The sequence below is a fragment of the Hesperophylax consimilis genome, chromosome 20 (genome assembly GCF_061612785.1).
Source record: "Hesperophylax consimilis isolate HC1 chromosome 20, BYU_Hcon_1.0, whole genome shotgun sequence".
NCBI lineage: Eukaryota > Metazoa > Arthropoda > Insecta > Trichoptera > Limnephilidae > Hesperophylax > Hesperophylax consimilis.
Window position 1 is genome coordinate 29,500,109 of NC_142855.1, and position 126,561 is coordinate 29,626,669.

At 34.3% G+C, this 126,561-nt stretch overlaps 5 protein-coding genes and 1 long non-coding RNA gene across 6 annotated transcripts; 4 read left to right on the forward strand and 2 right to left on the reverse strand.

Annotated features, from left to right (window-relative positions):
- The first annotated feature begins 1,560 nt into the window (after positions 1 to 1,560).
- LOC149414514 (uncharacterized) lies at positions 1,561 to 7,592 on the forward strand. The gene is made up of 5 exons (XM_089644212.1): positions 1,561 to 1,602; positions 2,393 to 2,502; positions 5,701 to 5,788; positions 6,591 to 6,722; positions 7,428 to 7,592. The coding sequence occupies exons 1-5, from the start codon at positions 1,561 to 1,563 to the stop codon at positions 7,590 to 7,592; spliced, it is 537 nt and encodes a 178-aa protein (XP_089500338.1).
- A 25,155-nt stretch (positions 7,593 to 32,747) lies between these two features.
- Positions 32,748 to 35,949, forward strand: LOC149414515 (uncharacterized). Its single transcript, XR_016304121.1, has 3 exons — positions 32,748 to 33,030; positions 34,140 to 34,292; positions 35,942 to 35,949. It is a non-coding gene; the product is annotated as an uncharacterized LOC149414515 (long non-coding RNA).
- A 20,775-nt stretch (positions 35,950 to 56,724) lies between these two features.
- Positions 56,725 to 58,900, forward strand: LOC149414516 (uncharacterized). Its single transcript, XM_089643790.1, has 3 exons — positions 56,725 to 56,862; positions 57,198 to 57,332; positions 57,694 to 58,900. The coding sequence occupies exons 1-3, from the start codon at positions 56,739 to 56,741 to the stop codon at positions 58,560 to 58,562; spliced, it is 1,128 nt and encodes a 375-aa protein (XP_089499916.1). The 5' UTR covers positions 56,725 to 56,738; the 3' UTR covers positions 58,563 to 58,900.
- Positions 58,901 to 64,714: 5,814 nt separating this feature from the next.
- Positions 64,715 to 69,902, forward strand: LOC149414517 (ribonuclease H2 subunit C). The gene is made up of 3 exons (XM_089643791.1): positions 64,715 to 64,919; positions 67,246 to 67,469; positions 69,695 to 69,902. The coding sequence occupies exons 1-3, from the start codon at positions 64,772 to 64,774 to the stop codon at positions 69,722 to 69,724; spliced, it is 402 nt and encodes a 133-aa protein (XP_089499917.1). The 5' UTR covers positions 64,715 to 64,771; the 3' UTR covers positions 69,725 to 69,902.
- Positions 69,903 to 76,009: 6,107 nt separating this feature from the next.
- LOC149414518 (uncharacterized) lies at positions 76,010 to 79,662 on the reverse strand. Its single transcript, XM_089643789.1, has 2 exons — positions 79,525 to 79,662; positions 76,010 to 78,911 (listed from the first exon to the last, which is right to left on the reverse strand). Exon 2 carries the CDS (start codon positions 78,702 to 78,704, stop codon positions 77,481 to 77,483), a length of 1,224 nt encoding a protein of 407 aa, XP_089499915.1. The 5' UTR covers positions 78,705 to 78,911; positions 79,525 to 79,662; the 3' UTR covers positions 76,010 to 77,480.
- A 2,595-nt stretch (positions 79,663 to 82,257) lies between these two features.
- Egm (acyl-CoA dehydrogenase family member enigma) lies at positions 82,258 to 101,517 on the reverse strand. Its single transcript, XM_089644310.1, has 9 exons — positions 100,610 to 101,517; positions 99,914 to 100,067; positions 97,969 to 98,132; positions 96,179 to 96,265; positions 88,367 to 88,526; positions 87,811 to 87,953; positions 87,497 to 87,717; positions 86,435 to 86,506; positions 82,258 to 84,345 (listed from the first exon to the last, which is right to left on the reverse strand). The coding sequence occupies exons 1-9, from the start codon at positions 101,282 to 101,284 to the stop codon at positions 84,132 to 84,134; spliced, it is 1,890 nt and encodes a 629-aa protein (XP_089500436.1). The 5' UTR covers positions 101,285 to 101,517; the 3' UTR covers positions 82,258 to 84,131.
- Positions 101,518 to 126,561: the final 25,044 nt, after the last annotated feature.

Below are 126,561 nucleotides of genomic sequence, written 5' to 3' on the forward strand. Positions count from 1 at the left end.
TTTTATTGAAAGGAGGGAGAGGAAGTTCTGTGAAGTAAAAGTGTATGTGTCGAGACAGATCAGCTGGAGAGGTTAAGACGAGACAATACAATAAAATAAAGCCAAGACTTAAGTGAAGCAGCAATGCACAAAAAATGCGATTCGCGTCGCTGGTGTCAATACAGACAGACCTGCGGTTGAATTTGCCATATCAAATATCTAAAACAAAATCTTAACGACATAAGTGATGAAGTCGTGTAAAAACAATTTTCGGCGCTCGGCCCGGCGTAATGTGGAGACCTACGGTTGACTTTGCCCTGTCAGGCCTAGAAAATCGGTCTTTCCGTGGGGTTTATTAATTATTTATGATGAAAGCTTTACTAACATCTCAAATCTTTCTAAGAGGGATGTAGTTAAAAAACGTTTTATAAAACTTTCAAAGCGTTTTACAAAAAACATTATAATCGTAAGGTCCTTGTTGACACAACTATGCATACCTACAAACATATGTTCTTGTATTCCCTCGCTTTTCTTTACCCTAAGAACCTATCCTATTCTGACAACAACAATCTAAAACCTCAGTTACAATTTATCCTAACTTTGTCACTATACTAATACATATCTGAGTGTATTAATATCGAGTCTGCTAGGAAAACCAATAAGGTTTATATGTATTATATTAACTCTTGACAGGCCAAGATGCCAAACAAAACGTCCGTAACCAAGTGGGTCTTCAGACGACCAGATGCATTTTTCTGTCTTATGGGCTTTTAAACTATAGAAATACTCAATTATTCAGTCAATTATTAGTGGTAACTTATGAATTTGCTCAGGAATACGTAAAATACCAAAATGATATGTCAAGTATTTATTAAAAACAAAATCAAAAAAAATCAAATTAAAATCAAAAAATAAAAAAGAAGATATAATAAAAAGCAACCTCTTAAACAAAAACAATGTCAAAATGACATAAAATGGAAACTAGACACTCCACCATGCAAGATGCAAAAATATAACACTAGGAAACTTACAAAACTTTGGTAAGAAAAACAGAGCTACCTAGTTTTATAGTTAAATTATATTATATTTGATATTCTTCTTTCTGAATTAAATTGGGTTATAATGACTAATATAATATTTAAGCTAATATAAGGAGGATAGTAATTTTGGGCTTTGTTTGTTTGTTTTTGAATCTTTATTTAGATGTACGCAAATTTTTTCATACATCTAGTAGGAAAATATAAAAAATACAAAAAATAACAATTACATTTTAAGAGAAAAAGATAAATACACAAAATTACATTATATAAGATATCCTTGGAGTGAATTAATATTGAGTCTGCTAAAAGAACCTGGAAGGTTTACAAATGTGCTCTTACAAGACATGTTCCAAAGGACAGGGGGTAAGTTAGTTCCCAATGGTATCCGCATTGTTAACCAGCATCCCAAATAGTTGTGTCAACTTAAAAGGATTTCAAAAAACATATTTATTACTATATAAATAACTTACATCCGTAGGGATCTCTCTAGAAACATTTGAGATTTTTGATGAATTTAATGAATGAATGAAATTTAATGAAAATGTCAGTGTCGTGCAATCCCCCGTTATTAGAATCTCTGCTGGTAAGTACACAGATAGTGACGGGGCATCCGCCGTCAGGACCTGAATACACCTGTAACTATAAGTGACCAGCTCAGGTACGGGGGCTCCATCGAAGACAGAGTAAAGTTGGCCTCTCAGAAGCTGGGCGTACTGTACAGGGCCCGCAGATACTGCAGATAGTACACAACTGCTGACCCTGTACAAATCGCAAGTGCGCCCTACTGTCGAATTTGGCAGCCATCTCTGGTCCGGAGCCCCTAAATACCTGAAAAAAACCCTAGACCCTGTGCAAAAACGGGCGGTCCGTTTGATAGATTCCCCAATCTTAACAAACGGACTACAATCTTTAGAGCACAGGCGTCAGGTAGGTATGCTGCCCTTGTTCTATCGGTATTACAATGGAAGATGCTCTGAGGAACTAGCGTCATTTATCCCTTCGGGACCGGTGCGTAGTCGGGATACACGCCAAACGCGCGCCCAACATTTGTACACGGTTGACATTTGTCACATGAGAACGGGTCGCTTCTACGATTCGTTCTTAAGTTCAACAGCTCGGCTGTGGAACGAACTGCCGGCCTCTGTGTTTCCTCCCTCCTACAACATGGGACTCTTCAAGACCCATGTTCACTCCTTCCTCTCCACAAAAAGACCCTCCACACAGCATCCCCAAAGATGACATAGGCCCTGAGGGAAATTATTTTCTTCAGGGCCTCCTGTGTGGAGTTAATATAAAAAAAAAAATAATAAAATAAAATAAAAAAATAAAAAACCTCACCCGATGAATAATATGTTTGTAATGTACGTTCCCAGGGAAAGTTTGGAACTGGTCAGAAAGACGACATCACCTGGCGGGGTTCTGCTGCGACCCTAATAAGCGACCGATGGGTTGTAACCACTGCAATGGGCATTGAAATAGCTGGGTGAGTTCATTGTTTTTACCTACTAGTTTACCACGCAATGTTTCACTATTGCTAATGTCTCTCTCTCGGGCATCCTGGACTTCTTTCACCATTCAAGCCACTCTTTATACACTCCTGGCACTAATAAAAATAAACTTCGAAATTTTCAGCGATATCGTCCGACAACTTTTTGAGTTTTGCGAGCAAAAACATTTTTTTTTTTTTTTTTTTTTTTTTTTATTATTATTTTAATATACATCATATGGGTTACATTAATACATACATATTTTGCAAAATATAATATTAAGGTTCATAATTGGTCATGTATACCTTATCAGAAAAGAGGAGCTCTTGTGCTTGATAAGGGAGCCACGATTCTTACTTAGATTCATAATTCATAATGAGATATAATAATAATAATATAATAATATATATTATAATAATAATATTAAAAACTTTTCAGATGATATCAAAATGACATTTGGTTTAGATAAATGTAGAACGATCCATATAGAGAAAGGCAAAATTGTAGATGGGGACGAGAGTATATTTAGAAATTTCCAAATTACTAGTATGAAAAGGGATGAGGTTTATAAGTATTTAGGATACCCACAATCAAATAGATTAGACCATAGTAGTATTAAAAATGATATTAGGATTAAATTTCAAACTAGGATAAGGAAAATTTTAAAATGCAATCTATCTGCTAAAAATTTAGTAAAAGCAATAAATACTTGGGCAATACCTCTATTAACGTACTCATTTGGCATAATTAAATGGTCTAATACAGATTTAGATAACTTAGAAAGATTAATTAGAACTACGCTAACAAAGTTTAATTGCCATCATCCAAATTCAGCTATAGAACGAGTTAATTTACCTAGAAATTTAGGAGGTAGAGGTATAGTCAAAATAACTTCTTTGAAACATAATCAGGTAGAAATGCTAAGAACTTTTTTCCATAGGAAAGCTCATAGCTCAGAAATGCACAAAATAATTTGCAAGGCAGATAGAAATATTACACCTTTAAATTTATACGATGAGAATGCCAACATTTTTATAAATCCCAACCAGGAATTATTAGATTCCTGGTCAAATAAAATTTTACACGCAAAACACTTCAATTATCTCAACCAAACGTATGTTGACAAAATTAAGTCAAACAAATGGTTGAGTATTGGAGAGTTGAGCGCAGAAATAGAAGGATTTATGCTTGCAATTCCGGATAGAGTCATTAATACTAAAAATTATAGAAAGCATATAATCAAAGATACAAATCAAATTGATGATTTGTGTAGAAAATGTTTGGCTTTTCCGGAAACTATAGAACATATTATATCGGGATGTTCTATATTAGCACCGTCCGAGTATACATTTAGGCACAATCAAGTTTTAAAAATAATTCACCAAAATTTGGTAATTAAACATAACTTGATTGACTGCCGTAATGTAGTACCATATTATGAATACGAACCAAATTCATTTTTAGAAAACGAATTTTATAAAATATATTATGATAAAACTATACTAACAGACCGAGCGATTAGTCATAATAGACCCGATATAGTTTTACATGACAAAATTAAAAAAATAACTTATATCATTGATGTTGCTATTCCAAATTCCTGTAATATTCAAAAATCTGTTAGTGAAAAAATAAGAAAATACACAGATTTAGGAAATGAAATAAAAAGAATTTGGCATTCTCAGACTATAAAAATATTACCATTCGTTATTTCGGCTACTGGCATTATACCTAGCTCTCTAATTAAAAATTTAGGCGTATTAGATCTATCAAAAAATTTATATATAAAGATGCAAAAGTCGGTCATTTTGAATACATGTAGGATAACAAAAGATTTTTTAAATATTTATGTTGAGGGATCAGTAGGATTTATAGGCCCTGTTAGAAGTTCTACCGAGCCGAACCCTCTGATATGAAAATATCTGGAGACGGTGAATTTTTTTTTCCCATTTGATATCTGGTGATTTGACGTGTTGTTGTTCTTGTATTGTTTTGTATTTATTTTACTTATATAATGCACTTACATAGTGTTGATTGACTAGCTGATCATTTGTGGAAAAGTGAGTGGAAGGGTTAAGTTTTTCCTTTGGGGAAGACTTAACCCGGACAATTAAATCGGAAGTTTAAAAAAAAATATATATATATATTTTTGTTTAATATAAGTTTTTTTGGAAAAAAAGTTTGATTTTATTTATTTGTTCTTGTTGGTTCGTAATACAGCGCAATTCGGAAGGGAGATTATTGTAGTTTTTTATGGCTTGGTAAATATAATGGTTTTGCATTTGAGTTGTTTTAAAGATTGGCGTAATAAATATATAAATATTTGTAGGCTGAATTTTTATTTACTGAACTAGCTGACGTTGATGGGGGTTATCCTTAGGAGATTATACATATAACATAATTAACTTTTCTGTGGGCCTATTTAAGATATACAATTACGTACTACATTATTTGGATGTTTCTCATAAGGTTTAGTCAGCGTTAGCAATGTAATCCCCGAAAATATTGTTTTACGACTCAATCACAAATCATCTACTTTCTATAAATACTTAAATAAATACTCATGTATTTCTCTAAATGGTAGTGAAAACCATATCAAAATCCGTTTCATAATTCAGAAGAAATAAGGAATCAAACAGACAGATGCGGATAGCGACTTTGTTTTAAACTATTAGTTAGAGAAGAAGAAAGATTCCTCGTATGTCACAAACTTTATAAGTTGCAATAATATCATTATATATTTAAGATGACGCATAACGTAGTGATTGTATTCGTCCTTTTTAATTTAATTAATTAGATAAATGTAAGACTTACCAAAAAAATGTAATAACCTACGACTATAACCTTTTTTTTCAGCTCCGCGAATATTAAGTTCGTTGGACTGGGAGGGAGGTTTAATCCGTACATTCCTGATTTCATCTACGACGTCAATAGAGTAATCACTCATCCAGAATTTAATTCAAATTACTCTATCGTATACAACAACATCGCTCTTGTGCAGGTTGACAGACAGTAAGTATTTTTCAATCATTATGATATATTATAATCACGTCGTAAAGAAAGGAAGACCCTATTAGTCCGGGGGCTCCTTAATCCTTTCATGCTTTGCCACTTTTCGTAAATACAACAGGTCGCAGTTGTCAGATTTTAGGAATAATATTGCTTTAACTATCATTACCATCTTTTGATTTCAGAGTTAACTTCACGAGCAGAATTCTCCCAGTCTGTCTGCACACGGGCACACTTCTTCCCAACAGTGGCCTGGTTCACGCTGGATGGGATGTAAATTTGGCAGCTGACGTTAAAGTAAAAACTGTTTTCTCTGCTTTGATAAAGAAACTATTTATTTATGTATATTTCGCAATACTGAACTAATTTAGTTGTCTTTGTTCCGGAATGTGGGAAAGTCAATGCAATCCCACACATCACATACCTATGCGGTGGGGAAACACGAGGACATGTGGTCCGGCCTGAAAAAAATTAACCAATAATGTGCATTCAGAACGCGAGAACGGGTTTCTTTTACGGTACCTATGCATTAACCCGCTGACGCAATTCTGAGGAAACCACTCTCCTGTTACAAGTGCAAATGTAAAATTCTAGTTGCAGACCACATTTTTATGCTGCTAAATTCGGAGGAAAACCATTTGCGCGTTCTAAACGTAACTGTTTTTAAGGGGACTTTAGTTACAACTAGTTTTGTGTTCAAAAATATAGGGATATGTTCTAGTTGCAGATTCATCTGCTGAAGCAATTCAAAGGAAACTATTCTCACTGTCCAAATGCAATTATTACTTAAAATTCTAATTTCAGGCATATTGTTAGAAGTAAACTATTGCCTGCTTGTTTCGCAGGTCATTGTGATATAAGCTTGTGGATTCTAACGCAGAATCACCCAGTGAAATGAGAAGTGTTAATGAATAAATGAATAAAAACTACCTTACGGTGCAAAATAACTGAAAAATCTAAAGTTTTGATTGACTTAGGTACTACTCACCACTTTTATGTTTTTCCAAAAGAAAGAGTTTTATTTGTTTAACTAGGTACATTAATAATCAGTTCATCAAAAATTCAAACATTTCAGACGTCAATGAAGAAAGTTCCGCAGGTGGAGTGTTCTGGAATATTTATAACCGGCGATAACCTTCACCCCGACGGTGTCAAGCACCACTTAGAGATCTGCAGCTCCCGTGTAAACACAACTGGACCATGCGAGGTACATGCATTATTAACTAATCTTATAACAGTATTCGAAACATTACGTAATAACCAATATCTATAAGTCAGTAAACGACAAGATTCATTTCGAATCATGTTTGCTCATGGAATGCAATATTTTATGTACGTAAGGTACAATCTTTCACGCAGCTGAATTATCCGACAACTACTAAAATACTTAATTATTTTGACAAGTTGAAAGCACAAAATCAAACTTTCCAATTCGCCTGTATTTTTTTTCTTCCTCTGCTTATCTCACTAGGGAATTCCTGTGTCAAGATGAGCAGCATTACAATTATATAATCAAATAACTAAAGCACATAATACATAAATAGATGGATTATATCGAATATGGGTCTTCTAAGGTTATTTATGACAAAAGCTACATATGGGTAATCCAAAATCAGTACTCAGCCAGTATGGAATGGTTGACCATTTTGTTGAATAGGTTTAACGAACCTATAGTTTTTATATTTTCACTGAGCTTTATAAGAAAAAAACTCATTTTTCCAAAGGATGTCATTCTTACATCAAAATATGTCGTTCGCCGTGTGTCAAGACTCGAGCGCTAAGCTTTATACATTGATGTGGATGCATATTGTGTATTCTTATATGCAAAATGGTTTTTCAATAATAAGTATACTTAACACGCAATCAATAATAAAATTTACCCATACAACTATGTTGCGTTATTCATTCTCAGGGCGCTGGTACCGGTTCTCCATTGTACCTATACAACGGCCCCAGGGTGGCCTGCACTCACCTGCTGATAGGGATCGTATCGGCATGGGAATCTAACACCTGTACGGAGATATACACGCGAATATCTTCCTACATCCCCTGGGTGGAGAGCATTGTGTGGCCCTAATGCAGTTGTGCTCAACCGGTGTCCTGCACAACTCTGGGGCATAGTGTTTCGCTGCCTACATCCCCTGGATAGAGAGTGTTGTCTGGCCTTAGGCAGTGGTGCTCAACCGGTGTCCGGCAGAATTCTTAGGGACAGTGTTCCGCTACCTATATCCGATGGATAAAATCATCGTGTGGCCTTAATGTGCTCAACAATTGCCTAATTGAGATTGTTTTTTCTGCCATAAGAGAAAACTAGTGTCTAGTGTCTAGTTAAGGATGACTTAAGTAAAAATTAATTATTACAGTAAGAGCATGAGAAAGGTTTTCGTTTAGTGTGAGGGCAAATATGTCTAATTACGGTTGATTTGTAGGAAAATGAATAGACTTTTGTGAACATAAATAGTTACAGTACGAGCACAAGAATGGTTTGTCTTTGGCATTAGTGCCCAAATTAACCACCACTAAGCCAGGCTTCGAAGCAAGTTTCCTGTTACATTTCGAACAAAAGAAAGCTATAGAATTTTTAGTTATTTTCTATGGCGATTTGGTTGAGCCGGAATGATGTCATTTACTCGAACTGCTGCACCTAGAAGAGAAATTAATAATGTATTACTAATAACAATATTTTTTAAAATTATTTTATAAATTAATATTAATAACAAAAAACTATTTTCACAAAGAAGCACGGATATATAAATAATCAATTATTGAAGACAATATTAAAGATTTCCAAACGAAAATCTGAAACAGAAAAATCAGAAAAGGATACGGTCACATCTAAAACTCGAACCCAGGACCCTTCTGGACCAGGGTTTAGAAATCGTTAATATTGCCTTCAATAATTAAATATTACAATTTGGGGTTTTACTCAAAAAAGTTATTCCAAAAAATAAATAATCACTGTACTTTATAGTACCGTAAAATTGGTCCAACGTTTATGCACACAAAATAACATTTTTAAAAACTCATTGCTATAAAAAGCGAAAATTGTGAAAATATATGTAATAAAACAGGACAAAACAGGTTGTTTGAAACAGCTCGTCAAATACATTTAAAAATACACTGTGAATTTGTTCATGAAGTATTAAATAACAGAACAAAGCGTATTTTAAACAATATTCGTAGATTTGTTCGCTGTTGTTTTATGGCAGCACTGGAATATCTTCAGAAACTCGATTTTTTTCTTAATTTTATAATTTCTATGGATATAAATCCTCGTGCAAAGCGTCACTTTTTTCACTTTTTTGTTGGTTATGTTATTTTGGCTTTACTCGTTGCGTCGATTTGAACTTTGAACGAAAACATTCCATCCTTCTCTCAAGAAATCCCTCGACCTCATAAAAAAATTAAAGTGAAACAGAACTACCAGATCTTTACGCAAGAGCATGGATTCCACCGCCATCAAGTTAGAACCAGGCACAAGTGCGGAAGAGAGTGTTCCTGTGAAACTTTCGGAAATCGATAAAGACTATCCTTTTATCAAAAAGGAATGTCCGGAATCCATTTCAGAAAGCAATTCAGGTATTTCTTTTTTTTAATTCTTGGTACATAACTGTTACACAGACTCAAAATGCGATCGGGAATAATTATTAAAACTGTAGGTTTTTGCTTGTCTATAACGACATGCTCACTCCTACATATCGACCTAAGCTACTCTTCTGGGTTATGTTACTAATATTCTATTTTATTTTTGTGATTCGGCAAAGTTGTGAGGGGTGTCTGGGAAGGGTTTCGGTTGTCGTTAGGGACTGCTGTAATTCATACCTTGAAGAGTCCTGCGTTAAGTGAAGTAGAAAAGGTAGACGCCGGTAGAGCCGTTTTTCACAAATCCGAGTCAGTGAAACGACGCGTTCTGATGAAGTCGACATTAACTATAAACAGTAGAGAGATCATGCATAGTGTCACGCAACAACATGAGTGACATTATGCTCAAATGCTCTCAACCGTTCAAAGTTAATGTGAACTTTATTAGAACGGGTTGTTTCACCGACTTGAGAGAGCATACACAATGTCACACAAAAAACATGACATTGTTCATGCTCACTCAACCGATATTGATGATATTTATTTTAAACTTTCCCTGAAATTTCATTTTTTTTTTACAATATAATATCCGATCCTACTGTGTATTTATTTATATAATGACGCCCTTTTGAAGTTCGTTTATATGGGATTAGTAAATATAATTTACTATTAGACATGCCTGAACTGCCTGAGTAACAACCTTTTGTATAAGTTTAGTTATAAATAGGAGATATCCAATGACTCGGCATACTTATTTCCCTCCATTTGTATTATGGGCAATGAGAAAAACATATTATTGTACTTAATACTAGAATGTCAGCACTGAAATAAATCCCTGCTTTTAGTATTACGTAGTGGTATTCAAAAGCTTTTCGATTTATGAATTTCTTGACTGTCAAATGCATCATTTAGAATCTTATATAGAAATAATCCCTTGTCTGACTCCCCTTTCCATATTAACCGGTGTTTACTGATGCAACATTTTAATTTTCCAGACGACTTGGGTCTCTTGTTGTTGATGCTAGAATGTTAATATTGATGCGGAAACATTAATTTCTTTCAGTTTTTTCCAAAGTAGTGCCAATGTAATGTTTTTCGTTTCTCCAGGTAATATCAATGTGGAGACTATTACCATCAAGGCAGAACCAGGATCCCAAGAAGAAGTTGGAGGTGGAATTCCTTATACTGATCTTGACATAGACCTCCCGGATGTTAAAATGGAATGCTTAAAGCGCTCTAAAAAAATAAACCTGACCGCAAGTAATTCGATTTTTTTATATTAAATTTAATCGATTCTGGGGTGGTGGTTTTTCACCGGACCATTATTTAACAGAATTTAATGTATTTGGGTTCTGACTAGGAGTTGGCGGTATTATTTAAGTGTGGTTGGGGGTTAAGGTCCTCGATTGTGTAATGTTTCACCTTTTTGGGTGTGAGAGTAATTTTATATATTTCTTTTTTTTTTGTTTAAAACAAATAGAATTTTCTTCTCTCTTGGCTATGATCGATATTTGTTTTTCTTTTCTAAGGCTTTACATATGTGTTCGTAGGGTTGGAAAATTCTTCCCCTACAACACATAAGCCTCCATGAAAATTGGACCCTTAATTTCTTTGATAACTACAGAAAGCCACTTAAAGCTCTCTTGTACTATATATCTTTATAGACATATGTACTTAACTAATTAATACGTTATTTACGGCCTTGAACGCAAATATTTTCGTATTTATATTGTAATTAAATTCCATCAAACGTTGTGTAATTTTTTTGATTTATGATATAGGATTTTAATTACTTTCATTTTGTGGTAACTTTGGTTCTTTTCAGGTTAGTGATTGGGTAAGGAGATTGGATTACGTCGAGATATTGCGAACGCTGGTATCATTTAACCTAACTAAATTTTTCCTGATAATCCCTATCTCCTAGTTCTAATTCCTTTAGAAACCGTAAAACCTGTGGAAAATACATAACATTTAATTTAGTGTCATAGCATACATATATAGTTAAAACAATCGAATATAGGTTAGTACAATATTAGTTATGAAACATATGTTCTCCAAAATTCTCTCCAATTCTGCGACGACCTGTGGGGTACATACATGTTGATTTAATCTTTGTAAGTATGGTTAGTGTTTATGATTTTGTACGAAGACGAACTCGGAAAGCAATATTGCTGTTAATAATTTGGCGCCTCCTCCTGCAATGTAACCGGGTGAACCAAGGTCGAATAAGACTTTCACACCGTCGTCAGGTGCCTCTAGTGGTAGGTACTTGCGAGGCTTTCCCACACCTCCAGATCCACAACCCTCTAGCGCTACGATCGAACCTCCCCTGGGTCCAGTACACTCCAAATTCCATCACCTCCGGATTTACGACTACTGAAGCGAACCGGTTTCGTCTTCTGAACAATCATATACTCACGGTTGTTGTAATGACAAGTTTCCTAAGCTTGCCACCACTCCAAGAAGCGATGTGACATGACCATTCTTAGGCCTAAAACGCCAGCTGTAGGCGGGTTCACATCACCCAGTGGATTATACATTCAAATACATATATGTATACATACGTTTTTTTTATAATTCACAATGTAACATTTTCTCACATGAAACATTGGGAACCAAGAATCTCAAATCCCAGGGTTGTGAGTCCTGAGTCCGATATCTCGATACATAAATACTAATAGGAAATACGAATAAATACGATATACTAAGTAAAATACTTGTTTGTTTGTTTGACAGTTTTGGTATCGCGGTCTGACAACCACTTTTTTTTTTTTTGTTTTCGTTGATGGATTTTATAAGGAGTGACCACCCCCTCTTTTGATTGAATTTGACTGAGTTATTTAACATTGGGTGGAAATAGGTTGTACTCATACGTACAAAATTATTATGACGCTTAGATTTGGTCACTTAGGATATGATCACATAACTAGTATGTGCGACTTAATTGAACCATAATTAACCGAATAGGTATCTTGAGTGAGCTATTCATCTCTGACGTACGTAGTTAGGTATTTAGGATGTTTTCTTATTGATATTATTTTGACTTCTAGCCAGTGTATAAAACACACATGAATATGCTTGCTGTGATTTGGTATGAAGGACTAGCTTTGAGAAACCTGCCCTTACCAGACACGATGTTTTATTTATTTTAGAGTTCGACTGGAATGCAGTTCGTGTAATTAAGAGGACTTTGACCTATTTTAAGGTCTTATGAATTCTTTGTGGGTTATATTTGTATCTGATATCAGTTACGTAATATCTACATCAGCTGATAGTTTAGAAGGCCAATCGTACATTATCGTTTTTGGATTTTCATAGTACATGTTGGTAAATAAGGTGTACCTAATTATGAAAGGATATTTAGAATTAGGTATTTGTTTTTGACACGAATGTGGTAATAGGTATTTGAAGTAGACATTTGTGCATGACACAAGTGTGATAACAGGTATTCGTGATATATACATCTTTATATGTGAAATGGTGCAAAGTTATACCATATTATAGGTATCATATGTACCTAATTCTTGGGATAGATCTAGTTGCTGAAATATCGCAACCAGAGGCTGGACCGAATTATAACCTGTATATATAAAATATAAAATATTATAAGATTTCATTTTTTTGATTTCTCGGCTTTCAGGAACGTTGCCGCCAATGATTTTCTCTCCCCTCTCGGCTCTCAGGAACGTTGTCTTTTGATTTCTGAACTTTTTATTTTATATTTTGATTTCTTTTGACTCACCCACCTTGATCGATCATGCAAATATATCCATTCGGGTTTACACGAAATTTGCGATCAAGGTTCCAAAATATTACCTACTTGCTGTTTAGAATGTAGTCTTAATTAAATTGATTCGCGACTACCATTTTTTCTCCATTTGACCGCGGCTTTAAGGTATTGATTTAGCTTTCGTAAGTGTTGATTGATGTAAGGACTGAGGTTAATATTTTCCAAAATATATCGCAAACAATGATAAGATATTTAATATTATTATTTATACAAAATCTAAAATTAGTCATATTATAATTATTACTTTTATCTTGAAACAAAGGAGAGTGATTATTGTTATTTTTCCCGAACCACTATTTTAAGACAAAGAGGTAACGTTTATTTTAATTTTAAACTTAACTTTAAAGTATCCGATGAATCCTTTATTTTCAAATTTATTTCATTATTACTTTTTAAACAAAGAGACAATATTTATTTTTATCATTTTCACTTTTTTTTAATCCTTCCGAATTCTCTTCGTGCTTATTTTAACTGAACAATAAAATCACAAAGGGATTAAATTTAATCAAATCTGATCATTGATATTACTTTTCGAACTGTCTAATTGCGTTTCCTTTTAAGCTAAGATGTACGTATCTACTATTAATATTTTTTTTTTCAAAATTGATACTAAATTATAATCTATTTTTAAATATCAATACGCGATCACGTTCACTTTAGATATCCGATAAGACACTTAAATTGAATTTAAATAATTTTCACTTTGAATGAAATAATTAGTTTAGAATTCAAATATTCACTAAACACCCTTTTGCACCTTTCACATTAACACTCCTAAACACTGAGTTTAGACTCTATTTTATTATGAGATTCCACTGATGGGATTTCCAAAGAGGATTTAGAAAACTGAATTTAACTTTTATTGAAAGTCACTGAATATAACCCTATTTTATTAACACTGTTTAATTAATTAAAACTGACTTGTTCAAATTTCACTGATTGGATTTTTTTTCAAAGAGACTTAAAACTGAATTTAATACTTTTATTGAAAATCTCCTAAGTCCAGGGACTTATTAGTTACCTTTCCCGACGTACACACACGCGTAATTCGCACCTCCCGTACTTTCAAGCCTCACAAAATTCCCCGAGAACTGTCTCGAATCCTCTCATGCGCTCGTTTTTATACTGTCTTCAATACCAAAATGACTTAAGTCGATTTCACCCTTCAGGCAATTAGATCATCAATCAACTCGTAAATTGGTACATATGTGTCACTAATTTTGGTTATTTAAATCTGGTCACTTATTCATACGACATAGTCATCTCTCGGCTACGCCTTCAAATTTACCGTCTTTGTCCTCTGCAGTTGCAGGGCTGGATCAGCATCCTTTAATTGTTTTCATAGAGTTCGTCGTAAGGTTAGATGTGTTTTTCTAGCTGTGCTTAATTTCGTTTATTTTTCTGGGAATATAATCAGTCCATTACCGTACTCCCTACGCACACTTCACATTCAACGTTCCTTATCTAATTCTTTATCTTATAAATAATTTTCCCTCTAATTTTTGTTCTTTTCGGGATTGCGCTTCATAATTCAGTCACTATTGTTCCTGTCTTAGCAGGCAAGTTCATGTTCGCATTGGATTCCCTCAATCCAATCATGTTTATTAGTGCTTACGTTTATTTCACCCTTCCTCTGGTTATTATGGCACTTTAAATTCGTCTCCACGCTCCTATGATGCCGAAATCAACTTCATAATGCTGCTATTTTCGTGTATATTCTAGTTCTTGCCAATCTGTCGGTCTGTACGCGTCCTGCTCAAATTTCGCTCGGAAAACAGAGTTCAAATGCTTTCATTTATATCTTTATGCATTATCTCAGTTTAAACGTACAGGGTAGTACTTCTAACCATCTCAATTTCTTATTCACCTTAATGTCATTTGACCAGAAATGAACATTATTTTCGCCCCTTTTCACCGTTTCGCCACTGTAAAGTAATTAAATATTAAGGCGTTACCCGTATTGCATCTTGTTCCCTCAAAAATAGTCATTAATTTTTGATTTATATGGAGTAATTATTATAAAATCTTTGTACCTCAGCCATCAATTGTAGCTAATGTGTCTGCCTGTCAATCTAATGCATTTGGTTTTAAATAAATAGTCCCATATGTCCCATGTTAAATTTTATGACCAATTCCATCTTAATTGTCCTTCTAATGATCGTGGATCTTGTATTGTTTATCTCAATATAAACACATAAATTTATGAATCAGGCCATTGTATTTAATCTCACCGATCCAAAACCATTGGTTCCTCGGCCGGTATTTTCCTAGTACGATCCTCTCAAATTTGCATATCGATTACGCGTTTTTCTTGTTGATCTGTAGATGTAGGTTCCCTCCATCATTCCAAACTATAATTAAATCACTTAGTTTTGTTTTGTTTTCACCTCTCTACACAGTTTTCTTCAGGTTCTCCTGAGTCTACTCTACCCTCACGCGTTAATTTTACTTATTAGAAGTTTCTTGTCCTTTCCAGATAGCAGTCTATCATACTTTACTTGATTTCGAATGACAATCGATCCTTTTTTTTCATTTGTATCAATCTCTCTTCGTTTCTTACACCGAAAGTTTATAACCGATGTTTCCCCGTGAGAACATGTTTACTTTATAGTACATTACCCTCCGACTCAATGTCTTCGTTCCCATGTTAATAAATAATGTAGATTTCTCCTTTGTCCTGTCAAAAACCCACTGTGATTGGCTAATTTTAGTAATAAATTTGAGTAGGCACATCCCACTAAAACGCCTCTTTTTTCCAATTACAGTCTCCTGCATTTATTTCAATAAAGTTCGCTAGGTGTCTCTAGTGTGATGATTTCTTCGTAATTGAGGTTTAGCTTTCATTAAATACATTTTCTTTTGGAAGAAACCTATTTCATCACAATTGCGAGTTTAATTTAATTAATTTATTGTTATTACGCATTTAATTCATAAGAATAATCTTGTGGAACGTTCTGGAGTGGTGGATTTTTTACTTGTTTATTTTCTACTACCAGAGCAGTTTCGAGCAAGTTCGCAAAACGTGCTCTCAAATATGTTATATCTGCTTACAGTTAATATATATTTGAGTATTTCTCAAAATAAATGTACGTAACGAAAATGTAGTTACGAAATAGTGTTACGATATAGTCATAAGACGAAACTAAATAGTAAACATAAGGCTTGTTTACACAATGGCAAATTTTATTTTACTTTTTTTATTATTTATTAAATTTAATTAGTTGTCGTCTTTTTTAAATGTAAGTCATTATCCTTTACTTTTTTTATTTATTGTAAATAGTACAAACATACATAAACTCACGACCCAAATACTTGTATTTTGTTATACCCGTTGTAAGGGGTTTAAAAAAAACAAGGGAGTATAAATAAATGTTTTTTAATCAAATTATCAGCTCCCAAAGTACCTAACACAATATTCAACAAATCTTAAGAAATTGAAGAACAGGCACTGTTTAAACTATTAGAAATTTAATAACATACAATTATTTAGTTTGAATCACTATCCATTAGCGTTTTATAAATTTCTTCCTCATCTTTATAATAATTGAAATCTTTCCGAGACACATTTGGTTTCACAGTCAGTTTTTCAGTCTTTGGTTTATCTCTCCGCTTTGGCGCATGAATAAAGTCATTTAGTGATAGAGATTTAGAGATAAGGCCCTTACAAACCACTTTCTTTTTTGTATGGATATATTCCAGTTTTTCGTTTTTAAGAATAGTCACTCCACATGGTTTATCCTTGATTTTGTGAGAATCGTCAATTTCATTTTCATTATTCATATTTTCAATATCAGTTTTATTTTCTATGGCATTATTATTTCCTATTATAACATCTCCGATGTTGTCATCAAAATCATTGACATTAAATTCTGCTTCATTAAATGTTATTGCATCCGACATATATTTATCACCTGTAATTATAACTTTGTCACTTACTAAATCGTCGAAAAAAATTATTGGCATTGAATTTAAATCAGTGGTTTATCCTTCTATCATATGACTTTTTATTTCTTTACTTTGTTTTTCTGTGTCATCTGTTTTTTATTATATCAATGGGATATTTTTGTTCTTTTATAACTTTTTGGTATTTTACTGTTGTTTTTCCTTTTCCTTTCCCTTTATTTTTTATTTTTTCTTCATCGTGTTGTGTAGAATATGTTTCGTCTTCAGTTATTAATCCTTCTTCTTTGAGGCATTTTATTTCAGTATCATAGAAAGTACGGTTTGCAGATATAAAGTTTGATGAAGATGACATTGTTGCTTTTTCTTTTTCTGTGGGTTTTAGTTTCTTGCCTTTTTTCCTTATTTGATGAGTCCTAAAAATTAAAAAAATAATAATGGAACTGTATTTTATTAATAATCCCATTGATACTATTTGAAATTTCAGAATTCTAAGAGGTATTTATTAGATTTTTACCTCCGTTTTCTTGTCTTTGATCCTAAAATACGTTTTCTCTTTTATATCTAATCTCAAATCAACTTTCACTCCTATGTTTTTAAAACTATCTCTGTCATCTGTTATATTTAAATCACCTTCATTCTCAAATTCCATATCTATTAGATTTGAATCACTACGTAAAATCAAACTGATATCACTTTCGGTCGTAGTAGAACTATTTGTTCTTTTGAATCTTTTAGCTGGTGGGTATTATTTTTTCAAGGCTTGACGTATATAACTACATTGTGCTTTTGGTTCTTATAGGGTGTTGGTTAGAAGTTCATGTTCTTTTGTGTAGTAACAATTGCAATAGATATTTTTATTGCAATCAAAGCAGCTCAGCAATTTATATTTAATTTTCGTGTTGCCATCCGTTGAAATTTGATGCAGCTTCATTGTACCTTTTATAGGAACAATGTTTTCAGGTATCATTCTGGTCATCTTCTGAATGTCGTTTTCATTTATATAAAACATTTTTACTTTGCTATTAACTATTAAATAGTCATATGCTTCTTTTGCGTTGGTCATATCATTGCCGTGTGAAATATGATTGTCAAGTTGTCGTTTCAATGCTCCACCAACTCCATCAGCTGGGTCTTTTCCATGAGAGGCTTCAAAAAAATTCCAAGTTGCATATTCAAATCCGTAATCTTTTATATTTTTTTTGGAACAAAAAGAAATTATGTTTTTGGCGGTACTGAGTTGCAGGACTATCAGAAAAGATATGAATCTTTTTAATGTTAAAGTATTTGCATAGTTTCATTATTGGATCCAAATGAGCCCAGATTGCCCCAGGACTATGTTCATTATTTGGGGATATGGAGCATATGGATTTGGGATTAAATTTTTTTCTGTAAAGTACGCAAGTGTGCAATGTGACTTGATTCCTGGATCCTCCGAAGTGTACAGCCTGAATTTCTTCCGACTGCTTGCATGAAAAGTTTTCTCACAAATCAATGCAGCTTCGTCTTCATCAAGGTTTTCAATACACTTTTTCCATGCTAGGTTGATGCAAAACATTAAGTAATGAGTTTTAAGTTTTTATACATCATCTTGAAATTCTTTAACTAAAGTAATCACAGTTCCTTTTACTACTTGTTTTGAATACTTCTTTGTCTGCTTTTCTTCAGATTTCTTTATGCCAATTTTAGTATAGATATGTATTCCCATTTTCCATTGAAGCCACTGCATGGGACTATCTTCATTTATGGTCAAATCAATATCTGGTTTCTTATCTTTGCATTCAGAACACTTGGAGTACATGCATTTGAAACATTTGCTGCAAGTGACATTTTTCATAAGTTTATCAATGTCAGATGTTTGAAGCAAACCTAGCTTCTTCAACGATTTTGCCTTGAAAGATAAATTGCAGTGCTTTATGCAAGCACAAGTATTCCTATCTTGAAGTCTTGGTTTCACAACGGAGAACGGTCGGAACCGATAAAAAGTTTGTATAGATGCTTTACCACCTTCTGTCCTGTATTTTCTGTAGAGCTTGTATAATGGTTCAATTAAATATCGATTTTGTACTTTTTCTTTGTTTCTCGTTATGCACTCGTTTTTTCCCGCGCTAAATCTACTTACATCTTCTCTTTCAAAGAAATCTTTGATTTCTTTCTGGTATTTCTTTTTAATTTTGTTACTTGATTTCGTCATTCTAATTCTTCCTTTCAGCCCAAGAACATTAGAAATAGCTGTTTTTAATTTGTGTTTATTTACAATTTGGTTTGTAGCTACTTTTTTTAGTACTTTCTTTTCTCTGGGATCTGCTTTATTGAACTCTGTATTTAAAGAATCTGTAATTGTATTTAGCAAAATTAGCTTTCTTTTCACCTTATCTTTTTCTGGCGTGGACACATTTGGTAAAGTTTCTTCTAAAAAACTATTTGATTTCGTTAATGGTGTATCGTCACACCATGGAGTTTCAGTAGTTTCAATGGAAATAGCATCATTATTAGTCTTAGTTTGTTTATGCAATAATATTTTCAGAATGTTCACTTGACTTTTCATCCGATTACAGCACTGTCTTAAATTCTTATTTCGACTTTTTAATCAAGTATTTTCTTCAGTCAGCTTTTGTAGTCTTTCCTTTAGGATTTTTTTTATTATTTTTTCTACCTTTAAATGTATTATTGTCTTGTGTCGTAGGATTAGCCTTTTTCTTTCTTTCAGCTCTTTTATCATTGGCTTGTCTCCACTTTGCTCGTAGCTCTTCTTTTTCTTCTTCTGTAAGAATTTCTTTTTTCTTTTCGATATTTTCTTTAACTTTTGTTAAATGCTTAATGCGGATTTCCTCATATCTATTTGGCTTTTCCTTTTACCGCCTTTCTCTGTAAGCTTTTTGCCTTTCGGCATTGGTTTTTGGGGGCATTCCCAAAAAAAGTTATGCTGTAGTTATGGTTTTATCAGAGTAAATAAAAATAAATTTATATGTAAATAAGCTTTTATAAAAAACTTGAGGCACTTATAAATATTGTATAGAGCGCCTGTAGAACGGATAGTGTGTATGATTGCCTCAAGCTTATTTAAAATAAAACCAGTATTGGACGGCTCAGCTTGATCTTCAAGTACTTGTCATTATGTATAATGCCATATAATCGCGATAATAAAACATACAAGTCCGACGAAACCTGCTCTGCCATTGACCATCAAGAATTTCCAGCGCATCCTATGTATTACAACCTACCTACTTTCCAGCGCCATCAAGAGATCTGCTCTATGCTATAATAAATTTTATTTTTTTCCTATTATATCTAAATACATATGTATATTTGTGCATTGTGCATAATATATTACATTATTACCAAACTTACATAAGACTTTCATAAAAATGCTAGACACACTTACAATTTACTTACTTTTCTTAATCACGTTGTAACTGTGTACACTCAGCTTTACATTGAACTTTTTCGTTACGTTACGAAATTCATAACAAACGTTACGAAATTGTAATAAGAATTAGACAAAATGGAGTTATAAAAAGTAAATGGTTTGATAAAATTTGATAAAGTGTTAATATGTAAGCTTAGCAATTTTCGTACCGCACATATTACAAAAAGATGAGTAGAAAAAGACTAACCGTTTTGTGAAAAAAGGCTATAATATTTCCTGTTACGAAATAGTGGTCCCACTAAAGAAACACTGATTTTAACAATTAATATTATGGCGGAGAAGTCAGACCAACAACCAATCAGAAAGAGGCTACTAGAGAGTACTAATAAAACGTAACTAAAGAGTAGTTACTAAAAAGTAAATGAATATGTCTCACTTTGTTTTTTGTGCATAAATTATTAATTTATTATGAAACCCCATAGAAAATTACTTTGTACAGAAACTACATTTAATTAAGACCCTAAAACTTACAAAAAATCACATATTATAACGTTATTATCGCATTTTATGAAGTATAAACAAATGAGGTGGGTAGGGTGGCAATTTTATTTTGTATGGAAGGTAAAAATCGATATTTTTGAAAAAATTAAAATATTTGCGAATTAATACGATTGTAATGTTTATTATTCGATATTTTAAAGCCTAATATTTATTCTACAAAATGGTGCATATTTTTTTGTATGATTAATTAAAAACATGTGTAATTTTTGAACTGCTTCTAGGCACACTTTATTTTTCCAAAATGTACACTTTTTTTGAGAAATACTCATTTATCTAATTTTTATCTTTTTCAGGCGGATTGCTAAGGGCGCGTCCTGGGGAAAAACAATATTCTTGTCTTCATTGTGACTATTCCTGCTCTCAGAAGTCGACGCTTGAACTTCACCTCTGCACCCATACTCGAGAAAAACTTTTTTCATGTCCTCTCTGCAACTATTCATGTTCCAGAAAAGTTAGTCTTAAGATTCACATGTTTACCCATAGTCCTGAATGCAACTATTCCTGCTATACGAAAAGAAATCTTGAACGTCACATGTTTACTCACATGGAAAAAAAACCTTTTTCATGTTCCAACTGCAACTTTTCCTGTTCTACAAAAGGGCATCTAAAAATTCATGTGCTGAGACACAGTGGGCAAAAACCTTTTTCATGTCCTGAATGCAACTATTCCTTCTATACAAAAAGAGATCTTAAGATTCACATGTTTACCCACAGTGGAGAAAAACCTTTTTCATGTGCTGAATGCAACTATTCCTGCTATACAAAAGGAAATCTTAAGATTCACATGTTGACCCACAGTGGGGAAAAACCTTTTTCATGTCCTGAATGCAACTATTCCTGCTATACAAAAGGAAATCTTAAAAGTCACATGTTTACCCACAGTGGGGAAAAACCTTTTACATGTCCTGAATGCAACAATTCCTTCTTTACAAAAGGAAATCTTAAAATTCACATGTTCACCCACAGTGGAGAAAAACCTTTTTCATGTCCCGAATGCAACTATTCCTGCAATACAAAAGGAAATCTTAAAAGTCACATGTTTACCCACTGTGGGGAAAAACCTTTTTCTTGTCCTGAATGCAACTATTCCTGCTATACGAAAAGAAATCTTGAACGTCACATGTTTACCCACAGTGGAGAAAAACCTTTTTCTTGTCCTGAATGCAACTATTCCTGCAATACAAACGGAAATCTTAAAAATCACATGTTTACTCACATGGAAGAAAAACCTTTTTCATGTTCCAACTGCAACTTTTCCTGTTGTACAAAGGGGCATCTAAAAATTCATGTGCTGAGACACAGTGGGCAAAAACCTTTTTCATGTCCTGAATGCAACTATTCCTTCTATACAAAAGGAAATCTTAAAACACACATGTTAAACCACAATTTGGAAACATATTAATAGTGTTCCGACTGCATCTATTCATGTTATTCATGTAAGGGAAATCTTAAAAGTCGGGTGACTTTGTGACTTAAAATTTAATTTTAATTTCTCCTCCGTGGGTACAGAGGAGAAACACCCTTTTCGTGTCCCTACTGCAACTCTTCAGTTACACAAAAGTCATCTTTAAAACGTTACATGTTCATCTAAGTTTTGCCGGGAACGAGGTGTTCCGCGAGGCGGTCACAAGCTTAACCCATTATGGACGTGCTGTCGATAATAGAAAACATAAAATTAGAAATTTCAAATATTTCTACGGTAAAGGACTCGAAAGCTAAAAATAATCTGGAATTAAATATAAAACTATTAGAAGAAAAATGGACTCAGGAAAAAATATCTTTTCAAAACGAGATTGTTTGTCTCCAGTCAAAACTAATTGAAAAATTAGAAAAAAAAATCGAGAATACGAGCAATATTGAAAAAAAAACATACGCAAGTTGTCTCAAAGTAATCCCGGAATCCAAATTCTCATTGATCATCAAAGGTGAAGATTCGAACATGACATCGGATGCTATTAAAGAACAAATCGTAAAGAAAATTAAAATAGCACACTTGGGTATCGCAGTAAACGGAATACGAAAAGCCTCACAAAATAAATTAATTATATCTTGTCCTTCAAAAGAACATGCAGAGAAATTGACAGATGAAATCAATAAAACCCTTAAAAAAAACATGGTTGCAGAGGAATTAAGAAAGAAAAATCCAAAAATATTCATAAGAAATCTTCAAGTAGATTTAACTGAAGAGGACATAATTGAGGCATTAAAAACACAACGATGGAATAAAAGATATCATTAATAGCGATACTAAAAACACGATTAAATCAATAAAAATGTTTAAACCAAAAAACCAAAATGGACTCACTAATTATATACTTGAAACCAGCGGAGCAGTAAGGTCATACCTCATGGAAAAGGAAAAAATTAACATTGGTTTTAGCAGAGTACGAGTGGAAGATGCCAGCCCCTTGACGCAATGCTACCATTGTCTCTAATTTGGTCACACTGCATTAAAATGTTTTAATAAGGACAAATGTGCGACATGTTTACATTGCGCCAAAGATCACGAATGGAAGGAATGCCCTAACAAAAATACTGAAGAAAAATGTAGTAACTGTGCACATCAGAACACTTTATTCAAGATGACCCTAAATACCAATCACAAAGCTAATAATACTAATTGTTCTTACTACAAAAAGATGATGCATATCGCTCAAAGTCGTATAGACTATGATTAGGTATGTATTATAATTCTAAAAAACAATTACAATGCTAATCACAATTTTTTCATTTTTTAACTTCATATTATCACTTTCATTTATGCATCGTAATGTATATAATTTATTGAGACATAAATATTTCATATCCTTGCCGAAAAAAAAAAATAAATAAAAAATAAATAAACTCATTTATGTTACAATGCATTATCCCATTGCCACAGTGTTAAACGCTAGTATACTGAAATCTATGATTATATTGATGTTCGCGCACTCTTCGTGTATTCGTATGTGTAGAAAAAGTTCAATATGTAATTATTGGTGCCAATTAGTAAACCTACCTTGTTCTGTACAAAACTATAATCTAACCTGGAACATATCGGAAATACTTACTGCTATATTGTTATGTATCTATCGTATTTATATTTATAAATCCCAATACATGTTTATATATTATTTCTGCCAATCAAAATATTATTCTATATGGGTGAATTGAACTGTGATTTTGACACAGCAGAAATAGATTATGAACGCACGTCAATTTTTGAAAACTGGGCTACAAAAAAACATGTGTTAGGAAATAATAAAATAACTGCCCTCAACTTAAATATACGATCTTTATCTAAATATTGGAACACTTTCCTATTAATTGTTTCTAACTCTTTGAGAAACATCGACTTAATTTCGCTATGCGAAACGTCTAATAATGAAAATAATATAAATCTTTATAAATTCGTACCATTTTTGTCGAACAAAAAGATCGGGTGGCGGTATTATTGTGTACGTGAAAGATCACCTTACATTTGAAAAAATAAATATTATGACTAGTAATTTTGAATGCGTTTACGGAACTATTTCAGTAAACAAACATATTCGCTTACATCTTTTAGCAATATATAGACCGCCTATTACAAAAAAAAAATTATTTCTTGATGAGCTGGAGACAATATTGGGAAATATTGATATAAAAGAATCCGTATTGGTTCTAGGTGATACGAATATTAACTTATTAAATGTACACGAACCCATAACTATGCAATATGAAAACCTCATGTCTCATTTTGGAATGACCAGATGTATAAATGATGTGACTAGAGAAGCGATATTGACTAACTATGTAACGGCTTCATGTTTAGACCATATCTATGTAAGAGTGAAGGAGACGACCGAAATCAGTTCATGCGTATGCGATTCAATAATAGCTGACCACTACCTAACTACAGCTAGTATTAACTTCTGTTACTATGATAAATGTACCGTCGACAAATCGCACCAAGAGTATTACACTGCACTATCGGACAAAAGGATTGATTTATTGATCGAAATCACCGATTGGAATGCAATGTTAAAATTGTCTGAACCAAACATTATTTATGCAGAATTAAAATCGATTTTTAAAAATATTTATGAAAAAAGTACCTTTACAAAATTAAAAACAAAAAAATTTCGAAATAACCAAAAAACTTGGATGAATGACAGTCTCGCTGAAAGTATTCTAATACGAGATGCCATGTGGAAAAAGTGGAAAAACACGCCTAATAATAAAAAATATGAAATCGCTTTCAAAAAATATAGAAATAAACTTAATAAACAAATATTAAACACAAAAAAGGCATACTATAATAACAAATTTAATCACTGTTTCAAGGACATTAAAAAAACATGGAATGAAATTAATACAATTTTGGGTAGGAAAAATAAATCTGGTTGCGATGAAGTCTTATCTAAATATTTCCTAAAGTCACAATCTTCTGATGCAGTGGCAGAAAATTTTGCTAACTTTTTTGATGAAGGAGTTAATAAGTTGTTACATGAATGTGATTTCCGAGCGTCTAAACACTTGCAAGAATCCCTACCGCATTCAATGTACTTACCTAGAGCTAATGCTAAGCAAATTGAATATATTATCGGAGGTATGAAAAATTCAAAGTCACCGGGCATAGATCTAATTCGTATGTTTGATTTAAAAAAACATGTCAAATTACTTAGCCCTGTTATTGCTCACTTTATCAACAGAATAATCGATACGAGCCTCATCCCCGATGAATTAAAAAATAGCATTGTAAGGCCTATTTTCAAAAATGGAGATCACTCGGAAATTAACAATTACAGGCCAATTTCTATTCTCCCGGCACTAGAAAAAATTTTAGAAAAATATATTTCGATAAATTTAGATAAATATTTGAATAATTTGAATATTATAGATGAATGCCAGTACGGGTTCCAGAAAAAAAAAAGTTGTGATAAATTGCTGGAAAAATTTTCTGATTTTATAAATTCTCAACTTAATTCTAAAAAACATGTACTGGTGCTTTTTATTGACTACTCAAAAGCTTTTGACACTCTCAGCCATATACAATTAATTAAGGTTCTTGAAAACATTGGAATCCGGGGTAAACTCCTCTCATTTTTTAAAAACTACTTAACTAATAGAAAAATGAACGTAAAGATTTTAAATGATATGAGTAAAGGAAGACATTTTAAATCAGGAGTACCGCAAGGATCAATTTTAGGTCCAAAATTGTACATTATATATGTTATTGTTATGTCAAAACTCTTTAAAAAGGCCTTTAGATTCATTTTTGCTGACGATACTGCATTTGTAGTATCCAATGAATTTCCTATCATAGCTATTTAACAATTGCAAAGTGACTTTAACGAGCTACTTAAATGGGCTCATTATGTTGGTTTAATTATTAATGTTAAAAAAACAAAATGTATGTATGTAAAATCACCAAGCCTGGGAATATGGAATATACCCAAAATAATTTCTCATAATTCTGAATGTATTCATAGAAAAATGGAAAATATTTGCCACTGTGAAACAATTGATTTTACTAACGAATATACTCATCTGGGACTAATAGTAGACAATAAATTTAAATGGGATAAACAAGTGGCTAAAATCTGTAACCAGCTCCGATCTTTTGCAAGTAATTTTTATAAACTGAAATTTGTTTTGCCTCATTGTACTCTTAAAATAATTTACTTTTCTATGGTCGAATCCATACTCAGATATGGCAGACGAACTTGGGGGCACTCAAGCAATATTTATATTAAATATATACAAAACTTACAAATTGCTATAATAAAAAAAATTGTACCACCGAATATTTACAGACAAAGAAGTGATCTAAAACTACTGTATGGTTCTGAGGGCCTACTTCCAATAAAGGGTCTTCTTTGGTACATTATTATAATGGATAATGAGAGAGATAGCAAATATAAAAAGCAACCGGTGCATAATCACACAACAAGATTCACTGAAAATAAGGGCCTCATTATTCCAAGAGTAACAAATAAGTATGGAAGCCGAACGCTTAAATATTTAATACCAGAGATTTTCAATAAATTTAATAATTCTTTTAAACCTCTGAATAATGAGAGACGCTGCCCCAAAAACACTAAGCGTTGGCTAATAAGCGACGAATCAATGTATCTCTGAACTTTATTATTGATGTATTCCTGAACATCTCAACGTACCTGCCTAAATAATTTGTATATAGGTAGGTACTTTGAGATATATTATTTTGTGATATTGTTTATTGTATAATTTTGTGTCATACATGTATTAAAAATTAAAAATGTTTATATATATTATTTGTAGAACCTACAGACAAGCCGTCATGGGTGACAGCTTTGTGGGACTGCATAAAACTTGTATCTTTAAAAATTTATAATAAATAAAATTTTAAAAAAAATTTAAAAAAGTGAACCAAAATCAGTACCGTGTGTAACTATTCGTCTTTAGTAAAGTTTGCCGGATATTCCTTACATATATTTGCTTAGTATACAGCAGGCATATTCACTTAATAGGTCGAAACTAACGGGTTCTCTCATGTTAAACTTTTATTTTTTTCCCCTTTGAAGCCAACGAAGCAAATTATTAAAATCATTAATTAAGTTGCACATATCAATGGTAATATTTAATCTAATAATTTTGTTAATTAAAAATAATAATTTCATTATGCCTAGCTCTCTTATTAAAAATTTAGGCGTATTAGATCTATCAAAAAAATTTAATATAAAAATGCAAAAATCAGCCATTTTAAATACATTTAGGAATACGAAAGATTTTTAAAATATTTATGTTGAGGGATCAGTAGGTTTTATAGGCCCTGTTAGCAGTTTTATCGAGCCGAACCCTCTGATATGAAAATATCTGGAGTCGGTGAATTATTTTCCCGTTTGATCTCTGGTGAGTTGACGTGTTGTCCTTGTAGTGTTTTGTATTTATTTTGCTTATATAATGCACTTGCATAGTGTTGATTGACTAGATGAGCATTTGTGGAAAAGTGTGTGGAAGAGTTTAGTTTTTCCTATGGAGAAGATTTAACCCGGACATAAAGTCGGAAATTTATAAATAAATTATCATACCAAGGCGCCGAAATTCAATAAAATATTAACGGTCGTAACTGGAGACCGATGTCAGGAACTTTGTCTTACTGGGACAACATTCTACCTCTGAGCTTCAAAGAACATTTTTTTTTCTGACATTTCGCTAACGTAATTTCAATTTAATTAATAAAAATATAACCGGTAATGAATTCCTTATTTTTTTGCTACCTTCTTTTTGTAAGATTGTAAGTTTCTGAGGCATGGAATGAGACGAGGAGTGTGTGCTAAGACCAAGTTATTTGGCGGTCCGTCCTCTGCCCATCCCTGCGGAGAAACGGCGTGATGGTTAGTTAGTTATTAATAAGGTTCTACCCGAATATATTTTGGTTACCTACATAGATAGTGTCTCGGACATTAATTTTGCGATCTTATTTTATTTATATGGGGCAACTGTTGACTTTTATACAAATCTAGAATGAATATTCAACTTATCATTGGTTTGAGGTCTTCGATCTTGGATCCCCATTTGCGATCGTTGCCTTTTGCTGTATTTTTCCTATTTTTGTTAAGACGTATTAATATAATCTCCTCTGTTAAAAGATATTTCCTTTTTTGAGTTTTTTTTAAATAAAATTTCACAATGATTTCAACATAATTCTATGAATAAAAAATGTTTCTTGAACTTTCAATTAAGAATACTTTTTGGCTGTTGGTTGTTGGATACGAGATAGAATACAAGTCGATAATTCTTTCATAAATAACGGAAAATAATTAATCTTCCATTTTTATGATACTTTACTGACTTACCTTTGTATTATATAAACTGTTTGTTTCTCACAAATGTATAAATATAAATATTGAAAATTTTAAATACTTTTTCACTTAACTAGACTTTGCCTTCTAATGACAATTCCCAATTTGAAACTCCCGCCACTTCTTAACCTTCCGCCTTTTTCCTACCCCTCCTCCGTATAGGTGATGTACAATAAATTTTTAACTTTAGTGTAAATCTAATCCTGATGATGTGAACATCGTTCACGAAACGTGTAGATTGTGTATACAAATAAAAGTGATGTAAACAAAGTTATTTGTCGTTATAATAAACCTATTATACTATTAATTACGTATAAATAACTACAACAATTTTCTGTACTGTGCATAGACTAAATTAGACTAGACACGGCATATCCATTGAAAAATGAACCCAACACAATTTTGGTTTGGTACACGTGCACATTTATGAAAAGTCCCACGCATTGTGTCGCAATTCGAAATGGGCACTATGCATTGCTTTTTGCCTTTTGTTGGTCTAGAGTTTACTTATTTTGCTTCCCAGCTATAGCTGGGCAAGTTAATTTTTTCAATCACAAAAATAACCCAGTTCCAAACATTTTAGACTGTACCTATGGCTGACTTTATTTTAGAAAATGTAATCAGCTATCTGAATACGAAAAAATATAAAAATATATCCTTACAGATAGCTTGAAGGCAACGCATTAACAAATATCAGAAATTAATAGGATTTCACTATCGACAAATAAATTTTCTGACGTCATCTTTCAAACTAGTCACAATCATGACGTCATGCAGTGTGAGATACACTTTTAACGAATTCATATAAACAATACGACCAGGGGCGTATAACTCTCGCATGACCTTGTAACCCTGATGGGAGGAGTTATCCTCAACCCAAATTCTTATAGACAAAGCTGTTTTGGCTGAAAGCTCAGATCTCATTGGCTCAGAGCAAAAATTATAGTTTGATCTCTCGCTCTCTACCATAGCGACTTGTGTAACAGAAAGAGAAGCTAAGCATGTGTTATGCTGCGATAAAAATTAACGGTAATTTCCAAGACGCCATTTCGGAAGTTGAAGTCAGTTGAAGTTTTTAGCGTAAATATTTTGAATTTTGAAAATCGTCTAACCCATCTAAAAATAATGTTGCGTGCTAGAATTCTTCAAAGTGATAAATTAATGCCGTGTTGTGTTAAAGGTTGCTCAGACGGATTCGATAATCCGGTGCTAGCAAGAAGCAGCAAGAAATACGTTTGTTTGTGGGTGTCATTTCGCAATTCAAAGCAAAAATACGGTACTTTTGGGATTAAAAAAGAATGCTTGGCAACGCTTAATCTTCCAGTCATCATATAATATCCTGTCTATCTCCACCAACTGAAAGAAGGACCCGAACCCGTTGTTAAATACAGGTACTAACCTCTCGTTCTTTGAAACAATGTTCCTGATTCCTGAATGTACTTCATTGGCTAATAATTTAATTAATTTTCCTTTTCAGACCTATCCGTATTCCAACGCGATACTATACCACGTATAAGAATGCTAAAACTGCTAAAAAAAGCCACGATTACATCAAACAAGGTCATTTAAACCTCTCCAGAATTGCATCATGTAAGTATTCAGATTTAACCAGCATTTTAGATGATGTTTGCTGACGACAAAGCTGTGAAAATTATATGAAACCCTTGCAGGAGAATTTGAATAACTTCTAGTGCTGTGGCAATAATAACTAACACTTAAATTTGTTACTTTTCTAATATTTATAAGATGTAAGTCACCTACAGTAGGCTTCAACAGTGTGGAATCCTCATTTGAAGAAATATTCTGAAGGTATACACCTAATTTATATTGCAGTGAAACTTGCTCAAGAAGTTTTGTTTTCGCTCCCGTAAAATTCTGCAGAAACTGCATAACACGCTATTTTTTCCCATAGAAGAAAGTTCAAAAGTTCAACAGTTAATTAATCCATCACCATGTCCCCTTTTTCTCAAAGTATTTTTAATTATTTTTATCCATGAAATTTATTAAATATGTGTACAATACTAGAATAGTGTAATCATTGGTCTCAAATTTTGTCTTTTTCTAGGTAAGACGAAGGGCATTTTGAGCTGCATTGGTCCGACGGCAGCCCTTTCTCCCAGGAAAAAGAAGACGCACTTGGAGATTTTGGGCACCAGACGGCAACTGCGATATGTATAACATTTGTATATATATATAACAGACTTTTCTGTAGGCCTTTTTAAGGTATACAATTCCGTAGTACATTATTTTGATATTCTCATAAGGTCTCGCCAGCGTTAGCAATGTAAGCGGCCAAAAATAATCTTTATATCGACTTTTCTCTGCTTATTATCAATATGTGTCAATGCATATCTTATTTATCTAAACCTTCCGGAATAAATTCTCTAAATGATGCTGAAAACCTTATCGAAATCAGTCGCATAGTTAAGAAGAACTAAGCGCACAAACAGACAGACGCGAATGTCACTTTATTTTATACTATTTATAGATAATGGATTCCACTACGAATCGTCAGTATCCAAAATAGAAATATTAATTACATGTTCTTAACTTCTATTTCATAATATCTTTTTTTGTTTTACAAGCTATATTTCTTTACGAGCTTTTATTATGTACACGATTTTTATGTTTAAGTATTATGTTTTAAATTATACCATGTAAAAGTCAAAAGGCGTTAATATTGTTGTTCGTCTAGTCAGGGTCGGCCCTAAGCCAAATGGCGCATGGCGCAAGTAAATTTTTAGCGCTCCTTGTCAAAACCAGTAGATGCCTAGGCCCTAGGTAGTAGATAGGCGATCACTGTAATCAATTATATTTTGATGATTTGTATGTATGCGTAGCGTGGTTTTTATGAAAGATAATCTTACGTTGGTCAAGGTATTATCACCCTTGGAAATTCATCGCACGAAGCGGACTGCTCTAATTGCGCCGCACAGGGTCGGCCCTGCCTCTAATTCTTTTTTTCATTACTTGACATAATGAATATCTTTCAACACGTTGAAAATGTATTTTGTGTGTATATTCTTGTATTTTTGTGCAAGGTCAAATATAATCCTATTAAGTTTTTGCAGTAAGACAGAAATCCTGGGTTCGATTCCTAGTTGAGACCGTTACTTTTTATTTTTGTGTGTCTTGTTCTGTTTTATGTTTTGTTTAGATATATAAGTATTATCTTCTACTTCATTGATAAATCAATGCTCAATGTATCGGTTGTACTGACCCTGCTTTGTATTAATGTCCATTGTCTTTTTGAAAATAAAAAATATTTTGATGTGTGCATAGCTTTTTTTAATTTCCTTTTCCTGTATTCCAATATTATAATTTTTTAAATATAATTTTCTGGCTAGCGAATGAACGATGTTAGCTGGGTGCAGTTATATTGTCTATGTTTGCACTTTTTTTAAATAGCCTTGAGATTTCCCTATGGTCCACGATATATTTACCTGTCTGGACAAAAAAAGCGTTTTATCTGTGGTCGTCTGTGGTTAAGGGGGTGACAAAATGGGGCCATACAAAAAGCCCGAAGATATCGATCTAGAGAGTGGTTTATTTATGGCCGGAATGATGTCATTTACTTGAACTGCTTCACCTAGAAGAGAAATTAATAAAGTATTACTAATAACAATAATTTTTTTAAATTATTTTATAAATTAATATTAATAACAAAAAACTATTTTCACAAAGAAGCACGAACAAATAATCAATTATTGAAGACAATATTAAAGATTTCCAAACGAAAATCTGAAACAGAAAAATCAGAAAAGGATACGGTCACATCTAGATCTCGAACCCAGGACCCTTCTGGACCAGGGTTTAGAAATCGTTAATATTACCTTCAATAATTAAATATTACAATTAGGGGTTTTACTCAATAAAGATATTCCAAAAAATAAATAATCATTGTACTTTATAGTACCGTAAAATTGGTCAAACGTTTATGCACACAAAATAACATTTTTAAAAACTCATTGCTATAATAAGCGAAAATTGTGAAAATATATGTACCAAAACAGGAGTTGTTTGAAACAGCTCGTCAAATGCATTTAAAAATACCCTGTGAATTTGTTCATGAAGAATTAAATAACAGAACAAAGCGTATTTTTAACAATATTCGGAGCTTTGTTCGCTGTTGTTTTATGGCAGCACTGGAATATCTTCAGAAACTCGATTTTTTTCTTAATTTTGTAATTTCTATGGATATAAATCCGCGTGCAACGCGTCACTTTTTTGTTGGTTATGTTATTTTGGCTTTACTCGTTGCGTCGATTTGAACTTTGAACGAAAACATTCCATCCTTCTCTCAAGAAATCCCTCGACCTCATAAAAAAATTAAAGTGAAACAGAACTACCAGATCTTTACGCAAGAGCATGGATTCCACCGCCATCAAGTTAGAACCAGGCACAAGTGCGGAAGAGAGTGTTCCTGTGATACTTACGGAAATCGATATAGACTATCCTTTTATCAAAAAGGAATGTCCGGAATCCATTTCCGAAAGCAATTCAGGTATTTCTTTTTTTTAATTCTTGGTACGTAACTGTTACACAGACTCAAAATGCGATCGGGAATATTTATTAAAACTGTAGGTTCTTGCTTGTCTATAACGAAATGCTCACTCCTACATATCGACCTAAGCTACTCTTCTGGGTTGTGTTACTAATATTCTATTTTATTTTTGTGATTTGGCAAAGTTGTGAGGGGTGTCTGGGAAGGGTTTCGGTTGTCGTTAGGGACTGCTGTAATTCATACCTTGAATCGTCCTGTTCTAAGTGAAGTAGAAAAGGTAGACGCCTGTAGAGCCGTTTTTAACAAAGCCGAGTCAGTGAAACGACGCGTTCTGATGAAGTCGACATTAACTATAAACAGTAGAGAGATCATGCATAATGTCACGCAACAACATGCGTGACATTATGCTCAAATGCTCTCAACCGTTCAAAGTTAATGTGAACTTTATTAGAACGGGTTGTTTCACCGACTTGAGAGAGCATACACAATGTCACACAAAAAACATGACATTGTTCATGCTCACTCAACCGATATTGATGATATTTATTTTAAACTTTCCCTGAAATTTCTTTTTTTTTTACAATATAATATCCGATCCTACTGTGCTTTTATTTATATAATGACGCCCTTTTGAAGTTCGTTTATATGGGATTAGTAAATATAATTTACTATTAGACATGCCTGAACTGCCTGAGTAACAACCTTTTGTATTAGTTTAGTTATAAATAGGAGATATCCAATGATTCGGCATACTTATTTCCCTCCATTTGTATTATGGGCAATGAGAAATACATATTATGGTACTTAATACCAGAATGTCAGCACTGAAATAAATCCCTGCTTCTAGTATTACGTAGTGGTATTCAAAAGCTTTTCGATTTATTAATTTCTTGACTGTCAAATGCATCATTTAGAATCTTATATATAAATACTCCCTTGTCTGACTCCCCTTTCCATATTAACCGGTGTTTACTGGTGCAACATTTTAATGTTCCAGACGACTTGGGTCTCTTGTTGTTGATGCTAGAATGTTAATATTGATGCGGAAACATTAATTTCTTTCATTTTTTTCCAAAGTAGTGCCAATGTAATGTTTTTCGTTTCTCCAGGTAATATTAATGTGGAGACTGTTACCATCAAGGCAGAACCAGGATCCCAAGAAGAAGTTGGAGGTGGAATTCCTTATACTGATCTTGACATAGACCTCCCGGATGTTAAAATGGAATACTTAAAGCGCTCTAAAAAAATAAACCTGACCGCAAGTAATTCGATTTTTTTATATTAAATTTAATCGATTCTGGGGTGGTGGTTTTTCACCGGACCATTATTAAATAGAATTTAATGTATTTGGGTTCTGACTAGGAGTTGGCGGTATTATATAAGTGTGCTTATGGGTTAAGGTCCTCGATTGCGAGTTTAATTTAATTAATTTATTGTTATTACGCATTTAATTCATAAGAATAATCTTGTGGAACGTTCTGGATTGGTGGATTTTTTACTTGTTTATTTTCTAAACTACCAAAGCAGTTAGTGAGCAAGTTCGCAAAACGTGCTCTCAAATATGTTATATCTGCTTACACTTAATATATATTTGAGTATTTCTCAAAATAAATGTACGTAACGAAAATGTAGTTACGAAATAGTGTTACGATATAGTCATAAGACGTAACTAAATAGTAAACATAAGGCTTGTTTACACAATGGCAAATTTTATTTTACTTTTTTTATTATTTATTAAATTTAATTAGTTGTCGTCTTTTTTAAATGTAAGTAATTATCCTTTACTTTTTTATTTATTGTACATACTACAAACATACATAAACTCACGACCCAAATACTTGTATTTTGTTATACCCGTTGTAAGGGGTTCAAAAAAAACAAGGGAGTATAAATAAATGTTTTTTAATCAAATTATCAGCTCCCAAAGTACATAACACAATATTCAACAAATCTTAAGAAATTAAAGAACAGGCACTGTTTAAACTATTAAAAATTAAATAACATACAATTATTTAGTTTGAATCACTATCCATTAGCGTTTTATAAATTTCTTCCTCATCTTTATAATAATTGAAATCTTTCCGAGACACATTTGGTTTCACAGTCAGTTTTTCAGTCTTTGGTTTATCTCTCCGCTTTGGCGCATGAATAAAGTCATTTAGTGATAGAGATTTAGAGATAAGGCCCTTACAAACCACTTTCTTTTTTGTATGGATATTTTACAGTTTTTCGTTTTTAAGAATAGTCACTCCACATGGTTTATCCTTGATTTTGTGAGAATCTTCAATTTCATTTTCATTATTCATATTTTCAATATCAGTTTTATTTTCTATGGCATTATTATTTCCTATTATAACATCTCCGATGTTGTCATCAAAATCATTGACATTAAATTCTGCTTCATTAAATGTTATTGCATCCGACATATATTTATCACCTGTAATTATAACTTCGTCACTTACTAAATCGTCGAACAAAATTATTGGCATTGAATTTAAATCAGTGGTTTATCCTTCTATCATATGACTTTTTATTTCTTTACTTTGTTTTTCTGTGTCATCTGTTTGTATTATATCAATGGGATATTTTTGTTCTTTTATAATTTGTTGGTATTTTACTGTTGTTTTTCCTTTTCCTTTCCCTTTATTTTTTATTTTTTCTTCATCGTGTTGTGTAGAATATGTTTCGTCTTCAGTTATTAATCCTTCTTCTTTGAGGCATTTTATTTCAGTATCATAGAAAGTACGGTTTGCAGATATAAATTTTGATGAAGATGACATTGTTGCTTTTTCTTTTTCTGTGGGTTTTAGTTTCTTGCCTTTTTCCTTATTTAATGAGTCCTAAAAATTAAAAAAATAATCATTGAACTGTATTTTATTAATAATCCCATTGATACTATTTGATATTTCAGAATTCTAAAGGGTGTTTATTAGATTTTTACCTGCGTTTTCTTGTCTTTGATCCTAAAATACGTTTTCTCTTTAATATCTAATCTCAAATCAACTTTCACTCCTATGTTTTTAAAACTATCTCTGTCATCTGTTATATTTAAATCACCTTCATTCTCAAATTCCATATCTATTAGATTTGAATCACTACGTAAAATTAAACTGATATCACTTTCGGTCGTAGTAGAACTATTTGTTCTTTTGAATCTTTTAGCTGGTGGGTATTGTTTTTTCAATGCTTGACGTATATAACTACACTGTGCTTTTGGTTCTGATAGGGTGTTGGTTAGAAGTTCATGTTCTTTTGTGTAGTAACAATTGCAACAGATATTTTTATTGCAATCAAAGCAGCTCAGCAATTTATATTTAATTTTCGTGTTGCCATCCGTTGAAATTTGATGCAGCTTCATTGTACCTTTTATAGGAACAATGTTTTCAGGTATCATTTTGGTCATCTTCTGAATGTCATTTTCATTTATATAAAACATTTTTACTTTGCTATTAACTATTAAATAGTCATATGCTTCTTTTGCGTTGGTCATATCATTGCCGTGTGAAATATGATTGTCAAGTTGTCGTTTCAATGCTCCCTCAACCCCATCAGCTGGATCTTTTCCATGAGAGGCTTCAAAATAATTCCAAGTTGCATATTCAAATCCGTAATCTTTTATATTTTTTTGGAACATAAATAAATTATGTTTTTGGCGGTACTGAGTTGCAGGACTATCAGAAAAGATATGAATCTTTTTAATGTTAAAGTATTTGCATAGTTTCATTATTGGATCCAAATGAGCCCATATTGCTCCAGGACCATGTTCATTATTTGGGGATATGGAGTATATGGATTTGGGATTCAAATTTTTTCTGTAAAGTACGCAAGTGTGCAATGTGACTTGATTCCTGGATCCTCCGAAGTGTACAGCCTGAATTTCTTCCGACTGCTTGCATGAAAAGTTTTCTCACAAATCAATGCAGCTTCGTCTTCATCAAGGTTTTTAATACACTTTTTCCATGCTAGGTACTGATGCAAAACATTAAGTAATGAGTTTTAAGTTTTTATACATCATCTTGAAATTTTTTAACTAATGTAATCACAGTTCCTTTTACTACTTGTTTTGAATACTTCTCTGTCTGCTTTTCTTCAGATTTCTTTATGCCAATTTTAGTATAGATATGTATTCCCATTTTCCATTGAAGCCACTGCATGGGACTATCTTCATTTATAGTCAAATCAATATCTAGTTTCTTATCTTTGCATTCAGAACACTTGGAGTACATGCATTTGAAACATTTGCTGCAAGTGACATTTTTCATAAGTTCATCAATGTCAGATGTTTGAAGCAAACCTAGCTTCTTCGACGATTTTGCCTTGAAAGATAAATTGCAATGCTTTATGCAAGCACAAGTATTCCTATCTTGAAGTCTTGGTTTCACAACGGAGAACGGTCGGAACCGATAAAAAGTTTGTATAGATGCTTTACCACCTTCTGTCCTGTATTTTCTGTAGAGCTTGTATAATGGTTCAATAAAATATCGATTTTGTACTTTTTCTTTGTTTCTCGTTATGCACTCGTTTTTTCCCGCGCTAGATCCACTTACATCTTCTCTTTCAAAGAAATCTTTGATTTCTTTCTGGTATTTCTTTTTAATTTGGTCACTTGATTTCGTCATTCTAATTCTTCCTTTCAGCCCAAGAACATTAGAAATAGCTGTTTTTAATTTGTGTTTATTTACAATTTGGTTTGTAGCTACTTTTTTTAGTACTTTCTTTTCTCTGGGATCTGCTTTATTGAACTCTGTATTTTAAGAATCTGTAATTGTATTTAGCAAAATTAGCTTTCTTTTCACCTTATCTTTTTCTGGCGTGGACACATTTGGTAAAGTTTCTTCTAAAAAACTATTTGATTTCGTTAATGGTGTATCGTCACACCATGGAGTTGCAGTAGTTTCAATGGAAATAGCATCATTATTAGTCTTAGTTTGTTTATGCAATAATATTTTCAGAATGTTCACTTGACTTTTCATCCGATTACAGCACTGTCTTAAATTCTTATTTCGACTTTTTAATCGAGTATTTTCTTCAGTCAGCTTTTGTAGTCTTTCCTTTAGGATTTTTTTTATTATTTTTTCTACCTTTAAATGTATTATTGTCTTGTGTCGTAGGATTAGCCTTTTTCTTTCTTTCAGCTCTTTTATCATTGGCTTGTCTCCACTTTGCTCGTAGCTCTTCTTTTTCTTCTTCTGTAAGAATTTCTTTTTTCTTTTCGATATTTTCTTTAACTTTTGTTAAATGCTTAATGCGGATTTCCTCATATGTATTTGGCTTTTCCCTTTACCGCCTTTCTCTGTAAGCTTTTTGCCTTTCGGCATTGGTTTTTGGGGGCATTCCTAAAAAAAGTTATGCTGTAGTTATGGTTTTATCAGAGTAAATAAAAATAAATTTATATTTAAATAAGCTTTTATAAAAAACTTGAGGCACTTATAAATATTGTATAGAGCGCCGTTATAACTTTATTATCGCATTTTATGAAGTATAAACAAATGAGGTGGGTAGGGTGGCAATTTTCTTTTGTATGGAAGGTAAAAATCGATTTTTTTTTTTAAATTAAAATATTTGCGAATTAATACGATTGTAATGTTTATTTTTCGATATTTTAAAGCCTAATATTTATTCTACAAAATGGTGCATATTTTTTTTGTATGATTATTTAAAAACATGTGTAATTTTTGAACTGCTTCTAGGCACACTTTATTTTTCCAAAGTGTACACTTTTTTTGAGAAATACTCATTTATCTAATTTTTATCTTTTTCAGGCGGATTGCTAAGGGCGCGTCCTGGGGAAAATCAATATTCTTGTCTTCATTGTGACTATTCCTGCTCTCATAAGTCGACGCTTGAACTTCACCTCTGCACCCATACTCGAGAAAAACTTTTTTCATGTCCTCACTGCAACTATTCATGTTCCAGAAAAGTTAGTCTTAAGATTCACATGTTTACCCATAGTGGAGAAAAATCTTTTTCGTGTCCTTTCTGCAACTATTCCTGCTATACAAAAGAAAATCTTAAAAGTCACATTTTTACCCACCGTGGACAAAAACCTTTTTCTTGTCCTGAATGCAACTATTCCTTCTATACGAAAAGAAATCTTGAACGTCACATGTTTACTCACATGGAAGAAAAACCTTTTTCATGTTCCAACTGCAACTTTTCCTGTTCTACAAAAGGGCATCTAAAAATTCATGTGCTGAGACACAGTGGGCAAAAACCTTTTTCATGTCCTGAATGCAACTATTCCTGCTATACAAAAGGAAGTCTTAAAAGTCACATGTTTACCCACAGTGGGGAAAAACCTTTTACATGTCCTGAATGCAACAATTCCTTCTTTACAAAAGGAAATCTTAAAATTCACATGTTCACCCACAGTGGAGAAAAACCTTTTTCTTGTCCTGAATGCAACTATTCCTGCTACATAAAAGGAAATCTTAAAAGTCACATGTTTACCCACAGTGGGGAAAAACCTTTTTCTTGTCCTGAATGCAACTATTCCTGCTACATAAAAGGAAATCTTAAAAGACACATGTTTACCCACAGTGGAGAAAAACCTTTTTCATGTCCCGAATGCAACTATTCCTGCAATTTAAAAGGAAATCTTCAAAATCACATGTTTACTCACATGAGAGAAAAACCTTTTTCATGTTCCATCTGCAACTTTTCCTCTTCTACAAAAGGGCATCTAAAAATGCATGTGCTGAGACACAGTGGGCAAAAACCTTTTTCATGTCCTGAATGCAACTATTCCTTCTATACAAAAGGAAATCTTAAAACACACATGTTAAACCACAATGGGGAAACATCTTTATAGTGTTTAGACTGCATCTTTTCATGTTATACAAAGGGAAATCTTAAAAGTCTGGACTTTGTGACTTAAAATTTAATTTTAATTTCTCCTCCGTGGGTACGGAGTAGAAACACCTTTTTCGTGTCCCTACTGCAACTCTTCAGTTTCACAAAAGTCATCTTTAAAACGTTCAGTCAAAGTGAACCAAAATCAGATCCGTGTGTAACTATTCGTCTTTAGTAAAGTTTGCCGGATATTTCTTACATATATTTGCTTAGTATACAGCAGGCATATTCACTTAATAGGTCGAAACTAACGGGTTCTCTCATGTTAAACTTTTATTTTTTTCCCCTTTGAAGCCAACGAAGCAAATTATTAAAATCATTAATTAAGTTGCACATATCAATGGTAATATTTAATCTAATAATTTTGTTAATTAAAAATAATAATTTCATTATGCCTAGCTCTCTTATTAAAAATTTAGGCGTATTAGATCTATCAAAAAAATTTAATATAAAAATGCAAAAATCAGCCATTTTAAATACATTTAGGAATACGAAAGATTTTTAAAATATTTATGTTGAGGGATCAGTAGGTTTTATAGGCCCTGTTAGCAGTTTTATCGAGCCGAACCCTCTGATATGAAAATATCTGGAGTCGGTGAATTATTTTCCCGTTTGATCTCTGGTGAGTTGACGTGTTGTTCTTGTAGTGTTTTGTATTTATTTTGCTTATATAATGCACTTGCATAGTGTTGATTGACTAGATGAGCATTTGTGGAAAAGTGTGTGGAAGAGTTTAGTTTTTCCTATGGAGAAGATTTAACCCGGACATAAAGTCGGAAATTTATAAATAAATTATCATACCAAGGCGCCGAAATTCAATAAAATATTAACGGTCGTAACTGGAGACCGATGTCAGGAACTTTGTCTTACTGGGACAACATTCTACCTCTGAGCTTCAAAGAACATTTTTTTTTCTGACATTTCGCTAACGTAATTTCAATTTAATTAATAAAAATATAACCGGTAATGAATTCCTTATTTTTTTGCTACCTTCTTTTTGTAAGATTGTAAGTTTCTGAGGCATGGAATGAGACGAGGAGTGTGTGCTAAGACCAAGTTATTTGGCGGTCCGTCCTCTGCCCATCCCTGCGGAGAAACGGCGTCATGGTTAGTTAGTTATTAATAAGGTTCTACCCGAATATATTTTGGTTACCTACATAGATAGTGTCTCGGACATTCCTTTGCGATCTTGTTTTATTTATATGGGGCAACTGTTGACTTTTATACAAATCTAGAATGAATATTCAACTTATCATAATAAGATATCATATTGGTTTGAGGTCTTCGATCTTGGATCCCCATTTGCGATCGTTGCCTTTTGCTGTATTATTCTGTTAAAAGATATTTCCTTTTTTGAGTTTTTTTAAAATAAAATTTCACAATGATTTCAACATAATTCTATGAATAAAAAATGTTTCTTGAACTTTCAATTAAGAATACTTTTTGGCTGTTGGTTGTTGGATACGAGATAGAACACAAGTCGATAATTCTTTCATAAATAACGGAAAATAATTAATCTTCCATTTTTATGATACTTTACTGACTTACTTTTGTATCATACAAACTGTTTGTTTCTCACAATTGTATAAATATAAATATTGAAAATTTTAAATACTTTTTCACTTAACTAGACTTTGCCTTCTAATGACAATTCCCAATTTGAAACTCCCACCACCTCTTAACCTTCCGCCTTTTTCCTACCCCTCCTCCGTATAGGTGATGTACAATGAATTTTTAACTTTAGTGTAAATCTAATCCTGATGATGTGAACATCGTTCACGAAACATGTAGATTGTGTATGTAAATAAAAGTGATGTAAACAAAGTTATTTGTCGTTATAATAAACCTATTATACTATTAATTACGTATAAATAACTACAACAATTTTCTGTACTATGCATAGACTAAATTAGACTAGACACGGCATATCCATTGAAAAATGAACCCAACACAATTTTGGTTTGGTTCACGTGCACATTTATGAAAAGTCCCACGCATTGTGTCGCAATGCGAAATGGGCACTATGCATAGCTTTTTGCCTTTTGTTGGTCTAGAGCAGGGGTGCTCAAATTTGAACTGCTGGCGATCTACCTCAATATTATTAGATTCCGATCGATCGACTCTGAGAGACTGCAAGTATGTGCATATACAGAATTGTCGTCTATGTAGGTAGGGTGTATCGTGGCGCAGGTATAAGTGTATATATAGGGACGTTCCATAATTGCATGGCCACGAATCCACATAGAATTTGGAGGAACAACAGAAATTAGTTCGCAATATGCATTTTTTTTAGTCAAGGTAGGTGGAGGTCTGCACTAAAAAGTCGATGAAAAAACTTATATTTATTAAAAATTGCAAGTTTATTGGTTCATACAAAAAACAAACGAGTTCTAGTTTCTAAACATAAATTTTTTTTTTTTTTTTTTTTTTATTATTTAACATTATAAATGATAACAATATGCAGACTTATAAATAATTTGTTCATTATTATTCTATTTCTCCATAAGTTGAGCTCCAGGAGCTCGTGTTTATGGGAGGAGTCTTTACATTTAGTTCTAATGATTTAACAATAATCAAAAACTTTTGAAATAAATACAAACATAATATTAACATAGGTACACAAATTAGAAAATTGTTTTTTTAAAGATAATTAAAATAATTCATCTTTTTACAGATTAAGTAAGCGTGAGGAAATTAAGGGTACAATATATCAAGAAAAATTTAGAAAAGTAGTTTTTTTTAAAGACAATCAAATTAATATATATTTTTTACAGATTGAGTAAGTGTAAGAAAATTAGGGGTACAATATATCATTATCCAATTTTAGGGACTTAATTAACTTTTTGAATTGTTCATAATTCACAGTTTCGGTTACACTAATTTTATTTTTGGACAATAATATATTGTACCATCTCACACCTAAATACGAATAGTGGTGCTGAGCCGTGGTCGTTCTAAGCATAGGAATGGCTATTAAGCCATTTGTTTTGAATCTATTGCTTATGCTATCTGAGGGGTGAATTTTATAAATAAAATATTCTTTATAAATTTGATATAAGGCGATTCTCTTATACAATTCTGTTATAGATGGTACATTAAATTCCTGAAATATCTCTAAAGTAGGGGAGTCATATGGTTTTCTAAGGATGATTTTTATAATTATTCTTTGAATTGTAATTATGGGCTGTAAAGAAGCCTTAAAAGCCCCTCCCCACCCAATAATCCCGTACTGCAATAAGGACTGAATTAATGCATAATAGACAATTTTGATAGTTTTCTTATTTAAAATATTTCGTATATTATAGAAAATATAGATAAGTTTTCTTATTCTTTCAACAGTGAGATTAATATGGTCTTTCCATTTAACATTTTTATCTATTAAGATACCAAGATATTTTATATTGGATTTATGATTTAGTTTCGCGCAGTCCGTATTACATGTACCGTCATTTACACAGTTTTTAGAATGAATTGTTATGTTAATTAGGTTATTTGGCACATCTTCTTGTAGAGTGAAAGGAATACAATATGTTTTTTCTGTGTTAAGTGATAATAAATTGCCATCGAACCAATTTTTTATAACCTTCATATCCTGATTCGCTGCATTGGTAATTTCGTTCCATGTCTTTTTTTCGATAATTATTGCAGTGTCGTCAGCAAAGGATATAAGTTTACCATTAAGTGATAATTTAAACATATGGTTAACGTAAATTATAAATAAAATTGGTCCAATAACAGTCCCTTGGGGAATTCCAAATTCTAAAGTTTCATCTACGCTAAGTGAGTTATTAAGTTTTACTTTTTGGTTTCTTTGAGTTAGATAGCTTTGCAGCCAATACCTTACCTTACCAATAATACCGATATCATTTAATTTATTAATTAGTTTTGTATGGGAGATACTATCAAAAGCCTTACGTAAATCAATGAAAATGCCAAGGCATTTATTTTTTTATCTAATGCACGGTATATAGTTGAAGTTAGTTCTGCAATGGCATCATGAGTGCCTAGTTTCTCTCTAAATCCAAATTGGCTAGGACTAATTATTTTATTATTTTCAATATAGTATAAAAGTTGCTTTTTTACGATCTTTTCGAAAATTTTTGCAATGTTTGAGACAACAGATATGGGTCGATAGTTTGATATTTCTTCAGGGCTGCCAGATTTAAAAACGGGTGTTACAATAGATTTTTTATAAACGGAGGGGAATATTCCACTATTTAAACTAATATTTATAATGTGTGTAATTGGAATTAATAATTCATTATAATTTTTCAACTAAAATAATAAAATAATGACTTTTCATATGATGGTACGTAATTACCGAGTGCTAATCACAAGCCCGATGACATATGTTCGTCAGTTAGTCAATTGCGATATTTTTACTTATTATCTTCATTTCAGAAAATGCAGACTCGCACAAATAAGTTGACCCAAACATTGCGAATACGAAATTTGCCAGCTGTTTCAGAACACTACGTTCAGTAACTCAGTCTTACAAGCTACAAATAAATAATAAAAAATAAGGCATGAAAAATGGGAAAATTTTCTCGAGATCGACTCAAAAAGTACTCGCGATCGACCGTTTGAGCACCCCTTGTCTAGAGTTTACTTATTTTGCTTCCCAGCTATGGCTGGGCAAGTTCATTTTTTCAATCACTAAAATAACCCAGTTCCAAACATTTTAGGCTGTACCTATGGCTGACTTTATTTTAGAAAATGTAATCAGCTATCTGAATACGAAAAAATATAAAAATATATCCTTACAGATAGCTTGAAGGCAGCGCATTAACAAATATCAGAAATTAATAGGATTTCACTATCGACAAGTAAATTTTCTGACGTCATCTTTCAAACTAGTCACAATCATGACGTCACGCAGTGTGAGATACACTTTTAACTAATGCTGCTGCCACACGCAAAGCTCACATCAACAGATAATATAAAGCGCAATAGCGCTCGCCATACAATCCCATACAGACCCGACACACGTAAAAAGATAACGCGCTATAAGTGTGGTTCTGAACTTCGCTAACCGAATTTATTTTACGTAACCGCTCCCGACGCGATATTTGAAAAGTTATGCGTCCCCCTCTCCGCCGTAAAAAGGAGAGGGGGTCATTTTAATTACGGAGCTACCAATTAAGTTCCGTGTTCCCTTTGACAGCCATGACATAAGCAGCCTAATAATGCATTTCTTATTTATTATGTTAGCTCATATCGTCATGTGTGCTAGTAAATTTAGAAACATAAAATAAAAACTTTATTTGGCAAACATACTTAACATATATTTAAAATATAAATATAATCAATATTTGAAATTGAAGTAAACAAATTTTCGCCCTTTCAAAATTAATCATATTTTTAACTCAGTATGTTTATATGGTAATATCATTCGGTTTTTTGATAAAGTTGGACGGCCTGATACCTACATAGAGAAGCTTCTAGTTTGTTCGTTTGTTGATTGTTTTCAATTGTTTTCCTGGGTAATCTGGTTTGCTCTCGTCAGCTCTCGTGCTCTCTTCTCGTTCCCTGCCCTGGTGTTGGTCCTTGCCGCCTTTGCCTTCGACATTTTTGGAAATCGACGTGAGCTTATTTTACAATAATTTATTATATGTCGCTTTCGTCGATCGGCGTGCGAACTGCGAATTTCCTGATTCGACGGAGAGGTTATGTCAGGTTATGTGAAAATGCGCTATTTACGCGCAGATTGTTTAAAATCTAAAAAGTTTATAAATAGCATTTATAATTATATAGTTGGCGGCATCATCATCTGAGGATGAGCTGTCCAACAGATCCAGCAATAGGCGACAAGTATAATCCATTTCGTAAACGTGCTCAAGCTGTCAGTAAGTAAAGTTGTCACTTTGACAGATGAAATTATGTTCCTCGGCCGCTCTCGAATTCAACTGACCCCCTCTCCTACCATAGGAAGAAATATTTGATAGCGTCGTGTGTCGGTAGAAAAGATGATGCGCTGTACATTAACTTTTGATGTGAGCTTTGCGTGTGGCAGCAGCTTAAAGCTTAAACAATACAACATTGCATGAGCCTGGCACATAAAAATAATTGATTTTTTACTTGATTCGCGCAAAAAACTTTAGAAGTATGGGTTATTTTTTTAGGCTTGTCAGGGTTGTATTAAGTCCACAATTATTTGCGTGTTAAATTATATGAAAAAATCGCGTCGTTCAGTAATTTGATTTGTGTGTGCTATGTTAATTACATTTTTCTTCACAAAGTATTTATATATATATTACACTTACCTTTTTTATTATATATTGAGCAATTTTTTAAATGTTTCCTTAATCAGCGCAAAAGCTATTAGCGACAAGCGATGTTGTATTATAAGAAAAATGTGATGTTTTGTCATATTTATTTATATAATTATAACTATTGCTGAAGAGATGATGAAGGTGGTGGAAGATATATTACATGAAAAGGAACGTTCATGTAGGCTTAAAATTTTAGGTATAGCAATAAATATTTTCTATGTACATTCCGATAATCATTCTTAAAATGTATTTTTTTCGCTTAGGTTTCACTTTGCGATTTCTTAATATCGAGAGAAATTAATAATATTAATTATTCGGCGTAACAAATGTTTAGATATCTTCTTCATAAATAACATAATATATATTTTTTTGGAACTTAAAAACTTAAAGAGTTGACGAGAAACTTGTTATAAATCAGTAAAAATTGGGAATGCGTCAGCTTAATAAAATTAAATGAATATTATATCACGTAAATTAAATTAGGAACCTAAACTAATTTGTCATATTAACTAAATGAAAATAATTAAATCACATTTTTTTTAAATAAAATATTAAAGATTATTTATTACTTACTAACGGTTATTTTCTCATTCGAATTCTAAATAGAATAAAATAAAATCGTTATCCGCCTCTGTCTGTTTGTGCGCTTAGTTCTTCTAAACTACGCAACGGATTTTGATATGGTTTTCACTCTCATTTAAAAAATTTCTTCCGGAAGGTTTATATATATATATATATATATATATATAAAAAAACATGCATATTTATAAAAAGTTGAGATAAGTCGAACAACGCCAGCTAGTGGTTTTACAAGTGATTTTTCATCCTCAAAAACAAGGTGAAACAAGTTTTTTTTTACCCCTGAAATATATTTTTTTAAACGGTCACTCTGCAATTTAAAAAAAAAAATACATTTGTTGTGTGCTTAATATACGGCCTACGAGTTAAGCCTAAGTGTTTTGAAGAAAAAATGCAGGAATATAATTTCACATGTGATTGAAAAGTTTAAAGTATCATTCGTGTTACACATTTTTTCGATTTACGTTATTATTCAGAAATATTTTGGCGCATGACATAAAAATATGTTGTTGGTTTATATTTGCGTTCGCTTATGAACGTAATGATTATGAAAATTAACACACTTAAACATAACATACGAAAAGGTCACAGTAAGCGGCCAGAAGAACTTTATTACAGTTTCCACAGAGTTAAACAAATAATTCTCATCAAATTAAAAAAAAAAACATCATTGGCATATTTACTAGGCGCGTTCACAACTCACTCAAAAGGCAATAAATTACCAATTTATATGTATTTTAAAAATTTTAACGCAAACATTAAAAAAGATCTAACATTTTTGCCTAAATTACTTAAAACAAATTTTTAGTACAAATATATTCTCAACTTAATAGTCTCCTCACTTTTTGCCATTTCAACGCTTCATAAAACTGTAATTTGATATATTTCACATTAAAATTCTTTATGTAAACCTTGCTCAAATTATGCATCCTTGTTTTAACTAATCGTAAATAGATTGAAATAATTTTTTTGTGCGATTTTTTTTTAGTAAACCTTTTTGTAAAATATGTATTTTTATTCCAGCAAAATGAGATTGTCAAAAGAAATTCCTTAATTCGCAGTATTAACTGAAAAGCGGTGCACATTTCTACTGATATCGCATTAAGGCGTATTAACCAGCGACCGAGAATTCGAATTTCGTCAAAAGACAGTCTCACGATCGGAAGTTTTTTAGAACGAGACAGAAATACCATATTCATTCCACTGCCAGCCGTATACTCCGCGCGGCGGTCGAAACCTACAGCATGGTTCCGATGAAATAACAATTATTGTGTTTGAATTTTCGGTTGTAGCTTTCTTCCTAATAAGTAGTTACATACATATTTGTAAATTATACGTCGGAGTGCGTAAACATAAATAAATACAAATGTAGTGCGTTGACATAGTAGGTACAAAATAGGTAGGTATTTGAATAAACTTTTTTTTTTAATTTTTCAAATATTTTTATTCACTTGTTTTTTTTTAAATTTTATTTTACATAGGTTTTACAAAAGTGATTAACATTAAGTTTGATTGTAAAAAATCTCTCGTCTTACATATTTATCCGTTTGTAAGATAGGTATTACCAGTAAGTTTTATTTCTAATACTTAAAGTAATTATATCAAAATAACCTTGTTTTTTTTCTTCTAAAACAAGAAGCTCAATTCACAATATGACATTATTAAACTGACAAAAAGTAACACTAAAAATACTAAATATGTTGAATTATACCAATGTAATAGGGAATTGGACAATAGAATAGAAATTATTAACAAAAACATGATTTGAATCGCACATCACGATTCAAAACCGTAATTTGACGGGAATCATATACGCATAGACTAGAATGCGGCATTGCCTGCTCTTTTGTAGCCAGTTAAATATATTTATATGAGGAAGATTTCGAAACAGAAATTGTACAGCTTAATGTGTAACTAAGAACATTTTATTACAAATAAGTTTACATGGAAATGGAATTAATCTCCTTCGAAGTACTGTGCTTGACTAGAGATATACTTATCCCAACGTTGAATCCATGACTGGAAACATTTTACCACGAGTTACCCGACACCGTGTGTACAAGGTACTGTTGCATACGTGTTGCTTGCGCAACGTCGGGTAGTAAATTATGGTTTATGATTATCGCGGTAATTACAGTTGAATCGGTCACCGTAATATACCATGCATTTCCCGACACCATAATAATAATAATAATAATAATTGGATGACTTGTATAGCGCCGTTTTTGTGCAAAATCACCTCAAGGGCGCTGAAATCACCTCAAGGGCGCTGGTATACAAGGGTATGGTTTTGTGCGTGTAACTCGCGTAATGCCGGGAATTATTGATATTTTATAATTACCGCGATATTCACGGTTTCAGTCACCGTAATTTCACCACGAGTTTCCCGACACCGTGTACACGTGGTAATGTTGCATGCGCGTAAATCGCGCAACACCGGGTAATAAATGCTTGTTTATAATTACCGCGGTAATTAGAGTTGAATCGGTCACAGTAATATACTACGCGTTTCCCGACACCATGTATACAAGGGTATGGTTTTGTGCGTGTAACTCGCGTAACGCCGGGAATAATTGCTAGTTTATAAATACCCCGATATTGACGGTTTCGGTCACCATAATATCCATGATTCACAATATATTGTAGGTATTACCTATTTATATAATAAAATAATAATAATATTAATGTAAATTACACATACCGACGGAATTTTAGAGACAATATTTGCTTCAGAATCACAACCATTCGTCGGTAGGTGATTATTTTCCCTGAAAATTAAACAACACAAAATTATCGCTAAATGTTATAAAAAATATATGCGTATTCTGACTGATTCGTTTGAACGACCCTGTAGCATATAGAGTACGTACAATGTACAAGGATAATTAAATATGACTAACCCTTTTTTTTCTGCAAATATTTCTCCCATGTACGTTTTTGATGACGAAATTTTTGTTTTCTTATAAAAATTTTGTCCGATAGTATTTTTCTCCTCATTTTTAAACGAGGAATTTCGTTAAAATGTTATCAAGTAGACTGGCGTGGAATAGACGTCTGCTCGCCGCGCTGTCGCAGCGGGGAATGATAAAATTTCGGCTTGCGCCGAGGTAATCAGAAACAACGAACAAACAATAAACGCGAATCGAAATTAATTACTATTATATACTTTAAGAATATATTTCTTGGTCATAAATTATTTTTAATGTTTCAATAATATCATAGTAAATTATTTTTGTAAAAAGATCTCAACTATACCAATTTGTAAGGTCATAAATAAATAGTCAAATTGAGGGATTTTCGTCACAAAACGCGTCCTCGGATTTATTTATTAGTAATTTTATTTGAAATAAAAACAAAATTCTTATACATATATATGATAGATAATTTATTGATTGTTTATACTGTATTATTATATGATTTGAAATATTTGTTGTATGATACAACTTCGCCTTTGAAAATGCAACAAATCTGCATATCGTCCAACGGTAACACTTTATTATGGTATGAAAATAATATCATTTTCTAAAATTTTACAACTTACTTTACAAGATAAAATAACGATCTTTCGAAATCAATTTGTGTTTTTTTCTAGAAAAGTGTCCATACGTCTAAAAGTGACCTCAAAAATGCCAAATTTCAGGTCAAGTCTACCTATTTCGCCTTAATTCTCTATTGCGTTTGCGCGCCGGGCAAGACCGTTTGAACAGACGCACAATGGAGCCACCGACCTCGGAAGTTGGCATCAAATCAGCGGTTGCAATTACGTCAAATGATTAATAGTAAGAAAAATGATGAAAAGCGTAAAATAATATTTTTTTACTAAAGTTTTTTTTTCAACTCTCCTAGAATAGGTGGTCTGCATAATCTTGCAACAATATACTATCCAGAGATGTGCTTTATTTCAAATGGAAATGCAAAATGGGTATTTTCCATTTTGCATTTTAAATGCTTTTCTAAAAACCATTTTGCATTTTAAATGCTTTTCTAAATGCATTTTCCATTTTAAATGCTTTTTTGTAACATTCTTCCTACTATCTCCACTCATCTTTTTTTCATAAGCCCCAAATATCAGTCGGTCCTCAACCTCGCTATAAGAGATACTTTACATTTATCAAGTTGCTCCCTGGTAGGAGCCCTGGCAATTGAATGATACCATTACAAAAAACACTGATTCAAATACTGAACATGGGGCCATGACGCTGTAATATTAAATGTTAGATAGCAGTTTCTATGTTTTTACGTTGGCAACATTAGTCCTGCACAATTTTTTTGTGGTTTCATAATCTGTAGTCGTGGTTGGATTTACCATCATGTAATATGTTTGTTCTACATTGATGTCCAATATTAAATGACAAAATTGTTTAAAAATTCTATAATTATTTTAATTGTTTGACCTGAGAAACCATTTTGCATTTTCAATGCATTTTGAAAATAGGTATTTGGCATTTGAAATGCTTTTCTAAAAACCATTTTGCATTTTGCATTTTCAAATGGAAAAGTTTTGACCCATTTCCATTTTGCATTTCAAATGGTTTTGGGTACCCATTTTGCACATCCCTGATACTATCACAAGATTAGTCGGTTCTACCCAATTCCATATAATATTAATAATACATCCAACTTCAGTAAAATATTGGCAATATCATTAACTCTGACCGCTAGAGGCGCTGGTGTGGCATGTTGACTTTCTGTCAACGGCGGTTAATTGAATTTATTTAGTTCTTGATGGCTGTGTTTTGCGCTTTTTAAATTTATTTTGATCAATATTTAAAAACAAAATATCTAAAAATGATCCAAAACGTAGGTTCTTTGCCATGTTTTTGTTAAATCTGACATTTCCTATACATTTTGAAGACAACATTTACATTAGTGTCTTCTAGCGGCGTGAGTTATGCGCCTTGGTTTTCATTCTTAATTTTTTTACGAATTTAATGTGAAATCTATTAGATTTATTGACTTATTTAAGCCGTATGTTAAAAAAAAGCTGTTTTTTTTTATTTTTTATCATTAACTTTCAAAAATACAGTTTTTATTATTACGTCCCGTTAAACTGATTGACATCAGTTTGTCAACGGATTGTTTTACAATTACTTTTTTTAAATACATATGCAATTATAACAAGTACATATAATATACACATAATTACATTAGTACAAAAAAATTCTTTCACATAACTTTTTTTTAAAATACATTTCCGTATGTGAGTCAATTCACAGCTTCTTATTGAGTTGGGTAACATGTTGTAAATTATTGGAACGAGGTATTCTAGAGTTCTTTGACCGTATTTATTCAGGTATCTGGGAACTAAAAGTCCATATTTTGCAATAAGTCTTGTATTATGAACATGTGTCACTATTTTATTATGTTCAGATCGAGATGTATGCTGACTTTCATTTTTTTTCATAACTTTCATAAACATTTTCATAATGAATTTGGCACGTCATATCTTTGTTCGTATTTCGCTTTGTTTTATAATAATTTTACCAAAAATATTGTACATTTTGGACTGAAAAAAAAAGTTTTTATTTAATGTCCCCGTGAAGTTATTCCATATCTTATTAGGGATTCCGACAATGACAGGTTTACTATTCTAAGGGTATTTGGTAACATATGTAATTTTATTAATACACAGTCGTTAATATTTTCAATTATAATAAAACAATAGATTTCATTGGCATTGGTGATGGTCTGGATTGAAAACCACACAGACTATAATTAATTCCCTATGAAAAATAAGGTTGATTACAAAATTCACTCTGCAGGAAGCGTAACAAATTATCATCCAGCCGCCAAATACAAAAAACGGAGAACTCACCGAATATATCACTCGCATTGAGATTGGCAGAAATTCCTTATTCTTAAGGTGAATCTCCAAATTCGGCAGCGGACGGCAATCAGCACAATAAAACTTGCATTCGCACCATGAAATAATGATCTGTCACGACAAGCTCTCAAGAGAGTAGAATTTAGAATAAAATTGAATTAACACATTGTAATTCTAAAAGTACTGTAACTTTCTTGTGACAAAATATTTAAACCTTTTAGTCTTAAATCGACCAAACAGGAATAGTGGTGCCCTTTTTTGCCAAAAAATATAATTCAGATGAATCCAGCTGTTTAATGCACAGATATGACTGTATTTTATTGTTACCTACCTGCAGAGCAAAATCTATACAATAACTGACCAGAGATGTCCATCTTGTCCACTATTTTTAATTTTAATTTTCAAATTTTAAGTTGAATAATTTTAAGTCTACTCCTTCTCCAGGCATGTTGTTGAAATATTGACCAAAAACACAATTTTATCACGGAACTCTATCTGTCACTGTAACGGTCAAAGGAATAATTCCGCCAATTTGTAATCATGCACTTTTTTAATTTTTTAGGATTATTTCTTTTGAATCGAGTATAAATATTCCAAAGGCAATAAGGAACATCATTTCGTTTTCTTTCATACATAAAAAATTTCAAATGTTTACTTGAGATTAAGAGAGATATCCAACTTTTAATAATGTATGGTCGCTCTGGTACACTATTGGCTACTTGCATTCATAGCGGCATATGATGTTTGGGACCAAATTTGGTTTCCTAATAATCTACGGGTTAATAAAATAAATCGTAACAAATAATTAATATAATAATCATAATTCGTAACCCGGGAATATTTGTCTTTCTTTTAAAAAAAAATAATAATAATAAAAAAAATCATGACCAACAGCTACGATTAAATATAGGATTCATTTGATTAATTTAACCTACAGAGTTTGTTTGAAGAGATAAGTGAGTACAATCAAAAACCATTTACAGTACACATCATTCCTAAGTAAATATTTTTGTAATTTGTTTTTGGGGTGTTATGCCGTGTTGCGCTAATTCCTTCTTTAGCCAAGTCTCCAGTCTCTTTTCGGACAGCATTGCAGTGTCCATCATCAGGGCAGATGTGTTATTATGGACACTGCAATACTATCCAAAACGTTGGCTAAAGAAGGAGTTAGCGCAACACGGCATAACACCCCAAAAACAAATAACAAAAATACTTTTGGCCGTGAAAATCTTAAATCATATTTAAAATTAAATATGTTTTTATTAAAATTGAATTTATTTCTGCTTTTATGGTGACTCCCTCTAGAACAGAATGCTCCGTTGAACTTGTTTCTACTGATATTCTGTATATATTTATAAATGAAATTACGCTGTGTGACTTTTGGTTACTTAACTATTTTACAATCATTTAAAACAATACCACAAAGTTTTGGATTTTTTCGGCGTCAGTGATGATTCTCATTTTGTGCTCTTGTTGGTTATTGTATTCAAGATTTTCCATGTTTTAGTAATGAGCGCATAGTTTTGCATTGCGTGTGATAAATGTGTTCATAATGCATCTATTTTCATAGAAAATGTATGGATTGTAAGTGGTCCAGATGTCGTAATGCGTTGCTTACGTTGCGTACATCAGCCCAGCGTGTTCGTACTTTTATCATTTCAAACATAGAGAATACCAACAGTGAGTTAACTCCATGGGCCTATAAAGCCCTGGACGGAGCAATTCGAGAACAATTTAAAGCTGCTGGGTGAGGGGGAAGATGTATGGAAAATGCCAAAACCGACGTAAAATTTTTAATGACGTATTTCATTCCTTATTTCATCAAATTCGTAAGCCGTTAGAACTGCATTAACCCTTGAGACGTTGTTGATTTGCACGGATCGAACCTTCTACAAGCTTCCATTTTTTCAAAGACAATAACAAGCACTATTTCGTTCTCTTTCTGACATAAAAGAAATAATTAATTTTTAGATGAGAGGAAGAGAGATATATGCATTTTCATAATGTGTGGTCGTTCTGGGACAAATATGGTCTTAGGAGAGTATAATGCGCGCACGGCATTTGTGACTGTTTGGGTCTTAGAAGGTCCCAAGGGTTAACAATACAAAAACAAAATAATAATAGTTAATCAGCGGATAAAAACCCGCTGCCGGGGTTTGAAAACTACAACGGTTCTCTTTTTAAATAACAGATGTCGCTACTTCCGTTTACAACAATCCTAAACTGTACAGCATTAGAATAATAATTCCATCAGATGATGCACCACTTTGCATACAAATCAATTCAAACGTTAGTCACACAAGATGGCTGCCAAAAATCGCAATAATGCTCTGTTCAGAGATTTTTAGGTTAACTCCAGCGAGCCTAGCGGCACAAATAATAACGAAGTATTTGGTATCTGTAAAAGTAATCATTTCAAAAGGAACGTCACAGTAACTGCGCCCTTGGGGTGATTTTGCAAAAAAATGGCGATATACAATTTTTATTATTAACGTCCACTTTTTAAGTCTGTATTACTGTCACGTACAGTAATTTGCAAAAAAAAGACGTCAGAAACGAGAAATGTTAAACAAATTGCATTATTAGATTCAAACAAGTTGTCGCACGTCATTCACTAATTAATGGCACCTGTTTTACTCCAAACAACATTATTTACTGTTGTATATAAAAATATGATACAATATTCGGTAAATATAAATCTAACAGCCACACTTTCATACAATGTACAAAATTATGGAAACTTATGACGAGAAATAACTATTCACATCAGGGAACACGGCAAAAAAGAGGTTATTGGGTTTTTTGTTTGAGTTATTTGAATAATGTGTGCGTATTTATGATTGAAACGTCACATTTTTAAAAAAGGCAATGCTGTTGAGTAATGTTTTGCATTCAATATTTTCCTTTGTTGAGCAGAATCGTCGACTGAGTAGGTACTATAAATTGTTATGTTAACATTGACTATGCGATCGCAACTAAAGTAAAACTTGGCAGCACTGAGATTAAAACCAGAATTAATTTCTATAATTTGTATTTTCTATGGTTAAATATCTTCCAGCTGCATGCTGTCACTTTTTGTAGGTTATGCTAATTTATTGGCTCCACTCATTTCGTCAATCTAAACCAATTAATTTTCTATCAAGAAATTCCCCAATCTCCTTATATATAACTGTTTTTGACTATCAAAGTTATTTATTGTTTTATATTTTACTGTTTCGCAGTTAATCGTGTTGTGCCGAACGATTATGAGTGTTATTTCTTAAGCCGTATATTGTAACATCATTGACTAAACAGGTGCCATTTGTTGTAAGCTTTTGCATTTATTTTCACTCTATTAACACTTTAAGATACGTTACCTGTTATTATCTAGATTGCTGTGAGAAAAAAATTGTTTAACATTCTGCCAATCGGTTCCAAGCTGTAGAAGTATTTCACTAACAGAGCTGAAAGAAAAGAAAAAGAAAAAAACTTGCTGTAATCATGTGAAGTCTGATTTTCCGAAAACTTTAAGCGGTAATTCTTTCCCTGACGGCCGCACTTTTAAGCATAGATAATGAAAGTTACACTTTATTTATATAAATAACTACATGAAACAACTGTTTACATGTACAAAATAGGTTATTTCGTTCTTTGTTTCGGTTGATTAAGTAATTTATGCGTATTAAGGTTGAAACGAAACACTCGTAATTGTCACTCCATTTCAAAAAAAGTCTACAATGGCGTCAAAGAGATCGAATTAAAGTGGATTTGTAATGGATTCTCGATCATTTATCCCGATGTAAATGAAACGCAACGTAATTTTCATAAAATGTGCATAAGTGCGGCAGTTAAGTACACATTTACCCTTTTAACAACTCATACACTCTATCGTCAACTTCGTGAGCAATTTTTTAAAATTGATGAACTTAATTCGCTAGGTAGCGTATTAGGTATTATCCTACATTATATTTTCCATGATGTCGGCTTGATATTAAAACCTGTTTTAATTACTATAAACAATTCTTATGCAGACGCAAGAAAAAACGAAAATAATTTATTGAATAAACGCATTGTTATATACCGGCCCAGATGAACCATGTATCATTTAATTCAGTAAGTTAATTTTATATACCTATCTCAGTCACATGATTTAATATTGTATTGGTTCCAGATAAACAGGACTACCAAGTCTATGTAGAAGCATGGATTCCACCTCCATCAAGATAGAATTAGAGACAAGTGCGGAAGAGAGTGTTGACGTGTCCTTCGCGGAAATCGATTTAGAACACGCATCAATCAAGAAAGAATATTCGGAAAGCATTTCAGGTATTTATTTTCTTCGTTATTGTTTATGTAGTATATTACTGTCATTCAGGCGCAATATAATCGAAAATAAAAGTGCAGGTTTTTAATTGGCTTTCGACTGTTCACGATTGCATTATGCACGCTCCTAATCAGCTTCGCCAAACTTAGCGTAAGCAACAGCAACACTCTTTGTTTATATTAAGTATACGTATATGTAAGGGCTCTTTGTGGAAATCGAGTTACGATTACTCATTCGATTGAGGTGATGAAAAGTCAAATCACATAACTCGTTCTGTGATTCCATTATTTTATAAAAATTTTGAAAAAAAATTGTAAAACTGAACATTCTTATGCAGAGGGAGTCACCATCAAATCTGAACCAGCGATTGAAGAAGAAGATACTAAAATTTCATGTCCAGAAATTTATATCCAGCTTCCGGACAGTAATAAGGATTGCTTGGAGCACGCTGAAAGAATTCACCAAACGGCGGGTAAATTGAATTTTATCGATATAGTTTTTTAATGAAGTCGATATATCATTATAATCACGACAGTTTCAAAACTGAACATTTGAAAATCCACACAAAAAGGCAGACTTTTTTGGTATTCTGTCCTGGTTAATCGTTCAAACCAATACTCAAAATGTTTCCCAAATTTATAAAAAAAAACTTAATCGATTGAATAATTGTGCATACATAAATGTGCCACTTTACTGCCTTACCTCCACGCGCGGCGTCCCATTACGTATACAATACAATAATTTTTAAATAAGCATATTTTTTCGCATTGTGTACGAACTTTTTTCAATGTACATTGTATCAATGAGAGATGTAATCTTGTATTTTCTTCTAGGTGCAGCATTAGACACTTCAAAATCCTTCCCTTGTTCCAAGATTGACCGAAAACTTGCTTCGAAACCTAGCCTAATGGCCCATTTGCGGATTAATACTAAGGAAAAACCTTTCTCGTGTTCTCATTGCGTTTATTCGTGCTCACGAAAGTCACATTTAATTGCACACGTACGCACTCATACTAAACAAAAACTGTACTCATGCTCTTCCTGTAACTATTCATGTGCACTGAAGTCAAACATAACTAGACACTTGCGCACTCATACAAAAGGAAAACCTTTCTCATGCTCTTACTGTAGCTATTCATTTTCCGATAAATCACACTTATTTCAACACATTCGCACTCACACTAAAGAAAAACCATTCTCATGCGCTTACTGTAGCTATTTATGTTCCTGGAAATCAAGCTTAACTAGACACTACCTTACTCATACTAAAGAAAAACCATTCTCATGCACTTACTGTAACTATTCGTGTTCACGGAAGTCACACTTAACTATACACGAGCGTACTCATACTAAAGAAAAACCCTTTTCGTGCTCTTACTGTATCTCTTCATATTCCGACAAATCAACCTTAATTAAACACATTCGAACTCATACTAAAGAAAAACCATACTCATGTTCTTACTGCAGCTATTTATGTTCGCGGAAGTCAAATTTAACTGCACACGAGCGTACTCATACTAAAGAAAAACCATTTACATGCTCTTACTGTCACTATTCATGTTCACAAAAAGGAAGCTTAACCAGACACAAGATTACTCATACTATAGAAAAACCCTTCTCATGCTCTTATTGCAGCTATGTATGTTCACAGAAAACGCACTTAATCGCACACGAGCGTACTCATACTAAAGAGAAACAATAATCATGCGTTTACTGTAACTATTCATGTTTACGGAGATAAAACTTTATGAGATGTATGAAATCAAGGTAAGTTTGGTAGGTAATTTTAAAATGGTATCTCATGAAAACGAGTATTCTCAAATTAATTAATTTAAATGATTTTCTTTTGTAACATCGATTCTTTCTCTTACTATTGACTCGCACTGAAATTCGAACAATCCCAAAGTAACTTCATCTTAAAGGGAATATTTTCCGATATGTAATACGGTCCTATATCTATACAACTTTTTTTATTTTTACTATCCATTTTAAATACTTCCGCTAAAGCTATCGCTATAACACATTAAATGTGCATTTAGAACTATTGAAATACTAACGATGACAAAAAATAAATTCTTAAGTTTTAAATGGATATTTCAGTATTTTTGTTGGAAAACAGCGTTCTTTTAAATGATTTAAAATTCTAAATGATGCATTTCATAGCCAAGAATTGTTTGCATTGATAAACTTTCGGATTCCACTATGTAATACTATGTAACACTATGTAATAACTCTGGATTTATTTCACTAGAGAAAATAACCGGACGAACTACCATGTGTATTTCTCATTGATCAGAAGACTAATGGTGAGAAATAATTATGCCTAGTCGGTGAACATCTCAACTCTCTCAACCGGTCGCTTGGCACCGCAGTTGGAAAAATGGATTTATTCGAACGGCACTCCTGGACACACTGACCCTAGATTCCTAACCTACCCTCATACCTTTTTCCTTCCCAGATCTTCCACTCTTTCCTTTCCTTAAAGACACTACACACAGTATGCCCTTAAGAAGACATATGCCCTTAGGGAAATCATTTTCCTCCAGGCCACTGTATTTATTTATTTTTTTTAATATAATATTGATTACATTTTATGATTTTGACTGTCCAACTAGGAAGGATTCCCGTTTCAGGCAGTCAAATTTACAAGTTTCAAGTTATCCTAGACGAATACAGGATTTAAGACTAGCTAAAATAAGTATGTTAAAACGAAGATACATAAAAAAGATACATAGAGGCGTTCGTGATTTCAAATTACATTTTTTAGTATCATTTCGGAATCAGTCCTGCCTAGATCCAACAATCATTTTGTCACTTTTGGACCGAAGGATGACAATTCACACTACAATTCACAATTCTATGGAACTAATGTTTCAATTTAAGCTCAAATTCATGAATATTTTGGATCATTTATATATTTCAATTTAGTTACTTTAAATAGTGTTTAATTTGGCGAACTTAATATTTTTCTGATACCTAAAGATTAGTCAAATTGATGATTTTTGTACAGTTTTTCTATTGCAGGTACATTTAATATTGCAAAAGGTTTTTCAGTAAAAAGGTTGATGTTTTTTTGAGATAGCCATAAATATTATCAATGTTTGAATTATTTTAAGTGGATTTAAAATATTATCACACCGCCAATGCCGTTACATGAGAACATTTTACAAAATGTTCAGAAATTTAAAAAAAAAAACTCATTTCTGGTGAAAGGTTTATCTAATGATATATACCTACCCTTACCTTATTTCTTTTGATATTTTGACATTGACAACCGAAAGCCTGAGAATGAGTTTAAATAATATAATTTTTCATTGAAGAAGAATATAATACTAAGGCCGGAATCGCACGAGGACAATGCAATACTGTTTTGTCCCAGCTACGGACCCACTGTCCTAATCTGAATAGTTGTTTGAAAGACAGGATAGTAAACCGAGACACTGTCCCAGAGATAGGTGTGCAAGCTATCTCCACATGATAGTTATATCCTTATCACCGCGCCTGGTATACGCGTTTTGAAAAAACAGGACAATAGCGAGTCGCACCGCGCATATATATTTAATCAGTATCTCTGCTCTCGGCTTTCGAATCCCGTATTTCAGCTTTAAAATGTCTATACATTTTGGATAAAAACAGATATAAACTTAATATTCTTCGCGAACTTGCTCGTAACGCGCATCGTCTTGTATTCATGTTGACAGCGTTCCGCGTTTGAACTACCGTAGAATTGTTGTATTGTTCTATTATCCTGACCTGCGAGGTCGAGGCTGTTCACGGAGCAGGGACAGGACACTATTGTATTGTCCTCGTGTGATCCCGGCATAATAGATTTAAACGAAACATGAAACAGAACAAGACACACAAAATGCAAAGATAGCGGTCTCAACTGGGAATCGAACCCAAGAGCTCTGTCTTACCGGGACAATGTATTTAACCAATTGACCGTTGGGACCTAATTACAAGTATTATACCCTATTTTTTTATTTGTTTATTGGGGAAACAAACAGTTTTATATAAATAATTACATGTTTGCATTAAGTTAAGTTTCCACATAAAATTCATGTTACATACAGAAAAAAACATAAAAACACCTTAATGGAAGTAACTGAGATATCTTACACAACTTAATGATAATAACTGAGATATCTTAAACACCTTGATGAAAATAACTGAGATATCTTACACAACTTAATGATAATAACTGAGATATCTTTAACACCTTGATGAAAATAACTGAGATATCTTACACAACTTAATGATAATAACTGAGATATCTTAAACACCTTGATGAAAATAACTGAGATATCTTACGCACAGAGAGAGTACGTAATTAACAATTTGATTTAATTTTGTCCAATGTGCATTTAGTAAACTGAACCAAGGACAAATGGAAAATATCGGCGTCTGAAAATACATTATTGTATATTGTGCATGTCCTTCTGAAAAATGAATGGTGTGTGTAGTTAGTTTTAGGGTGTGGGATGTGGAATAGTTTTTTTGGCCGTTTGTTTCGAATTAGACAGTGGAAATAAACACTGTCAACAGCGTTGTGAATAATTTTGATAAAAAAAAATTCTTGGGATATATCTTCTAATGGTGATAGTTTGTGGAATTCTAATGAGTATTTTAAATGTTGGGTTGGTCGGAAGGATTTAAAGTCAATCTCATATTTCAATTTCAGAATTACAATATTATCTTGCAACAAATTTTTGCCAGCTATCTTATTGAATGATTACACGGTTCTAAAGAATTATTATTTTTTTAATAATTTTCAGTTTGATTTATGATTGCACTCGATACATGGAAATGGTTTATCTCAAGAATTGTGATATCATATAGAAAACACGATTTTTAAGCACCCGAAAATATTTTTTTATGACTTAATTACAAAACATTGTTTTTTCGGTACTTTCTATAAATGATATATGCATTTATTACATATTTAAACCTTCCCGAAAAAAATTCTAAATGATAATGCCCTATCAAAATCGAAGAACTAAGCACGCAAACAGACAGACAGACGCGGAGAGCGACATAATTTTATACTATTTAGAGATGTTATTCTAAACATTAAAAAAATGTATTTCTAAATTAAGTAATAATAAATGTTTTTCGAAATCAATGATATAATTATAAAGTTGCAAAATAAAATTGTTAATTCTAAATTTATTGAATAAAACATTATTTTTTTAAAAGCGCTCTTGATTACAAATATATTTTATTTTTATAATATGTTATTCCAAAAATTAAAAAAAAAAGTGTTTCTAAATTACGTAATAATATTTTTTTTGGAAATCAATTATAAAATAATATTTTTTGGTCTTTACTTTCCAACAAGAATAACAAAATAGAAAATGGGAACCAGAACAGCGCTGCCTGTGTGGATTAATTAACACGTTTGTGCAGGTCGATCCCCGATATTAACTAATTATTATTGTTATTTCTCAGAATAAGTATCGACTCATACTTAGTGAGATCTATATATAACAAATATAAATAGTATATAACTATTTTTAAAATAAATAAGAGGAGAGGTCTCCGAAACCCTAAACCTGCACTGTATCGATGGGTCATGACTCATTTTATTAAGAGCCGGACCCACTGTATCAGCTTAACACATTCTTTGCGGGAAACGAGAAAACTCGTCATACGCCTTTTTACAGTAAGACGCGGGAGACGAGTTTACTCGATTTGTTGCGCAAAGCGGTAAGAAGCGGGAAACTTGTAAACAAGGGGTTCTAAATGGGTGCGGGGTCGTGTGTTTTCTATTGTCGGTGGTACCCGATCTATCTACCTGTCAATATAATGAGTTTGAAACACAACAAAAAAAATAAAATCGCTGTCGCGTATGTTCCGCTCACAAACCATGCAGTGAAACGCGGTACATGTGCAAGTTATGCAATGTGCCCCTGTATAAAGGAAAGTGTTTCGAACGCTATCACACATTGAAGCACTATTAGGTTATAATTTTTTTTTATTGTATTGAAAATTTCAAAATAATCTTGTAATTTTGTATGAATACATTTCGATATGTTATTTCGAGTGTGGAATACGGTTTTTTCTATGATTCCCAAGAAAGTAGAAAGTTTTTTTTGATAAAAAAAAGGAATTACACATACATTGCTAAGTAAATAAATAAATCGAAAAATATTAAATAGATTATAGGATATGAATATTTTGCGGATAGTTTAATTTTGGCGCTAAAATTTTTAAAAACACCCGCGCTTCGCCCCCAATTTGGCGGTAAAATGCCCGACCATATAGTGTTAATATTTTAGTACGGCTCAAAGATTTGACTCAATTAAATGACGGCTCAATTGATCGGGAGCTCAGAGCGTATAATCAATGGGAAAACTGTGCTCGCTGGAAGCGGATTCCCGATACAGCTCCCAGCGTATGAATGATCGTACCACTCTTAACCAAGAGAAAATATGATGCTAGGTAGCTAGTAGATTCATATGTCCAGATGACGGACTGTCAGATGCAGTTTTCGTTTCTGTGTATATAATAACCATTAATACTTGGACAATTTTAATATGACTATTTTTCTAAAATATCTCCTGATAAAAAAAGTAACCGGTCATTTTGCCGTGGTACAGTTTGCCGGGAGTCGTACGAAACGGCACTCGTGAACGACTCATCGCTACTGTATTGACAGGGTGCATGGAAGAGGGGAGTAGGTGGATTCCGCATCACTCGCGAGTTCTTCTCGCAGGTGATTTGTGACACAATATAACGTCCCTTCTCGTTTAGCTTATGCAGCATTCGATTCTGCTGGCTGGATTTGTTCTGCTTCCCGCGATGAACCTGGGTTCAAAAACTTGAGTTACAATTTCTGTAAAATAACACAAATGCTTGATGTCAATTTTATTTGCACATTCCGGGTCTCAAACCCATGACCTTCGAATTCGTGGCCAAGGATCTTGGCCACCAGGCCACGGAAATTTTAAAATATTTGATAATGATTGAAAAATGAATTATAGCCAAGATGTAAACTTTAAAGAAAGGGGCGCTCAGATGGTTTGCGCATGTAACACGAAGAAATTAGTGAAAAGAGAATATATGACGCAAATATGAATTGCAGAAGAAGTCTGGGACGCCAGAGGAAGACATGGCACGATCAATTAAACCAAATACTTGGGTCGGACCAATTCAAGAGTCAGAATAATAGAAGATTAGATATTAGAACTAGACGATGTACCAAGACCGAGTTGTTTGGCCGTTCGTCCTTTCTGCCTAAACGGCGTGATGGTTAATAAGTTAGCTTGTTTATCTAAACTTCATCCGTCATTTAATCTGAATTGTAGAGATCCGCAAAGAGTGGAAGGCTGATGTAAGCGTAATGAGTAAGATTGAGAAAGGGACGCTTAGATGGTTTGGGCATATGGAGTGAATGAGCGAAGAAATGAGTGTAAGGAGAATATATCATGCGAGTGTGAATGGTAGCAGAAGTCGGGGACGCCCGAGGAAGACATGGCACGATGAAATGAATCAGACACTCGAGTCGGGCCATGTCAAGAGTCTGTATGAGACGATGTATGAATGTGAATGAGGCAAGGAGTGTGTGGTGTGACCGAGTTGTTTGGCGGTCCGTCCTCTTTTATTGCCCCTGCGGGGAAACGGCGTGACGGTTAGCTAGTTAGTGAAATAATATTTTAAAAAATTATTGTAAAAAATAAAGTTCATGAAATATATAATACTCACTTAAAAATGACGTTCATAAATGCCCCGCATAATTTTTTTTATGGTTACTACCTTTAACTTTTCTTACATATTGCCACACCAGCAACAACTTTCCCGCTCCAACGTAAAATAAACGTCAAAAATTATAGTCACTCACCAAAGTTTAAAATAAGTATTTTATTTAGCTTTTTATGTTGTGAAGAGGCGCTTTGTAAACATTATTTTGTCATGTCAATCACGATAGAAAACAATTTAAAGGTGGGGGAAGAACAGAAATGTGAACAAGTCCATTATTTGCCGTGTAAGATAGAAGGAGACGGAGAGGCCAAAGTTAAAGAATATTTTGTTCCGTATGTAAAGAAACGTGAAGATGGAAGTGAGTTTTTGCCATTTTTAATATTATATTTAATGCCCTCAATCACTTGTAATCTGGGGGCACTCCAGTACCGGAGCACAGATAATTGAAGTTACACTTTTTTTAACAACTACTACAAGAAACAACAATTTACATGCACAGATTAGGTTATTTGGTTGTTAGTTTTGGGTTAATTAAGTAAATTATTCGTATTTAGATTGAAACGAAACTTTCGCAGGTGTCTCCATTCAAAAAAGTCTAAAATGACGGCAAAGATATCTTTTATGGGGTAAATTTTGAATTTTGATTGAATAAAAATGGAATTACAATGAATCCCCACGTAAATCGTTGTTTCTTGTATTGATTATGTTGAAAATAAGTGTAATTTACATAATCTGTGCCTTTTGAAAGTGCAGCGATTAGGGAAGTATTCACTGACATTCAAATTAATTACTTTCACTTACATGACTCCTGGGTATCATTTCGACGAGGTGGAGGGAAGCCACGTGACCATATTTTTTCATCGGGCGGGTTCGACAATGCTTTGAATAATCTATGACATCAGTCCTACTTTAATGACCACCGTAGAGCACACGTGACAAATAGACTGGACCACACTTACAATACTCGTTTTACGTTAAATGAAGGACTAATTGTACCTAAGCATTTACACAAATATGGACAAAGAACACTGGACTACATGATACCTAGGTGCTTAAATATGTTACCTGCTGAAATAAAAAAATGTACAAATGTAAAAACAAATATTATGTTGAAAAATTGGCTCGCTGAAAGAAATAGTTTGTATTAGAGTCTAATACAAACTATAGGTAGATACTATCACTGTTGTGTATATGTTTTTATATTTTTAAAACAAATTGTTATTTTTATTGTTATCACTGTTGTCATTAAGTAAAATAAGTTTTTATCTTTTTTTAATATTTTTTGTGTGAAAAGTTGCCATCGATAAACTACTGAAAAGTAGTTTATTGGAACTTTTCTATTTTTTTCTGTATTTTTATTTTATTATTTACTGTAATATGTATTTTTTTTTTGTCTTGCTTTCTTTAAATAAATAAAAAAATAAATAAAAAAAACTAGACCATGCGCGGTAAAGTAAAATTCGCTAAGGTAAGGCAAATTGTAGGATTTTTGTGCGCAGGATCTGAACGATCGTTTTTAAAATAATCATCTGGCGTAGTGACGCTAAAATTGATTGAGTTGACTAAATTATAACACATTTGTAAAAGTGTATAACTAAATAGTGTAACAAAGTATTACATTTTCAAAACAAGCCCTAACTTTTTATTGTTTAATAATTTTGCCGAGTCAGTGGAGTCTTCAATTTATCACTAAATTAATATAAAAGATTGTTAGTTATGTATACGAATATATAATTTAATAAATATAGGGTGATTCTGCGAGTATCTACTACGTAGAATATAGATTACGAAACCGTGTAATACAACTGTACTTCATATCCAGTCAGTTTTAAATTCCGCAGTAAGGCTGATAACCGGTGTTTCCAAATATTCCCACATCTCACAACATCTGTGGAACACAAGTGCCCTGAGAGAATCCAATTCAAACTCTGCTGGATGGTTTTCAGGCGCCACCATACTTGTCGGAACTGTGCATTCCAAACAATGTTAGGGAGGCAACACTTCGATCAGCATCTTCAACAGCCATAGCCATATCTATGCGCAATCTCAATACCAATTTTGGAGACTGAGCTTTTGCAGTAGCAGGCCCAACAGCTTGGAACAAACTCCCTTCACATTTGAGAAAGATCAACAGCTCATCCGTATTCAGAGCAAAACTAAAGACTCACCTTTTCAACTTGTCGTATCCAGAATGATGACCTTTTTTTATTTTTTATTCCTCAGTAGTATTTCATTGCTCAGTTCAGGGAATTTCTCTATTTGACACTTTAATAATATAATTACAGTTTATTATGCGTAAACTATTTTTGTAATATTTTTTACCTTACCACTGACACTACGGGCAGAAATCATAACAATCTATTTTTGTAAATGTAAATATGTATGATAGTCGTAAATCTCTAGTTTAAGCCGCAGTTGTAAGTCTTATTATAGCGGTATTGTGTAAATACCTACTCGGTCATAAAAATATGTATAGTTTAAGTCATTAGTTAAAAGTCTTAGTTATAAATCACTCCACATTAATCTTAATTATAAGCCAAAAGTATTTAGTTATAAGTCTAAGCGATAGGAATAAATTGGATGCATAAATTAAGTTGTTAAGCGCCCTAGAGGTGATTTTCTCACGAAAACGGCGCTATACAAATAATCCCATCATTATTATTAATATATTACACTTGTTCCAGCTTTAACGGCATCATTCAGGGGGCGCCCCCTGATAGGACGGGAGTTTGAGGGCGCTGTGCTCAGCCTGGTCAGCGAAGGGCGGCAGCCCCTGGACCCCGAGGCCACCCGTCGCCTGCACGTGGGCGCCGACACGTGCCCGCTGACCTGGTGGGGCTGGGACCAGCGGCCCGGCCCCGAGACTCCTCTACACGCAGCCACGCAGTGGTTGCGCATTGCCCAGGCCGTATGTCACTTGTAACTAATAACATTTGTACAGCGCACTTTGAGTTATTTATTTTCACTTGGAGACACTTACAAGCTACGTGACTGACGCAACCACAAGTAGCCTACCGGTATGCTACTCTTTAATGCTGGTTTCTAGACACTGCGCTAACCCAATTATACTAAACATAATCTTTTTTTCACGTGCAGCCGTTGAGTTAATGTTAATTAACAATTTCAAGTGACTAAATTAGAATGATGTCAAATTGACTTTTCTTTCCAACCTAAATCCACGCCTTCTCCGCTAAATCCTTTTTAACATTTATATTTATATCAACATAGATATTTTTTCCCCTCCTAAACAATTTAACATTCAAATCATGTTTGGACGTCATTTCTATCAAACTCGCGTAGCACACACTACCAGCACGTAGCGTTGTGTACAAACACTAGCAAAATAACATGGCGGGTACTCACGAGCATGCTACGCGCACAAAAGTGCATAATAATCATTCAAATAATGATTTACCAACCATATTCATTCATCCATTAAATTAATACTTCAGTTCTCCTAGATATATTGTTGTAAACTGTTTTAAATCCTCTGAAATCATAAGATTTGTAAGTACATACCTTCTTGTTCGACCGGTAAGGCTTTCGACTAGCAAGCCAGTGGTGACGGGTTCAAATCCCGTCATGCCAAGTAAATTTTATCTGATTAATATTAAAACACAGTTTACATTTGCAAGTCAAAGTACCATTGTTTTATTATTTGCTTAAAATACATACAGAGTGCGTAGTACATTTATTATCCAAAGGATTGCACTGGTATCATATCTATCCAATCGCTTACAAGCCGTAAGGGTTGGAAATAAATTGTCTAACTTCTCAACACTTTCATCAGGGGTACCCCAGGGATCCCTTTTGGGTCCACTTCTCTTCATCTTTTTTACAAATGATGTTGCCAAAATAATTGAGTCATTTGGTCTCTTGTCTCACTGCTACGCTGACGATCAGCAAGTTTATTTTTACTGCACTCCAAATGAAGTCAATAGTCTCAAGATCTGTATAACTGAATGTCTAGAAGCAATAACTCGTTGGATGTCTTCAAACAAGCTGAAACTGAATCCATCTAAGACTGAATTTCTCTGGGCTGCTACAAACAAATGTCAACATTTCATAGACGATTCACCTATTTCTATTTCCGGCAGCGATATCATCCCAAAAAAAACAGTCAAACTTCTCGGTGTCAATTTAGATTTGGACTTTGCATTTAAAAGTCAAATAAATAGGACTGTAAGCACCAGTTTTTTTCACTTAAGACAACTCAAGTCTGTCCGAAAAATCCTTCCTACAGAAGCAACAAAACTACTTATCAACTCTTACGTAGTCTCACGTCTCGATTACTGCAAAAGCATTTATGTCAGCTTTCCAAAATATCAAATTGCCAAACTTCAATCAGTGTTTAATGCAGCAGCACGGTTCATAAACGGGGTTTCTAAATATTTGCACATTTCAAAACACCTTCGTAGCCTTCACTGGCTCAAGTGCCCTGAAAGAATCCAGTACAAATTGTGCTGGATGGTGTTTAATTCCATCAATGAAATGGCCCCACCCTACAACTCTGAACTATGTGTCCCGGAAAACACTCTGCTCTTAAACAGTCAACTCTTAGATCAGCAACATCAGCAGCTGTAGGCAGACTGATGGAACTTAAGCGCCAAAATACTAAGTTTGGTGATCGCGCTTTCGTAGCATCTGAGCCGAAGGCTTGGAATAAACTCCCTCCGGAACTAAGATCCATAACAAGTCCAACAAAATTCAGGTCTAAACTAAAAACTTACCTTTTTAATCTGTCATACCCTTAAATTAAATATACCATCCTGATGGTTATATTCAATTTTCCAATTATGTCCTGAATCCTGTATCTAAATTTCGCTAATAAACAATTAGTTAATTAAGTGTTAATCTCAAGTGACCTACCAGATAAGTATTGTACTGTATATTATCTCCATATATAGTTAGTAATAACATAGATCATTATAGAAATGTATTATATATTTGTACAGCGCCCTTGAGGTGATTTTGCACAAAACAGCGCTATAGAAATCATCCAAATATTATTGTTAGTCATGTACCTTTATTAAATTTGTTGTCTGACTTCATATTGTACGCTGCCCCATATCGCCCCTGGTTCACATGATGAAAATATATTTTTTTAAATGTAATTCTCTGTTTTATTTTCAGCTTCATGAGCCGATAGAGACAGATGACTGATGTCCTTCTTTGTCTCTACTCCAGTTACTGAGGGTTCAGTCTCCAGCGGCAGGGATCCTTTCCACTGCGCTTGACCCAGCTGCACTTTCAATATGCCTTCAAAAAGCGAAACAGCTGTCAAACTAACAAATAGTACAAATCAAATGAAAACTAACACATTTTATTCAAGTGAAAATAGGATCCCATTTGAAAGAAAAAAATTGTTTTATTCGAAAATAATGCATATCTTCTATCTATATAAATAAAAATGTAAATGTTCGTTTGTTCAAAATCTTAAATCTCTGAAAATTCTTCACCGATTGCTTTGAAATTTTGACACAACCATGCATTTGAATATGCACGTGTTTTTATATACCTATATTGTATACACGGTGTCCGGAAACTCGTAGTACAAGTGGGAAACTGGAGAATCTACACCACATGGGGAACCCAAAAAAAAATATTTTTCGGCTATTTTAGGGTTAAAGTTTTTTCTGGTGTTTAGGGTTGAGTAACAGATGTTTTAACCCTGAAGAGCAGAAATATTTTATGATTACACCGGGTTAAATGAAGGGTGATTTCAAAATAATGCTTCAAATCAGAGTTTCTTCATTTGTTTTACTTTCAAATAGTTTTAATTAGTTGGGTACTTTGATCTTCAGTAATAATTTATAAGAATTTGATTAAAAAAAAAAAAAAAAAAAAAAAAATCAACTTCAAACTCGATTTACTCGATAACGAAAGCTCAAATAAAAAAAATATATACTACAAAATCGACTCAAAATGTGATGTAGATTCACCAGTTTCCCGCTTGTACTACGAGTTTCCGGACACCCTGTATATGTCTCCTGGGACAGGTAAAAACACACTTTTTTTTAAAACAGCACTTTCTGTTGCAAAACATTATTTTTTTAAATAGCGTTATCTTTTGGACGTAACAGCAGCACACACTATTGTTTCTCTGATGAGATAATAAAACATTTAGCATTATTATTTTTAATTAATTTTTTGTCTTGATTAATATTTTTAATGTATGTAATTAAAAATATTAATTTAAATTTTTTTCTGTTGTTTTTTTCTTGTAAACTGTAAAAATTTAAAAAAAATTGTTAATTATACAGAAGTATTATAAAGGTTACTGTCACTTCGTTTTTTTTCATTTTGTATAAAAATATTTAGTAAAAAATTCACAAACTTTGACAAATCTTTCGCAAACATGTAAAATTTTACAGTTTATGACATTTTCGAATATATTACAATTATCTGTAAGTGTATGATAAGCTTTTATATGCAAATACAAAGCATGGTATTGTCTTTTTCTAACACTGCTTAAATCATATATCTCACAAAAGGAAACTACATTACGAGTCAGTCTCAATTTAGTACTGAGTTGACTCTGTTGACACAAAGAGTAAGCTTTTTGTGATGTAACATGACTCCTAGTGACGTTACAAGTGTTTTAGCAGACATAGAAAAAAAATGGACTGGAGTTCCTTATTAATATGTAGCGATCCTACTAGAATATTCGGAAACGTACACCAATGTAAAACACATCGTAGCTAGAACTCTCTAAATACGATGCTAGCATTCGGCGCACACCTACGTACTGAAGTCTGGATATTCTCGACGCACTGGGCACTATAAAACGGGCGCATCGAGAGCTACTCGGTCAGTAAATAATAATTAGCAATTACAACAGTGAGAAACCTGTGAACGCCCGCTGCCTACTTAGGCGGCCGGTCCCCCCACGTCGCGCCCCGCCGTTACTCCACCGCGCCGCTACAGGACCTTTACCTACACCCGGCTCTGCACGGACTACGGATTATCATCATGGACTCCTCGGGATTGCATTAGTGCCCTGGCCCCGGATATCATGCCTGACCTGCGCTCATCCGCGGCATCGTCGCCGGCCTGCATCTCCCGCACATCTGCCGACCAGGTCAACCCTACCTTCGGCTATTCTGTTTCACACTGGAGTACCCGGAAAACGCCACGTCATCCCCAGTGCTGAACACATCCATGAGTCCGGTCTCCACCAGCGCTGTGCCGACTCACTGACAACCGCCGCTTACACCTGGTATCATTGTCATCGGTTACAGTCATCTCACAACTGCGCTACTGTTAGGAAGTTTTGTAGATGCACGCACAGATGGCAGTGCGTAGAGCTTGCGGGGAAGTCCGCAAGATGGAGCCAGTGGCCAGTAGTCGCCAGGGCCAGTGGGAAGGATCCCAGATAAACTTACTGTTTCAGATTCCAATTAGCAAGCTTCTAGTTAGGTCGACTATCGAGTCACCATTTTAATACGTGGAGTATTAATAAATCCCTGATTAATATTAAAGAACCTATTATTTATAAAACTCCTTCCAAGACGAGTTGGAGACTGTTTGTGCGAACCAACAGCCAAATAAATGCTGACATAACAACCACCATATTTCATTGTCTCACTACCAGATACCACATCAACGCACTTGACCTAAGGTCGGTGGGTTACAGATCCAATTTGGGTGATGGATATGGGTACCGTCGCCCTGGCAACCATTATTTGGATAACCAACATCTCTGCCACAGATCACCCCAAATAACTTAGCAGGGGTGCTTGTGTTCATGGGATGAGGTTCAGGTATTGCAGAAGATGCATCTGACCAGTTGAGACTCGACCCATCGTCTTGCACAGCAGAGGAAGCGATGGATTCATACGTCTGTTACTCTTGGAGACAGCTACCCATCCTCATTCCTTCGCAGAACTATCTGACCTTCCTTTACTCAAAAAGACAGCATCCCCAAAGGTGACATAGGCCTTGAAGGAAATTACTTTCCACAGTGCCAAAAAGATGCAAACCCAAGAAAAATATATATAGTACTTAGGATAAATTAATATGTAAGTATAGCCTTCTTTACCTACATTTCGTGCAGTTAAACAGATCCACCGCGTCCGCGTATCTATTACTAACATCATGTAATCTAGGTACAAGCGAGTGTTTGAAATGCTCTGTCTTGGTATTGTTACATTTAAACATGATTTTGGAACGAGTAGCTCTCGTAGGTTCATGAAATCAATGGAGGTGAAGTAAGATTTTAATTTTGTATATATGTACCTTCCACTTTGTGAATCACATTTTATGATTCATGACCTCACAACGTCATTTTTGGGAATGCTGTGTGGAGGGTATCTATAAGACTTAATCATCACAACATACGACAATTGGGGATGCCATAATCCCACTGGATCCAGATATAGTCATTAAAAGTGATGAAACAAAAACTAGGTTAAATAGTTAACTATGTAACCTAGTTTTTGTTTCATCACTTTTCATGACTTTTTGGAGGTGTGTTGAATTGTCATTTTGATGACATACCCGGTCACCATTGTAAACAAAGACCATGTTAAAAAAAGAGATTATCTTTACCGAAAATGTAAGAATAGCCCAAAAAACCCGGTATTTCGTTTAGAATATACTCGATATAGAAACAAAACAAACAAACATATTAATATTACTAAAAACGCATTCCACAAAAATGTAATAAATAGCTTAAACGGAAACCCGAGGAAACTCTGGGACGAAATAAACAACCTAATAGGAAAACCCAAACAAAATCTAGATAAAATAATCCTTCAACATATGGGAAATCTAGGAGACACAAAGTTTTTATGCGATAAATTTGCTACAACATTCGTAAATGAAATAAAAGACATAAGACACAATTGTACTACAAAATTCTTAGATCGTAACATGTATACAACTCCTGCTATTATGTCAATGAGATTTAGACCTGTAACAGAAAAAGATATAAAAAAAATAATTAATGATATGGATGTTAAAAAGTCAGAAGGCAACGACCAAATAAGAATTAAGACCTGAAGTTAATTACTGATAATATAATTCCAGTCCTTACTAAATTAATTAACCTTTGTGAAAAAAAAGCATCATGCCTGACGAACTTAAAACATCCATCATCAGACCTATTTATAAATCAGGAAATCACAAAGATTTCACAAACTATCGTCCAATTGCGATTCTCTCGTGTATTGATAAAATTATTGAAAGAGCTATCTTTAACCAAATACATTTTTTTATAGAAAAAAAAAGAATCATAAATCCCATACAGTACGGATTTCAAAAAGAAAAAAGTACTACACAACTACTTTCTAATTTCACTGACCATATAAATTGTCATTTAAATGAAAAATATTACGTTGGTATAATTTTTATAGACTTTAAAAAGGCCTTTGACACATTGGACCATCAAACATTACTAAAGGCAATGGAAGAATGTGGTATTAGAGGTCCTTTAAATAAAATGTTTAAAAATTATTTGTTAAATAGAAAAATTAAAGTTAAAATTGACGGAATTTTCAGTGATGAAATGTTAACAGACACTGGAGTAGCAACAGGGTCGATATCGGGACCTACGTGTTATATAATGCAAGTAAACAGTTTACCTAACGTAATAAAACGTTGTAAATGTTACATGTTTGCAGATGATACTTGCATCATATGTGCTGACAGAAATCTACAGAAAATTGAGGAATTTTTACAAACAGACCTAAATAACATAATTAAATGGTCCCACGACAATGGAATTATTATTAACGCAAAAAAAAAACAAAATATATGCTTATACACTCTCCATATGCAAGTTGTCAGGATAAAGAACTGCATATAAAAAGTCATTCATACGATTGTTTTCACACAAAAAACCAATCTCTGCCATGTAAATGCCCAAACATAGAAAAAGTTTACCAATATACATACCTTGGTCTAACAATAGATGTCAATTTTAACTGGTCAAATCACATTGAAAATGTATGTAATAGATTAAGATCCATATTAGGGAAATTTTATCACCTAAAAAACTTTGTTAATAAAAATATATTATACTGTATATATAATGCATTAGCGGAATCAATTATAGGATACGGAGTAAATAGTTACGGATTAACGTATAAAAAGTACTTAAATAAAATAGAACAATTACAAATCCGTTTCCTAAAATTTATATCAGGCAAAAAAAAAATAGAATTATGTGAAGGCGATTATAAAAAAATGTTTTCTTTGTGTAATGTGCTCTCTATACATAGTAGGATAGATTACCAACTAACGCTAGATGAATTCTGGAATACAGAATACAAAAAACCTGTAAACCATAACTACCCTACTAGGCATAGAGAAGCACAAATGTTCATTATTAAAATATCGCAAAATGTATACGGAGATAGAACAAAAAGACATAAAATTCCGAAATTATTTAACTCATTACCAGAAGATATTAAAAATGAGACATGTTATTCAAAAATAAAAACGAAAATTAGATCGTTCTACCTCCGTCAAACATAAAAATAATTAATATTGTGGATCATGATATCAAGTTGAAATTAAATATATTATTATAAACTAATAAATAGAAAAAGTGAGAGATTTCTTACCATTAAACTGATTGATCAGTTTCGTAAGATCTAAGTAAGAGAAAATAATGTACAAAAAAAAAACTGAATAAACACATATAAAAAAAAAAAAAAAAATAATATAAAAAAAAAATATAAAAAAAAAAAAATGATGGGTTTGTTACTCTGCAAAATCCTCCATCATTGCACAAGCAATATTTTCGTAATATGATGACGATGGTAGGAAAAATTGAAATATTGTCAGCTTATTAACCTTTCCATTACTGTGCTTAAAAAATCTACGCGTTCCGGTGCTGTGTAGTCAATACACATCTCAAAATAAGCGCTTTAATATCGGAAAAATATTAATATTCATAGCTAATCGCTTATGTTTATTATATTTTATATCAAAAGAGATAATAATTGTAATTTAATTGCTGAAAACATGAGAAAACCATCGGCAGATGCTAAAGAAACGTGCTAGGGGTCCACATCTAACGACAGTCCGCGACCAACTGGCTGGCGGCTAGCACACACACAGCTATGCGGTCGTGGGTATCGATGGTCTAAAACTCTAAATACAACTGCGGACATGTGGATTTCTCATGTTCCCGCATAACGAACTAAAGCGGGACATCAATAGCGTGTCATTTCCTCGCACACTCTTCGCGTATTAGTATCACACGGTTGATTGTGTTGGTGTATTTGTTCCGGATTTTTAACAAAAATCTCTGATTTTTAATTGAATTTGATAACTATGTAAAATATTATTTTTTAATTCAGTTCATAAATGTATAACAGAGGAATACCTAAAATCTGAACCCAGAATTAATTATATTTATAGAGTTATTAAAGTTATTAGAAGCAATGTGTAGTAAATACACACCACTGATAAGGAAAGGTTAAATAAATTTATTCGATGAACAAGTTTAAAAGTGAAAACTTTAATATTAAATTGATAATGAAGTGTTGTACAGAAATTTGAATGCAACATTTTTTTATCTCTTTTCAATTTAAATATTACCAATTTGTAAATTGTACGAGCCTACACCCGTTGGAACCAGGCTAATCAAGGCTAAACATAACGTACGTTATAATCTATGCGTTCATAGATGGCGTTAATTTAATTATTTTATGAAAATACACTTTTAGAAAGTTGTGTTTTAAAATATTAAGATGAATTTTTTGTCTGCGCTCGTACAAACGCAATATGAATATACAATACAACAATACAAATCCAATATTGTATTTGAAAGAATTGCGTTCATAACATACGTTAGGTTTAATATTAATATGAATGTGTAAATGCGGTTATAAAAAATAACTTACAAAGACACAAAAGTAACATCGATAAATCTTATTGTTTATTTATACTTATAACTAAATATTTCATTTGGTGTGATGGTCGTCAAGTCCGGATGTGAAGCGATATACCCAGCGATAATTTGAAGAAATTCAATGGTCACGAACATAAATATCAGGGAAAAAACATTACATATTGTCAGTACTACAAAATGAGCTAACCATCACGCGGTTCACATCACATGGCCAGATTCAAGTATCTGATTCACGTCTTCGTACCATGTCTTCTACCATACCATACCGTCTTTTTCTACCACTAGCATTTGCGTCACATATTGTCTTCGCACTCTTTTCTTCGCTCATTTGCTCTACATGCCCAAATCATCTGAGCGTCCCTTCCTTATTCCTACTCATCCTGCTAACATCAGCCTTGCTTTCTTCTCACACAATTATACATGATTTTAGCACACATACAACTCAGGGATATCAAGGTTTGTCCCTATATGTTATGCAACCAACGCCATAAGTTGTATATATGTTTATCAATTTAGTAATCTTTTCTGTGTTCCATTTATGCAACATTTTCAGCAGAAGAAAAGAATGCACGAGAGCGACTGCCTATTGCCCTGGGCACAGTGATGGAGGTAGGACATTGTCCTGCGGAGATAGTCTGCATGTCTATCTCTAGCCAAGACATTGTCCTAACCTCCAAACTTCTGTTCACACCAGGACAACAGGTCGGAAGCTAGGACATGTGTGAACTAGACATAATAGCGAAGTTTTAAGAAATGTGATGAAATGTGATACAACATCCCCTCTGACCTGTAGAAAGTCAGTTGGACAGAACCACAGTTAAATATCTTCTGAACTTCCTCCAGCGTGAGGGAATAATAGGTTCGTTTCAATGGCTGAATAAATTAAGATCAGCGGAAAAAGACAAGTTCCTTGTTTTTACGTTTGTCAGCTAATCGCAAATCGGTAAGAAGCTGAAAAAGACCTAGAATCAGAGTTTGAAAGAAAAATATCGCGCTATTGAATTTAAGAGTATTCTAGACCATTTGAATTTCCGCAAATAACCCGAAGTATTTGATTTAAGGAAGCTCGGGATGGTGAGTTTTCATGTGAAGTCGTAAACGTGGAGCGCTGTCGCATTCATCGTGACATTCCTTACACTTGAACAGCAGCTTATCGTGGACGGAACGCGTGTGCGCGTTCAGTTCGCGTTTGCTTCGGCAGCTGTGCGCGCAGAACTCGCAAGTGAATAGTTTCTCGGAGACATGCGACAGCTTGTGGTGCGCCAACGCTGCAGGGTATCTGCAGCAGTAAGAGCACTGATCGCACGCGAGCGGTTTCTCACTCGAGTGTTTACGCTTGTGGGATTCTAGATTTACAGGTGATTTAGTGGTGAATTTGCACTGGTCGCAGGACAATACTTCCGCCTGGTGTGACAGCATGTGGTAGCGTAGTCCCGCTAAGAACTTGCAGCGATATGGGCATTCTTTACAGGCAATAGGGGAGTCCTTTTTGTGGATGCGACGGTGCGATTTCAGCTGTGCGTGCGTTTTGGTTTTGTACTCGCACGATTTGCAGGCGAACGGACTGGTGCTGTTGTGCGATAACTTATGATAGGTCAACGAATTGGAATGCCTGCATGTGTATTCGCAAAGATCGCAGTGGAACACTTGGTTTTTCTTGACTTTGGGTGAGTTAGGATCGGTCCGCTTGCGTCTCACGATGACCTTAGGTGGTACAGTGTCCTGCAAAGTGGTATCAGACTTCCTGAGTTTGCGTTTCACAACGACCGCAGATGTATCAGAATCAATCGATTTATTATGTTTTAAGGCAACCTCGGGGGTCTCAATGTCAACCTCTCTGAATGATATACGTTTCATAGTGACCTTACCAGTGTCAGCGTTAATCTCTTCAAGTGTTTTACATTTCAAGGTGATCTTACGGGTCTCAGGATCAATCTGTTCAAGCGATTTACGTTTCGTAGTGACCAGACGAGTGTCAGGGAAAATCTCTTCGAGTGTTTTCCGTTTCGTAGCGACCTTGGTTGTGACAGAGTGGCTTTGGCATTTGTTGAGTTTGACGGTGACCTTGGGTATACCAGGATGGAGCTGCCTGTGTTTATTCATCGTCTTATAGTCCGTAGTTGTGAAGTCGCAAACGTCGCAGATACAACAGGACTCCTCGTGAACAGCAGTCAACAAATTGTTAATGCTGTTTTCTGCTTCGGGTATCAGTAACGGGTCTTCTTCTCCGATGAACTCCACCCTCAAACCATCTTCACCTTCAACTTTTTTGCGTCTCATACTCGAAGGAACGCCACAAGATATCTATTTTCAAAAGATCGGCACAACTTTAGTATCCTACAGATGAATATATTTCACTAACTTACGACACATTAATATTCCATACTAAATTAACGCCTTGTATGTATTTGAAATTTATCCATAATTTCGTAATGGGAAGGTTTATAATTGACCATCTGATGTCTCCATTAGTTCATTTATAGCCAACTGTAAAAAAAGTTTAATATTATTCAATTGTGATTTTAATGAGCGTGAAAAGGTTAATATATGATGTGAAAGAAGTTGGGAAGACATGGCACGATCAAGTGAATTAAATACTTGTAGCCCTGTCATTGAGAGCTCCATTGTAAACTATTCCCTATTTTAATCATTTGTACGACTCGTTCTTGTATTCAACAGCTGGGTTGTGGAATGATTTGCCAGCCTGTGTGTTGCCTCCCTTCTACAACATGTTCACTCCTTCCTTTCCTTAAAAATACCCTCACACAGCTTCCTCAAAGATGACACAGACCTGAGGGGAATTATATTCCTCAAGGCCTCTCCTGTGTGAAAAAATAATAATAACAAAAGTACAAACATTCTGTTACGAGCGTTGTTTATGAGAAAGGTGGAGATGTCACAACGAAGATGACGGTGCGCTAATAACTTTGTAACAATCGGTTAAGAATAATTCAAGCAGTATTTAATATCAATACGACGTACCTAACCTTACAAAACACTGCGCAAATGTAAACAAAGCGATTCGACTCTATAAAACGTCAGCAAGGACAGAAGCGCCGACATTTTGTGTATAAATAAAGGATAATAATTGACTACTTACATTATATTAATCTATGCTAGCGATATCCTTGTCAAAAACGATCAAAAATATTCGGTGCCAAAGGTGGAGACGATTTTGAATTTAGTCATTTTGGAAAAAACAAGCATAGAGAACAAGTATTTTTTCTCTGACGGAATTTTTTTTAGACCAATGAGGTCACGGTGTTGTCATTTGGACCAGTGAACTGCGGGAGCATCTGCTAACAGCTGTTACCTTCGCGTTAGATTTCGATGTCCGCCATATTGGTACTTTCGGTAAACAACAATACATGTCATAAAAACATGAACCTAAAAATCCAAGAAATTTGTTCATATTTAGTGTCCTAATTTTTAAAAACATTGAGGTATACAAATAGAGTCGGCTTTGGCGTTCGATATATGGGCCACGCATCGTTGGATCATTGTCTGATGTGAGCGCAAGAGCTCGCCAGGCACAAGTCTCCGGCGATAATTTCAAAATGCCGACATGCACGCTGAGATATTGTACAAGTCGTACTGGAAAATACAAGAAAAGCAATACCTTTCATCTGTAAGTTGGGTTTTACCGTAATCAATAGTCGACTATATAAATTGGCTTATAAATGTTAAAAACTCGTGGAGCATTTGCGAGGCGGCGCGCGGCCGCCGGTCACCTTTAACACGTTTGTTGAATTTGTTCGCGGTTGGAAGGACTCAGGCGACATCGACAGCCGCCACACCCCCTTACTACTTCCCACACTGGAAGATTATTTCACACGGATATTGCAAGGGATGTACTCTATTTATAATATATATGTAACTCAATGGTGTTTTCTTTCTTCTGTCATGAAGTTTACTTAATTTATCCTTAATAATCCCCCTTTCGATGTGAAATATATTGATTTCTCTAACAATTTGTTTTTCTTGTTTATATTTATGTTTTTCATATGTCGTAAAACGTATTTTATGCGGATACTTCCAAGTATATTCAACCCGGTAAACACAAAATATGTTTATTAGGGTGCACATCAACTTTATTGTTGGTTTTCCTTCGTCAAATAAACTATATGAATGTTACGTAATTATAAAAGATATATTGTTAATTTCAGCGGAAAATAGCGGTAACTCATTACAAAAAATAATGTAGTATAACTTTTAAACGAGAAGAAACAAATGACACTAATTATGAAATAACATGATGACATAAATATAAAAAAAAAAAATTGAATGTACGTGTACATTTAGCATTATACTTGTATTTCTACCACCCTTTGGCACATCAAAGGAATGAACCAATGTACCTCTTCTTACCCTTCCCTTTGAAAACATTATATGCGAAGCGCTGTATCGCCAGGGGAGGAAGCAGTAGTTGATCCCTTACGCGTGTTCTGCCTCATGATTCGCAAGCATAGACGATCATGCTGTATTTCTGTGATGATATTAGCTCGCGCCCTCAGCAGTTAAAAAAATCATTTTCAAATATTGCCTGGCTGGTAGATGACGGCATATCATCATCGCCACGCCCACACTTATTACACGTCAGGTGTGACAGGGCTGTATGGGATTATATAGCGAGCGATATTAGATATAAGCCAGGCCCATAAAATGATGCGTAATGTGTCACGCCCTTTGCTAAAATATATGACTACAATCTCTCTCCTGTCTCAAATCAATAAAAATTCTCACTCTTTCTTTCGCAACATACAATTTACTTTTTTCCGGATGACCTTTCAATGGCCGCCACTCCAAACAACATCAGAAAACAGACACTTGCGTCGGTTATAATAAAATTTATCAAATCAAATGGAGAAGTTACAGAGTAAATGAATTTTTGTTTCAGAAAATAATATTACAGCCGAAATTATTTATTTGTGATGCAGCTAAAAATTACTAGCTTCATGAAATTTGCAAAACTTTTTTACTTGATTAATGCAACAATTTTCATCATGAGTTATCTTTTATTTTGATGCCCTTTCCTATTGGAGGTTGGTTACCATCAGGGAAAACCTTTGATATCTACTTTCTGATTGTATTTTGTGTAAAAGCCCTCTGTGCATTCAGTGGAACTGTCCTCGTACCAGTTGTATAGGTTTACAAGGGATGGGATGCAGTGTCCTCTACTACGAGATCTCACATTTTTTTAGCATCGACTTTACCTTTTGAAAGTTTGGTAAAGGTTACGAATTCCACTTCACGGTAAATATGGAATGTTTACTTTGAATTAATACTTGAATTTAGTTATATTATTACTAAAAGTTACTATAAATGTTGGGAAACCTTTAATAACGCCTGCTTGCGTCCCCTTTAGAGTTACATCCCAGTTTTCAAGTAGTTTGTGGGCTACGCTAGGCTTGTATAGACTGGTTTGTGATTTAATTCTAATACGATATTATGAATATAATCCAACTCTTGATATGAACATAGTCGCCGTCGGCTGCGACTATAACGGCGCCGCATACTAATTGACATATTGCGTAAGTGACTTAATAAACGAAATTAAAATTAAAAGTGTGTATTTTTCCGTCTCCCCCGACATAATAAATCATGTTTTGAATTAATAAAGCTAAATCCATTTATTTGAAAGTGCAATATTGCATATTAAGAGTGAAGCGGAATAAGAGAAAAATAATCGAATATATTAATTTGAATACCAGCTTCCTAATATACATATTTTAAAATTAATTTTGTATCGGGTCTACGTTTTGAAATAATAATAAAATATGTGCGTACGGTACAAGTGAAAGAAAAACAATTTTTTACATAATAAACAGAATATCTTTAATAAAAATAATTTACACAGAAAACAATAATTAAATACATGCTTAGCAATATTTCTTCATTATTAGATTATCGCTCCACTCTGAGCTGCCCGGAAATGTATGGCGTCCCACACGTGGAGAGTGCTTCGAGGCTACGGGAGATGGGGAGAGGAAGGTTGAGAAGTATCAGATTTGATTACAGTTGAACCGGTGATCTGACCGGGGCGATACTGTCAGTATTTACAGGTCTATTTGAGAAGTTTTCAAACTTTTTAACCTTTCCTCATCTGTGGTGTGTATTTACTACACATTGCTTCTAATAACTTTAAGAACTCTATAAATATAATAAATTCTGGGTTCAGATTTTTGGTATTCCTCCGTTATACATTTATGCACTGAATTAAAAAATAATATTTTATATAGTTTTCATATTCAATTAAAAATCGGAGATTTTTGTTAAAAATCGGGAACAAATACACCAACACAATCAACCGTGTGATACAAATACGCGAAGAGTGTGCGAGGAAATGACAAGCTATTGATGTTCCGCTTTAGTTCGCTATGCGGGAACATGAGAAATCCACACGTCCGCAGTTGTATTTAGATTTTTAGACCATCGATACCTACGACCGCATAGCTGTGTATGTGCCAGCCGCGGGCCGTCGTTAGATGTGGACTCCTTGCACGTTTTTTTAGCATCTGCCGATGGTTTTTTCATGTTTTCAGCAATGAAATTACTATTATTATCACTTTTGATATAAAATATAATAAACATAAGCGATTAACTATGAATATTCATATTTTTCCGATATTAAATCGCTTATTTTGAGATGTGTATTGACTACACAGCACCGGAACGCGTGGATTTTTTTAGCACAGTAAGGGAAAGGTTAAAAGCACGACCCACGACTCCAAGCGACCATCTAGCCTTTTAAAATACATCTATTTAAATTTCAATTTCGTTTTCGGTCATTACCGATTCATGAATGATTGCAAATCTTGGAAGTTTAAATTAACCCACTTACAGACATCCGAGCTGAAACTCGGCAGATAGATTCGTTGTCGATGACAATGCATTCAATCAACTTTTAGTGGCAATCACGCACACAAGCGCGGACGCTTTGACATTAAAGCAGTTGACATATGAAAAAAATATCGATTAATTAATAATTATGGACTTAAGGCGATGCACTACGTAGTAATTTAAAATCATGTGTTTTTGGTTTGAAAATTTGGTCGCCTAGAAATGTTTCAGATGCTTTAATTAAATACTGCGAGTAGAATACATCTTGACCTTTGAAATAATCGAGTATTTTTTAGATAAGTCTTTTTGTAAGCCCAGAAAAAATAATGTATAGGCCTATGAAAACTGTTTTAAAGTTCAAAATCTCCTACTTACGAAACCATTTTCGGTTATGTTTTTATTGTATAATGTGGCAAATTAAGTTATTTATAAAATGATCGAAAAACATTTAAACATTTGTGCCTGAACAACCACAAAATAAAATAAAAGGCACTTTTTGGTCATGTTTTTTTCTTGCATAAACCAAAACAGGTGGATGGTGTTAAGCGGGAATTTAAGCCTTATCGCCATCTACGTAAGGTGTGTTTTTGATGGCGGATCGATTCAAAATATTACACGACGTAGTGCATCGCCTTAATGGAACATTCTAATATTATTCGTTGTTTTTAACGAAATACCTGTATTTTTTTTTAGCATGTTTTGTTTGCACTATAATCTGCAGAATTGTCCAATAAATGAAGGTATGACGGAGGAATATCTAAAATATGAACTCGCTGTTTTGTTTATTTACAGAGATATTGAAATAATTAGACACACAGGGAACAGGAAACGATAGGATATTGTTGTGGTGAGCTCTTAAGATGTCTCCTAAAAGAAGACGCGCTTGAGGCAGTGCTCCACGTTGGCTTCCCGTGCGGCAAGCGCGTCCCTGGCCAGGTCGTCCAGGATGCGGTCACCGCTGAGGTGCGGCCCGTCTTCCAGTCGCTCCACCAGCTCCTTGGCAGCCCGCTTGCCCTTGTTGCACACCAACAGGGCCTGGTACATCTCGCGCTCTCCGCCTCGCAGCCCAATGCAGTACGCCCTGCGGAACACATTACCATGAAAATATAGAAAAACCATAGACTTGCCCTACCATAAAATCTTAGTATAATTTCGACGAACTGGAGGCAAACCGCGTGGCCATATTTTTGGCACCAGGAGGGTTCAAGAATGCTTTGAATGAACTAGAACAATTTTATATTGAAAGATTTGATACAGCATTAGAATAGTGCAATCAAAAACAAAAACAAGGGCATGAATGTATGGCATTGCATAACAGACGTAAGTAAAATACGGATGACTGTTGATTTATAAGAAAAATGTATCTATTTCAATATATTTAAGCCAAGATTTGATGTCTCTTCAAAAATTGTAATTAGTGTGTTGTAAATTTTAGGGGCAAAAAAATTGAAATACGCATTTTGGCTAGTGTGGTTTTGCAATAGGGTATGCAATGGAAAATCAGTCATACATTGACCACTGAAGAACGCACATTGAAATAACCATAAATTGGTGCAGAAAAGCAAAGTTCACTATAAAGCGAGGCTAAAAAACGGCGAAGCAGTCCATTATCGGACTTTTCTGAGCAGGAACGTTCATTTTTAACCGAATCGACTAGCGTAGCGATGCTAAAAATGAATGAGGTGGGTAAATTATAACACATTTGTAAAAGTGTCGTAAAAAATAAATAGCGTAAAAAAATATTCAATTTAGGAAACAAGTTGGGACTTTGGGACGTTTGGGACTCGATTTGGCATTTGTAGTTAAGTTTTTTTACGCAGCCAGCAATTTATACGCCATTGTAAAAAGGAATAGTCAGATTAGTCAATAACACCAGTCAATAGATGTAAGCAGATTTTATTTTCACAGACTGATGATGTTACTACATATGCGAGTTGCCTGTAAACTATCCCGATTCATTTATTCACAAATCACAGAAAGGAAGACGGTCACGCCCCCACTGCGCTCCGCGTAACTTGGTTTGTCCCCCTTTCTCTGATGGGCTAGTCTAGCAATTTGGATAACTATGGAAAAACAATATCCATTGAACGATGAATGAGAAAATCAAATAATTTATTTATTTTACTATCCAAAATTGATGCTTAACACTTCAGGCCTCTGGCATATTGACCGTTATATTTCTTAAAGATGCTGTCAGGAATTCGGTGAATTCGTGTGTATTTCCGCTTAATAATAACCAACGGCCTTGAGGTGATTTCTCACGAAAACGGCCCTATATAAATTAGCCAAATATTATTATGGCAATTATATAGCGCAGTTTAGTGTCATTTCACTTCAAGTGCGCTTTACTATAACCAACTTAAAAACGGTGATTTAGTATTAGTGGTCATGTTCTTAAAATTATTCCTACAGTGTGCCTTACCCAATACATATCTAATATTATAACACTAAATATACAAAGTGATTACAAAACTAAGAATAATAATAACAGTAGGACAGGACAAAACAATAACATTAAAACTAAAACATAATGTAAAACAGGAGGCAGTTTGTGCTCAGAAATGAGAATCTTCTGAGCAGACACTTTAAAAAGGTACAATAAGGAGGCAACCAAAACCAAACAATTACCGGAAGTTTTAGAATACGGCTCATTATAAAATATTGAAAAGAAGTTAAAATTCTCATTAGAATCCAAATAAATGGGATACATATTTCTGAATGTATGTAAATTTGATTTAATTTTTACATTAGTTCCACCTAGAAGGCCTGAGGAAAAATTTGGGATGCTGTGTGGAGGGTCTTTTTGAGAGTCCGGCTGGAGAGGTGAAAGGATCTCCCTCAACTGGTCCGCCACGCAGCTGGTGGGGAGATGCGTCTTCCGCACATTACTTTGGAGTGTACACGATTAATCGGCAATGGTAATGGTGTAGTATACTTTAGAGATAACGTTTAGGCGTTCTTAAAAAATATACAGGATTGCTGTGCAATACCACAGTATACTTTCCAACTATTTAGATTTGCATGTATACGATGTAAGTACATATCCCTGCGTTCTAACGCTGTGTATACTTTAAAATACACGAAGCAGGACGGGAACAACTAAAGGCGAATTGAGAGATCTCGGCCGATGGAGACCATTTGTGTATAATTTTACATAATTGAAAAATTACCTCGATGCTCTGGACAGCGAAGCCGTCATGGAAAATACTTCAATGACCAGGTTCACCAGTCTGTAGATGTCTCTGTAATAAAATAAACATATTTTAATATTGGGTAGCTGAAGTTAATATGGTTGTATGTTGTCCATACAACTGAAGTGTGGGCGGGAAGGGGCAGCTGCCCCCTTAGGTCAAATGGTCACTGACCCCCAAAATTATAAGACAACTAGTAGCGCAGACCTGTGAAAAATCACGGTGTATTATAATTTAAGGATTTGTGAAGCTGTAAAGAATACAACATCAGAAAAAGACAATTGCTACAGAAAAAATATTGACGAAAATATACTAATTTATAGGTAGGTACTCTGTATCGCTTATTTAAATATCGAATTCTATTTTGAAATTGATAATTTAAATAATTTTCTGTTAAAATATAATATTAAAGGTAGGTACTTAGGTACAATATCTCTCGTCTGAGTTCTTGACACATCCGTTCCAATTTTGAAATTGACAATTTAAATAATTTTCTGTTAAAATATCATATGATAGGTAGATACTATATCGCTCGTCTGAGTTCTTGACACATACGTTCCAATTTTGAAATTGACAATTTAAATAATTTTCTGTAAAAATATCATATGATAGGTAGATACTATATCTCTCGTCTGAGTTCTTGACACATACGTTCCAATTTTGAAATTGACAATTTAAATAATTTTCTGTTAAAATATTATATGACAGGTAGATACTATATGAGTTCTTGACACGTTCCAATTTTGAAATTGACAATCAAACAAATTTTCTACTAAAATATTATTTTAGGTAGATACTATTTCACTTGTGTAAGTTCTTGACACATCCATTTCAATTTTAAAATTTGACAATTAAATTTTTTTGTTAAAATATTATTGTAGGTAGGAATTATATTTTAAGAGTTAATTCTTGACACAATCAGTTCAATTTTTCTAAATGACACTTAAATTCAAAACCCGAGTTCATTGAACCAGAGTTACAATCACCAACAGACAGACTCACAACCGAAATTGGTATGTTTGATGATGATGGTAGTAGTACCTGTCCTGTAATGCCACGTCAGAGCCGTGCCTAGCCAGCACCTGCTCCGTGGCGTGGTAGACACTCAGCACGGCGGGCTCCAGACCCTCGGCGCCGGGCCGCAGCGAGGGGTGCAGGTACTGGAAGATGCCCAGCGTCATGGGCACGCGACCGTTGCGCTGGCGCCACGTATCCAGCATGCGCCGCATTACGTACATGGGATGGAACATCGGGTTGCGCATCTGCAATACAAATATCTCTGTTAACACTTGATAACAAGACAACAGTTTGGCCATATCTGGTTTAGTGTAAAGAATGAAGGCAGAAGTATTCACCTTATCCACGTCTTGGCTCATGTAGTGGCCGGCGTACTGCAAGCCCAGCAGACCGGCGTACACGGCCAGACTGTCGTTCTGTCCTCCGCAGACCAGCAGCTCGCGCGCCGCGGCCGCCAGCCCCTCCAGATCCCCCTCCAGGCCTGCCAACACACAGAACATAACAATAACACAACATTGTAGCCACTGCAGCAATACTGTCACAGCACGCTCTTCGCATTGTACAGCATCTGACTGAACTAGCCGGGAATGTGACGCCCTTGTTTGTACAGTGTTAAAACAGAGGAACTATATCGCCATCCGAATGGGTTAACGAAACGACCCGTTCTCATGAAGCCAATTAACCCATTGATTTCACACACGCGCACTGGTGCACAAGGGATCAATGCTGCGTACGTGCATTACAGATGACAATCTATTAAACACCGCCCTCCTTTGCACTAAATCAAGTATTCTGGGGCAAATACAATAATTGGACGTATTTCAGATTTGTAGGTTAACAGGATTGAAGCAGGTCAAAGAATTGAAGAATCTTCACATTGGCTCATATACTCACACTTTGGTTTGAGGAACTCGAGCAAGCCGTGGATGGTGCGTGCGGCTTCGCGGGTGGCGTAGATGCGACAGAGCAGCGCTTCCAGCTCCACGTCCGGATCCTCATAGCCGTCGTTCAGTCCCGCTGTCAGGTAGAGCATACTCTCCGACTTGTACAGCACCTGGATAAAAACGAGAGAACATTAGTAGTAGGCTTACTTTAAAAAAACTGTCAGATTCATGAAGGATTTAGCAACAATCCCAGCGGAGATCGATTTTGAAATAGGTTCGCTGTCTTTGAATGTGTCCCAAAATGACATACAGTAGAACCGTTAAAGAAAAATAACATCTATTGGGAGTCTCCAAGTGTTCGGATTATAGTATGTTAAATAGAAAAATTATACTTAATGACCTTCTAAGTCACAAAGCACATTTACTTGATAGGTTGCTGAACAGGATTTGAATAATTAAATTCAACTTGCGCATGTTTACGCTCGCAAAACTCGCAAAGTAGTCAAACGATTTCGCTGAAAATTTCAGAGTTTGTTCTTATTAGTGCCAGGAGTGTTTAGAGAGTGATTTGAGCAGTATAAAAAGTCGGGGACGGCCGGATAATACTTAACGCAATATCTCTGCACCAGAATGAGATATGTTAGCCATAAACTGTTATATCTGTACTATCTACGGCAAAAAGTCCATACTCACACGCGGCTGTATCAACAATTGATACGGAAACTTTGAATGCCGATATTCCAGCGGTCTTTTGACATAAATTTATTTCCCGCTCGCTTGAACCTTCGTAGAACTATCACGATGCTGACATCTACAAGAATTTCTCGAAAATAAAATTGTATTTCATTAGAAAACATCGCTAATCAAGTTAGCCTCTTTGTGCCTTCGAGTGCTATAGTTTACAATTTTGTCAACGGATTTCGTTAGTTCAATTTTGTTATTATATTAAGTGACATAAAATTTAAGTGTCCAGTTTTAGAAAAAGTTTTCATAACAAAAAATGATAAGTGATCATGGTGTCCCACTTGTGTCTATCACCTAAGTACACACACGCCGAGTGAATGGCCACATGTGACCACATTCAAAAGATACGGTACGTCTTTGTATGAAATATTATGTTTTTGTTTTTATAAACATCTAAGAGTGTTGACACACGAGGATTTGTTTTCATATTTTGTAGAATAATCTGTTCTGTCTATATAGTCCAATAAATCATGCCAGAATGCTATAATTTGACATTTAATTGCGTGCTTAGGTATTTGAAAATATGTACCGCGTACGGGTATAGATAAAACGGAGCAAATTAACGCGTTCAAAAGGTTAAATACTCAACCTTATTACCATACACCGCATAAAATGACCTATTTTAGTTTGGCATTTTATATTTATCGAACAAGATAAAACTTTATTACTCAATTCATTCCGCAACATCTTTTCAGATGTTCGTCAGCCCAGTCCAAGCAAGTCTTCAATGCTGATGTCGCTACACAAAAACGTAGCGTTAGCGGTCAAGATAGAGGTGACGTTTGGCAGTTTGGATCACAGCGACGTTCGGATTAGCCTGGGTATGGATTATCGAGGTTCTACTATACAGTGGTACCTCGACATACGAGTTTAATTCGTTCCGCAACCTTGCTCGTATCTTGAATTACTCGTATATCGATGCAGATTTCCCCATAAAAAACCATTAGACTACCATTAATCCGTTCCAACCCCCAAAATGTCACCCCCAGTTATTTTTGTTACGTGGTTTTGAATAATAAAAACGTATTTATAAATGACAAATATTTATTGTACAAAAACAAAAAAGAGAATGTAAATAAATAATTACTGGTGTTTGCCTTTTTCGCTACATTTTTCTCGCTTTCACCTGTAGGCCGTTTAGAAAAAAACATGTCGAAGGAGGTTTGTTTCTTCCTCCCTCTCAGAATGTTCCGGAAATGAGTTAGGCAAGTGTCATTAAAAAGATCAGATGCACGACCTGTCGCAAATTTTTCTGGGTGTTTCTTTTCCACAAACTGTGAAACTCTCTCCCACATTCCTAAGATCTCCTTTATCTCCCTTGTAGAAATAACCTCCTCCTCCTCTGACTCCTCGAAACCAATTTCTCGCATAACATCCGTATACTGCTGTGACTGTAACTCTTGTATCTCCTCAGTCGTCAGTTCCTGGGTGTGCTACCGGCCGACCTGCTAAACCGAACTCGTATCTCGAATTTCGCTCGTAACTCAAAGCAAAAAATCACTCGCTCGTATCTCGAAAAACTCGTATGTCAAGGTACCACTGTACTCTTTATTTTATTAATTGCATCTCAGTATACTTAAATCACGTTTTTTCTCATAAAAATTAACCTCGCTACGACTATATCGAGGTTAACAATTTACAATTAAGGCTATGCCATACGTAGTAATGCAAAATCATGTGTTTTTGGTTTGAAAATTTGGTCGCCTAGAAATGTTTCAGATGCTTTAATTAAATACTGCGAGTAGAATACATCTTGGCCTTTGAAATAATCGAGTATTTTTTAGATAAGTCTTTTTATAAGCCCAGAAAAAAATAATGTAAAGGCCTATGAAAACTGCTTTAAAGTTCAAAATCTCCTACTTACGAACCCATTTTCGGTCATGATTTTATTGTATAATGTGGAAAATTAAGTTATTTATAAAATGATCGAAAAAAAATTAAATATTTATGCCTGAACGTCCACAAAATAAAATAAAAGGCACTTTTTGGCCATGTTTTTTTCTTGCATAAATCAAAACAGGCGGATGGTGTTAAGCGGGAATTTAAACCTTATCGCCATCTTTGTAAGGATTGTTATTGATAGTGGCTCAATTAAAAATATTACACGACGTAGTGCATCGCCTTAACCCCTCCGACTTTTCGCGAACTTGAAGCTAAGATGTCTTTACCGAAATGTCAATTTCACGAAAACGTTGTGTTATTACCGCCTCACAATCAAAGCTCTATAAATGAAACATTACTGAACGGAGCCGAATAGTAAAAACTGTTTTAGAAAGGTTACAAAATAGGCTTTCAAATTGTTGTATCATAAATAAATATTAACATTTGTAAATATTTAAATTTAGAATGGAAACATGAAAAAATTGTAAAAATGACTCACCTGTAATGTTTTATGTAAAAACGATACTAAAATCACGGATAATGTAAAAAAAAAACACTTATTTCATCGTACAAATGTACAATAAACAATTCTGTCACTTCACTTTTTGACCATTTCATACAAAATATATTTTTAAAAAAATAATTAAACTTGCGAGGCGGGTCGGCACGTCAAACGGCTTTCTTGGCGTCGTTTTACGATTTGGCGGGTAAAATTTGCTTCCACTGAGTAGGTCTTTTTACGGGTTTCTATGGATAACTTTGAATAGAGATGTGAAGCTTCATTCAATACGAATATTCTACTTTTTGTTTTAGGGATGTCACTAGAAGAATAACGGAGTTATGACGATTTTTGTGGAAACACACGCGTTGACGTGTAAACACGCTTATTGTACTTGACTGCTATCGTTATTTTATCGTGTATATCTGCTTACGTTGCTGACCGGTTAAGTGAAGAAAACATAATAATACTTCATCCAAACACAAACTATTTCAAAAAGAAAGAAAAAGAAATGTATTTGATGAGCTTCCAGATGGGTAATTTGACAGTATATTTTAACAATATTTGAACCATAACTAATCATTAATCATTATTCAAAAGAAGAAACAAAGTAGATAATAAAGACAGATAGGATGACATTCAGTTTTTAGCAAATGGGACTTATATAAAATCTTATTATTTAACCGTTAGAATGTTATGCGTCGCAAAAGCGCTGCGATCGTTTGTATCGAAAATTGCGGAGCAGCGCTTCTGCGCTGTTTCGGTGTGTTTTTAGTGCTCTGCGGGAGTGGACGTACGCTAACCTCGCGCGTAATTTGTAACGAGAGTGCATTCTTATACATTTAAAAATAAGTTTTTTCATTTTTTTTATATTATTTAAAAAAAAAATAACCATGTCACCTGCTATTATTTGGAACGTTGATTCGATTCCTAGTGATTGTACGGGCGGTGAAACAACAGATACAAATAGTGATGATAACAGGATTATAACGCATCGAAGAAAACGATTGAGAACTCTTCATCTTCAGAAAGAGAAGAAACACCAAATTTTGCCAAAATTCCTCTGACAAAAGTGTTTTCTAAAGCAACAAATGATCAATTTCAATTTTCCAAAAATAAATAAAATACAATAATATTGATTTTTTAATGTTTATTTTTTCATAAACATTTTTTCTTTATAATGCAAAAATAATTAATAAAATTGATTGATATTTGTCTAAATTAGAGTGTTGTATTTGACACCATTATTTTTTCCTCTAAATTAATCAATATGTGTATAGCAATTTACATTTATTTTTGCGAAAATTGATTAGCACTAAAACGGTTAAGAAAGGACAAGGATGAAACAATTGTCTGTCAATACAAAAATCTTAACTAACTTTTTAAATTTGTACTAAGGAATTGGTAGACTTAATATGATTGGAAAGAATATTAAACATAAGTGGTTACAGATATAAATAGTTTCTTTGACCAAAGGAAGTTTTAGTATGTACTGCCACAAAGCTCAATGTAGAGCCAATTCTAGTTGTCCGCGTTTGTTGTGTTCTTTCAGCAAATTTAATATTGATAAAAAATCCACAAAGTGCGCAAAACTTGACGCGTGACTAGTGATGTATAAATTCCCGGGAATTTATTTCTGGGGAATATTCCCCTGGTCGGGGAATTTTGGGAATTTAGATTTTAACAACATAATACCTCAAAAAGAATAATATTTATTAAATAAAAAATAAAATATACACACATATGGTAGATATAGAGCAGGATAGATCCATAAAAAAACTATTCCCATATATATAGGAATAGGATCCAAGAGAAAAATAACAAAAAAAAACACCGATCAAAATTATTTTAAAGTGAGTAGTATCTCTATATAATTGTATACTGTACAGTATTAGTAGCCTATATACACCTTATACACAAACGGTAAAACTGTAAAAATGACACAACTTCACAGATCGTTACTGTTCATCTGATGATACCGATTGGACACTGACACTATCAACTTCGCTTCCACTTTCACCTTCATATTCTTCTTCTTCTTCATCCGCCCGGACGAAGTTGTTGCCGACTCAGGATTATCTACGTTTTCTTCTTCCTCAGCACAGTCAATTGGATGTTTGCGTTTGCGAGTACCAGATAGGTTTGAAACGTTATGATGCGAAGCAATCTGCTCATCCGTGGAAGAAAGGGTTTTCTTGGGAGCAACTTAAGAGCCTCTTTCAGAGGAAAGAAGTTTCCAATTGTGTGCCACAAATGTTATTTTCCCTGCTCTTTGAGTTGTTAGACGATTCCTCCGTGTTGTATGAATGCGACTAAACGTGCTAAAAGATCTCTCAGTGACTGCTGAAGTAATGGGAGCAGTCAATATTCTTATGGCAACCTGTGAAAAATCAGAACATCCGCACATCCCCTTCCACCAGGTCACTGGCGTGATTTTATCGACACACTTCCATAGGAATGCCTTGCTCCATGATTCTTCTTTAGCCCTATAATTGGCTAAATCAACAAGAACATTTGCACTATCAACAGACTTCATATGACTTGCTACTTGGTCAATGAATTCAAGTGCTTCAAGTTGCTGTGCGTGGCTTAGCAGATGTCCTTGGGAACCTGGATCTAGTAGGGCAGCAGCCAGATGTATCGGAGCAATAGCAAATTCTTTGCGCTGCGCCGCCTTTTCCAGTATTTGCTTCTCTTCGGCATGTGACAGTAGAGACGCTGGAAGAATTTTACTTAGACTGCTCTCAATATCCTCAAAAGCATACAATGCTTTGTGTGTTAGTGGATCGTCTCCCTCTAGCTGTGTAATCCAGGAAACAATCGGTCGCAGAACATCGGCTAATGATGTCACTCTTGTCCAGTAAACATCATCGTCCAACAGGCTGTTCTTCATATCACAAGGTAAAGATGAGGCAGCATCGTTTACTGCAAATGTTTGAAGGCTTACTTTACATGCTAACACTCAATAAAGCATCCAAGAGAAGTGTAGAAACCATTTTATTAAAAATAAAATAAATTCCCCGTTTTCGGGAATTTATTTTAGGTCGGGGAATATTCCTGTTCCCGGGAACATTCCCCGGGGAATATTCCCGGGTCTACATCACTACGCGTGACGTTGTTTCTTATGATTATTCGATAAAAAAACATTTAAATTCACGTTTTCATAAGATTTTGACTGTTTTCCGTTTTTATTTTACTGTAAAATAACCTTTGCAAATTCACATAACCTAAAATGGCGGGAACTTGGCGTGATATGGCATCTGAATACCAAGTGTTTTCGGAAGATGAATCTTATGAAAGTGACAGAGAGATGCAGAGGAGCAATTAGAAAACAAGCAACACTTCATTGCCAAACTGGACAAAGGTTCTAAAGACTGTACTGTGCGCAGTAACAGAACGATTCCAGCGGGAAGACGCGAAGCAGTATGCTTTTGTGAGACCGGTTCCAGAAAACCTGGTCTCCATCCTGCAGAATGTTTTAAAAAGTACCATACCATGCAGAAATCTAAGAAGTCCAAAATGTTTTCTGTAAACTGTTTTTTATTTGAAGAATAAATCATAACGAATGAATTTTAAACGATTTTTTTTGTAGCTGCCTTTCAATAAATTAATATTTTGCCATTATTTAACCGTTTGAGTGCCAAAAAATTCATACAGTTGCTTGTAAAATGCCACCAAAAAAACATTATTTTTTATGAAACTATATATTTTTTTAAAACCCCATAAATTCTTTGAATTTTCAAGGATTTCGATGATTTTTTCGGTGTTTTATTAAAGAATATTGGTTTAGAATCACGCGGAGGAGGATCCCGAAGTCCAGGCGTTTCGAAAAAATGAGAATTTTACGTACAGACGTACGCGCGAATCAGAACACGACTGACGCAATCGACTGAAATCGACGATCGGCAATCTTCGTTAAAACACGAATCGACGAAAGTCGACGATTGGCAATCAAACGGTTAAATTAGAGTTGGCTGACAAAAAATAATGGAGAGGTAAGGGTTAAGGCGATGCACTACGTCGTGTAATATTTTAAATTGAGCCGCTATCAATAACAACCCTTACGTAGATGGCGATAAGGTTTAAATTCCCGCTTAACACCATCCGCCTGTTTTGATTTATGCAAGAAAAAAACATGGCCAAAAAGTGCCTTTTATTTTATTTTGTGGATGTTCAGGCATAAATATTAAAAAATTTTTCGATCATTTTATAAATAACTTAATTTGCCACATTATACAACAAAATCATAACGGAAAATGGGTTCGTAAGTAGGAGATTTTGAACTTTAAAGCAGTTTTCATAGGCCTTTACATTATTTTTTTCTGGGCTTATAAAAAGACTTATCTAAAAAAATACTCGATTATTTCGAAGGCCAAGATGTATTCTACTCGCAGTATTTAATTAAAGCATCTGAAACATTTCTAGCCGACTAAATTTTCAAACCAAAAACACATGATTTTGCATTACTACGTATGGCATCACCTTAAGGATCAATTTTTGAGTAATATTTAATGGTTCAACATTGGACTTTAGACATGATCCCCAGCATTCTATGTTATAAGAAAGTCGAGATTGGACTAAGGCAAAATAGACAGCTTTTAATTTCTCTTTGTCTGATATGCGTCGAAGTTCTTTAAAAATAAACGCAAGTCTCCTGATATTCTTTATGAAAGCAGATGATGACATAGTTATACTTACAGTGACAGCGTCTGCAACACGATCCCTCAGCAAGAGGTGCTCGGAAAGTGGCCTGCCCGCTACAAACCTTCCCGCAATGTTCTGAGCCTAAAATGAGAATATACAAAAAAAGGAGTCAAAAATTAAAACAGGTGTTTTGTAAGAACAAAAAATGGGTTCATTCTTTGTTAAAACATTGAGGTGTTAGGACTAAGTAAGACCACCGTTCAGCCAGGCACTTCCCCACCTTCCTCTAGCCCATCTCCTTCCCCTCTCCACTACCTTCATCCTCACAACGCACCCCAATCATGGAAGCCTTAGTTTCACTGGCTGTCGGTGGCTGGGAGCAGTTGGGAAAAAATGATATATTGTGTTTTTTTGTGATTCTGAAATCTGAATTGAATTAATTGAAAGAAGAATTGAGAAGTAACATTATGTCCACATAGAGCAGCAGGTGCTCTGAAACCACTGAGCTATGTCGACTTATTTCCAACCCGCCAAATGATTCAATATGTACTAGTACATCAATCAACAATTACTGCTTATTTTATTTTTTCCACCTGCAAACAACCAACTTAATTTTTGTAGGAAAGGCTTTGTTAGTGCTAAATTTCTCACTAGATGGCGTCGAGACATATTACATCTTCAATTCCTCTATTTTCAACACAACAAATGCACAATAATTACATTTACAAAGGCATAAGATATTTTAATAGTCTTCCCGAAGAAGTGAAAAAAATACCAGATTTTATTTTATTCAAAAAAAAGGTCAAATTTAGCTTTAAAAAAAATTAATATCACCTTTCAAATGTTATAACTTCAATTCATGTTACAACTTACAACCAAAATTAACGTCGCAATCCTCTTTTAAGTTTATATTTATTGTACTGTAATTATGTTAATTACTGATATAAACATGAAATAATTGTGAAATAACGCCTACGCCAAGCTCAAGAGCTAGCACTCTTCATTGGAGTAGAATTTCAATAACGTATGTTTTTCACTATTACCTATTATTACCTAATTTTATGTACAATGTAACAATGTTATAAGTTAAACAATAAAAAATAAAAATCATTGTAGAAAGCAATCACTTTGTGGTTTGACATATTTAATAAAATAAAATACTTTTTTGTTTTAAAACCACGATATTTATTAATTTAAGAACCGACCGGTTTCGCTTTACTTAAGCATCATCAGGGTACAAACATCAGGGTACAGGGTTTTTTCCATTACTTGTGCACTTATGTTAATGTATTTTATGACCGTCTTTGTGTTGCTAATATTTGTATCATGTTGTCTCTATAATATATTTGTATCATGTTGTCTCCCTCTCTATATTTTGTTATATATATGCACACATTATGTACTTCTTGTTTAGTATTAATTTGTACCCTGATGATGCTTAAGTAAAGCGAAACCGGTCGGTTCTTAAATTAATAAATATCGTGGTTTTAAAACAAAAAAGTATTTTATTTTATTAATAAAAAAATCTATTGGTGAAATATTTTTGACTTGTCAAATATTATTATTTTTTAATGATAAACTAATGTTTATAAGACAAGGTTTTATGCATAGCATAAAGTATAATAAATAATTACTTATACAAGGTTCAAACACCAAATATACTTACTTGAGGCAACCAGAAGTTATGCAAATCTTGCAATACTTAGTTTTAATATGTTTCATAACTTTATATGCTACGGCTTACACCTGCCTGAAAACTTTGTAGTCTCCGCCACGACTTGTTTAACATATCACACAGAGGAATAGAGAGGGTTAACAAGGTTAGAGAAAGGGAACCCACTGACCGTGGTGGCAATGGCGGCCTTGAGCAGTCCCACACAGATGGCGGTGGTGTTGAGTCGCGCCGCGGTCAGGGAGGTCTGCAGCGGGGACACGGGCAGTTCCTTCTCGTTGCGCAAGGGCCCCAGCTCTATCAGCGCTTGCAGCATGTCCACTCCCAGGATCGCGGCTGCGAATTTACATCCTCAATTACTTTACCCAATAATAATAATACAGTCCCGAGTAAATCTGGCTGAAACTGGGCGTCTTGTAGACGGATGGCAGATTTTATCAATACATCAGCCGCTACAAGACAATGGAGGGTGGTCAGACCCCCTGATCAAAAAATACTTTGCAGATTACGTTCGGGATGCTTTCAGCGCATTCGGAGACGGAGTCACAAAGTGGTTGACTTAATGAACCTCCCGTAGTATTCCAGCAAGGATATAGCAGTGGAGGTGCCAGAAAGGCTACTGCATGAGAAAAAATCAACATAAACATTCAACGACAAGAATCTATGATGTTATTAAGAATAATATAAAATAATTAAAATAAAATAACTTTGTTTAAATACCACTTTATTGTATATATTTATAACCAACCGGTTTCAGTTCAGCCCGAACCTTCATCAGGGTTAATAAAAACATATTAAATTAATTACAGAGGTGTATGGGTACTTATAGTTAAGCTGGAAGAGGGAGAGAGAACATCAACTTTGGTGGGGGTGGAAGACTTAGGTAGGAGAGAGGGGGTAAACATAGGTGCAGGAAATGGAAATATATTTAAAATGGGGCTGTTTGTTAAATCTAATTGTTTATTTAGTAAATTGATTTTATTGATTTTAAGGGATTTTTTTATCTCGAGTGCTTCTAAATTGTTGAGGCGTAGACCTATCCCGTTTCTATGTAATACTTCTACACCTGAAGGCTTATCAAATGAGTGATCTTTATCTATTAAATGTGTTGCAAATTCCGAAAAACCTATGTTGTTTAAGCATCTCAAGTGCTCAACTACCCGCGTTTGAACATTTCTTGCAGTTTTACCAATGTAAAATGCTTCGATATGACTCATATTTTGTAATAAATTCCTGTACAATAGTATCCCCAACATCGCAGTAAATAAAAACCATGGTTGGCGTAGAATTTTATACATTAATAATTTCTCGTCCTCGTGTGTTTTAAAATTTCCAACAGAAATTAAAGCCGCTTTTTATACCAATAATAACCTAGGTAAACTTTTAATTAACTCAAAAGATAAAGAAAATAATTTAAGTCATTCTGGCATCTATAAACTTAAATGTAATGACTGCGAAGCATTTTACATTGGTAAAACTGCAAGAAATGTTCAAACGCGGGTAGTTGAGCACTTGAGATGCTTAAACAACATAGGTTTTTCGGAATTTGCAACACATTTAATAGATAAAGATCACTCATTTGATAAGCCTTCAGGTGTAGAAGTATTACATAGAAACGGGATAGGTCTACGCCTCAACAATTTAGAAGCACTCGAGATAAAAAAATCCCTTAAAATCAATAAAATCAATTTACTAAATAAACAATTAGATTTAACAAACAGCCCCATTTTAAATATATTTCCATTTCCTGCACCTATGTTTACCCCCTCTCTCCTACCTAAGTCTTCCACCCCCACCAAAGTTGATGTTCTCTCTCCCTCTTCCAGCTTAACTATAAGTACCCATACACCTCTGTAATTAATTTAATATGTTTTTATTAACCCTGATGAAGGTTCGGGCTGAACTGAAACCGGTTGGTTATAAATATATACAATAAAGTGGTATTTAAACAAAGTTATTTTATTTTAATTATTATAATTATGTATACCCACAAAGTGTTTGCTACAAGTGAAAAATTAATAATATAAAAGTCGAGCAACCCAGATTTGTTCTGTTTAAATGTCTCCATGTAGTTATTCTATATAATATTAGGGATTAGATATATTATTGCTTGTTACCGGGAGTGTCGTGGAAGGCGAACACGCCATCGTGCCGAGTGATCCCTGCCGCACCGGGCTGCACGAGGAAGGCCTGCGCCACGTCGTAGCGCACGGCGGCAAACACCACCATAAACTCCCCCTCCTCTCCCGCCAGCGTCACGGTGTCTGTCAACTGGAACAAACAAACAAACACCGACCAATGCTTATATATTTATACTATCGACCGACTTAAAAGACCGGAAATATGAAGATAGACTCAAGGAACTAAGATTACCAATGTTAAAAGACCGGCAATATGAAGATAGACTCAAGGAACTAAGATTAGCTATGTTAAAAGACCGGCAATTTGAAGATAGACTCAAGGAACTAAGATTATCAATGTTAAAAGACCGGCAATTTGAAGATAGACTCAAGGAACTAAGATTACCAATGTTAAAAGACTGGCAATATGAAGATAGACTCTAGGAACTAAGATTACCAATGTTAAAAGACCGGCAATATGAAGATAGACTCTAGGAACTAAGATTACCAATGTTAAAAGACCGGCGATATGAAGATAGACTCAAGGACCTAAGAATAACATTACAGTTGCATATAGTCATAGGCATTCAAGAAATCTTCACAAACACTATTGTGAAATGAGATATGAGCACATCAGCAGAATGCCGCCGGCTCATTCAATAATAATACTGAATCTGATGAGTTTGTTTTTACCTTTTCGCCGTTAATCAACCAGTTGCCGTGTCCGATGCACTTGGCGTTGGTCCGCAAGTCGGGCGTGTCGACGCCCTCGGCCAGGCGTTCGGACGCGCAGATACGCACGGCGAACCGTCCGCTGGCCAAATCTGGCATGACCCGATCAAGGTCGCTCTCTGCGTAAGCAAACTGCAGCGCCTCTATACCGGCCCAGTGTCCGCTCATTTCCATGGCTATCTGCGAGCGATGCTTGGCTACTTCTTCCAGTATACGCAGTTTCTCCGTGCAGTTGGACGCCAGCCCGCCGTGAAACACGGAGGCCGGAGCACCATAGATCTTATTACTGAGTAAAACATTTCTGACTTCATCGTTGCTTTGGTTACCTGATATTGCGTTTTTAATGTTGGTCACTCTGTTTTCTAATGCTGTTATTTCATCTTTGTCTAAAATCTCCGGAAACGCCATGATATCCGTGTTGAGGACAGACAGAAACAGGTTTTTTACGAACGGTTCAATTGCCGGCTTTCTGCGTTGCACTCTCGGTTGTGTGTTGAGAATTTCTTCGTCGAATTTCGGATCCAATACTATTTCTGATGCTTCCGTAGAGGGAAACCTTCTTAAGAGTAGCATGTGTGAAAATGGTTTTATTTTGCGCGGTTTTAGACTCAAACACACGCATCTTGATAGATTCATTGCGGCTTTTTGGTATTTGTGCAGATCCGAGCGGAAATGTTATGATCAACACGGAAAGGTTAAAATCCTATTACAGGTCACTAGAAAATGAAGATTATATTTCTGTATCTGTCTTGATCACTCGGCTCTAATTGTACACTGTATTTATCATTAGTTTGCGTATAAAATCACTTATTTTATAACGTAAGAGTACCAAGGGGCTAGAAATGTCAAACTATGTTACATAACCTCAAATAATATTACCAATCATAGATATTACATCTTTCTATGGAAATTCTCATTAGAAAGTGTGGCCATTAGAACAAAATAATATTTTTAGATCATGATTGAAGCTTTGACTCTGTATGAGAATTCAGCTTCTTTTATTTCTATATTTTATTCGGATAACAAACTGGTCTATATATACCTGAACATTTTTGTTTAGTTTTCTAGGTTGCATTGGGGTGAGGTTTTCACATTTTTATAATGCGAAAATATTTTTTATAAGAGAATTGAGAAAAGCTATAAAGTACCTACTTATAATATAATATTTTCAACAGAAAACTATTTTGTGTGCCTGATTAGCTGAGAATTCAGACTATCCCCATTAGATGAGACACGAAGTGAAAAAATTGGTTTCACATATTTACCTGTAATGCCGAACGACCGGAAAATACTGAATCCAGTCCTCGCGTGATAATAGTGGAACACGTTTCGACAAGGTAATACAGTGGGTTGCCATATTAATAGGGACACCCATAGAAAATGTGTTTTTTACACTTTGTGTTCATAAAACACAGATGTTTATGATTTTAGGTGCGGTTATTATTATTTATTTACAAGGACATTGAATTTAGAAAAAATAAACACCGTATTTGTCCTTAATCTACGATTATTTTTTTATTTTTATTATTTTTAAACATTATCGAACAAAAAGTCAAAATTTTGTAATTTCGCCTTTAGCCGCAATAACAGCTTGAACACGCCGTGGTATACACTCAATGCAAAATTTTGCAGTAATCTTTAGATCAGGAGAATGATGCCACACCCGGATGAGGGTTTCGATGAGCTGCTGCTTTGTTGTGATCATCTCCTTGGCAATCTCCCTCTTGGTGAGCTCCTACAGGTTTTTAATAGGGTTCATGTTAGGGGAAGTCCCCGGCGAAGGTAAAACCTGCACATTTTTTTCAGCCAGGAATGCAGTGACAGTCCTGGCTTTATGACAGGGTGCGGAGTTGTGCATAAAGACGTATTCCTGACCACCAGGGAACCATTCTCCGACTTGAGGCAGTAATCGATTTTCCAGTATTTGTCTGTACTGATCCTGCCTCATAGTCCCTTGCACGATGTGGAGGCGCCCCATCCCTTTGGAAAAGATAACTGACCACATCATGATACGGGTAGGGTGTTTGATAGTCTCTACAAGGCAGTCCGAGTGAAATTTCTCTCCTGGGCGTCGTCGGACGAACGATGATTAATCCAACAAAATTTTGAATATGGACTCGTCAGAGAAGCACACCTTAAAAAGGGCATAATCAAACTAATGGAATTTTTTGAGAGCTTGAAAACCACAAAAAATGTTAATCACCATATTCCAGTTCTCTATAGTCATGTTTTGGTGCGCGTTGGCCCATTCCAGTAGTTTTATCCTCATATCTACTGTGAGGCGAGGTTTTTTAGCTGGCCGATGACCAGTGAGGTTCTCCTCAGCCAATATCCTCTGGACCCTCCTTTGGGAGACTTCGATATCTTCTTCTTTGATTGTCAAGGTCAGACAAGCCACACTCTTTTGGCGGTTTTGGAGACAGACGTCTTTGATTTTGCGACCAGTAAGAGGTGTAGTGATTCGTTTTCTGCCACATTTCCCAATGTGATCCAATTCAAGGGGCAGGTTTTGATTGATTTTCTAATTTATCCTGTTAACCACAGACTTTAAAATACCTGTAATGGCTGCTATATTCCTTTGGGAATGTAGAGTGTTTATTAATAATGTCTTCACTTTCGGAAATTTTCTTGGGGACGTGTCTGAAGACCTAGCCATACTGAAAAAGCAAAACATTGTACTCAACATGGAAAAACTATTCACTGAAATAAGATATGAAAAAAAAATTACAGAAATTAATAGATAATTAATAATTACTTACATTTTTGTATAGCAAAACTGTTAAAAACTCTTAAATAGAATTATAATGTATATTTATTTACCAGAACCTCAATCACGCTTATTCACAAAAATGCTGACCACGTGCAAAAAACCTTAAATTTTCGAGGGATGTGGCACTTTGCGAGTATTGCCACTTCTGAAAAGTGTCAATGGTGATGATACCAGCAACAAAAATAACGAAGGAATGGCCATCATATCCAAGTTATTTAGAAGTAGAGACAACGTAAACATAAAAATCAGGAAATATTGGAACTGTCCCTATTAATATGGCAACCCACTGTAGTAAGCAATAGCGCATCTATCACTATCACGGGTCTGCATGCCATCTCATTGCTCTATATCTACATAATTGTAGAAAAATCTCCAATGTTTTATTATCATACAAAACTGAGAACTGTCTTGTCGATTTATTATAAACGTATATTGGAAAAGATTGCATTTTGTTGCCTTGTACACTATACCAGATCCAACACTAAACATAAAATCACAGGATATTATAATTGTGAGATTTGTGAAACTGAAAGTATTAATAAAAAATATGCTGACACTGCGAGTGTCGAGGGCTCCCGGGCCTGTAAGTCTGGGCCTGACCTCACTGCTATATATATCAGTGTTGATATCAGCATCCCATTGCGGACTCCATTTTAGCCTTTCGGGTTCAGTTTCTGCATGATACACGGTGTCCAGAAACCAGTGATACAATTGGTAAACTGGTGAATAATAATAATATTTGGATGATTTGTATAGTGCTGTTTTTGTGCAAAATCACCTCAAGGGCGCTGTACAAATATATTATAATACATTAATTTCTATAATGATCAATGTTACTACTAACCTATATATGGAGATAATATACAGTACAATACTTACCTGGTGGGACACTTGAGATTCACACTCAATTAATGCTAACTAATTGTTTATTAGCGAAATTTAGATACAAGATTTAGGACATAATTGGATGTAATTGGAATTTCTCGCAGGAATTGTATATTTAATTTAAGGGTATGACAGATTAAAAAGGTAAGTTTTTACTGTAGACCTGAAATCTGTTGGACTTGTTATGGATCTTAGTTCCGGAGGGAGTTTATTCCAAGCCTTCGGCCCAGATACTCCGAAAGCGCGATCACCAAACTTAGTATTTGGCTTGCGCTTAGGTTCCATCAGTCTGCCTACAGCTGATGATGTAGCTGATCTAAGAGTTGACTGCCTCAGACCAGTGTTTTCCGGGACGCATAGTTCAGAGATGGATTTAAACACCATCCAGCACAATTTGTACTAGATTCTATCAGAGCACTTGAGCCAGTGAAGGTTACGAAGGTGTTCTGAAATGTCTGATTATTTAGAGACCCCGGTTATGAGCCGTGCTGCTGCATTAAACACTGATTGAAGTTTGCCAATTTGATATTTTTGAAGGCTACGTAAAAGTTGATAAGTTGTTTTGTTGCTTCTGTAGGAAGGTTTCTTCGGACAGACTTGAGTTGTCTTAGTTGAAAAAACCGGTGCTTACAGTACTATTTATTTGACTTTTATACGAAGTCCGAATCAAAATTGATACCGAGAAGTTTGACTGTTGTATTTGGGCTGATATTGCTGCGTTTAAAAAACTTTTGGAGCCAGATCTAAGCTTCGAAGCATGGATAGAATACAGTAAAACAGTTGATGTCCCCCAGTAGGGACAAATTTCAGACTCGATTTACTTGAAAACGAAAGCTTAAACAAAAAAAGTTGTACCGCAAAATCAACTCCAAATGTGATGTAGATTCATTCCAAAGATGCTGTTTTTACTATAAGTTTCTGGACACCAACTATTTGCTAATTTAAAATTACAAACTTACCTTTTCTGCTTGCATAGTTAACATGTATATCTCTCGTGGTAATAGACAATAGAAACAGATGGATACGGCATCAAAGCGGCCATCAGAATGGAAGATGGAAGACCACCATTCAGAATTAAAACATTGCTTTAAATGGCTTTGGTGACCAGATCTGAATAGCCAGGTAAATCCCCCACCTCTGTCCCCTTCCCATTACCCCCAGCCACAATCGTGGATGCCATAGTCTCACCGACTCCAGAAAGTTGGGGGCAGTAATTATTAAATTGTGGAATAACACAAATCAATCAAATAAAATAAGCTCGCGCTTGCCGGGATTTGAACCCGTGACTTTAGGATCGCTTGTCAAGAGCAACCCTCGACCGTGGACATCATTACTATCGAAATTATATTTATTAGAAGATTAGGGGCAAAAGTACAGTTGTGGCAGTCCATTCCAGGCTTTAAAGGTCCTGACACTTCAAACTTAGTATTTGGTGTGCGCTTTGGTTCTTTCTACCTTCCGATAGCTGAAGAAGCTACTGACCACGGTGGTAACATTTTACACACCTACATGATCAGATATTTGTGAAAATTAAAACAAAATAAATAAATTAATGTTTCTTTATTTATTTTAAAACATTTTTCATAAATAATATTATATTAAATTAACACAAAAATATAACATTAAGGTTGTTTTGTTACGAATTGTATTTCAAATTTTAATATTTATTGTTTATTAGGAACATTTAACACAAGTAACACTGTTCTCACCAAGTGTTGGATACAAAAATAAATATCTTTCATGCACAGGAGCGGTTGTATGTCATAACTCGCCGACCAATCACAGGGCATTTATGTCGACTTGGAACTTGAAAAACCTGCTCAGGCAATAATACAGTAAAAAAATGAAGGATTAAAAGTGTTTGGCGTCATTCTCCATAATGGCAGACACTTAGTTGAATATAATTCTTCTATCTGCTCCCCTCACTTTAAATAGAAACTATACTCTCAGATAGAAGCTTATTTCAGACTTGACTTTTAGTTTTTAAATTATAGACAGCCCTGATTTATTGAGTCTAATCACCTTCATACCAACTAGAACTACTTGATCAAAAATTCTTTTTAATTGCAATAATACTATCATTGCACTTAGATTGCATGCTGTTGGCAATACTTTTGCAGAAATTGTAGATGTGTTCAAGTGCACAGAACATAGTTACAAGAAGGCTATAATAGCATACCTCAGTAATAATGATAATTAAGGTGGGTTCTATAAAATTTTACTTTTGATTACTGTTCCACTGAATTATTATGCACATGTTAAAAATATGCTTGTAAAGCCAATAAAGGCGTGTAAATAAATATTACATTATAAATTACAGAAGAAATTAGCAATAATATATATTAAAAAGATATATATACAACAATATAAAAAAACCACAATAATATCAAACAGAATTGTCGACTGTTTGCAAGAAGCATAAAGTTTATTTAATACGGAGATCAGAGTTCTGACAATATTCAGTTTCAAGATTACAGCACAATCTGACAATATTCAGTTTCAAGATTACAGCACAATCTGACAATATTCAGTTTCAAGATTACAGCACAATCTGACAATATTCAGTTTCAAGATTACAGCACAATCTGACAATATTCAGTTTCAAGATTACAGCACAATCTGACAATATTCAGTTTCAAAATTACAGCACAATCTGACAATATTTGTATTTTATTTATTTGCTGTAAACACACTCATTCATATTTGACAGTGTTAGTATTTCAATAAAATAACGACATTCAAGTAATAATTACATTTAAACATGGGAATGATGGTTAATTTTTATTTTTTGGTTTTACGCCCAGCCGGGATTTTAAGAACAGAATATAATAACTAGTGAGCTATCGAAAATTATACAGATTTTTTTAAAGAATGAAATAACAGTAACATAAAATAATATAGAAACTAGAACAATACTACATATAATAAGACAAATTACTAAAACTGCATTACAAACGCTGCTAATTTGTAGGATTCGACAATGTAATGGTATAGATTACACTCAATTCTATAAATGGAGTCAGTCAATATATAAATAGTACCCCCCAACTTGTTGCCCAGATCATGCATCATATTGGTTAGTGAGTGTGTCTGATAGTTGGTTGTGTATGTATTGCAGAAGAATGTTACATTTTGTCTTGTATTCCTAGTCGGCACAAGGAATTTAATAGTGGCAATGATGGTAGGACTGTCAATTAAGTTGTTAATGACTCTGTGTAACACAATCAGGTCTGACATGATTCTCCTGTCAGATTATTATTAGATGTAATCGATTCATCAAACTGGCATAATGAATGTAATCAATTGGAATTCTGAGCATAAAATTAATGTACCTAAGAAATTTGTGCTGAATGAACTCTTTCTATATTTTTAGAGTGAACTTTATATAAAGGGGACCAAATAGGTGAATTATGTTCCACTTGACTTCTGACTAATGAAATATAGAGGGTTCTCATACAATCTATGGACTTAAAATCAGTTAAAGTTCTGCAAAGGAAGCCAAGCATCTTTAAAGCCTTATTAGTTATATAGTTGATGTGTGCAATGAATTTCAAGTTTTCATCAAATATATTAAACCCAAGTCAAGAATTTGTGACACTGGTATTAATTTAATATTATTTAATGCATATTCATGTAAGATATTATAATGAGTTTTGGAAAATCGTATGGCTTGGCATTTCTGAATGTTCAAAAATAAAGCATTTTGTTCACACCATTGATGAAGTTGGTCTAAGTTAGTCTGTAAAATTTGGCAATCATAACAGTTAGAGAAAGTGATGTTATTTAATTATGCTGTTTTTCAAACTGAAAGCAAAACAGGAGAAAAAATAAAATGTGATCAATAAAATAATAAGTTTTCTGACATTCCATCGAATGTTACTTTTTGAATTGTGTTATGAATTTAGTGAGATTTGTGTTAAACAAATCCTATGTTTGAGAATAATCTATTAAACACGCATAACATAAAAGTTTTGACAATATTCAGTTTCAAGACTACTTATAAATTTGACATCATTCAGTTTTCAGATTATAGAACGGTCTGACAATATTCATCAAGATAACATAAAGGTATGACAACGCATTATTTCAACATTACAGAACAATCTGACGATGTCAAATTTCAAGATTATGGAACAATCCGACAGTATTCAGTATCAAAATAACAATAGAGATCTGAAAATATTCAGTTTCAAGATTACAAAACAATTTGACAGTATTCATCAAGATCATAAAGGTCTGACAATTTCAATTTTACAGAAAAATAATTACATAAATATATTAAAATGACAATATAGATCTGACAATATTCAGTTTCAAGATAATAATAGAAATCTGACAATATTCAGTTTCAAGATAACCGAAAGTCCTGACCACATTCAGTTTCAAGATTGCAAAATAATACTAACTAAATATTAAGGACGGGTTGTTTAAAAAAATTTGTACAATTCATAAAATTTAAAATTCAAGTTTTGTGAAGAGTTGTGTTCTATTCAAATTCTGTTGTTATTTCGGTTGTGTCAAATAACTGGCCCATAGTGAAATAATAACAGAACTTGAAAATTAAGTATTTGATGAATTGTTCAAATTCTGTGAAATAACTGGCCCTAAGTTTCACAATTACAAATTGGCAAGACAATATTCAGTTTCAAGATTTCAAAATAACCAGAAAGCGATCAGTTACTTACAAGAGAAAGATTTCACTAGATCATTCATTTTCAAGATTACAAATTGGCAAGACAATATTCAGTTTCAAGATTACAAAACGGCAAGACAATATTCAGTTTCAAGTTTTCAAAATGACCAGAAAGCAGAAAACACCATGTGACAGTGGAAAATGACAGAAGACTGCAATTAAACAAAGGTACCATTTAATAGTTGTTAAAGTTTGTATATGGCTTTGTGTGTATTCTGGTAGCCATAATAATAATAATACTTGGATGACTTGTATAGCGCCGTTTTTGTGCAAAAACACCTCATCCATTTGAAGTAATTCCTTGTATCCCAACTGGTACATCACACAGATTGATGATCCAAGTTTCAAATGGGTTGCGCGGATCAAGTGCATAGTAAACATGGAAAATAGAGACGTTGTTCTGAGAGACCCAGAAACAGCTAATACGGCAGGGAGAAAAGAAAAATGATGTTGCCAACAAACTCACACTTGAAGGTAATTGTACGCCCGGCCCGCACAATACACTCTGGTTGTAACGGATGCTCCAGGACTTGGACCAGTAATCCTGTATCGTTCACATTATGTTACTCTAAAACGACTTAGTAACAAATGTAATTAATATAATTGATAAAAAAAACCCTTGTAGACCATATGTTATGTATATAAACTGTAGACTCAGAATAATTAGTACCAGTCTGAAGATGGCTTTAACGAGCTGAAACCCGTTACGGTCAATTAAATTAAAGTGGAAAAAAGTTACATATTTGTTTTATTATAATATATTGCGTTACTCGGTTAGCCGTCGGAAGGCGTATATCAACTATCACATTTCTGTGATTTTCTACGGCTCGTCTATTCCTGTCGTTGATGTTCAATTAATTACCTATTTAAAAACAGGGATTATTGTAAGCATACATGAGAGTAATATACCTTATTTTAAGCTTAACCCATTACCTCCATGACGATGTCTATAGGCATCAAAAAAATAGATGAAAAGTATGATTTTTTTTCACTGTGAATAAAGCTAAATTCCACCAAGTTGTTATGCAGCATTTACAGATTGGTATGTTAGCTTTCAATAATTAACATAATTTAATAAATTTTATTAATTATTCTATTTTTAATATTTTTTTTACTAAAGCCCTGAAAATAGACCCATTTAAAAAAATAAAATAAAAATTTAAAACGGAAAAAAATAAAACATGTGTGAATCACATATTGTTATCAAAAGATGAAATAGTCGACAACACTGTTTCAACATAGTATTATATGCGTAAGATGACCGCTGGATGTCACTGAAATCAGGTGATGTCTGCGCGCAACGTTTGGAGGTTAGCTGTGACAGTGTTTTCATATGTTTTTGGTTAGCTTGCCTTCAAATAATACGGTTTTGTTGTGTTTTTATGGGTGATTTTTAATAGTTAGTCTGCAGTTTTCGGATATTTTTAAACAGAGAATGTTGATGAACAGACGGACGAAGAGCTGATTGACGATGATTTGATGGCATATCACGACTTGACTGGAATCAGCCTTCGACATCCTCTGGTGCGAGTCGTAATACCTTGCGAATATCTATTTCAAATGCACCACCAGCCAAAAATCAAAACTACAGTAAACTGTTGCGTTCCTGAACCGCTGAATGTGGTGCATAAAGATATGTACGAAAAGCTGAAGTCTTATAATGCTTTTCAAGTGTTTTCATTATTCTTTGATGACGAAGTGATTCAGTTTATTCTTGAGAGGATGATCAAATACGCTCGATTTAAAACCAATACCGAATTCCAGTAAGATATATATGAATTGAAGCGTTTTCTTAAAGATGTATACAGAGCATTTGAAATGTATTTTTCTGATAATGATAAACCTTCTGAGGAGAAAGGAGGATATAATTTATTCCGGAAACAAGTCGATGCCATGCAACTTGGAATATTTCAGCCACGTAAGGACCAGTGCGACACGTGTTTTTCACATAAATTAGGATTTGTTTCTTCTGAAGCTTTTGCACAACACATTGCAGAAAAGAACTTGGCCAGAGATGAAAAACGAAGGGACAAGGAAATGGCGATTGCCGGACTTCAGAACATGTTTACTGTCGATGTTCAAGCTGTCCAGCTTGTACCATCCTTACCTGCAGGATCTTTATATTTTAAACAGAAACTGGCTTGTCACCACTTTACAATTTATGATGTTGTAACATCAAATGTCACCTGCTATGTTTGGCATGAAGGAGAAGGAGGAATGGATGCCAACATATTCTCTTCGTGCATACTAGATTACGTTGAGAACCATATTACTAACAAAAATGTACCGATAGTATTTTTTAGTGATGGTTGTGCAGCGCAGAATCGCAATGTTATACTGTCTAATGCTCTTTTACATTATTCCAAAAATAATAATGTCACTATCTTACAAAAATACCTCGTGAGAGGACATACACAAATGGAATGCGATTCTGTACACGCTACCATTGAAACCCGCAAAAAAAACAAAGAATTACATGCACCATCCAATTTTGTCCAAATTATTAAGGAATCTAGGATTAATAAGCCGTATCAGGTGAAATATGTTGACCATAAATAGATTATTCCAATATAACCTATTACAAATCTCTAAGACCTGGAGCAAGAGTAGGAGAGCCGCGTGTTGTGGACATACGAGCTATAAAATACAGTCTTGCTGACGGTCTTCAATTTAAATTGTCATTTAAAGAAGATTGGCAATGTCTCTCGCGTCGTCAAAGCCATGTTCCTGAAGAAGTATTAATAAAGCCCTTGTTATCGGGGCCAGTACCAATTAAACTGAGAAAATTCAGAGATCTACAATCCCTCAAAGATGTTATACACAGAGATTATCATACATTTTATGATAATTTGGTTCATTCAAATGATTAAGGGTGAACAATTTTAACCCAAGATTTCTTTTGTTGAACAAATTTATTGTTATATTAAAATCTATATTTTTACTTTTATATTCTTCATATACCTTATTCACTAATAAATGTTTTTAAAAATATCTAACACTTATATAATTTCAATGCAGCAACCTCGTAAGTAATCACTGAAAGCAAATTATACATTCTGCAAACTCGTATCTCACTAAAATTATGAAAACTAAAATGTGCCACAGTATTTGGTATTATTGAGTTTTAAATAAACTAAAGTAATTTAAAAAAAATAAAAAAACTTTAAATAAAGTTGAAACGGTGGATAAAGGTAGTTTTTTTTGTCTCCTGTAAAAAACTGTTTTTGTAGATACGAGGTTGAGTCAGAACAGCGACGAAATGATTTTGTTTATATAATGAAAGACCTCGTCAAACTGGAGACTACAATATTTCCCCTTTCAGTGTTTGAATTCCCCGCACGCGTGTAGCCGTGTTAGTGTATCACGTAATTCCTTCTTATCTCGATGGTTCGCGAATACTTAGAATCTGCAACGAATCGTGGTTCTAACGTTATTATTTTAACAAATTGCTTTTATTAACTAGTCATATTTTTAGTACAAATAAGTTTTGTGTTAATCAACATGTTTTGTTATTTTAAATTAAATAAGTTGTTATATCCGCCTTTCGAGTGAAAAAATTATAATATACATTTTTTTAAATTATCTGTGTTTAGAAACTAATTATTGTGTTAATTTGTCGTTTTTCCTAATATTTTTTTGTGTAACCCTCCATCATGGCTCGACGCGACTTGTCTGATGACCAAATACGAGAATATTGTCTCGATCTTGACTCTGACTGTGAATATATTGTCAGTGAGTGCGATTCCGCCAGTAAAGTAAGCAGTATTGATGAAGGAGTAGGGAGACTGTTGTACCTTGGACATGGTGTACGTCGGACCAGTCCGCGTATCTACTAAGTGCTGCACCCTAGCGGACTCTAGGCGAACCCTGATCACCGCTGTGGTCTAGCCAGTACACGTGTTGAGTTTGGGGGCCGTGTGTTTCTTTGTTTGGTTTTGCGTAAATAAAATTGATTTCAAGTGATCAAAGTAAGATTTTCGTTTACCATTTGAGTGGCCGTGCTTCCGGGGAGTGCGCACTAGGATTTCCTCTGACTTACTTCGTGAATAACACACTTTTTGGTGAGTAAACCGCCCACTTTATTTTGCAAATTGGTTAGGTATTTCTTGTAGGCGGCCATGTTTGATAAAAATGAGACTATCGTGTACCTTAATCGTGTAATACCTTATCGTGTATCTTAATAGTATCAATCGAAGTGTGTGCACGCCAAAAAATTGCTCCACTAAAATCTCTTTAAATTCATAGATTATAAATCAAAATAATCACAAAGATATCGATTAATATAAAAATGTAGAAGAGTAGTGTACTTTTATTAGTAGTAGTACTAATCAATCTAAAACGCCCTCGAAATACTCTTTTTAAGTGATTTTAAAATCTGTGCAGTGATCATGTGCATAACTTAGAAAAAATATCAAAATCTCGAAAACAAAACAACTATGAGAAGTTAAGCTAACATCACAAGTGGAAAATACACGACACCTAAAATTCCAGTATTCCACGTTATAATTAAAACTAAAAACAAAAATGAAGACATAAAAGAAACAATCATGAAGAATGTAAAAATATCTAAACTAGGAATCGGAGTAAGTAGCATCAGAAAGACATCAAAAAATGAATTAATAATCAATTTACAAAGAGCAGATGATATGGCCAACATCAAAAATGAAATTACAAAATTAAAACTTGAAGGAATACAAATTGAAAGCATTGATAAAAAAAGACCGTGCATGATCTTTAAGGGAATCAACGAGAAATACACACATGAAGAATTTATATCGAAATAAAAATTAGAAACATGAATGCAAATATAAACGAATTCAAAAGCCACCTTAAAAAGTATTCCGAACAGTTGAACTGAATCATATCAAATATAAACCAATATAACAACACCCCCATACACACAAGCCCTGCTTATTTATGGGGGTACATCAAATACTTATATTATGTAATTAATAACTGTACTATATTGTATAATGTAATTCGTGTATCTTTTACTAATAAAGAAAAAAAAAAAAAAAACCTTGGACACAAACGTCATCATGTACCGCGGTCCATGGTACAAGACCATATGACATGTATTTTGTATTTATGTTACAGGTGTTTGGAGGGAAATCTATCATGCCGCGAAGCAAAGAAGGAAAGAAAAGAGCTCCGGTAGACGAAGTTTCTTTGAAAAAGGCTATTGAGGCTGTAATCTCAAATGACCCAGAAAAGAAAATGTCCAACAGGGAGGCCACAAAAGTGTTTGGAATAAGTAAAACTACCTTACTGAGATATGTAACTAAATTTAAAAGTGCGGATAATCCCAATGAATCAGCGTACTGTTCACCTAAGTACTGTATTTACAGAAGAAGAAAATGGCCTAATGACCTATATTAAAAATGTCGCCCGAATGCAGTACGGATTGACGAAAAAGGGTGTGAGACGTATGAGTGAGACCTTTTGAATATGCTAGGGCCAATAAGAAAAAAATGCCTGACAATTGGAGTGAGGAAGAAATTGCCGGTGAATAATGGATGAGGGGGTTTGACTGACAAGAGGCACACAGACTTGTCAGTTCGAAAAGCAGACGCGACAAGCTTGAGTCGCATGACAAGCTTCAACAGAACCAATGTCGGGCTTTTTATTAACAATATAAAATACGTCCATAGAAAGTATGGTCCTATTGCACCTGACAAAATCTCCATGACCTTTCCAAACGTTGAACCGTCCAACTCAGCAACCACTTCTTGTTCGTTCTTAGACCCTGGACCATCTCATCATTCATCATCAGTCGTTTCTTGTCCTCCACTATCATGCACATCATCAGTTCCTCAGCCTTCATGTGCAACTGTATTTACAAAATCAAATACGCCCACACATGAAAAAGCACCAAAACCATTCCTTACCCCTGAAGAGGTTCGACCTTATCCGAAGGCGGAGCAACGTAAGAAGAAGAGGCAAGGTAGACGACCAGGAGCGGGATTCACGTTCTCTTCACCTTAACCTATCTGCTAGCGTTAGCCAAATAACGCTATCACTTGTAAGGATAGCATTAAGTTCGCTCGTAACGATCCTATTGTGGACTAAGAGCGATTCACGAAGTAGCGATAGCCTTACATTTTTAATTTAGGAGACACTAAGTAAAAAAAATCCTAAAAAAACTCGGTAAAGAGTTGTTGAGACACTGTTTGAAAACACAGATATATGAAATATAATCAAATGACGCAAGATTTGAAGCAAAACTTTGTAAAACAATTGCTTTATATTATATTGCATTTTAATTAGTTGTTATTTTATTTTTAAATAACATAAATAAGCAGTTTATCGAAGATTTTCGTTTTGTTAAAAGGTACCTGCCCCGAGAGATAGTAACGACTTTGTTGTTCATTCAAGTGTCGCAAGATTTGGGGAATCACTTTTGTCTTCCAGTAAAGTTGTTTATTCACTTCAAGTTGTTGTTTACTTGTTATTTTTGAGTCGTTTGCTGAGGAATACAATGAAATGAGGTAAGTAGGTGCTATATTATGTATGTAAAAGCATTTAAATATTATTCGTATGCTTTTCACTAGGACTCAAACGGAATTATCAACAGTATAAATAATTATGTTTGTTTAGAAATGTTTAAAACCAAGTAAAAAGCGATACAGTTCTTGTATTATTATATTTTGTCTTTATTATTATGTGTGCAATTAAGAATCTGACGTTAATTAATAATTCTCTTTCAGTGTATCGATGAATGTACAAAAAGCAATTCGATCTGCCCGTACAACAGTTTATGGTATGCATGGGAAAGAGAATCTAGACGCATTTTGGCGAAATCTCACCAATACATTAAATAACGCTGGTCCACAACACATCAGCTCTTCTCGCACTGATGGGAGTATCAGTATCAGTTGGTGACGAGCCTGCTGTGGCTGTAGAAATGCTAGCTGTAGAAGGACTAGGCGTGCCTGATAACTTTCCCAATGATGATGTACGGTACGTATTCTGCAAATGTATCAATCAATGCTTTGCTAATCGACTTTGCTGGTCGACCGGTCTCCATAAAACATGCTAGCGTTAACTCGTTTAAGGATAATGACAGGAGCTGTCAACGAGAGAATGGGAATCGCAATCGAAGTTAGTGCTAGCGTTCATTTTTATATTTCAACTGTCAAAAGAGAATTCCATTCAAATGCGTTAATATTAAGGTAAGGCGAGGATTACTGGAGTTAAAGAGAACCTGAATCGCGGTCCAGGGAGAACCATGATTGCTACGGAGACGCCAGAGAAAAACGCAATTAAGGAACAAAAGTCCAAAAGAGTTAAGACAAAAGAGGTTGTGAATAAAATACAAAGTGTTTCAAAAGATCTTGGATCCTCCTTTGAGACTACCGAACAGAAGAAAATGAAGATAAAAATCAAGCCAAGAAGATGAAGTTAATTAACCAGGAATCCAGCTCCTCCTCTGATTCAGATAAGATGTTAAACCTTGTTTCCACTGATAATGAGGACAGCGACGAAGAAGAATGCTTGTATTGTGGTTCTTCAAAGTTGAGCGATTAAAATGGACAAGAGTTGTGCAAATGCACTTCATCTGGCCGTTGGGTGCACTACTTGTGCGCTGGAATTGAAGGGCAGGAATGGAAAGTGTATTTGTGTGACTTTTGTGAAAAAAGACAGAAATAAACCTTACGGCCGCTGTTCCCAACTTTTTAATCGTTATCTAAGTTCAAATCTTTGTTTTTGCTCAGCCAAGCGATTTTTAAGCATTTTGTAGGGAACGTTCGATTTGCGTTGTTCCCAATCATTTTATCTTTGAAAATCTTAAGTAGCCCCACACACCACCGCACATTACCATAGACAATAAAATGACATTAAGTTAAAAATTATATATGTTAAATTAATATTAAAGAGTTAATTATTGTAGCTCTTATTAATACACATTACTTCTTTTAAATACCGTTATTACGCGCGAGAACACATGCGACGAATTTAAAAAAGTCGGGTCACCAGTTGTGGAGAATTTCGATCTCCAGCTCCCTCAGATGCTGGCGATCTATTTATCTGGATTTGGTAATACCATTATCCATGGAAAGGAGATTAAATCGGTGTTTTATAAACCGAACTTAACTTTGGCCGAGTTACCGAACGAAGTAGGAGGATACTTCGGACCGATAGGCAATCATGCCGGCCTGTATGCTCGTTACCCGTGCCTCGGTGTGGCGGCGCAACGGGTAACTGAAGATTTGCGACGGACGCGCCAGGCCAACGAGCCTGCCGCTTGGGACTTGCCAGATGACATGCAAGACCCGGAGCACGAGATCAATGAGTTTTGTCTTGGCTATAAGCCAGCCATAGCTCTACGTGAAGATATCGTTAACACCCTAGAGGCGTTGGGGATAGGAGTAGACAACTTCCCTTCCAGTATGGAAACGATACCATTTAATGTGAACTTAATAGTTCACGTCAAAACCTATTTGGCCACCGTGCGTGGCCTTCAAACTAAACCACTACCATCCGTGCCAACTGGTTCCGTCGCACAGTTGATTGTGACCAATTTTAGTGGTCCTGTTAACGCGAGTACCTATATCCAGCGATCTTACGATCAGGTACCTGTCGCTATCGGAGTGACATCCGAAGCTTTTATATACCATATCTCTCGTCGTCTCGAAGATATGCCAAATGACAAACTTCGCCGAGTGTATCCGACTAGAGTGAACCCCGTTCGGAGAATCCGGACGGACTTCATTCCAGTCGGAAATGGTGACATCGCGAATGTTGCATCGCGAGTGTGAACAATCAGTTAATTTATTAATTATTTAGTCAAGTGCTTAATCGCATTTCCATAAATGCATACTTTGGTATGCATTCTGCTCCGGAGACATCTCTATCTAGGCCAAGACATAGAGAGAGAGCAACCGACCCATTCCAGATAAACATCGTGAAGAGCATCAAGAATCTGAGTTCATATCTAAGAATGTTGTGACTACCCCCACTCATGATGTAATGCAGCATGACTCTGATGAATCGGTGTTTGGATCAGCTTTTGGGCACCATAGTAGTGCTTTGATCATTTCAAGAGCCTCTTTAGTAGATGGCGATTCAGCGTCCTCTCAGTATGTGAATAACGGAGGTGCCGTGAGGGGGACGAGCTTAAATAACATTTTAGAAGCATACTCTGATACAGTAGGTCACTTGCGAACTGTTATGAGTAACGACCCAAGTTTAATGAGTATTAGAGTCTGTGTATCTAATGAGTTTGAAGACTTAGCTCTAGGATTGCCTAAAGAGCAGAAGTGTTTTATGTCATATGCTCGTTCTAATGCTGAGCCAACCGACTCGCTCTAGACGAACTAAACGAGGAGTTCTGAACTTTGTAGGGAGTGTCAACAAATTTTTATGGGGCACTGCAACAACATCTGATATCAGTGAGTTGGCAGAAGCTATGGAAAATGATCTGTCCAAAGTGGTCACCAAACAAAATGAAATTATCACTGGGGTCACGCTCAACACAGATGCACTTTCTAACGGCCGTTGTGGCCAACAATTTCGATGGATTATCAAAGGAATTCTGAGCCTGAGCCAGGCGCTGCTCAGTTAAGTGATCGTAGTGATTTGCTCCATTTCGCCTGTAGCCAACATTTTGATCATAACACCTTGTGTGTAGCACTGTTTATTTACATAGACAAAAAAATGACGTCAAATTAGAAACTTTACATTTTAAATTAATACCGAAGCATTAATTAATTGTATTTATTATTTATACAGATAATTTACTTTAAATAGTGTAATACATAAACCGACATTTCATATTTTTAAAACAAACGTATTTAATATGTAAAAAATAAGGTGTTAATTGACTTAACTTTTTTGTTTACGTCAAGTTTGACGTTTTATGCAGTTGAAACTTTAGATTCAAAATCATAAATATACAAAATGGACAAAGCAAAACGCTCAAAAAATTTCACCCCAAATGAGAAAATGCGACTTGTCGATTTAGTTACCTCGTCGCGGGTCATTTTGTGTAGGTCTACAGGCGGCCCAAATTACGCCACACTTTTGAAATGTAAAGAAACTGCTTGGAACGAAGTGGTTCTCGGTTTTAATAGCAGAATACTGATTATCTCATATAATAATGTGTTCTTCAAATGCCATTGAAGCTCGATTAAGAAATATGGTTTGGGCACGTAAATAGAATGAACGAACTAAGGAGTGTAAGGAGAGTATATTATTACGCGAATTTGGATGGTGGAAGAAGTCGGGGACGCCCGAGGAAGACACGGCAAGATAAAAAAAAACTGATATTTGAGTAGGGCTATGTTAATAGTCCGAATAACAGAAGAGTATGTATGATATATGGTGTGATTGTGGGCGAGGCAAGTGGTTTGACAGACTGTCCTCTCTGCGTAACCTTTCTAGGAAGGGTGCAATGTTTGGTTAATTAGAATTTGTATACATCCCAATTGATTTCTCGTAATCAGCTCTAAAAAAGGCGTGGGACAACTTAAAACGAGATGCCCGAACACAGAGGGCAAGTGTTCGTTGCCAAATATTTGGAACTGGTGGAGGGCCCAGTCAAGACATAGAAGATCCAGTGCTGCTGAAGGTTGAGGCAGCAATTGGATTAAGTTCCTCCGGGATGGTAAATTCCTAAGTTAAAATATCTTGTTTTTAATTAAATTGGTATTTGGTGATGACTGAACATGTCCACTGAGTCAGCATTAGTACCCGGAGCAAGTAGGAATACATTATGTTTACGGTATATGGCAGTAGACCCAGAATTGGCGCACTCAAATAAACCCTCACTTTTAGTACTACCATTACGTAGTGGAATCCAAAAGCTTGTCAATGCATTGTCATTGTAGTTCAACAATAGCTGGAAAGCGCACATTACTTATGACTTGTTCATGTTTTCAGTTGGTTGTTGGTCATTCACTGACCCATAAGGGTTGGGAAATGGAAGTTCGAGTGTCATTGAATATATTTAGCACTTATCAGGTGTGAAAACCTTTTATCTAATGTTATCATGCTTTGTTTATTTCTTTTTTAGAAACTGCCCAGTTTTACCATGCAATCAATTGCTTGTTGCTTTGCGTTTCTACGCAACTGGAAGTTTCCACATAACAAATGGAGACTTTTTTAAAATTTCCCCATCTACGACCAGCAAAATCGTAAAAAATGTTTCTCGTGCCTTGGCAAGTTTAAGGCCTGTCCACATTAAATTACCAATAGGGGAAGAGGTGGAAGTAGTAAAAAGGGAGTTCCACGAAATAGCCGGATTCCCCAACGTAATAGGTGCAATTGATTGCATGTGTTTTCTGTACTGTACCAATTAAGTATTGTGTTGACCATCTGATTTGTCCGAAAGGTGGACCAGAAGCTGAAACGTTCAGAAATAGGAAGGGCTACCATTTCAGATGCCAGAATGAGAATAAGAGACATTGTAGCAAGATGGCCAGGATCTACACATGACTCTTTCAAGGCTGCCGAGCCAGAGCAATGTTGGAGACAGGGCAGTACCCAAATGGAGCACTCGTAGGAGATATTCCATTAATGGTGGACTGACATGCTTCGCTCTAACTCTCTTAACGTTCCAAACTCTTCTCCCATTAGCTTATTCGGAGAGTCATTTGTCATGTTTTCAGTTGGTTGTTGGTCATTCACTGACACATAAGGGTTGGGAAATGGAAGGTTAGGTACATTTATAAATTAAACAATCTCTTCTTGCTATACAAATGTCTCATATATTGCAATAAATGAATCCACGCTACTAGAAAAAGCTTTATTCTCTTTGTGGATGGATTTTGCAGTTAATTTACTGATTTTAAATCTATTTTTGCTGTCATGTCTCTCTAAACTGTCCGCCAATGAAAATACATGCAGTTTTGTTAGGTTTTGATGAGCAAATATTAAATATTCAGTACTCGACGTAAAATGTGTTACGAGGTTGAACTTTCAGGAAATTAAAAAAAAAAAAAACAAAGAAAAAACTGTTTTGTTAATGAAGGTTTTTTGAATCTAAACTCTTAACTGTAACCTTTGATAAAACTACAGAAAAAAACATCATCCACATATGGGCAGTTTCTAAAAAAGAAATAAACAAAGCATGATAACATTAGATAAAAGGTTTTCAGACCTGATAAGTGCTAAATATATTCAATGACACTCGAATAAGTCAAAATTTTACCTTTCGCTTGCGTAAGTCAAGTTATCCTCTATTTGGCTCAAAACGTATAAAAAACACGTTTTAGTCATCCTAAAACGGGTATAAAAGTCTGCGTCATTTAATATATGTATAAAATTTATATCACCGTCTTGTCGCCGCCTATGTAATCCAATATTATTATCAAGCATATCGGCCCATTCCACCGCATCTACTATATTCAAAATGTTCATAATTCAAATTAAAAAACCGACAAGAGCGTGAACTGATGACAGATGACAGCGATGACAGATCGATTGCTTTCGCGTATTTCGCTCTGTTGTCAGTTTTTATAAGTAGGTCTTCCTTAAGCGTCTTTAATCCACGAGGTTAGCTTCCTTAAATTTGAGTGGTGTGGCGATCAAGTGCTTTGGGCAAAACGGATTTGGGCATTTCAGCAGGGTTGAGTCGAGTATTCGGCTCAGATTAGATTGGCCACAACGGCCGTAAGAGTATCAAATTGCTACGTAAATCACTTGATGACATGAAAGGCTTACAGACACATGTGAGTACTTCTATAGAAGCTCTGAACCACGTAACTCAGTCAGTAATTACCCAAGCACGAGTAACTAATGAGGTTATATACATATCTACTTTGATGAATCACGCTGCGCAAATCATACAGTCTATGAATAACAGACTCAATGACTTGACTCAATATTATAGGACTATCAAAGACTCTATAGAGTCTGGAGAGATTGACCTAGAACTTCTGGCCAAGAGAGGGGTCCGTCATATACAAGATTTGGTGAAGATTTCTCTACCTCCAATGTATACCATCATCCCCACTTGGGTTAATAAGAGAGTGCTCGATAAACAGTCATCATCATTAGCCGTGGCGAATAGAGGTCTATTGCTATCACTGCAAATACCATTAATGTTGACTAGTAACGATTATCAGACATGGGGTCTGAAATCAGTACCGACAGCAATTCATCAAGGCACATCAACGACATTACCAATCATTTTTGAGTTTGATAATAGCGATCACGCATTTATTGTAGATATGACCAACCAAAGATGGACATCACTAACCAACAGTGTGCAGATAGTAAAGATAGGGTCTGCCCAGAGAGTCAAGTGTGGAGTAACGGATTAGATACGTCATGCCTCCCTTTATTAGCCTCTATTAAAAATATGAAGATGGCTTCAGATATCTGTCACCTGAAGAAAGTATCACATGAGAATGTTTCTCCGATATCTTATTGGTCCACCAGTATCCCCTTCGAAATGCCACTCCCCGCGACGCCGGAGCCTGGGCCATCTGGCATCAGAAGAAAGGCCACGCACGACATTTCAAAATTACTGTTTAAGTACTTACACTGAAATATCTTGGGGTGTATAGGAATTATGATATGAAAAAGAGTAAGAATCGTATGTAACAAATATATTTATAAAAAAATAACAAATATTTTCACTTTCAGTCAAAAAGAGAACAATGGATGAATTCCTTCAGATCGAGCGGGAGAAGATACAAATGAAGCGGGAGAAGATTGAACTTCTCAAAGAAATGAAAGAGATGATGGCTCTGATACTCTCAGAGTCGATCAAACGGAAGTGTAAGATATGATTTATTGTATATTAGAAATTATAATGGCAATATACTCGTACATTAATATATGTACGAGTATATTGTCATTTAAAAACAGATGAGACAAAAATTACAACATTCCGAGTCAGATTTTGAATATGTGCTAAAGATGGTACAAGTTATTATTTGCAGTCATATCGACATGTAAACTTGTATGTTTCTAGTTATTATTAAATTGATTGTTCTTATTGCCCATCTAAGTGCAGATGTATTTAATTTCCATATTTGCACCTATCTAAACAATTACATTTAATTAAATTATCTGCAGTTTATATTGTATACAAAAACCTACTTATTTTTATGACTCCTTTATAACATATTGCTATCAACTGTTTTATGACCTACTTTATAACATCTTGTTAATAACTGTTTTATGACCTTCTTTATAACATATTGTTAATAACTGTTTTATGACCTACTTTATAACATATTGTTAATAACTGTTTTATGACCTACTTTATAACATCTTGTTAATAACTTTTTATGACCTACTTTATAACATCTTGTTAATAACTGTTTTATGGCCTACTTTATAACATATTGCCATTATTAAATACTAAAAGAGTTATAATAATGTATATTTGGTAATTTATCTTTAATATTCGCATCAAATGTTTACAATAATATGGTACAACCTGGTGGGGAGGGACTTCTCTCTGAGTAAGCTCTTACCTCTTACCCGCAGAAAAGGAGCAGAGGTTGATTTTGAAGTCCCAACGAAAACCATCGATATTAACAACAACACAGCTGTTTAAATGTAAACAAAATAAATGTCTCTTTCTGATCTATTCGTTTTCCATAAGAAAAACAGAGACAGACATTATTTTAATTTCGTCCATAAAAATGATAAATTTACCAGATGCACGCCAGACAGGCTGATATTATGGCCGTTTTACTTGACACCTTTTTCATACAGTTTGTCGAATCGGGATGAGAAAAGGGACGTGTTCTATTTTGGTAGTCGGTACCGTGAGAGAAGTGTGTTAGTATTACCGATTTTCATACATTTTAAGATGGTGAAAATGTTGCATGTTTGTTCAGTATAAATATTAGTAAAAGACTGAAATATCTGTCTATTACTGTTGGGTGTGAATTTCGCACATATGTTTGACATTTTGCTTCTTCCATCTCTCATTGTTTTACGTAACAGTATTTTTATTCCATTTTATATTTTAAATATTAATAAAAGTATTAACTACAATACAGATTTATTACTGATTTTTAATGTGTATTACTGTTAATTTTTGTAAATTGCGCATGCATATTTGATTAGACATTTTGTTTTTCGGTCCCCAGAAATTCTACAAAAACTGCCAAAAAACATGATTTTTTCACATTTAAGAAGTTTCAAAGCTAGTGGCGAAATATAAATGTCCTTTTTTTCTAAAAATATTTTGATTTAATTTTATCTATGGAATTTAATAACTATTTACAATACTAGAATAGTTTTCGTTTGTTCATAATTGTTTGGTATCTTTTGTTTGAATATAACTGGCCACAAATTAAGTGTTTTTCTAGGTAAGAGGAAATGCATTTTGAGCTACATTGGGCCTACGGGCAGCCTTTTCTACCAGGAAAAAGAAGTTGCGTTTGGAGATTTTGGAGATATTTCCATTTCACAAACGAATACGTTTCTGTTTGGCCAAACTTATCACATCGGACTTTAAACAGTACTCTATAACTCCATGCATTAAGTTTGGTTTATTTTACTGTCGTCTGGCATCGATACGTTTGCATCTCACATAACTCTAAACCGAAATGCAATTGGCATATTAATTAGCGCGCTGAATTTTTATGTTTCCGCTGAATGTGTAATTTATATTAACACCAATTGAAGCATTTTTTTACTCAATAAACAAAAATGACCGTAAGTTGTACAATTATTTATAATCTTCATGTTTATTCTGTTTTCTTTTACGTTGGTAAATGTATTTCGTAAGGTATTGTAACCTTTCCAAGAAGTTAAGGACTTTATAACCTCAAATTCGCTATGAATGAACAGTGTTTTATACGTACAGCCTGTGCCGGAGCCTGCGCCATCTGGCATCAGAAGAAAGGCCTCGCACAACGTTTCTAAACGACTATGTAAGTACTTACACTGAAATATCTCGGGGGTGTATAGGAATTATGCTATGAAAAAGAGTAAGAATCGTATGTAACAAATATATTTATAAAAAAATAACATAAATATTTTCACTTTCGGTCAAAAAGAGAACAATGGATGAATTCCTTCAGATCGAGCGGGAGAATGTACAGATGGAGCGGGAGAAGATACAGATGAAGCGGGAGAAGATTGAACTTCTCAAACAAATGAAAGAGATGATGGCTCTGATACTCTCAGAGGTGATCAAACAGAAGTGTAAAATATGATTTATTGTATATTAGACATTATAATGGCAATATACTCGTACATATATTAATATTGTCATTTAAAAACAGATGAGATAAAAATTACAAAATTCTGAGTCAGATTTCTCAATAATACACCTTATAATCTATTGTAGCAGTAATTAAACATAGTAGCAAAAGCAGATACGGGAATTTTAAAGCAAGATAGCGCCATCTTCTATAACGTCTTGTGCTTCATTATACCCCAGTGATGGCAGTGAAGATAGTGAATGCATGCGCTGTTTTAGAGAGCTGCTCAGAGATATTTAATTGTGGCGATTGAGAGTCTCAACAAGCTCACATTGACCGCCCTTAGCCGACCTTGCCTGAGGTTATTGTCGTGTCCATCGTTAATATCAAACACTTCTCTACAATCATTTTCAATAATAACATCCTCTGGTTCTGGCATTTGAGCTTCAATGGCAATGTTGTATCTTCACTGCTATTACTGGGGTATAATGAAGCACACAATGTTTCAGAAGACAGCGCCACCTTGCTTTTAAAATCCCAAAACAGCGTTCTATACAATTTCTAACCCTGCATTGCAATTTCGTGTAATGCTTGTAATGTATTAAATTCAACCAACGGTCATAAACGAAAGACAGGATCGACACAGGGATCGAGTAAACAAACCCCGCACCCCCGCGAACACGCGTCCATCGAATGATAAACGTTCAAAACGAAAGGATTAGGACAGGAAACCCCTCCGCACCGCCACCTCCCGGAACACTACAAGGATAGAATAAACTATGGAATTCAGCTTCTAACTCTCGCTCCAACTTCGTGGAGTAGAAAAAAGGTTGCTGAAGAATTCAGTGTTGGTGAATACTCAGTTCGTAAAGCACGAGAGCTACTAAATGAAAATGGTATCATTGCTTTACCTGATCCAAAAAAAGGAAAACCATTAGACCAAGGAACAGTTACTTTGGTTAAAAATTTCTACCAAAACGATGAATTTTCTCGTGTTATGCCAGGGAAAAAAGATAAAGTTAGCATAACCAAAAATGTTTATGAACAAAAAAGACTATTGCTTTGTAACCTGAATGAACTTTATGCTACCTTCAAGTTTGAATACCCTGCTTCAAAAATTGGGATTTCGAAATTTTGTTGGTTGCGTCCCAAATGGTGTGTGCCAGTAGGTTCTCCAGGCTCTCATTCTGTCTGCGTTTGTGCAATTCATCAAAATGTAGTGTTGCTTCTTAATGCTTGTGACAGTGAAGAAACGTACAATGATTTAATGGACTACTTAGTGTGCTCAAAGAACAATAGAGACTGTATGCTTCGACATTGCGATAAGTGTTCAACATCTAGTGAAAATCTTAAGAAACATTTGTTAGAAAAATTTGAAGAATGGGACCAAGAAGATGAAATTACATACAGTGCATGGGTAACTACTGATAGAACACAGCAGGTTTCAGTT

Excerpts from the sequence above, each read along its gene's own strand:
- LOC149414514 (XM_089644212.1), top strand. The coding sequence starts at position 1,561 with ATGTCAGTGTCGTGCAATCCCCCGTTATTAGAATCTCTGCTG. Across the intron at positions 2,503-5,700 it reads ATGGGCATTGAAATAGCTGG|AGTTAACTTCACGAGCAGAA; the intron begins GTGAGTTCATTG and ends TTTTGATTTCAG. Across the intron at positions 6,723-7,427 it reads ACACAACTGGACCATGCGAG|GGCGCTGGTACCGGTTCTCC; the intron begins GTACATGCATTA and ends ATTCATTCTCAG.
- LOC149414516 (XM_089643790.1), top strand. The coding sequence starts at position 56,739 with ATGGATTCCACCTCCATCAAGATAGAATTAGAGACAAGTGCGGAAGAG. Across the intron at positions 56,863-57,197 it reads ATATTCGGAAAGCATTTCAG|AGGGAGTCACCATCAAATCT; the intron begins GTATTTATTTTC and ends ATTCTTATGCAG. Across the intron at positions 57,333-57,693 it reads AAGAATTCACCAAACGGCGG|GTGCAGCATTAGACACTTCA; the intron begins GTAAATTGAATT and ends ATTTTCTTCTAG.
- LOC149414517 (XM_089643791.1), top strand. The coding sequence starts at position 64,772 with ATGTCAATCACGATAGAAAACAATTTAAAGGTGGGGGAAGAACAGAAA. Across the intron at positions 64,920-67,245 it reads AAAGAAACGTGAAGATGGAA|CTTTAACGGCATCATTCAGG; the intron begins GTGAGTTTTTGC and ends CACTTGTTCCAG. Across the intron at positions 67,470-69,694 it reads GGTTGCGCATTGCCCAGGCC|CTTCATGAGCCGATAGAGAC; the intron begins GTATGTCACTTG and ends TTTTATTTTCAG.
- LOC149414518 (XM_089643789.1), bottom strand. The coding sequence starts at position 78,704 with ATGAGACGCAAAAAAGTTGAAGGTGAAGATGGTTTGAGGGTGGAGTTC.
- Egm (XM_089644310.1), bottom strand. The coding sequence starts at position 101,284 with ATGAATCTATCAAGATGCGTGTGTTTGAGTCTAAAACCGCGCAAAATA. Across the intron at positions 87,954-88,366 it reads CGAGTTCCTCAAACCAAAGT|GCCTGGAGGGGGATCTGGAG; the intron begins GTGAGTATATGA and ends GTGTGTTGGCAG. Across the intron at positions 87,718-87,810 it reads TGAGCCAAGACGTGGATAAG|ATGCGCAACCCGATGTTCCA; the intron begins GTGAATACTTCT and ends TTTGTATTGCAG.